Raw genomic sequence first — 144,179 nt, forward strand, 5'->3', positions numbered from 1 at the left:
TCCACAGACTTCAGGTGGAAGGGGTTTTCAATCACAATTTTTCCCCACCATAACCTATTTGGATTTATATATACACACACACAACCCTCCCTCCCCCAATATCTGCATATTCTGTTCATAGCTGCAAACAATTCATTAGAATTGTGATATTTAAAAAGAGAAATTATGTAATTAAATGTATACAACAAACTTTGCTCACATTAAAGTTAAAAATAAATATAAAAATATTTGGTACTGATACACTAGTGAAGTGAAGGAGGATAAATCGATTGTGCAGAAACTTACCTTAACAAAAATCTTAACGGGAAGAGGAATACCTTCTTTAATGTCTTTTGTCTTCTCATTGAACTCCTTGCAAAACTGCCCGATTGGGATACCTCGCTAAAGTGAAGAAGAAAGAAAACAAAACCACAGACTAGTATTTTTTTTTTTTTAAAAAGGTTTATTAAAATTGAAAGATATGCACCAAAACCTCTATTACCCATATGAGAAGGATTAAAGGAACAAAAAAGGAAAAAAATAAAAATCACTATATATACACATTCAATAAACATACACTTGCATTTAATTACTAATTTTTTCTCTAGGTGTATACCTAAAAACAGCTTTCAATAGCTTCATACCTGCTGTGGTGGTTATGGTTCTAGGAGCTAGCTCGCACTGTTTCACAGTCAAACCATTTTCCAATTGTTTGATAGTCACCTGAATTCTCCAAGCACCTCCACAACAGCTTCCTTTTCTGATATTGCTAATGTGGATGTTCCCACTTTAAAACTAGCAACCTGTCTTTATTACGACAGGACTCATTAGATTAAACTATCCACTGAATCTCTCAAAACAATGAATGTTATGTTTTGTTTAAATAGAAATATAAATTGTGTCCTATTGCAGAAACAGAACTTCCACATTATAATTCTTTTTTTTTTTTTTTTTAAAGAGGGCCGCACAAGGTGTACCCACAGAACCTAGGTTAGTGTCAAGCGACTATTTAGCATGGGATGGTGCCAGTGGATACCGAACAACGTATCAGACTGACCCTCTAAGTATTAAAGAGTTCTGCCAAAAAGCTTGTTATCCAGTGAAGCACCTTGTACATTAACCCCTTAACGCCGTTACGGCGTGCTATGCCGTCACGGGTTAAGTGGGCTTTAAAGTCGTTATGACGGCATAGCACGCCGTAACGGCTTGCAGCCCCAGGAGGTAAGTTATACTTACCTCCGCCGCGATCCGCTTCGGGAGGACTGCCTCACAGCCCAGGCAGCCCTCCCACGGCAAATGAGGCCCCCGGGGGCCATGTGATCGCTCTCAAAGAGCGATCACATGGCCCCCTATAGCTGGCTGTGGATCTGCCAGCAGGGGGACTGTTTGAAATATCAGACAGTCCCCCTGCTGGTGGGAAGTATAAAAAATAAATAAAAGACAAGTGTAAAAATAAATTAAATATATATATATATATATATATATATATATATATATATATATATATATATATATATATATATATATAATATGTATATATATTATATATAAAATATATATATGTAACGTCATACAAAGTGTATTTTAATATTAATATAAGTATATATATTAATATTAAAATACACTTAGAATGACGTTACATATATATAATATGTATATATATATAATAGATGTACATATATATATATTATATATAAATACGTATAATTAAAATAATAAATAAATTAAATTAAATAAATAAATAAAATATTGAAACAAAATTTAATAAAAATTATATATGCATATGTAATTTCATTCTAACTGTATTTTGTTATTAATATATATATATATATCGGTAACAAAATACACTTAGAATGACATTCTATATATATCTATATAAAATACAAATAACCGCAAATATATATATATATAGATAAATACATATAATTACATAAAAGATTACATCAGTATACACGTAGAATTTAAATACCTATAAATGCATATATATTAAAATTCTACATGTATATTTAAATAATCTTTTAACGTAATTATGTGATTTGATTAATTAAAATTTGATTGACATGCATGACAACACAGGGAGAAAGTGCAGAGAATTTAATTCGCAAGCACTATATTTGACCCTGTAACTCTCCAAGACACCATAAAACCTGTACATAGGGGGTACTGTTTTACTCGGGAGACTTCGCTGAACTCAAATATTCGTGTTTCAAACTGGTAAATTGTATTACAACGATGATATTTTAAGTAAAAGTGACGTTTTTTGCAAGCGAACTGCACTTTTATGGTCTATATTATTGTTGTAATATGTTTTACTGTTTTAAAACACTAATATTTGTGTTTAGTGAAGTCTCCCGAGAATAACAGTACCCCCCATGTACAGGTTTTATGGTGTTTTGGAACGTTAGAGAGTCACATATAAGGCTTGCATTTCATTTTTTTCACATTGAAATTTGCCAGATTGGTTATGTTGCCTTTGAGAGCGTATGGTAGCCCAGGAATGAGAATTACCCCCATGATGGCATACCATTTGCAAAAGTAGACAACCCGAGGTATTGCAAGTGGGGTATGTCCAGTCTTTCTTAGTAGCCACTTAGTCACAAACACTGGCCAAATATTCGTTTTTTGCTTTTTTCACACAAAAACAAATATGAACGCTAACTTTGGCCAGTGTTTGTGACTAAGTGGCTACTAAAAAAGACTGAACATACCCCACTTTCAATACCTTGGCTTGTCTACTTTTTCAAATGGTATGCCATTATGGGGGTAATTCTCATTCCTGGGCTACCACACCGTCTCAAAGGTAACATTACCAATCTGGCAAATTTCAATTTGAAAATGTAATGTTCTATATTTGACCCTGTAACTTTCCAAAACAACATAAAACCTGTTAATGGGGGGTACTGTTGTACTCGTGAGACATCGCTGATTACAAATATGTGCATTTTTTTTGCAGTAAAACCTAACAGTATTATGACATTCACAGTTAAAATGTCAGACGGAAATGCAAATTTAAAAAAAAAAATCTTATTTTCTCAATTTTTTTTTACTTTTATTCATAATAAATGATGTTCCATATATGAATAGTTAATGATAGATTAAAGCCCTGTTTCTCCTGAACAAAATGATATATAATAAGTGTGGGTGCATATAATTTGAAAGAGGGGAACTACGGGTGAACAGACACATAGCGCAAATTCCAGTTTTTGTTTACGTTTTGTTTTGATCAGAACGTGCACTATTGACTCCGTCCTGAAGGGGTTAACAATCTTGTTAAAAAGTTAAGAAGGGCCCCCACACGCATCTTCACCGGTGTGCCGCTTAGCCCCTCCCTTTTAAATTTCTTAACCCCTTTTAGGTCTCTTGCTTCCCCCATGTGTGTATTTAACTCCTTCAGTCCCTTTGTGATTTTTTTCTCCTTCTCCAGGCCCTGTGCATATTTTTCTCACCTTCCCCTAACTCCTCTGCGTTTCTCTACCCTCCCAACATATTGTCACTCCCTTCCCCAGCACTTTGTCTCCCTTCGAGGGCACCACTTAATCAAAAGTCTAATAACTTCTATGCCTAACATAAACCTATTGCCCACCCGCTGTTAGGTTGAGTTAATAAACAGCTGTAATAAGATGAGAAGTTCTAATAAGTTTAGTCTGAGGGTAACGTGGATTCTGTGCACCCTACCAAGGTCTGATTACTATTGAGGTATATTTCACAAACCCTTTAAGAGAAACAGACTTTGGTAGAGTGCACAGAATCCATGTTATCCTCAGTCTACACTTATTACAACTGTTTATTAACTCAACCTAACAGCGGGTGGGCAAAAGGTTTATCTTATGCATAGAAGTAATTGATTAAGGGGTGCCCTCGAAGGCACAGAATAGGGACTAGCAATATGTGTGTTTATGTCATGTCCCTGAGCAGGTCAGATAGGAGACGATTGCCAGGGTTGTTAGTTGAAACTTTCTTGGTGCTTTTAGACATAGTATATAACCTGAGAGAAAACAGAATTAAGGCAATATGCCACAAAACAGGATATTTGTAAGTTAAATAAATAAAGTCTTTGATATCCAGGTAGGGTTGAAGTAATTCAAGTAGATACCGTATATACTCGAGTATAAGTCGAGTTTTTCGGCACATTTTATACGCGAGACTTACACTGGGAGCTGACCGGACCGGCGCGGAGGAGAAGGGAGCTGACAGGAGCTGCAGGAAAGTTAAGTAAACGCTCTCTGCCAGCCACCTCCTACACAGTACACACCACTGGACCACCAGGGAATGAGAGCCCCCCTCACTGGCCAGCTAACAAGCAGTTAAACAATTAAATAATAAAAAAAAATATTAATAATATTTAAAAATAATAATAATAAAAAAAAAAATTATAAAAATGCCCACCCCCCACCAAGGCTCTGCATCACATACACAAACATACACACACACACACACTCTGCATTCATATACACACACACACACACTGCACTCATACCTGCTGCATTTTCCACCCTAGTCTTATACTCGAGTCAATAAGTTTTCCCAGTTTTTTGGGGTAAAATTAGGGGTCTCGACTTATATTCGAGTCGACTTATACTCGAGTATATACGGTAAGTACCTTGTGGTATGCTACAATGCAGGCAAGTACAGGATGTTGCAAGTTGAAGTAGTTAAGGCAGGTAAGTACCTTTCGGTATGATGCAATTCAGGTAAGTACACAAACTCTATCAGAAGTGCTAGAAAGTGAAGGGTTAACACTAGATTTCACTCTTCCAACGATCCTAGTTGCTACTCTATATTTAAACAACTGTAGTAGTTGACTTTATTATGGTGAAGGTATTGATATATATCAAAGCGAAAATTTTAATTATAAACCATTATTAAACCAAGGTTACGTTTTAAAATCCTAATTTTTCTTTTTCTGATTCCAATAATAATTTTTCAAAACTGGGTAAATTTTGCATTTACTCTATAGCTTATACTCCTGTTCTCTCTCGTATATAAAATTTAGCTCCCCTAAAAGGAAGATTATAGACCTCTATGGAAGGCAGCTGTCCAGTGCCCAAACTAAAGCTTCATTGGAGGGAAAATGGATTGTCCCCATCTTCATCTGTAGTGGTCTATCTAGCCAAAAGATCCCCAATTTTAATGTTCTTGTAGCTGCTGCACTTCACAGTCAAGCAGCAACAGCAGATAAATATGAATCTGCCAAACAAGGAAAAGGCACAATAAGGAGCCTTTCATTCTGCTCTATGAGATCTGATCTTATAATTGGAACTACTGTACTATAGGGGTTTATTATTCCATGCAATCATTGGTACAAAACGACAGTGTTGCATATGATGATCAGTATACTTTTAAATGATACTCTACACATTTTGCTAAACTAATATTGTTTTTTGTACGAATTAAAAGACATGGTGCAAATAGGTGTGTAATAATGATTTAAAAGGCAATTTTTTTTTTCTACCTGCCCCAAAGTGGGTCCAAGTGGTGGTCCTGGAGCTGCTTGCCCAGCTCTCACAAAAGCTCGTATCACACCGGCTGTAGTAGCTTTCTTCACGGTTTTGACGGCACGAGAAGCTTTAGACATGGCTAGAAAAAAATAAATAAAAATTAAAAATAGATGATAATATGACTGCATGACCTGCATCAGATTAATCCAAACACTTTTATCATCAATGTCATCGATCACAAATACTACCACTATATGGTCATGTAAGAATGGTTAGCCAGGCAATCTCATTTCTAAGGCGATTAGCAAGCTATTGCTAAAGATGCTTGAAAAAGGCACATCCATCCATACAACCATGTAAAGCATAGCTTACCATTTGTGAGTAAATTTAATCAATAAGAGCAAGTGCATTTGTCTTTTTAGAGTATTTCTCTTATAGATAATCTAACACCAGGTTATTCTCCTTTACAAAACTAATAATACAACTTTTTTGTTGGCTCAAAAAAAAAAAAAAAAAACTCACTGAAATGTTCTCTAGAGACCCATGAAACTACATGATGGGGAGAGAATCATGGACTTACAATTTTCAACATTTTGAGTATGCTGACCCTCTTTAAACTCATTGCTTTCTGATGACACCGTATACAATGTTCGTCCCATGGTCCATTACCTTCCACCTGGTCTGTACCAAAAGTCTTTTATCAAATATCCAGATATTTTATCTTTATTCTCCATCAATGCAAAGCGCTCTTCCTGTCTCATTTGCAGAATCTTTTCCACTGCTTTTCTCACCATTCTGCCACACAACTTGCTCAACATTTCCATTGTTTCTCCCATCTCTACATAGTATTAATATACTAAAATAACTTGCTGACAGCCCCATTAATATTTCATATTGTGAGTACGAGAAATAATATATATTTTTTTAGGGATCGACCGATATAACATTTTAAGGGACGATATTGAATATCGTGGTGGGGCAGCCGGGCTAATAGATAGAGATAGAATATATATATATATATATATATATAAATAATATATTTATTTAATAAATAATTTTTATTGCCTCCTCCCTGCCTTTTACCTGTGGCCAGCAGGGAGGGGGACATTATAATCCCTTGTGGTCCAGTGGCTTTGTGCAAGCTGCCAGGGGTTTCACATTGTAGATGGGACGGCCTGGACCCAGCACATGCTATCTTCTGTTTCAGGCAGGTCCTCTCTCTCCAACAAATCGAGAGCCTGGTATGCCACTAGAAGCCTTACTGTGGTAATCGGCAGCAATGCTTTAATGGCCGGGGGCTCATGAGAGTTGGAGAGAGGAGCTGAAGATAGCTTGCCTCCGCTCACATTTTCAGCAATATCAGTATCATAGGCAGACATTAATATCTGCCATAATGCTGAATATCGGCAAGACCGATAATCGGTTGATTCCACAGACTGACACTTATTCAAGTTAGTGTTGCTCAGACACTCTGGCACCATGGGTGGGTGCAATTTAATTAAATATGTTATTGGTCGCTATCCCAAGTCCTGTTATGGTTATTAGGTTTTGTCATCCCCTCGTGTGTTCCTATATAAACAGATGTGCACTTCAATAAAATATGCATTCCTTCAACCAAATATTATCTCGTGTTTAGGGAGAGATACCAAAGAACTATTCAACAATCTCTTAAGTGACTGGATGAGTGTTGTTGAAGAAAGGAGCAAGCAAAAGGACCCCTGGACATTGCTTCACAGAGTCTTGCAGACAGATTAAAGGAACAAATGCAGATGCAGGTTCAGCTTTGGTCCTCAAGCCTGAGACCAGTCCCCCTGTTCTTGTTACAAATATCAATCATACCAGTGAAACCCTAACACAAACTACCACACAAAATGCCAGAAAAATGAACAGGGGCATGTCACTAAAAATCATAAGGGACCAATTAAACTACCAGGTGCCAGTCACTGCAATTGGCAAGAGAATACAAATTAAACTACCAGGGGAATGTCATAAAGACAGGTCCAAGTCAATTAAACTACCAGTGGACTGTAACTGTTAGCCAGGAAATGTAAATAAAAGAGTCCATGTATACATGAAAAACGCTGTGCTTTAAGGTGACTGGGAAACTCTGCGCCAGATCGGGGGCTAGCCGTGTCCCGCTGAACTTTGGACTTCCATCTAATTTGGGCTAGCTATATCTGATCGGGGCGCTTTTTGGACACAATGGATGGCCCAGAGAGACCTTTCCTGGGATGTATGACAAGTGGGGGTGCTTCATTATATTATTTGTGCTTTTTCTTTTTTAATATAATCAGCTTTCTGTTTCTGGGAGATAAGTCATTTAACAGACATCTGACTTTATTATCTCCAAGACTCAGAGGTGCCTGGACGGGCTTGTGTTACATTAAATGGAGACCGCATGCTTGGGGTCTGTGTATAAATTTGTGTCCTTTGACCCAATAAATCAGTTCTTCTTCACCCTTCACTAAGTCTCGACAAGTGTTTTGGTGAGACCGTGGTACTTTGCGCAGGAGGGTATAATCATTCTGGAGTTACAAACACTGGGAAGGGACAACCTAGGCAGTAGTAACCCATCTTCTTGAGGGTATACCATCAATATGCCAATTAAACTACCATGGGACTGTCACTAATAGTCACGGGGTTGTCACTGTTAGGTGTTAAATGCATGCCTATTTGAGTACCAGGGAGCTTTCACTGTTAGGTGCATGCCTACTGAACTACCAGGGGGCTGTCCCTGTTAGATGCATGCCTATTGAACTACCAATGGGCTGTCACTGTTAGGTGCATGCCTATTGAACTACCAAAGGGCTGTCACTGTTAGATCCATGCCTATTGAGCTACCAAGGGGCTGTCACTATGAGATCCATGACTATTGAACTACCAGGGTGCTGTCACTGTGAGATCCATGCCTATAAAACTACCAGGGGGCTGTCACTGTTAGATCCATGCCTATTGAACTACCAGGGGACTGTCACTGTTAGATCCATGCCTATTGAACTACCAGGGGTCTGTCACTGTTAGATCCATGCCTATTGAACTACCAGGGGGCTGTCACTGTGAGATCCATGCCTATTGAACTACCAGGGGTCTGTCACTGTGAGATCCATGCCTATTGAACTACCAGGGGGCTGTCACTATTAGGTGTATGCCTATTGAACTACCAGGGGGCTGTCACTGTGAGATCCATGTGCTGAAGTGTGGCTCAGAGGCAAGACAGCAGGATTAGGACACAGAAGGACCACAGTTCAAATCCCCTTAGATATTCCCTTCCTGGCAGGTATTGTCCCCTATTCCTATGCAACTCTGTTCATAATGATTGCTACTGCCTTTGCAAAATCACTTTTATCAGCAGTGGCCAAGGCCAGTAGGGTATTGTCATGCATGAAAAAGGGCATTCGTTCTCGGGACGAGAATATCATTTTGCCTCTTTATAAATCACTGGTAAGACCACACATTGAATATGCTGTGCAATTTTGGGCACCTGTTCTAAAGAAGGATATTATGGCACTAGAAAAAGTGCAGAGGCGGGCTACAAAATTAATAAAAGGAATGGAACATATCAGCTATGAGGAAAGGTTAACAAATTTAAACCTACCGGTATTTAGTTTAGAAAAACGTCGCCTGAGAGGGGATATGATAACATTATACAAATATATTCGGGGCCAATACAAACCATTGTGTGGAATTCTATTCACAAACCGAACTTTACATACGACATGAGGTCATGTGTTTAGACTAGAAGAAAGAAGATTTCGTCTAAGGCAAAGGAAAGTTTTTTTTACTGTAAGAACAATCAGGATGTGGAATTCTCTGCCTGAAGAAGTGGTTTTATCAGAGTCCATACAGATGTTCAAACAGCTACTAGATGCATACTTGCAAAAACAGAATATAATTTTTCAATGTAGGGTAATAACGGCTTGATCCAAGGATAAATCTGACTGCCATTCTGAGGTCAAGAAGGATTTTTTTTCCTAGCTTGTTGCAAAATTGGAAGTGCTTCAAACTGTTTTTTTTGGCCTTCTTTTGGATCAACAGCAAAAAACATATGTGAGGAAGGCTGAACTTGATGGACTTAAGTCTCTTTTCAGCTACGTAACTATATGTAACCAGGGGGCTGTCACTATTAGGTGCATGCCTATTGAACTACCAGGGGGCTGTCACTATTAGGTGCATGCCTATTGAACTACCAGGGGGCTGTCACTATTAGGTGCATGCCTATTGAACTACCAGGGGGCTGTCACTATTAGGTGCATGCCTATTGAACTACCAGGGGGCTGTCACTATTAGGTGCATGCCTATTGAACTGCCAGGGGGCTGTCACTATTAGGTGCATGCCTATTGAACTGCCAGAGGGCTGTCACTGTTAGATCCATGCCTATTGAACTACCAAGGGGCTGTCACTGTTAGGTGCATGCCTACTGAACTACCAGGGGGCTGTCACTGGGAGATCCATGCCTATTGAACTACCAAGGGGCTGTCACTGTTAGATCCATGCCTATTGAACTACCAGGGGGCTGTCACTGTTAGATCCATGCCTATTGAACTACCAAGGGGCTGTCACTGTTAGATCCATGCCTATTGAACTACCAGGGGGCTGTCACTGTTAGATCCATGCCTATTGAACTACCAGGGGGCTGTCACTGTTAGATCCATGCCTATTGAACTACCAAGGGGCTGTCACTGTTAGATCCATGCCTATTGAACTACCAAGGGGCTGTCACTGTTAGATCCATGCCTATTGAACTACCAGGGGGCTGTCACTGTTAGATTCATGCCTACTGAACTACCAGGGGGCTGTCACTGTTAGATCCATGCCTATTGAACTACCAAGGGGCTGTCACTGTTAGATCCATGCCTATTGAACTACCAGGGGGCTGTCACTGTTAGATTCATGCCTACTGAACTACCAGGGGGCTGTCACTGTTAGATCCATGCCTATTGAACTACCAGGGGTCTGTCACTCAAATTGTCAGGAGAATGTTAAGTAAATTACCAGCGGCTGCCACAGTTATCCGGGTACATGCAGATATAATTACCCGGGTCCTGTCATTCACAGTCAGTATTATGCCTCCAGAACTACAAGGGGCCTGCTTGCCTGGTGTGCCCACTGCTCTGGTCAGCTGTCTCCCTCTTTGTTTCATCATATCATGTTCTCTGTAAATAACCCTAAACGGCTAAGGCCTACCTCACAGCAGGAGTCCTCGGAATAAAGTAGAACTCACGGCCGCCTCTCTCTACCAAGCGACCTTCACAGAAAGCATGTGAATACCTAGGCCGAACCCATTGGTTCATTCTGCCATCCCATTGGTTGATTCTGTGTGAAGCAGTTTTTTCTGCTGGCTGTTCGACCAATCATCGTCATTTACTCGATTCTATGAATTATTGGGCGTTCCATGTATACTGAGCGCTGATTGGTCGACCTTTCCAGCCTCTCTGAACAGAGGAAGCATGTCGGGTACTAGGCATAGACAGAGAATATTCTATGTCTATGGTACTAGGTATCCATATCTGATGAATGGAGCACAAGGCCTATCACTCTGAGCCGACCAAAATCTGTGATTTTTGCATAACTGGGCAACTGCAATTGTCCGGGGGACCGGCAGGTTCGCTATCAGGAATAGCATGAGTTCTGGACTGTAGTGTTGATAGGGGGTGGGGGGGGTTATATTGCCTTGAAACAGAAAAATAGCAGAAATCCATAGAAAACGGGCCATTAGGTTTAGTGACTGTATGCCAACTGTTTGAAATTTAACAGTGAATTAATTACTAATTAAAGGCAGAAAGGGGTAAAGCTCTATTGGGAACATTTTCCCACCTGAACACTGAAATTTGATTTTGACATCAAACAGATAAAATTGGGGGTTTTAAATAGCCAAGCTATTGCTAAAATCAGCTAATGTTTTGCACATTTACAACATGTTTTGTTTTTCTTCAATAAAAACAGGTTACATATAGTTACATAGTTATATAGCTGAAAAGAGACTTGCGTCCATCAAGTTCAGCCTTCCTCACATGTTTTTGCTGTTGATCCAAAAGAAGGCAAAAAAACCTAGTCTGAAGCGCTTCCAATTTTGCAGGTCAGTCTTAAGTAAAAAGAAAACTACTTTGAATTCTAGAAAATTCTCAATTAAGTAAGTAGCCCTGAGCTAACATGGAGGACTTTTCCAATTTTGCCTTCTAAAATTTAAAAATGTGGAATTCGCAACAGTCACACTTTAAATTGAAAGTCAGTTCTTTTGAATTTACACCATTGATCGAAACATTGAAAGTCACCTTATAACTTGCATTAAGGGACCAATGGAATATTTTGTGGACCCAGGACAGAAAACGAGAAATCTCAATGTATCTTTCCTGGTGAAATATTTTATAAATAAAATAAAATAATAAATTACTCCAACCCGCACTATAGTAATTAAGATGATAGGAGTAACCTTGCGCTGTTCCCAGTAATTGGGCAAACTGTTTTACAACTATTTGCTCTCGTATCTAGTCCTGTGCCAGGTCTCCTCTGTAGGCAGATTTACAACACCTTGCTTCTGAATAGCTGGATGTGAAACCTGCCTTGTATTTATTGGCTGAGATTATGAGATGACTACTCTCAGCCAATGAATGACTGTGTATGCATCGAAATTTGTATAGAACTTACTTAAAGGTCCACTATAATGCCAGGAAAACAAACTCGTTTTCCTGGCACTATAGTGCCCTTAGGGTGCCCCCACCCTCCCGGTCCCACTCCCGTGGCGCTGAAGGGGGAGGAAGGGGTTAACCCTTACCTTTTCTCCAGCACGGGCTCCCTCGGCGCTGGGACTCTCCTCCCACTTCTGACGTCACCGGCTGAAAGCGCATGCGCAAGAAGAGCCGCGCGCATTCAGTCAGTCTAATAGGAAAGCATTCTCAATGAGTCAGCCACTAGAGGCTGGATTAACCCATAGGTAAACATAGCAGTTTCTCTGAAACTGCTATGTTTACAGCAAAAAGGGTTAATCCTAGAGGGACCTGGCACCCAGACCTCTTCATTAAGCTGAAGTGGTCTGGGTGCCTATAGTGGTCCTTTAAGCCAGCCCGGAGGTCTTGGTCATTGCTGGCTGACAGCGGCCAATGGCGCTGCCAGAGTTGGAGCATGGTTATACCTCCTGCAGCAAAGCAACTCAGTATATGAAGCATTTTACAGAGAAACCCTGAACATACAGATTCCAGGCACCATGATCATTTTTAAATCACTGAAGTGAACACAGTGCTTGGAGAAATACTTGAACCTTTTTTTTTTTATTCTAGCTTTTATTAAGATGATATAATACAAACCGCAAAATAGTACCAGCATGTAATTTCAACAGAGTTAGAATCATACAAAGTGAAAGTTGTGAGCAATCCTGGTATCTATAGTGACATCTCATTTTATGTATTAAACAAATCAACAATAGCATGGGTTTGTTGGAAACATTTATACTTAAAGGTACATCCCAGGCCCCCAGACCACTTCTGCCCATTGGAGTGGTCTGGGTGCCAACTCCCACTACCCTTAACCCTGCAACTGTAATTATTGCAGTTTTCATGAACTGCAATAATTACCTTTCAGGGTTAACTCCTCCTCCTCTACTAGACAGCCACTAAAGGGCACTTCCTGCTTCATAGCACAGGTTTTTTTTTTTCCAACTCGTGTGAGGACCTCCAGCGTCGCTCAATTCCCCATAGGAAAGCATTGAAAAGCATTTTCAATGCTTTCCTATGGAGAGCTCTAATGCGCATGTGGTCTCCTCAGCCGGCGGGCGGGATCAGTCTCCCCCGCCGGCTGACGTGATGAAGGGGAGGAGCGGCGGCGACCCGAAACCACCGCCGAGGGGCTCTCAGGTAAGAGCAACCAGGGATGGGTGGTGGGAGGGAGGGGGGACCTGCAGTGCCAGGAAAACGGATTGTTTTCCTGGCACTGGAGAGTCCCTTTAAGTTTGATTAATTAACAGCTCAGCTTAAAATAACCAAAACATTCACTGGGCTATACACTTTGCTGTTAGGTTGAATTCAATTTGCTAATAGCCACCTGGAAACAGTCAGTATTTACTAGGCATACAATTCATGTATGATATAAAGATTAGTTGAGAGTGCGATTTGGTGCTAAAAACTAAAGAAAAAACAGAAGAGCACCATATAACATGAGAAGCAAAATACTGTCTCTGCCCATGCTAACCAAGCGATAATCTCTGATGAGGTGAATTATGAGTCCCGTAGTCCCCAAAAGGTCACCACACCTGCCCCAGACTCTATAAGAATCCAGAACACTATTCTCACAGTTTAAGCCGTGTCCAGCGACCAGAGTCAGATCTCAAGATCTGCCCCCAAAGTGCAGCCAACTGTACAGATTGAGGTCTTCCTGAGGATGTGAGCTCTGCAGAGGGAACAACCCTGTTCTATCGTGGCCTAGGTGGGTGGCAGTGAAGCTTGGAACTGGCCCCCGGGTATCAAAACGCCTGCCACTGTCTTTTCTTCTGCTTCTGCCCTGGCGATGTTGTGTTAGGGTCACTCAGAGCAGGCTGTTTATTGCAGCGTTGTTGAAAAGGTTAAAGGGTCACTATAATCACTGGCTTAATGTAGTTCTGGCGAGTATAGTCAATACCTGCAGGCATATTCATGTAAACGCTATTTTTAGAGAAAAGGCAGTGTTTACATTGCAGCCCAAGGACACCTCAAGTGGCAGTCACTTAAATGGCCACTTGAGGTGCTTCCTAAGGCAGTGCTGCACAATATACAGTATTGGCGTTCAGTGTCTTCACACACTGCATGGAGACGCTGAACTTTTCCCATAGAGATGCATTGATTCAATGTATCTCTAAGAGGAGAAGCTGAATGTCTAGGGCAGTGTTTGGCTCCGCCCCATTCTGCCTACTTTTCTGAGATTATGTCAGCCAATCCACTGCTTTGGGCAGACCTGCGCGGCTCTGGGAAAAGGTACCTTATTAAGGTGGGGGTGGTATGGGGCTAACAGGGTTATTAACACTATAGGGTCAAGAATGCACGTTTGTGTTCCTTACCCTATAGTGTTCATTTAAGGCTGGGTCAGTGTAGACACCTTTACTTGCTGGCTTAGTGTGTCCCAAATTGCAACCACAGTCTTGTCCCAAATTGAAACCACAGGGCCTGTGTGAGCCGCTCCTCATGGGAGATCAGTGACATGGGGTCATATAGAGATGGGTACCAGGATGTCCCCCACCGGTCCAGAGATGGGTACAGGGTCCAGAGATGGGCCGGAACAACTCAGGGCAGAGGATAAGCTGCTTCCCAAACCCTGAGTGCGTACACAAGACGCATCAACCCTGGCAGCGTTTAGCGTGGCTACCAAAGCTCATCAGACTTCAGGCTTGTTATTCCCTGATATGCAAAGCAGTCTCAAATGTCAGTTTCAAATGTTTAAGTACAAGTTTTCATGAGGAGCAGCAGCTACATACACCAGCCTTGGTGTCAGGTCTCACAACCCCTTAACATTTTTTAATGAAATGCTCTGTTTTCTTTTAAATTTATGTTAAAGGAACACTATGGGGTCAGGAACACAAACACGTTTTCCTGACCCTATAGTGTTAAAACAACCATCTGGCTCCACTCCCTAAATATAGAAAAATCTTACTTGTATTCAAGTCTGTAGCTGCTGGCTCTGCCTCTAAACTGCATCTGGCCTTTCACAGAACCAGCACAAGTCAAACACAGCCCTGGCCAATCAACATCTCCTCATAGAGATGGATTGAATCAATGCATCTCTATGAGGAATGTTCTCTGTCTGCATGCAGAGTTGGGAGACACTGCATGGTGTGATGCATACTAGGCAGGACTGCCCAAGGAAGCACCTCTAGCAGCCATCTGATGAGTGGCCAGTGGAGTCATAACTAGGCTGTAATGTAAACACTGCATTTTCTTTGAAAATACAGTGTTTACTGCAAAAAGCCTGCAGGGAATGATTATACTCACATGAACAAATGCAATAAGCTGTAGTTGTTCTGGTGACTATAGTGTCCCTTTAAGGATTTAGCAAATTACATCATCATCCGGTTCAGACAAGGCAATGTCTGGGCAAACATTGCTAGTGAAGAGGAGAAAGAGAAACCGTGTTTCATTTTTCTTCCTGAGTGTATGCCATGGCAGTGCTTATATGATTGATAGGGAGATAAGATGAAGGCGCCCAGTCGCAGAATAGCATACCTCCCAACATTTCAAACGTACAAAGAGAGGTGTGTGAGTGATGGTGTGGGCAGGGACTGTTCTTAGACATTTTTGGTAACATCATAGGCGTGTGCCGGGTGTGCCTGGGCACACCCTAATCCCCGCTCCACGCCTATGGATTGACACCGGCAGGGGAGATCTCAGGATATCCCGTCGGCTCATGCAGAGCCGGCGCTATCCGAATGCCGGCTCTGCTCTAAGCCTCCATGGACCGGCCCACAGCAGCATGGAGGGAGGCAGGAGAGGACCCGGGGAGCTCTAGCCAGCAGCTCCGCCGGGTTCCTCTTGCAAGATCTGAGCATTGCCGGTGGGAGTTATGGGAAACTGGGGAATTTACTGTTCAAAATATGCCTTTTAAAATATCCTGGGATGTCTTCTTTAAGAAATGGTATGCTTTATGGGATAGTTGGTATATATAGCCTGCTAAAATACTCCAAAATGGGACCTGGACACAGCGTAAAAATTCAATGTTTGAAAAAAACTGGAATGGCAGTGTCTCAAATGTGCCCCTTCAATATCCACATATACCTGGCAAAGGTACATATGGGGGTATTGCTGTACTCAGACGACATAGCTGAGCAACAAATTAAGTATTATTCTGTTGTAGCAAACATGAGGTTTGCAAAATATACTGTGCAAACTCACTTTGTGTGACAAAAATGCAGAAAAAATGCTTATTACCACTGTGGTGGAATCTCGGTAAAAATAAATTTAGTAGGCCGAGATTACCACGTGGCATGTGTACGTGCATATGCTGACGTATCGATCAGTTGGTTGCACGAGGCAAGATACGATCAGTAGTGTACGGAGCATGTGCAAGAATACAGGATATAGTATTCCCCTTCCTCCATTGTGCTGGACAAGCCATGCGGTCAAACAGGAAGTTAATTCTTATTTGTGTTGATTGGTCAAGAGAATGTGCGGGTGGAGCTTAATATGGGAGGAGTTATATGCCTATATAAGGAGCCTGCACTATTGTCCGGGGCTCAGAACTTGCTGTATTTTGGTGACACTAGTCCCTCTGAGTCCCGATCGGTGATCCAATAAAGAATCTCTTCCTTCCTGAAGAAACCTGTGTCCATCTCTCTGTGCTTGGCTTCCGTCAGTTTCTCCGGTATCATTTGGTGCATTGGCCGGGAAGCTCATCGTTCAACGGTAGCTGAGAGGCAGAGGCGTGAGACGGTCTATCTTTGCCCACGTTCTCTACGGCTGCACCCCTGAACTTCTGCGTGGACCTCCCTTCGTCTCGGCGCCACTGGTCTGTTGTCCAGGAGATCATCGGCCTCTACGTGAGAAGTGCTGGGGTGTCCCCGTCGATGAGTGTGAACTCAGGTTCAGGAACGAGGAGGTAAGACAACTGCTGTTTTAGACGGCAGGACCCACTAGGGGTATAACGATTGTGCGGTAGGCCCAAAGGGGTTTTGAATCTGTGTATCTGCCCCCTCTGTCGGAGGGAAGGAGCGAAGGCGCACCGCTCGATCGAACGCTCTTTAGTCAGACCGTTTGATTCTGTTAGTCAGGCGGGGCTCTGGTGTAAATAGCCCTAGCCGGACACCGGTGTCTTGTCTAGACTAGCGTTCTAGGGTGTACATTTTGTTCGCTAGGTCGGAGGGACCGGGAGACTAAGCGGCGTCTGTGTAAATTCGGTTCGCTAGTTCTCATCCTATCTGGGCTAAGTGGGAAGGCGTGTAAATTTGGAACCCACTAGACTTTTGATAGTGCGACTAAGAGGCGTCTGTGTAAATTCGGTCCTCTAGCTCGCTATATATGTGGTGATTGGGCAGTGTGGCTAACCAAAACGTATGTAGATTGTTTTTAGGTAGTCCATTCAAGGTACTGGCCAAATAGTTTAGTTGGGAATTGTAAATGTGTTAAAGATTGTTAGTAAAGTGTATATCTTGTTAGATAGCGCGAGCTCAGCCGTCTAGCGAGAGTGTTAATAGTGTGTTGCTGTATTATAGTGCACGGTACCATAACCCTGTATATTTACTGACACTGTATATAAGTACTAATCATTGTCGTCAATTGCATGTTTTAACACCATAACCACTAATAATTGTATTGTGACCTTAACTTGTGCTTTGACCTATGCTAACCGTACTGTAACCGCTATTTGTAAAAGACGATGTTACTGGGGTGTGTTATAGACGGGTAATTCGTATATAGAGAATTATAGCGTGGGTGACTGTATAGTTACGCCAAAGGGCATAATATTGATTATATAGTGACTGGTGTAACAGCTGTGTATGTACGGGAATTCCCTGAGTGTTTATTGTTATTGTGTACGTTTCACTTGGTAACCGTACCACGTGGTGATGTTGCCAGAGGAAACGGGTGTGACTGTTGAATAGTACGGGTGTATAGTATTCGTTGTCGACGACGTTCCATTGTTAAGTATGGGTGCGTCGCAGTCAACGATCCCGGATCCCTTAGGTTGTATGGTGAAGAATTTTAAAAAGGGATTCAAAACTTGTGATTTGGGGGTTAAGATGTCTCCTGTACGTTTGGTTACTTTGTGCACTAGGGAGTGGCCTACTTTGGCATGGCCGCCACGTGGCAGTTTGGATCCAACTCTGGTACAGCGCTTACACGTGGCTGTATCAGGTAGGCCTGAACTTTACGGCCAGTTTCCTTATGTTGACTGTTGGAGACAGGCCGTAAATGACTCGCCAAAATGGCTCCGGACATGCCACGAGGAGCAATGTCGCCTCATGGTAGCTAGGACTTGTTCGTCCACTAGGACTGGTGTTAGGCCTATTTTGGACACGCCCCCTGAGTCCGAGATCCCTTTGCCGCCCCCTTACTTTCCGTTAAGAAGAAGTGACGCAAACGCAGGAAGTCCTGCAGCCCTCCCCTCATTACCCCCATCCACTTCCGCTTCCTCCTCCAGTACAGGATCCACCCCCCCTCGTACTAAATCTCCCCTTCCGGAACCAGAACCCAGCCCCATTAGAAACGAATATCCTGATTTGGCGCCACTTCAGACTTCCGGTCAAGCTTCATCTAGCTCGACTCGAAGTGTTTTATTTACAACCTTTTCCCAAAACCAACTTCCCACATCCCCATACCCTATCTCTCCCCGACCGGAACCCATGACTGACGCCTCTCTACGTAGCCCCATCCAAACCCGACAGTTGACTGGTGCCCAACAATTAAAGCACTATCAGATGCCTCTTCGCCTAAATCCCGGGTCAGCTTATATCGATGCCGCAGGTCAAATGGCACACGCTGACCCAGTCTTTGTATATGTCCCATTCACGACAACCGATCTTTTAAACTGGAAGACCCACAATTCCTCGTACACCGAGAAACCACAAGCTATGACTGATCTGTTCACCTCAATAGTACAGACGCATAATCCGACATGGGCTGATTGCCAGCAGTTACTAATGACTTTATTTAACAATGAGGAAAGGACAAGAATAAATCAAGCAGCCATTAAAGCATTAGAAGATAGAGCCCGTGCTTTGAACCAAGCAAATCCAGCAGCATGGGCCGCAACACACTATCCCAATACCGATCCCGATTGGAACGTAAATGGTGCTGATATGGTTCAACTCAGAGCCTATAGAGACGCTATAATTGCTGGCATGAAAGCAGGAGGAAAGAAAGCCATTAACATGTCGAAGACAGTTGAGGTGATTCAGAAAAGCGATGAAGCGCCCAGTGTCTTTTATGACCGATTATTGGAGGCATACCGCTTGTATACCCCCTTTAATCCGGAAGACGCAGACAATTCCCGAATGGTTAACTCCGCCTTTGTCAGCCAAGCTTACGGAGATATTAAGCGCAAGCTACAAAAGTTAGAAGGGTTTGCAGGTATGTCCATCACCCAACTAATGGAGGTAGCAAATAAGGTTTATATGAACAGGGATACAGAAAGTAAGAAAGAGGAAGAGCGCAAGATGCGTAAAAAGGCTGATATGCTAGCGGTAGCGATCGCAGGCATAGATAGACGGGGCCCGGATAGAGGCGATAGTAAGTGGAATGAGGAACCTCTAAGTAGAAATCAGTGCGCTTACTGTAGGGAAGAAGGGCATTGGAGAAATGAGTGTCCGCGAAGAGAACAGTCTGAGAGAGACAGACCTAGGTCAGGTTACGGAAACTTTAGAGGCAGAGCGAGAGGTAGAGGAGGCCCCGGAGGGAGTAATGGTTATAGAGGGAGTAATGGGAACAGAGGAAGTGTTAGGGAAGACAGGTATATTCCAGCAGCGCAAAGGTCCCGCGATAGAGAAGGTAGGGACTTCGTAGGATTGGCTGACACGGTCATGGAGGACTATTGATACCGACCGGGCTCCATCCCCCTTGGTCGAGCGGAGCCTATGGTCGATGTATCAATAGGGGGAAAAAGGAGTGCGTTCATGATCGACACTGGTGCCGAACATTCAGTGGTGACTAATCTAGTTGCTCCTCCATCTGGAAGGACTATTACTGTGATAGGAGCAACTGGAAGAAGTGCTGAAAGACCGGTTCTTAAAAGTCGACTCTGTACATTGGGAGGCCACGTAATAAAACATCAATTCCTTTATATGCCTGAATGTCCAGTCCAATTGCTAGGACGTGATATGCTGTCAAAATTACAAGCGCAGATTACGTTCCTACCAAATGGAACAACATCTTTAAAGTTTAATGGACCTTCAGGTATTATGACTTTATCCGTACCAAAGGAAGAAGAGTGGCGACTTTATACAGCGTTGACTAGCCAAAACCCTAGGAGTGATGAGACATTGTTTAACATACCAGGAGTTTGGGCAGAGAACAACCCACCAGGACTGGCCCGCAATATTCCACCTATAAAAATTGAACTGAAACTTGGGGTTTATCCAGTAAGCCTAAGACAATACCACATCCCACAGAAGGCTAAGAAGAATATCCAATCCTATCTGGATAAGTTCATACGGTATGGTATCCTAAAATTCTGTACTTCCCCCTGGAACACCCCATTGCTGCCTGTTCAAAAGCCCGGTACAGATGAGTATCGACCTGTGCAGGACTTGAGAGCAGTCAATGATGCGGTTGTTAGTATACATCCAGTTGTACCCAATCCATATAACCTGCTCGCTTTAATTCCGGGCGGGGCTACTTACTTCACAGTCTTAGATCTCAAAGATGCCTTCTTTTGCCTCCGAATTGCCGCAGAAAGTCAATGTATTTTCGCTTTCCAATGGGAGAACGCTGTAACGGGCTCAAAACGCCAAATGACTTGGACAAGACTACCCCAAGGGTTTAAAAATTCACCTACCCTATTTGGTTCAGCCCTAAGTCAAGATCTACTGGATTTCGAGTCCATCCCAGGAGAGTGTGTCTTGTTACAATATGTAGATGACTTGTTGATAGCAGCAGTTACAAAAGAAATCTGTCAGCAAGCAACGCACGATCTACTACACATTCTCTGGAAGGCAGGATACAAGGTGTCTAGAAAGAAGGCTCAGTTGTGTTTGCCAACTGTCAAGTATCTGGGATTCCATATCTCTGAAGGTCAAAGAATTATGGGGCCAGAGAGAAAAGAAGCTGTCTGCCAAATACCAATACCCAAGAATAGAAGACAAGTGCGAGAATTCTTGGGGGCAGCAGGCTTCTGTAGGATATGGATTCCCAGCTATGCGATACTGGCAAAACCTCTGTACGCAGCTATCAAAGGTACAGAGCACGACCCCTTCTTATGGACTCAAGAACAGCAAACGGCATTTGAAGATGTGAAGAAGGCTTTGATGAGTGCCCCAGCATTAGGTCTACCTGATCACACACGACCATTCTACTTATATGTACACGAGCAAAGAAGAATGGCTGTGGGAGTATTGACACAGTACTTGGGATCATGGCAAAGACCTGTTGCCTACATGTCTAAGCAATTGGATGCAGTGGCCAGCGGACTTCCACCTTGTCTAAGAGCAGTAGCTGCAGCCGCCCTGCTAGTAGCTGAAGCCGATAAACTCACTCTGGGTCAAGAACTTTATGTACGAGTCCCACATGCAGTACAGACGTTGTTGGATTACAAAGGAAATCATTGGTTTAGTAACAGCCGTATGACCAAGTATCAAGCAATGTTGTGTGAAAACCCAAGAGTGCATTTAGAGACTGTAAACACCTTAAATCCAGCTACCCTTTTGCCACAACCTACTGAAAGTCAACATGATTGTTTGGAAGTAATGGATGAAGTATTTTCAAGTAGACCAGATCTTCGTGATTTTCCCATCCAGAACCCCGATGTTCAATATTACACCGACGGCAGTAGTTATGTGAAAGAAGGGATCCGCTATGCAGGATATGCAGTAACAACAATAGACAAGGTGATAGAAGCTCGGCCACTGGCGAAAGGAACATCAGCACAAAAGGCAGAATTAATAGCACTAACACGAGCGTTACAATTGGCTGAAGGTTTAAGAGTGAATATCTATACGGACTCTAAGTATGCGTTTTTAACCACTCATGCCCACGGAGCTTTGTATAAAGAAAGAGGACTACTGAATTCAGAAGGCAAAGAAATCAAGTACGCAGCTGAAATCCTACAACTATTGGAAGCAGTGTGGGAGCCGAAAGAAGTCGGTATCATACATTGTCGAGCGCATCTGAGAGGAGATGGTGATGTAACCAAGGGAAATCGGATGGCAGATAGTGCAGCTAAGCGTGCTGCTGAATCAGGAAGACAGGAGTATGTGGGGCATATAGCTGCTCTAATACCAACCCCACTGTCTCAATGGACTCCAGTTTATTCAACTCAAGAAGAGGAGTGGTTAAAGACTGAACCGGGAAAGTATTTGGAGAACAAGTGGTATCAGCTAGAAGATGGAAGAATAGTTATACCAGCATCACTAGCAGTAGAAATTGTCCAGAACTATCATAACGGGACACATTCTGGGAGAGACAGTACAGAAGAATCTCTCAGGAAACATTTCTACATACCAAGATTATCCAACTTGACTCAGGCCATTGTACGTAGATGTGTAACGTGTGCTAAAAATAATGCAAGACAAGGACCAGTAAAGCCACCAGGAGTCCAGTTTATGGGGGGACTCCCCATGTCCGATCTACAAATAGACTTCACAGTGATGCCTAAATCGGGTGGACATCGTTACCTGCTGGTAATTGTGTGCACCTATTCAGGCTGGGTAGAAGCATGTCCTACTCGTACAGAAAAAGCAGGAGAAGTTGTGAGATTCCTGCTACGAGAAATAATACCCCGATATGGACTACCCTGTTCTATAGGATCGGACAATGGTCCAGCTTTTGTTCACCAGTGCCTACAACAACTGACTCATATGCTTGGTATAAAGTGGAGGCTTCATACCGCATATAGACCCCAGAGTTCTGGTAAGATAGAGAGAATGAATAGAACTATTAAGAACCAGTTGGCTAAAATGTGTCAGGAAACCCAACTTAAGTGGAACGTTCTCTTACCCATAGCTCTATTGCGAATCCGCAGTACCCCTACCAGAAGGATGGGCCTTTCTCCTTTTGAAATTATGTATGGGCGACCACCTCCCGTACTTGGTAACTTAAGGGGGGATTTGAGTCAGTTGGGAGAAGGAATTACCCGGCAGCAGGTTGTAGAGTTGGGTAAGACTATGGAGGAGGTACAGAAATGGGTACAAGATAGATTACCTGTGAATATTTATCCCCCTGTTCATAGTTATCATCCAGGAGATCAAGTGTGGATTAAAGAGTGGAATAATGTACCGTTAGGGCCCAAGTGGAGAGGTCCTTATGTTGTTCTTTTGTCTACCCCTACAGCGATTAAAGTGGCCGAAGTGACTCCGTGGATACATAACTCCAGGGTTAAGCCAGCAGCAGTTGATTCTTGGCAAGTTACAGCAGATCCAGAGAATCCCTGCAAGATCCGGTTAAAACGCACTACTCAGTCGGAGTAACGAGGAATCGTGTGGATTACAAATTTTATTGTTACAGGTGTGAGTGAGAAGGCCATAATAAAGCCTGTCCTCTTACCAACACATAGTGTATAAGCCAGGAAAGTCTCGAAGGGACACCTGTGAAGACGAGCAGAACTCCATTCCCTGCAGCCCTCACATCCTGGAAGCTGAGGCTCCATCGCACGGACGAAGACTGAGGATGACGGCGAAAGATGTGCTTTTTATAGTGTTTATTTATATGTGTTTTTATATTCAGGAAGGTAGAGGTACCGACACTCCTAGCTGTGAGGTATGCATTAAGACTACGAGAACAGGTAACCATATTTCCCAAACCCTAATTTGGCATTCACAATACGAGTGTAAAGGAGATGTATCGAGATGTAGATACTTAAATATAGACTATAGTGTGTGCCATTTAGGAGTAGGAGAACCTAAGTGCTTCAGTCCAGAGTATCAACCTCGTACAATTTGGTTGACTCTCAGGAATGGAGATCCTCAGGGGACCCTAATTAATAAGACGGTGTTAGAATCCGTATATTCTTCGGGTGTTCTGCTATTTGATGCATGTAAGGCGATATCAAGTGGTAGAAAGCCGTGGAATGTATGTGGGGATCTTAGATGGGAGAGGACGTATGGATCTAACGATAAATATATTTGTCCCAGTAGTAAAAATAAATATGTGAGTCCTAGATGCCCAAATAAAGACTATAACTTTTGCCCATATTGGTCTTGTGTGGGGTGGGCGACTTGGGGACAGACAGTAGATAAAGACATGATAGTGACTAAGTTGCCGACTAGCCCATATTGTAAGTCTATGGAATGCAACCCAGTCCATATACTTATTAATAACCCCGACAAATTCTTAGATAAGTATGGAAATTTATTTGGGTTTCAGATATACGGGACGGGTTTAGATCCTGGGACATTATTGTTTATAGGAATAGAGACTGATACGGTATCCTCCCAGACTCATCAAGTATACCATTCCTTTTATGAAGAGATGAGTATAGATAATAAGATCCCCTCATAGATTTAGCCGAGAGTATTGCCGGTAGTCTTAATGTTACCAACTGCTATGTGTGTGGAGGTACTAACATGGGAGACCAATGGCCTTGGGAAGCAAAGGAGGTAATGTCCGGTTCTGAGGCAGTTGACCAACTAATATCTACACAAGCCGATTATCATTTGAGTGTTAGAGGTAAATCTGAGTGGAGATTAAAGACCTCCATCATAGGTTATGTTTGCATAGCAAGGAAAGGAATAATGTATAATACTTCTGTAGGAGAATTAACTTGTCTAGGGCAAAAAGCTTATGATGATGATACTAAAAATACAACTTGGTGGTCGGCTTCAAATGTCTCAGAACCATCTAACCCGTTTGCTAGATACGCCAATTTAAAGGATGTGTGGTTTGATTTATCCATCACATCTACCTGGAGAGCCCCAGCAAATTTGTACTGGATCTGTGGTAAGAAGGCCTATTCGGAGCTGCCACAGGACTGGGAAGGGGCATGTGTGTTGGGTATGCTCAAACCATCCTTCTTCTTGTTACCTATTGAAACAGGTGAGACTTTAGGTGTTAAAGTGTATGATGTGAATCATAGGAAGAAAAGGGGACCCATAGAGATAGGCACCTGGGAAGATAATGAATGGCCTCCCCAGCGTATTATAGATTATTATGGGCCAGCCACGTGGGCTGAGGATGGTACCTTTGGTTACAGAACCCCTATTTATATGCTCAACCGTATTATAAGATTACAGGCGGTGGTTGAGATTATCACTAATGAGACATCACAAGCGCTCAATCTTCTAGCGAAGCATAACACCAGGATGAGGACAGCAGTCTACCAAAATAGATTAGCCTTGGATTACCTTTTGGCAGTAGAGGGAGGTGTATGTGGGAAGTTTAACCTGAGCAATTGCTGTCTTCAAATAGATGACGAAGGGCAAGCAATAGCTGAGCTTACTAGCCATATGGTTAAACTAGCGCATGTGCCTACTCAGGTATGGAAAGGGTATAATCCAAGTAGTTGGTTTGGTAGCTGGTATGAGTGGTTTGGAGGGCTTAAGGCAGTGGTAGGTGGAGTCCTACTAATTTTAATGTTGTGTCTACTCCTGCCGTGTCTTATACCCCTAGTAGTTAGGTCTGTGCAAAGCCTGATAGGAAGTATAGCAGAGAGGAAGGCTGCTGCACAGATAATGGCGATTTATAAGTATAAGGCTTTAGATCAGGGAGAACCAATGCAGGAAGATGAGTGTTAAAAGATTCACATCATAAGATAAGTCTGGTCTGGTTCAAGGTAACTTGCGGTGTAAGCAAAACTAAGGTTATGTGATGCCTCAAGTAATTGTAAAATATCAAGAGGCATCAAAGGGGGGAATGTGGTGGAATCTCGGTAAAAATAAATTTAGTAGGCCGAGATTACCACGTGGCATGTGTACGTGCATATGCTGACGTATCGATCAGTTGGTTGCACGAGGCAAGATACGATCAGTAGTGTACGGAGCATGTGCAAGAATACAGGATATAGTATTCCCCTTCCTCCATTGTGCTGGACAAGCCATGCGGTCAAACAGGAAGTTAATTCTTATTTGTGTTGATTGGTCAAGAGAATGTGCGGGTGGAGCTTAATATGGGAGGAGTTATATGCCTATATAAGGAGCCTGCACTATTGTCCGGGGCTCAGAACTTGCTGTATTTTGGTGACTGTAACAGATCCCTACCAACCTCTGGTGGATGTGAAACAAACAAGGGAATTACAACTTACACATCCATTCGTTCCATTCCTCTGTTCGTCTGGTTCCGTGCGAATTTCACGTGTAATACAGAGGTGGCCGCCATTTCGGGACTTTGCACGTGTTCGCGGCCATCTTGTGTGCGAACAGCGGTGTTTGCCTGTAACCGCATGGAACTGAAAACGGATACGCAAACAGGCGAACACCGCTGAATCCTCCAGACCTCCATAAGTTCGTACGGAAACTACCGAACGTCCCCTCGTTCGGTAGTTATATGCAATCATCTATGGGGATTCCAGCGAACCCCGCGATTCGCATGGATGACAAGAGTATCATACCTTTTTACCGTGCGAACGGAGACCGACCGCAAGGCCAAAACTCATGGAACTAATTTCGGCTAGTTGGTCTGTGCGGTCGGTCAAAACTTTGGAACGTTGTATCTCCCGAACTGTACATCCGAATGGGGTGATTTTTGGATATATTGTCCCCCTGAAGGAGAGCTATCCAGCGCTACCGGATTTAAAGCTGTACCCCCTGTTTTTGGGGTACATCCAGAACTGGTGGAAAAATGTGGACATTTTAATTGGGTTATGTAGTTATCTGAGGGGAGGAGACGTGGGGGTGTTACCATCTGTATTATTGGTTGTTTTCATCCTCCCCCTGGGAGTGTTCTGTGTGTATCTATTTCTAATGAAAAGCAGGCTGGGTGTTCCAGTCCTCAGTTCATCTTGACCCTTCAAAACGTAGCCTCGTCTCGTTCTTGGAAGGGGATTATTTAGGAATATTATTCTGCTCCTGTTTACAGCTGAACCTGCCTCTCACTCTGGATATCGTGGATGGGATTACATCAGCCTACTTCTCCACAGCAGCTTGCAGGGAAAAAGGACGTCCTCAACGGCAGAAACCCTCTCTCTATCTGGGTAGCCGTTACATTGGTGGCAGCGGTGGGATGGTTCTTTTACCCAAGGAGCAAGTGCTGAATGGAGTCTCAGTATGCCAAGCTGAAAAGACCCACACTGAAAGATCTATTGGAGAATCGTGGTAGGAGTGCCAGTAACAGACCAAGGAGAGAGCTGATAGCTGACCTACTGGAGCTGGACGAAATGGATAGATCCATGGAGGTAACTGAACCTATTGCACCGGTCAGCGAGAACGATGTACTCACTGCTATTGTACAGCGAAGATTAGCATTATATCCAGAAAAGACCACGGAGCTAATAGACAGACTGTTCAAGAACGCAAAAGAGGAGATCGAGACTAAGAGGAGGCAAGACACGGAACATGTATTGGCTCAACAAGCTAGTACACATATAGTTCCTACTCCTCCTCCCGTTGCTGCAGGGAGGAAAATACCATTTACTGCATTTAAAGCGTTTGCAGAAAATGAGGAAGAAATTGATGGATATTTGGCAGATTTTGAGCGGCAGTGCTCACTGCACCAGATACCCCCAGACCAATGGGTTACTATTCTGGCTGGAAAACTTTCAGGAAAAGCAAATGAGGCTTTTCGGGCACTCACGGCCGAGGATATCACACAATATCAGCGGGTGAAAGCCGCACTACTCACCCGATACGCAGTCACCCCAGAGGCGTATCGCTGTCGCTTCCGGGAGTCCAAAAAGAAGGCAGCGGACTCCCACATGGAATGGGCAAACAAGCTACAAAGGGTGGCATCACATTGGATGCAAGGGTGCAATGCTAACACCGGAGAAGAAGTGCTACAGTTGTTCTTGATGGAACATTTCTTCCAAGATTTGGCGGCGGATACACAGGATTGGGTGAGAGATCGCCGCCCAGCCAACTTAAATGAGGCAGCACGACTAGCGGACGAATATGTGGAAACGAGAAAAGTGAGCCAAGGTACTACACGACCAGCACCTAGAACAGAGGCCCGCACCCCAACCTACGCTGCACGCACAGAATTCCGGGCCCCAGTACCCCCAGGACCTCCACGTCCTCAGGGGTCTAACAACCAGCCCCGGGAATCCTACAAAGTGACGTGTCATCGCTGCGGCAACCTGGGACATATTGCCCGTGTTTGCCCGTTGGGATCAGCCAATAATAACTGGAGGCGCACATCTAACACCGAAAGCCCGTCTTCACGCCCCGCTGCTGCTCACTGCCTGGAAATTGAAGGGAGCCCTGAGGAATGCCTGGGAATATTATATGAGGCCAACCCCATACAAGCGGCTTCCCCAGATAATCGCCAGCACCACCGTCAGGAGGTGCGTGTAAATGGACAGATAGCACAAGGCCTAAGGGACACTGGCGCTACCATCACTTTAATACAAAAGCATCTGGTGAAACCAGAACTGGTATCTAATCGTACTGTTGCTGTTCGGGTCGCAGGGGGGGCTGTCTTTCGCTTACCCACCGCCCGGGTACACTTGGATTGGGGAGTCGGGTCAGGAAAGACCACGGTGGGCATTATGGACAACCTACCTGCTGAGGTCGTGTTGGGCAATGATATTGGTCCTCTAGCCTCAGCCTTTTTACCCACTACTGCTGCGGCTTGCCCCGTGACCACCCGCTCACAGACCCGTATCGAGGACGATCTGCCAACAGGTCGGGAGACCCAGGTAAGCCACCGACAGACACCTAGTAATAACCCTACAGAGAGACCGCTAGCTTGGGACACCCCAGAGGAGTTTGGGAGGGAAACTAGACAGGACCCCACCCTCCGAAAGTACCGAGAACTAGCTGACAATAGAGGGGATGAGCGGGAACGTTTTATGTGGGAGGGGGACCGATTATACAGATTAACCGAAGGCAGGAAGAGAGGCTGTGCTCCTTCGCAGAAGCGCCAATTAGTGGTACCCAGAAAGTACCGATTGGAGCTTCTCCGAATTGGCCACGACATTCCGTTAGCAGGACATCTAGGGGGTAACCGCACAACCTACAGAATCACTCAGACCTTCTTTTGGCCAGGAATCTCGAAGGACGTGCGCCGTTACTGTAGCACTTGTGATGTATGCCAGAGGGTGGGGAAGAGAGGGGATCATCCGAAAGCTCGACTGTCCCCTATGCCGGTGATCGAGGAACCATTTAGCAGGGTGGCAGTCGATCTAGTAGGACCCCTACCTAACCCCAGTCCCTCTGGTAAGAAATACATTCTTACCGTGGTGGACTATGCCACTCGCTACCCAGAAGCCGTCGCTCTGACGAATATCCAGGCTGACACTGTCGCCAGTGCTCTAGTCGGGATATTCACCAGAGTAGGATTTCCCCAGGAAATCTTGTCGGACAGAGGGACCCAGTTTACCGCAGACTTAACCCAGCAGTTGTGGAAGGTCTGTGGTATTAAGCCCCTGCTTAGTTCACCGTACCACCCCCAGACTAACGGTCTCTGTGAACGCTTTAATGGTACCCTAAAGCAATTGCTACGGACCTTTACGGCGGAATACAGAGACTGGGAGCGATTTTTGCCACACCTCCTGTTTGCTTACCGGGAGGTACCGCAGGAGTCCACCGGGTTCTCTCCCTTTGAACTGCTCTATGGACGGAGGGTGCGAGGCCCCCTCGACCTCATCCGAGAGCACTGGGAGGGAGAGACGGAACACGAAGGTGTCCCCATCGTACCATATGTGCTAGAAATGCGGGACCGTATGGAACAGTTAGCCCGGATGGCCCGGGATCATCTCCATGCGGCCCAGGGTCGGCAGAAACATTGGTACGATCGGAACGCTAGGCTGAGAACATTCCAGGTAGGACAGAAAGTTCTAGTACTTAAACCCGTTCGAGGAAATAAATTGCAGACCTCCTGGCAAGGCCCCTACAAAGTAGTAGCACAGGTCTGTGACACCACCTATATCATTGCCAGTAGCAAGGACGAAAAGATACAGAAGTCCTTTCATATAAACCTATTAAAGGAATACCAAGAACGGCCCGAAGACATAGCCGCCATATGCATCCCCGCCACTGAGGACCCTGACAGTCTCCCCATCCCTGATCTGTTAACCAACCCCGAGCCCAAAACTTTGCTTAATACAGTACAGCTAGGGGAGCGATTAACTCCCACAGAACGAGAACAACTCCAGCAACTACTAGTTGAAAAGAGATTAACCTTTTCCCAGGAGCCAGGTTACACACCTGTAGCGACCCATTACGTAGAAACCCCAGGACAAGCCCCGCTACGACAAACTCCCTATAGAATTCCCGAGGCTGTAAAAGAAGAGATGAGGAAGGAGATTCAGGAGATGTTAAAACTAGGGGTTATAGAGCCATCCGACAGTCCCTGGGCATCTCCCGTCGTCCTAGTCCCCAAAAAGGACGGGACGACCCGGTTCTGTGTCGATTACCGACGCCTCAACGACCGAACTGTGACAGACGCATACCCCATGCCCCGAGTAGACGAGCTATTGGATCGCATTGCCAGGGGACGCTATCTGACCACCATTGACTTGTGCAAGGGGTACTGGCAGATTCCCCTGGCCAAGGACGCTATCCCTAAGTCGGCGTTTGTCACCCCGTTTGGCCTGTACCAGTTTAAGGTCATGCCTTTCGGGATGAAAAACGCCCCAGCTACTTTTCAGCGCTTAGTGGACCGCCTCCTTGATGGCTTCCAGGACTTCGCTTGCGCATACCTGGATGACATTGCGATCTATAGCGAGACTTGGGGGGAACACCTACAACACATAGAGACTGTGTTGGATCAGATTAGGGCCGCCGGCCTAACTCTGAAGCCGGAGAAGTGTAACTTTGGCATGGCTGAAGTCCAGTATTTGGGACACAGGGTGGGGTGTGGGAAACAACGACCAGAACCCGCTAAAGTAGAGGCCGTAGCCAATTGGCCCACACCCCACACTAAGACACAAGTGTTAGCATTTTTAGGGACAGCAGGGTACTACAGGAGATTTGTCCCTGACTACAGCGCCATCGCCAAACCCTTGACAGATTTAACAAAGAAGAATTTACCTAGAGTAGTCCTGTGGTCTCCCGCCTGTGAAACAGCATTCCAAACCTTGAAACAAGCCTTGATCAATGCACCTGTTTTGTCTGCCCCCGTCCCTAACAAAAGATTTGTCGTCCACACAGATGCGTCCATGTACGGACTGGGGGCAGTGCTAAGCCAGGTCGGCGAAGACGGGGGCGAACACCCTGTCGCGTATCTCAGCAGAAAACTGTTACCTAGAGAAGTGAGTTACGCGGCAGTGGAAAAAGAGTGCTTAGCCCTGGTCTGGGCCCTAAAGAAATTAACCCCATATCTGTATGGTCAAGAATTCACCTTAATCACTGATCATAACCCCCTTGTATGGCTGAACAGAGTAGCTGGAGATAATGGACGCTTACTGAGATGGAGTCTCGCACTACAGCCATACAATTTCTCCATCCAATACCGCCCTGGCAAGTTTAATGGGAACGCGGACGGTCTGTCCAGACAAACAGAACTATTGCCCTAACAAAGGACCGGACAGCCCCAAGTTGACCCGAAAAGGATCAATCCGGGTCTGCCGGAGTGTTCCACAAAAGGGGAGCAGTGTAACAGATCCCTACCAACCTCTGGTGGATGTGAAACAAACAAGGGAATTACAACTTACACATCCATTCGTTCCATTCCTCTGTTCGTCTGGTTCCGTGCGAATTTCACGTGTAATACAGAGGTGGCCGCCATTTCGGGACTTTGCACGTGTTCGCGGCCATCTTGTGTGCGAACAGCGGTGTTTGCCTGTAACCGCATGGAACTGAAAACGGATACGCAAACAGGCGAACACCGCTGAATCCTCCAGACCTCCATAAGTTCGTACGGAAACTACCGAACGTCCCCTCGTTCGGTAGTTATATGCAATCATCTATGGGGATTCCAGCGAACCCCGCGATTCGCATGGATGACAAGAGTATCATACCTTTTTACCGTGCGAACGGAGACCGACCGCAAGGCCAAAACTCATGGAACTAATTTCGGCTAGTTGGTCTGTGCGGTCGGTCAAAACTTTGGAACGTTGTATCTCCCGAACTGTACATCCGAATGGGGTGATTTTTGGATATATTGTCCCCCTGAAGGAGAGCTATCCAGCGCTACCGGATTTAAAGCTGTACCCCCTGTTTTTGGGGTACATCCAGAACTGGTGGAAAAATGTGGACATTTTAATTGGGTTATGTAGTTATCTGAGGGGAGGAGACGTGGGGGTGTTACCATCTGTATTATTGGTTGTTTTCATCCTCCCCCTGGGAGTGTTCTGTGTGTATCTATTTCTAATAAAAAGCAGGCTGGGTGTTCCAGTCCTCAGTTCATCTTGACCCTTCAAAACGTAGCCTCGTCTCGTTCTTGGAAGGGGATTATTTAGGAATATTATTCTGCTCCTGTTTACAGCTGAACCTGCCTCTCACTCTGGATATCGTGGATGGGATTACATCAGCCTACTTCTCCACAGCAGCTTGCAGGGAAAAAGGACGTCCTCAACGGCAGAAACCCTCTCTCTATCTGGGTAGCCGTTACAGTGACACTAGTCCCTCTGAGTCCCGATCGGTGATCCAATAAAGAATCTCTTCCTTCCTGAAGAAACCTGTGTCCATCTCTCTGTGCTTGGCTTCCGTCAGTTTCTCCGGTATCACCACTACACTTGGTACAAGCTAGTGGAAAAATGATCCCACACTTATGGAATAAAACAAATGTGGATTTCTATATTAATTTTATGTTTCACACACTACAAATACATATTGTTAAATGCCTGGATAAGTAAACATAAATATAAAAAATCCTGAGAAGTGACAGTTCCCCTTTAATAAATACCTTGTGTGAAATGCTCTTTCTGCTTAGCATATACATTTACTGGATGCAGCAGTTTTTCTGCATAATCTTCATATACTGGGGAGTTTGAACATTAGTTTCTTTGTGGCTTTTGTGTTTAGGACTCTGTTTAGAGGTCATGGTCAAGATCACATTAAAAAAAACAAAGTTAGGACTGGTACTTGTGAAAGGACAGTATGCTAGGCAGTCTAAACGCTTAACCATGGACTGATTTTTATTTAACCCCTTAAGGACCAAACTTCTGGAATAAAAGGGAATAATGACATGTCACACATGTCATGTGTCCTTAAGGGGTTAAGTGCAATAAGGCTGCCAAATGGATTAACCCTCTCAGTGCTGAATGGGGTTAAAATAAACTCACAATCTTTGCATTATTAGGAATTAACTCCCAACTCCTACTTGGTAAATTTCCAACAATTATTATTCATACAGTGCCAACATATTTTGCAGTATTCTACAATTATAGGGTAGATATATAACTGCAAATAGATAACACATACAATAGGTATGCTTAACCAAGTTTACAATTTAGGAATGGTGTGGATTTTTTAAATAAATCTACTTGTCAGAGGGATTACAGAAGTAACTCAGTCTGCTTGTGTCTCATGACAATCTACTTGTCCTGATACACTGACAGGGGCGTACCAAGGGGTTGGCGAAACCAGCGCCCGCCATGGGGGCAGGCCGAGGGGGGATGCAAAAATCAAGGGTCAGTGTGACAGGTGATTTTTGCGCCCCCTGCTCGGCCTGCGCCCCCGGCACCCCAGGGAAGCGTGCGGCTCCATAAGGGATCTGAACACACAGTACTCAAACACACTAGGAGGAGGAGCTCCTCCCCCTCCTTCCGTTCTGCGTAGGAGCGTCGAGTTTCAAATTATTCTGTGTATAGGAATTAATTCAGTAAGGAAACCTTAAGTCCAGACCCTGATGGATGAGGATTGTGAGAGTAGGTCTATCCTCTGTGTCATGACAGCCGGTGAGGACGGCGTGCATGTCACAGCACGTTCCACCTCAGACCTCACATCGAGGGGTATACACTGGATATTTTGCTATACTCTGATTTTTCTCATCATTTTTATACTTGGAATATTTATTTATTTTTTAAATCTTTATTTTTGTTGTGCAGGTAAAAAAAAAATTACAAACTGGCTCCAGGTACCCCAACGGCAGTCCTTGAGCTGCTTGGCTTGTATAACAAATAGGGTAGTTGCTAGGCATTGCACATTTTTTGGTAAATTAGGTGCAAGATAAGGTTACATGCAGGCAGTATATTTAGTTTAGCTAGGTACATGCTTAGATATGAGAGATATAGCATCACCCCTTAGACCCCTATAGCTACATATGAATGCAGTTAGTAAGGCTAGAACAGTAAGACAGGTAATATTTCGACATTGCCATAGTTATACTGGGGCAGGTAAAGACTAGTTAGGTCATATTTAGAAAGTCCCCTTGTGACTGGTTAATTCATGCCCTCTGTGGATTCAGCTTGTTCGCGCTGTTGTCCGGTGGTCTGTCTGTGTTGCGGCTGCTGCGGGGCTGGTTGACAGGTGCTGCACAGAGTGATGTGCGGCATCCGGCTCGCTGGGTGGCGTGGTGCGGAGTGGGGGCTGATGTTCCCTGCTGTTCAGGCAAGTGCTGGCTTGGCGTGCTGTGCCCCTTTTCCCGCCGCTAGTTGCTGTTCCATCCCCTTACCGGAGCCGGGAACTTGAAGAGAGTCACCCGAGGTAGGTGTCCCATTAGGGTGCCAGGATACGTGCGTGCGTGCGGCTGGATTTTGTGGGTGTCTGATCCTTTGGTGCTGCTGAACCACGTTGGTTGCGGTGTTTGTGGGGTGGGCATCTTTCATTCAGATCTTGGGGTTAGGCGCGCGGTCTCCGCCATCTTAGAGTCTGCATCTGGTAGTGTTGCTAGGCCTTAGTCTCAGTCGTAGTGGTCGGGGCTTCAGGGTGAGGACCGGGTTCACCCCCGACGGTCCAGAGGGGGGAGGAACGGAGCCGGTTCCTCGAGGGTGTAAGCCCCACGTTGGACACTGTTCGGCAGGATAGCGGGGCGGCGGCCGTCCGCTCCACTCACCGCCGGTGTAGGCCTCAACTTCAGCATTGAAGATTTCTCCCCCAGGGGACTAATACTTGTCGAGCAAGCCTCACCCTGGGTTCAGTGCACTCTGCCCGTCGAGGGCTGCTGTTGCTGGCCGGTATTTTTGATAAAAGTCGTAGTTTTGTGGCTGAATGGTTTAGTTTTTGCTGGAGCTGGTCTGTCTTGCGACCGTCCAGCTCGGTGGTCCGGCCCCGCCCCCTACTTGGAATATTTTCTATAAATGTATTTGCTTTATTCACATTTCCAGTTACTTTTTAACACTTGTGACACTGCTGCACTTTAATATAGAGCAATCAGTTCCTCATACTGATATGCTTTGCTACCAATTATAATTATCTTTTATATATATATATAAAAGTACCTTATCTGACATCAGTACCATCAGCCCTGTGTTGTTTTCGCAAGCAGGGTTAGGGTAACTTATGCTATAGATATTCCATCAAGGACTTTTATATTATTCTGGACTAATATTATTCTGGACTTTTCAAGTGATAAATGTATTATCTGTATTTTATTTTATTTATTTCCATATTTGTGTTAGCTCCTGAAACAACTACATGTTTGTTCGTCCACCCACTGTAAAGTGCTGCTGAATTTATTGGCGCTATATAAATAATAATATAATAACATAGCTGAGCAGTAGTGAATGGAAAGAAAACGTTAAATATTTCATGGAAGGAGGAGGTATATGGTATCTCGGAAGATGGTATTATAGGTAAGAGGGGAATAGTAAGATAGAAGAAGGGTAGAGAGCTGTATATATATGTTGCAGTTCACATTGCAGACGCACCATACTGTTGCTAGTATCGTTATGAGGGCTATTGTTTTATATCTTCATAAGAATATGGCCTGTAAATTCCAAGTTATGTCCATGCAATATAATTCTCTTAATTTTGGAGCCTGCATGTTATATTGCTTATTTTGTTTAGTCTTTATATTTTTGTACACACAATAAACAAATATTTACGAGAAAAATTGTAATACCACTTGCCTGACATTACCATTGAATGTGACATTAATTTTGTATATTGAGGACAGACATTTAGATAATTCGTGGCTTCTTGGTAGAACCTACAGGACTGTTCACTAAGGGGCATTCAAAGTGGACTTCAATTCCAAGGCCATAGCAGCCAAACTAAAAGCTTAGTTGACTTGGAAATTTTTCCTTCTTTTTTTCCCTTTTCCCTACAGTTTAGCCTCCCTGACCCTAAACGGGAACCTCAAACACAGCGGTTCATTGAGCAGGATAAACAACACTAGGTAACATGTATAAAATTGCAATATTTAGAGTGGACACGCAGGTCTGAACAGGGAAAATAATACGGTCATAGTATACAAAACAATCAACTGTACAAGTTTCCATAATGCAGAGGAAATGTTAGCTGTATATACATTGTAGGGAGATGTTAGTAAAAAGTTATCTTTTCCACCCCTTTATAAAAATGTATTATACGCTCCTGTATGTTTTCTGACATGTTTTAGTTATTTGTATTTTATTAAAATTTGTTATTTGTATTTTATTAAAATGGGCTAGTCCCGAGTAAAAATAAAGTGGTGTATGTTAGTTCCTTTTGAAACGGTGTGTCCTGTGTCTACTTTATTCAGGTATCCTGGTAAACGAGTCTTTGGACCCGTTGCATGGGACCAAGTCAAAAGAGCTACCGGTAGGCCTAAGAGCCACAAGTGTTTTATAAAGGCACAAGCTAATAATTTTACAGGCAGAGGTGGGGAGGCTGCTCTATTGTGGGTGGCGAGGGAGTCTGTTCTTGCAGCTACCCACTCCTCCCTTGCGCGCCTCCTGTGATGCCAGGAGCCAGAATATGATGTCATTCCGGCCCCTGCATACTAAACAGTGCGCTGGAGGAGTGAGGAGCTGCCCCACACTGGACCCCAGGGAGGCTGGATGTCTGTGTCTGTCTGTCAGTGAGTGTTTGAATGTCAGTGAGTGTCTGCCTGTGTGTGTTTGTCAGTTAGTGAGTGTATGTATGTCAGTGGGTCTGGGTGCCTACAGTGTCCCTTTAAGAAAAAATGGATGGTAGGGCAAATCAGAGCTGTGTCCATTAAATAGTAAAGCATCTTTGAAAGTAACATCTGGACAAATTAAGTTATCAATCATAAAACGTCACCAGTTTTGTTTCGGAATCAAACTTAAGACTTGTTTGTCCCATAAACTACCTTATTATACACCTGTTCTAACGTCTGAGGCTTAGTCTAGAGGTCTAAACATTCCTTTACGAAAAGTCTGCATAACTATAAATCCTAATAGACGAATGCTATCTATCATAACCCTGCAGCTAAAGCTAGGGAAGAAAGATCTTGCCCCGCTTTCTTCTGGTTATTTGGAATTCTGTATGGATTCCCTTGATTTTCCCTTTAGCAATTTGGTGTTTGATAAATAAAAGTCCTCATGCTTACAGCATTCAGAGCTTTTGTGGCTGTTTATTAAACAGCAATTTGCCCTAGACTTTCCCAAAACACGAGTCATCTATGGCTGTGGTGGGTTGACCAGATTCAAGTAGATAGGACCTTTATCAAGCGCAATTAAAAGAAACCTACAAATACAAAAAGAAGCTCCAAAATCAGTTGGCGCTGCTGCAAAACCCATGATATTTCTACAGATATGGTTTCACAGCTAGGGCAGGGTTTTGGGTGCCATTATGTTTGTCAAGCCACTCATAAAATATAATAAAACCAACAAACAGGTAAACTGCACCAAAAGCCTCCTTTCTTAGGTGGGGTATATGGCACGTGCTTCCATTGAAACCAAAATGTGGTTCAGGGCTGGCTGACAAATCTCAGCTGCTTCCTGGTTCCCTCAGAAGTAGACCTAATACCAAAAAAGGGACATTTTATATTGTAAACCAATGTTTCTATCATAAACCAAGCAAGGAGCTTTAATTCATACTGACTAATATCCACGACTGCTTGGGATTTTGGCTTACTAGTTGGGGGTCAGTGGTAGAATTATCTCGTTCAAATAGAGAATTCTAACAATTAATTAATCAGTGCTGTATTTAAAATAACACACTGTAACATTCAGCAAGAGATTACTATACCACATTGATACCATGCAGCACTGACAATGAAAGGGAGGGGGATGAGGGGTTTCTTATAAGGGCAGGCGTCTGTCAATCACACGTATACTTACACCGGATTGGACAGCCGTGTTCAATTCTGTCGACTTTTGAGAGCCCGCCCTTTCTCTCCTTCATTGAGTACAGCTGTCTTCTATCAAGCATCCGATTGGCTGAATAGACTTCACTAGTTTGTGGGCGCGGTTTGAGGATACGTGGTGGGTGGAGCGTTACCCGGAAGTGAGTTTATTTCATTCTCGGAGCCAGCAGGAGCAGGTGAGCGGGGCTGGGGAAGTGTTAAAGAGTTCTATTGTGTCTGTAGAGAACGTTGCAGTAATGATTGTATAAACTCAGACTAGGCTGTGAGTAACTATCACAATACTCCCATATCCTCATCCTTCTCATTTCTCCCTGTGAAGAATGGGTTCCCACATGCAGCCATCCATCTGCCACTGGACAGCGGTCTTTAATGTTCAGTTATTTGAGTTGTAGTCTGGTCTGAGGTGGAGAACCATGGAAGGATTGATTGTGCACAGTGAGGTGGTTTAACTGACTACTCTCTAAAGTGTGACTTGTTGAGAATTCAAATTAAATTCAAAATAAAGTTAATATTTTAGGTCAAAACTGTCGTCCCACAGTTATACCTACAAAACAGCCAAACGAAAAATATATTTGCCGTGGATAATTTGGATAATTTTTCCAATGTGTCCTAAAATTGAAAAGGGTTATGGCAAGCACTATGACCACTTCAGTGATTAAGTAGTCGTGGTAGGAGTCTGCATGTGGAGGGTTTACCCTAGATGGACCCGGCACCCAGACCATTTCATTGAGCTGAAGTAGTCTGGGTGCCTATAGTGGTCCTTTTAAGTGATTTGAAGTAGTTGTGGTGGTAGGAGTCTGCATGTGCAGGGTTTCTGCTTGAAACACTGATCGGATGGGGAAATTTGCACTTGTGTGTTAGAGGCTAGTTACACCCCTGGCACATGTGACTATGGCAGTCCGGAACTTCCTTCTTCCAAATCTCAATTCTGTGCATAAAATATGTCCTTCATACGCAAGCATAGAACATTGGCAACCAATGTATAGGGCTTCTCTCTTGCAGACAGAGCCTGAAAGGGAAAACATGGTTGTACCCATAAGAGTGCACAATCAAATTTGACGACCCTCCCACCTCCCTATCCTTTTTAATTTTCTTTTTGTAATAAAATTTTTTACCCTTCATCCCAAACTCCCTCTCCACATCCCCTCGCCGGCACAGATTGTGCGAGTGCACTCTGACCCGGTGAAACAGTTCATTCACAGACTTCGTCCAACGTTGGATTCCACGGAAGTAAAAATCGAGCATTGTACTTAGAAATAACACCATCCTCTTCAAAAATTGTTGGAATAACTCTTTAATATTTGTAAATTCTTGACAAAATGCACTTTAGTGAATATTGAGTCCTGTTAGTCTGACCACGGATGCATTGACTACACAAGTATCTTGATTGTGCACCCTTATAAAGTGTGTTCAGATCTGCAAACAAATGCAGTGGAAAAGTGTTAAAATGAAGAGTTGTACAACAGCTGGAATGCACGTTTATATAAAATGTGTGATAAATATTGTATTTCTTGCCTTTACTAGCTTATGGGGCTTTATATCTGAAAATAGATTTACATAATAAAAAAAAGAGAGGAATTAAACCATTTTAATTGCATTATCATATGTCACTGTACCAATACAGGTTGAGAAAACCAAAACCAGTGCTATAAATATATGTACTATATTTGTATATACTGTAAAAAAAGACAAGTATAAGCCCATTTTATTAGTGCATTTTTAAATTTTCTATAAAAAGTAAGCATTTATTTATTTTTATTCATATGAGATACAATCATTTTAGTAAATTTTCCAGACCTTTCATTTTTTTTTAATTCTCAGAAAAGTTTACAGATACTATATGCAAATGCAAAAAAATGTGATATCCAGATGTCTATAAAGACGCAGTCGGTTTTTATCTCTTTATCGTTAAACTCCCAGTAAACAATATCACATTGATGCATACATGCAGATAGGGGCTTGAATGACGGTTGGGAGGCCATACCTGCCCTGTATACTTGGGCACACCCTTTGTATATGCTTATAATAATCCTAATTTTGCACTCTGTAATTAAGAGTTGCTTGTTTTCGACCTAAATTTAATTACACAATACAATCCACCTTGTTATGTATCCTATTAGGAAACTTTTTTTTCCCCATAAGGCATTGATCACTGAGAACACAATTGTGCAATTTGCTAGATTGAATATTTACTAATTGAAAAGTGCAAAGTCGATTTAATCTGATTACTCGCTTTCTTCAAAATAGTCCTTTATGTTTAAGGGTTAATTCAAGCACCATGACTACTCTAGTGATTTGAAGTGGTCATGGTGTCTAAAGTCTTCATGTGTAACTTTTCAGTATGAGTTTAACCCCATGTACAGCTGGAGGTGTAACTCCACCTCCGGCAACGTCATTGGTGTGTAATTAGCCGTCTTGGAACAGAATTTGGTGTGGATCGAAGTGAGTTAGTATAGTTTAACATATTATTAAGGGATGCAGACATATGATGTTTTCTGTAGGCAAAGAAAATAGGCTCTATCACTGGAAATGTGAAAGGCACCAGAAATATAAAAAATGTTTTTTGTATTTCCCATGTTTCTTAAAGGGTTACTGCAACAGTTTTTTTCACAGTTCTGCTTTTTAAAGAATAATCCCTTATTGGGCATTATTCTTTAGGTCCTCCTATATAAACATTAAAATAATGTTTAAAGCAAAGCTATATCTCACTTGAAATCCAACGCCAGGCAATGCTTTGGCTTTTTCACTTCCAGTGAAGATGCTGAGAGGTCCAGTCAAAGTCTCCTAATAGAGAAGCCTTTGTTTGGACCTTTTAATTGGTTCAGAACACATGCACACGCTCTTAGCTGGCAAATGGAGGGAGCTTTAAAAAAACCAAAAAAAAAACCTGAAGGTAATGGGGAGAAAGGGAGGGTAGACAAATGGTTCTACTTTAAGGCTCTGCCTGCAAGGTTGAAGCTAATAACATCTATTGCCAGCATGTTGTATTTGCTGAGAGTTGACAGTTGGTAGTCTGGACCAGGGCACAGCACATGCAAATATCTTAGGATGTGCAGCATTTCAAGCAGAAACGCTGTACATACAGACTCCTACCACCATGGCCACTTCTCAAAACAGAAGTATGGTGGGTGGACTAATCCTCTAAACATTAAAACTAGGGATCGACCGATATTGATTTTTTAGAGCCGATACCGATACCGATATTCTGTGAACTTTCAGGCCGATAGCCGATATAATTTGCCGATATTCTGTACATTTACCATTTTGGAAAATTAAAAACTATTTCTAAAGGTAAATGCACAAAATATACATGCCACGTGTAGTGGATGCAGTGTGTTTAGACAGGGGAGCTGTGTATGTGTGTGTAGTGGATGCAGTGTGTGTGTAGTGGATGCAGTGTGTGTGTAGTGGATGCAGTGTGTGTATAGTGGATGCAGTGTGTGTGTAGCGGATGCAGTGTGTGTGTAGCGGATGCAGTGTGTGTTGGTGTAGTGTGAGTGGTGTGGATGCAGTGTGTGTTTGTGTAGTGGATGCAGTGTGTATTTGTCTAGTGTGTATATAATGAAAGCAGCGTGTCTGTGTAGTGTGTGGGTAGTGTGCGTAAAGTGAATGCAGTGTGTGTAAAGTGAATGCTGTATATACTAAATGCAAAGTGTGTGTGTTTGTGTAGTGTGTGCATATATGGAATGCAGAGTGTGTGTATTTGTGTTGTGTGTATAGTGAATGTAGTGTGTTTATATAATGCAGAGTGTGTGTGTTTGTATAGTGTGTGTATATAATGCAGAGTGTGTGTGTAGTGTGCATTATATAAACACACTGCATTATATAAACACACTACACAAACACACTGCATTATATAAATACACTACACAAACACACTGTGTATATAATGCAGTGTGTTTGTGTAATGTTTATATAATGCAGTGTGTTTGTGTAGTGTTTATATAGTGTGTGTGTGTATATAATGCAGTGTGTTTGTATAGTGTGTATATAATGCTGTGTGTGTGTGTATATAATACAGTGTGTTTGTGTAGTGTGCATTATATACACACACTATACAAACACACTGCATTATATATACACACACACTATACAAACACACTGAATTATATACACAGTGTGTTTGTGTAGTGTATGTGTATAATAATAGTGTGTGTGTGAGGGGGCATTTTTTATTAAATATATATATTTAATTATTATTTATTTTTTGTTGTCCCCCCTCCCTGCTTGTTTCCTTGCCAGGGAGGGGGGATATGTTAATCCCTGGTGGTCCAGTGGCATTAGTTTAGGGAGGGGGGGTGGGGTGGGCAGCAAGCGTTTACTCACCTCCCAGCAGCTCCTCCAGCTCCCCAGTGTAAATCTCGCGAGACCCGCGGCCGTCAGAGCTGGCCGCGGGTCTCGCGAGATTTACACTGGGGACCTGGAGGAGTTGCAGGGAGGTGAGTAAATGCTTGCTGCCCGCCCCCCCAGGACCGCCGGGCTTGTAATGAGTCTGGCGGTCCTGGGAGGTATTATCGGCAATATCGGTATCCCTATTGGCCGATACCGATATTGCCGAAAATACCGAATATCGGCCGATTATATCGGTAAAACCGATAATCGGTCGATCCCTAATTAAAACATGTGACTTAAAGGACCACTATAGGCACCCAGACCACTTCAGCTTAATGACGTGGTCTGGGTGCCAGGTCCAGCTAGGGTTAACCCATTTTTTTTATAAACATTGCAGTTTCAGAGAAACTGCTATGTTTATAAATGGGTTAATCCAGCCCTCAAATCCTCTAGTGGCTGTCTCACTGACAGCCGCTAGAGGCGCTTGCGTGATTCTCACTGTGAAAATCACAGTGAGAGCACGCAAGCGTCCATAGAAAAAGAATTGATAATGCCTTCCTATGAGACCGGCTGAATGCGCGCGCAGCTCTTGCCGCGCGTGCGCATTCAGCCGCATGGGAGGAGAGGAGGAGGAGAGCTCCCCGCCCGGCGCTGGAGAAAGGCAAGATTTAACCCCTTTCCTCTCCCCAGATCCGGGCGGGAGGGGGTCCCTGAGGGTGCGGGCACCCTCAGGGCACTATAATGCCAGAAAAACGAGTATGTTTTCCTGGCACTATAGTGGTCCTTTTAAGAAAGAAAAAAAAAAAACACCATTGTCTTAATCTTCTTATCTCCCCCAATAGATTTTCTGGGAGGGAAAAGACTTTGGTTTTTAAATCGATTTACCCAAACTTTTTTTCAAAGTTAAGATGGACGGAATTTCATCAATTTGGTGTTTCAATTCAGATAATCTTTTTAAGTATAAAACGCTGAACATACTTCAATATGTTGTATTGCTGCCAGAGGCAACTCCACCTCCCGCCAGTGTAACTCCAAGTCCTCATTAGACAGCACGGAACTCTCGTTCTTTAGACAGAAGTAAATTCAGTGGTTGAGAGTGCTGTCAACCAATGAATGACCAATAGAATCAGCATCAGGCTTGCGCTGCAGAATCCAGATATGAGTCACATGGCATGACAGGAGGCATGACGCCTATTGGGACTCTGGTAAGAGGCAAAGCATTGCAAGACGGTTTGCCCCAATACTGGGGAACAGCACCAGGCTACACCTAAAAGAGAAGATCTGAGTGACTGACAAGGGCAAATAGTGATGGCTTGACAACTGGATCATAGCATCTCCAATATGGCAAGTCTTGTGGGGTGTTTCTGGTATGCAGTGGTTAGTACCTGCCAAAAGTGGTGCAAGGAAGGATGGCAAACCAGCATCAGTGTCATGGGCGCCCAAGGTTCATTGATGCATGTGGGGAGTGAAGGCTAGCCGGTCCTGTCCAATCAGTGTACTCTACTAGTTATAATACTTGAAGTATCGGTTTAAATAAAAAGTCACCGATTCTACAAAACTTTACTGTGAGTATACAAACAAATAAGTTAATAGTAACAGAAACAAAAAAAAAATGAATAGGGCTTTGCTGACAAGGGCTTAAAATCTAGAGGAAGTTGGAAAAAGGGGAGAGTAGGAAATACCTTATGGGACAGCTCACTGCCTGTAAGTCTGTTATACAGTTTATTATCAAGATGTTTAAACTGCTTAATATAAAGGAGCTCTCCGCTTAATGACATCATATTGACTACATTGGTATGTAGGGATTATGGTACCTATACTGCTCCTTTAAATGCTGCTTCTTTTTGCATAGAGACCAAATGTTACCTAATGTACACAGTAATAATATTGAGACCTTCTTGCTGTCTTATGATTTATCCTGTATAACTTGACTATCAGCTAACCCTATGGTAATTTATATGGTTGGGTAATACAAGCATATTCAGTTCTGTGATTGTACAAATCAGATTCCACAGTTTGACTGTGCTTTTGTTATCCACACACAGCGTGAATGCTAATTTTGAATGATATAAAAGAATGGGTTTGTATTGTATTATAATTGCAATTTATTTTTATTTTCCAGGAATTGCAAATTGAACAGTTGTTCCCCAAAAGGTGCAGCATTCTCTGTGCCCATTTACCAGTAAAAGGGCTGTTGGTCTCAGCAAATTCAGGGAACTGAGATGCTCCAATGGAAGATATGACTATGTGGCAATATTTTAAGTGATTCTTTAACCTATTAAGGACTAGTGATGCAACAGTGTGTCATAGCAAACCAATCTTTAAAGATTCTATATCAAAACGGGATGTACCACTCATTTACAGTGAGGGGAAAAAAGTATTTGATCCCCTGCTGATTTTGAACGTTTGCCCACTGACAAAGAAATTATCAGTCTATAATTTTAATGGTAGGTGTATTTTAACAGTGACAGACATAATAACAAAAAAAAAAAAATCCGGAAAAACGCAGGTCAATAAAGTTGTAAATTGATATCCATGTCAAAAGGTGAAATAAGTATGTGACCCCCTCAACTTAGTACTTGGTGGCAAAACCCTTGTTGGCAATCACAGAGGTCAGACGTTTCCTGTAGTTGGCCACCATGTTTGCACACATCTCAGGAGGGATTTTGTCCAACTCCTCTTTGCAGATCCTCTCCAAGTCATTAAGGTTTCGAGGCTGACGTTTGGCAACTCGAACCTTCAGCTCCCTCCACAGATTTTCTATGGGATTAATATCTGGAGACTGGCTAGGCCACTCCAGGACCTTAACATGCTTCTTCTTGAGCCACTCCTTTGTTGCCTAGGCTGTGTGTTTTGGGTAATTTTTAATGCCCTGGCTGAGGGAAGGAGTTTCTCGCCCTGTCCATCGTTCCTTTGATGTGGTGCAGTTTTCCTGTCCCCTTAGCAGAAAGAAAAAAGTAGACCAAAGCATAATGTTTCCACCTCCATGTTTGACGGTGGGGATGGTGTTCTTGGAGTCATAGGCAGCATTCCTCCTCCTCCAAAAAACGCAAGTTTTACCCAGTTCTCCTCTGAATCATTCAGATGTTCATTGGCAAACTCCAGCCTGTACATATGCTTTCTTGAGCAGGGGGATCTTGCGAGCACTGCAGGATTTCAGTCCTTCACGGCGTAGTGTATTACCAAGATCCTTCCGTGTAGTTCTGGGCTGATCCCTCACCGTTCTCATGATGATTGAAACTCCACGAGGTGAGATCTTGCATGGAGCACCAGACCGAGGGAGACTGACAGTTATTTTGTTTCTTCCATTTGCGCATAATCACACCAGCTGTTGTCACCTTTTCACCAAGCTGCTTGTCGATGGTCTTGTAGCCCATTACAGCCTTGTGTAGGTCTGCAATCTTGTCCATGACATCCTTGGACAGCTCTTTGGTCTTGGCCATGCTGGAGAGTTTGGAATTTGCTTGTGTGGACAGGTGTCTTTTATACAGGTAACGAGCTGAGATTAGGAGCACTCCCTTACCTGTATAAAAGACACCTGGGAGCTAGAAATCTTGCTGATTGATAGGGGATCAAATACTTATTTCCTCATTGAAATCAATTTATAACTTTTTTGACATGCGTTTTTCTGGATTTTTCTTGTTTTGTTATTATGTCTTTCACTGTTAAAATACACCTAACGTTAAAATTATAGGCTGATCATTTCTATGTCAGTGGACAAACGTTCAAAATCAGCAGGGGATCAAATACTTTTTTCCCTCACTGTTAGAAATGCAGGACTATATAGAACAAAAAATAATCAGGACATTCCATTCTTGCACAGGGTCTTTATAGACCAGATTGTGATCCATAAAAAGGTCCTTAAGAGGTTCGAATATCTATATTTTGCCCCATTGCTTATTGATTACTACTCACGTTGATTGATGCAATAGTGATGACAAATCAGGCTATAATCCTAATACTCTAAATGAGGCCTCTTTTCGGCGTCTCATACTAATTTTTGTAAACTGTAATATTGTACAAGTAACGTGCTGACAATAACCTAATATTTTTCAGATTTGCCACGACCCAAACCTAAAATGGCTGCACCCTCACAGTATATCCTCCCTAATGATCTACCTGTTGCACTGCTTGACTGTGAAGAAGCGTTTTCCTTGCTATCAAATGAGGAGAAGCTCTACACGCACTTCCTGTCACGAGCTTCGTTTTATGGGGGTCTGATTGTCCTGTTTCAAACATCCCCTGAGTCTCCAGGAATATATGTCTTGCTAAACCGGCTCTTCAGGGCTCAGGACCCTACTAAACTACGCGAGGTAGCCCTGAAACAGGGGCTCACAGAAGATGAGTTTCAGGTATCATTTACAATGTAAAGGGTGCCCTCTACCCTATTTTATTGTATCACATATCTTTATATAAATGTAATGTTATATATAATGTAAAAAAATATGTGAGCTGGTCAGCCCAACATGAAAAGACCCTTTATTTTTGTTGTTCCTTAAGAGCATCAATACATACTGTGACTTAAATATTAAACATTATTTTCTATGATAAAACCGTAAACCTGATTCTTCATGCCATCTCTGTTTTTATTTATTATCCAAAGTGATCCTTTAATGACATATTAAAAAGCAATACATATATAATTTATCATCGTCATGGGTGCTATTCTAGTCCTCCATACTTTGTTTCCAGCAATGTGGCCACTATCATAGCATCTGGCTTCCACCTCCCGCCCGTCTACTGCACTGTATGTCTACTTGGCAATGCTTTTGCAAGCAGGTTGTACATATCCTATGATGCAAACATGCTGACCTCATTGTTAGCTGTTTAAAAATGCAGTCAAATCTGTTCCACTAGCAAGTGCAAGATGTCCTTAGAGGCTGTGATGGGGATCAGGAGAACCACTTGTAGAAAGTAGTGTTCTTCTATCTCCTGCATTCTATTGCCTCTATAGAGGCCTATAAAGTCAGCATTGGCCTCTATGCCAACAAAGAATGGACAGGTGAGGTAGTGATTTTTATGTAGATTTCTTTAGAAATGTATAAGTTTGTTAGAAATTCTACTATTACTATGTAGAATTTTTTTAATTTTATTTATAATTTATATAAAATGTAACGTGGTGTGTACACAAAGGGTCAGACATGACAATTTGTCACTCCCTGTTAACTGTCTCCACAGTGCATGTTGTATTGACAAAGTGTCATATTCCCTCTCAATTCATAGGCTGTTTTGGTTTACACTGCTGGATTGTTTGCCAATATGGGAAACTACAAGTCATTTGGAGACACTAAGTTTGTCCCCAATATGCCCAAGGTAAGCTATTTACAGGAATGGATGATGAAGAATGCCAATGTGGGTCTAAGAGTAGATGGCTGGTAATTGTGATGTGTGTTGTTTTGTTTTATTTAACCCAGGAAAAGTTAGAAAAGTTATTGCGGTCAAGTGAAGCCTTTGAAAGAGATCGAGAGGGGGTGGAAACATTATGGAAAAGTGTCGGAGAGCGCATGTACTCACTGCAAGCAAAAGAGCGCCACCTGGGACTTGGAGACCATGTGAGTTCTAAAAATTTTAACAGTGAAAATATGATTACCTGAAAAATATACAGGTTTAAAACAAAAGTGTTTTTAGGGATATTGGATCACAATCTTTATTAAATGCAAATGTGTTTTTGTAACAGTAATAGATATGTGGGATATGCAGAGTTGCTGTAGTGCTGATACAATAGCGCTTAGTTCACTGCTAAATCTGGATCAGGGTAATTGTACACCCTCAGGATAGTGAGTATCCCGACATTTTTGCAATGATGTGAGTGTGAGTTTAATGATTGGCTGCAGCTGGTGTAAAGACAAAGATTTGTTGGAAATGCAGGAATTTCAAGTGGCTAATATCTTTTTAAAGGAACACTCCAAGCATCATAACCACTACAGCCCTTTGTAAGTAGTCAAACCCTTTTAGAACATTTTGACTTCTTATTTGGGACCTCCGGTACCATGGCTAGTCTCCACTACAGCCTTCAGAAGTACTCTGTCTGAACTAAGCCTGGCAGTGGAGTACTTGGCTTTTTGATGCTGAAGTGTTCTTTTAGTTCAGTACATTTTTATTAATTTATTTGTATTTTTTTTTGTTTGTTTGTTTTTTACAATAATCATCTGTACTGGAATTTTTTTTAAATGTTTTGATATAAATAACATGCATTAACACACATTACTCAACACTTAATCCAGACTAACATAGACATTTAAAACATTCTTTGTGTTCGCCTAGAGAGAAAAATAGACACTATGTGAATCACACTTATTGCCCGACAAACTGTAACACCAGTGAGGAACATACTACAAGAGGGATTTGAAAATAACAATTACCCCTTTGCTCTTTGCTGTGTAGATATATCAGTGACACCTCTTAGTCTTCATAAAACATAGAACACACTTCAATATCTACAATAAAAAAACACTAAAATAGTGTAATACAGTAAGGTGTCAACTTCAGGATAAAATTATATATTGCACTCACAAACGCTCATTGATAGTAGGCCTTTAAAACTCAAATACAGGACTCTTCTCTCTTCTTTGTTCTCACATCCAAAACATACACATGGGGAGAGAGAGAAGTGGACACACAGAGTAGATCTTCACTGGTTATAAAAGAGAGACTACATTTATTGGTCACACTTACAAGATATAAAAACAGAATAGGCATATCATATACTCCCCTGTCAGTACCATCGTTCTTTTCGGGTCCGGGACCCCTGTTATTCTACTTAGTAAATTAGTTTTAGGTTATTGTTATTTTTGATGAGCAACAATAAATAGCTGTAATCAGCCCTGGGATTCTCTCCTATAGTGTTTGTTTTACCAATCTTTCATCACCCAATATTCTGTCTATTCTGGAAAATTATTTATAAACATTTGATAAATGTATGCAGTCTCTCTTTCTGAGATATGATATACGCGCCATAAATCTACGAGATTGTTTCTTTTCATTAGATTGCATAACCTTATAGACAGGTTTTTAATTTGTTTGTTAACTTTTTGATTACGGTAGTTTAAAACTTTTTATCTAAATCAAGGTCGGCTGTTACAATTCAGATCCCCTGCTATAATCATGGTGACAGTTTTTATATAGTCTAATTCCCCTAAATCGCCACCCCTCTTTTCTTTTTATGGAGTAAAAAGGCATGTCTTATATACTTTGTAGCCCAATTTTTCTTTTTTTATTGTTTCTTTTCCAATGTGTCTCTTAGACAAAGGTTACATCGATGTTTCTCTCTTTTAAGCAGACTATGGAGTGAATTTCTTTTAAATGGGGTATTAAGACCCTTACGTTCATTGAAATAAACTTTAACATCATCTTTTTGTGGTGGAATCTCGGTAAAAATAAATTTAGTAGGCCGAGATTACCACGTGGCATGTGTACGTGCATATGCTGACGTATCGATCAGTTGGTTGCACGAGGCAAGATACGATCAGTAGTGTACGGAGCATGTGCAAGAATACAGGATATAGTATTCCCCTCCTCCATTGTGCTGGACAGGCCATGCGGTCAAACAGGAAGTTAATTCTTATTTGTGTTGATTGGTTAAGAGAATGTGCGGGTGGAGCTTAATATGGGAGGAGTTATGTGCCTATATAAGGAGCCTGCACTATTGTCCGGGGCTCAGAACTTGCTGTATTTTGGTGACGTTAGTCCCTCTGAGTCCCGATCGGTGATCCAATAAAGAATCTCTTCCTTCCTGAAGAAACCTGTGTCCATCTCTCTGTGCTTCGCTTCCGTCAGTTTCTCCTGTATCATTTTCTCTTTAGATTTATTTTTAAAACTCTCAAGGCTAACCACATACTGACACAGAAACTTATGAAATACCAAACATATAAATTCCCTCATAACATATGTGATCCTTCTACCATACATTCTTAAAACACAGGACCTGGAATGAATCCTGATCAAAATTACCATGGTACTAATTAGTAGAGGAAGAGAGCGGAGAAAGAAAAGAAAAAAGTGAAAACCTCTTTAGGCAATTGAATATACGTGGATGTGTGTATATATATATATATATATATATATATATATATATATATATATATATATATATATATATATATATATATATATATATATATATATATATATATATATATATATATATATATATATATATATAATTACTTTACCAAAACTTCAACTCTATTCATCTGCAAAATTGTGCTACATAAAATTATCTACAGTGTATCAAGAGAGCAATTCTAATCATCAAACAATTTGAATATTGAACCACACTCCTTCTTGATCCCTTAAGTCTCCGTTCCCCTTTCATTTTACCATTGTCTTACCCTTTCCCCTTTCTTTCTTTCTTTCCTTTCTCTTTTCTTTTTTTAACAAATGTAGGTGTGTTCCTTGTAATAATTCTCAAGTTTTATTATCAATATAACAAACTGATATCTCTATTAAGCTCTTAACATTTTATTTATATTACCCTTTTAGTGAAAAAGTATTTTTCTTTCTCCTCCCCCCCCAACCTATTCCTTTCTACGGGTTTTGTTGCTCAGCGCAAAACCTCTTGTAGAAATTGTTTCAATTTGTCATATGTGACATTTTCTGGTACATTTTTGTGGCGGATGTTCTTCGTTCTTGATCTGTTTTCCAAATCTTTCATTTTCCATTTTATTTTAGATATCTGTTGTTGTTTTATATTGAAATTCAAGCTCATAGCTCTCCTCAAACGTTTCCATCTTTAGACACAGATCTTCTATTTGTTTTTTGTTTTTTTCAGGAGAGTTGAACTACTTTGAATCTCATTCTTGAAAACTTCAGTTTGTTTTTCTAGACTTGTTTTAATAAATTCTTGTAAATTGCTCAATGAGCTCCTTCTTTTACCTGATATTGACTCCTCCAAGTTTCTATTGAGCATTTGTTCTGTATCTCTTTGCTTGGTTTGGGAGAAAAAAAAGGAGGACACTCCCCTGTCCTGTTTGGGATCTCTTTTCTCTCTCTCTTTTTTTAGATTTTTCACTGCAGCTATGTTGGTACTGTTCACTGAAACACTTGTCATGTTATATTTTTCCATTGTAGAGAGTACGTAGTTTAGTTAATTTGTCTTTATTCCCATTTCTTTCCCCTCTTCCTTTATCATTCCCTTCCTTGCACTCATGAAACCCAAATGAGTGAAGAACAGATATGGCAAAGAATAAAAATGAAAGTAAAAGAAAACAGTCACATTGGAGGCTTTTAACACTTTAGCTTCTTCCACCTGCTCTGCCGACTAAACACCTCCTATAGGATTTGGCACCTTTAGCAATTTTGACTGCTTTGCTAGTTATTTCATGCTTGGAAAGGGGGTACGAGGAATGGTATATTTGCCTTTTAATTTTTCCTTTTTTTCCCGGCTATTAATCTGCTCCCAGAACGCTTACCCTTGTCCTAGTTTCCATTGGCGCTGCTCTGCACTTTTTGTTAAGGGTTACTGCTGCTTTGCTTGCGGCTGGGCTTGTTCCCGGTGAGTATCCTCGAGGACTTTCTTATACACCGCAAACACGTGGCTAAACTCCGCCTGCTACAGAGCGCTTGCCTTCCAGACCCCGCCTCCCGATACGCAAGGACGTCATCACGCTTGTGTGGTTTTATTTGTGTGTTTTCTTTTTTTTTTACATGATCTGTATAGTGTAATAAATAAATCAGTCATGTCCATCCTGGATTTTATTTTTCTTCATCAAAGAAAAAAAGGAAACGGTTATATTTTGTTCCATATTTAATGCATTCCACCTGTAAGCTTACTATATAATTGCAAATAAATAAACAAGTTTCCTGAGCATGTTTTGATCTGTTTCAGAGAATAGGGAATCTAAAATAGGTTCCACACCCTTCTAGCACAAAGTAATTTATCTTGTGCAATCCAAACACCAAGGCATGAAAACATTTACATATTCTGAGGGCAGGACTTGACAAACAAGGAAATCTAGCAACAAAAAATATATTTTTTTTCTTGTCATGTACATTACCGTGTATGATTAGTAACTTTCCACTTCTGGCTAGTCCGTTTTTATTATGACTGGCAAATTTGTTTATTTAGTGCAGTGCTCAAAGTTTCAGGCCCCGAGTCACCTAACCAGGCATAATATGTACTAGCTACCTCAAAACGTATTCATATTCACGGCATGGCGTAACTGTGTTTGTGAATGCAGCGATATACTTGTGGATATATATGTGGAGTGTAAGTATGTTTATTAAATCACTGGTGTATCTAATATATAGTATAGAGTGGGCATAGCACACATTGAACTATGGATGTAGTTGGACATAGTTCAATATGTGCGATCCCCTCTGTGTATTAGATACACCGAGTATTTCATGGCACACTACTCAAAATAGGCAAGTCTGAGGATAGTTTGGGCACACAAGAACAATAGTTTTAAGCTGTCTTTAATAGGGTCTAAATTACAACATTTCAACCCCACTATGGAGTCTTTGTCAATTCAACTTCACGAACTCTCCTTGGAATTGCTTAGAGGTGTATCTAATATCATATGTAGATAATAAAAAGTTATTTTTTTTTCTTTAATTCTTTATTTTGCATTTAATGAAAATGATAACGGTTTTACAGAAGAAGAAAAGAAGGGTTAGTGCAGGGTATTAACCACAGTCGTACGTTTGCTTGTACAATATAGATGTTTCAGGTGACAGACATGCACATTTGTAAGGTTGACATGAGGGCGGTGAGTCCTCTTATAGGGCAGTGGTTTTGGACAAGTGCCGGTTGTGGATACCTGTGCCCTTGAGTCGGGGGCCGTCTCTAGTTCATTGTGGTGTTGTTCTTATGGGTTCATCCGGAGCGTGTGTGGCGCGGATGGGTTTAGAGTCAGTGCGGGAGTGGACCCTGAGTAGTGGGCATGGTATTGTCTCGTGGTCTTCAAGTGGTCGGTTCCCTTTCTCACCTAAGTGTCTCAGTCCCTCCTATGTGGTGTGCTATGCCCGTTGTCCTGGTTTGTGGTCTAGAGTGTTTAAGCGATGGGTAGTCAGTTTAGGTGTATGGTGGTGTGGTCGTGAAGGGGGGAGGGTAGGGGTGGGTCGAATCTTTGAGATTGCCGTCGCACGAGACCCCAGCCATGAGGAGGGAGGGGAGGGGGATTTGCAGTGCGCGGGGGTGGGATTGGGTGCTTTAGTTCTGGCGCCTGTACGTCCATAATTTTTTTGGGGGGTCTGGGTCCTTCGTGTTTTGCTTGAGTGGCGTTAAATCTGTTTGAGGGTTTGTAATTCTCTACGAGGGTAGGGATGTGTCTCCGTCTAGCCAGGGGTCCCAGATTGTATTAAATTGTTTGAGTGTGTCGTGGAGTAGTGAGGTGAGTCTGTCCATGTGTAGGCTATCCTGTATTTTTGTAGCAATAGTTGTTTGTGTGGGGATGTGGATCGTGGACCAGGTTTCTGTGATCGCCCTGAGCGTTGCCAAGGCTATTCGAGCGCCTAGTTTGTTCTCTGCTCTAGTGAGGGTCTCTACGGGTTTAGAGAGTAGGAGGGCCCAGGGGTTCATGGGGAAGGTTTATTCATGGTGATGGTGCGCCATAGAGGCTGAAGTTTGGGGCAGGTCCACCAGCAGTGAAGAAACGTTCCTGTCTTCCCACACAGCTTCCAGCATAGGTTTGAGGGAGATTTGTGTATTATAGCCCGGTGGTGGGGGTGTGAGGTACCAGCGGAACAGCATCTTGTATGCTTGTTCCGTGTGAGTTACGCATATTGAGATAGATGCTGAGGCCTCCCAAATATCTGCCCAGTCGGACGTGTCGTCCGGGGTTCATAGGTCCTTTTCCCAAGCTGCAATATATGGTAGTGTCATCTGGTTGGGGTGGGTTGCTAGGGTCATGTAGAGGTACGAAATTTGTCCCTGTCTAGATGGGTGAGCCACGCAGTCCCGTTCAAATCGGGTGACTGGCGCCGTGCCGGCTTGTTGTATCATTGGGGTTGTTGCGAAGCTGCGAATTTGAATGTATCTAAAGTGGTCGAAGGTTGTCAGGGTGCTAGAGTCGGGGATTTCGGTGTATTTGATCATCGTATTGTTAAGATATAGGTGGCCTTGTCTCGATATGTCTCTTTGTTCAAAGTGGGCGAAATGTGCAGGTGTTGGGGCCGGTGGGAATAGTTTGTTCCGCCATATTGGGAACATGGGGGTCACGAGAGTTCAAATTTGTCCCGCAGTTTGTCCCACAGTCTATGGAGTGCTTTACCGCGTAGGCTGTTGGGACCGGTGTGGTTTGGGTACCCAGATATACCCAAATATTATGTGTTCAAGGTCGACCCATCATTTGGTTTGTGGTGGGGAGTGCCATTGTTGGATTTGGGCTAGTTGTGCTGCTGAATGGTAGTGAGAGAAATTTGGTAGGCCTAGAATTTTTTGGGGACGTAGAGGGTGGTTCTGCGTATGCGAGGCTTTCGGCTGTTCCATATGAAGGTGTCTACGGCTGATTGTAGTGCTTTTAGGTCCGTGCTGTGGAACGGGATAGGGAGGATTTGGAAGAGGTAGAGGAGTCTAGAGAGGAGGCTCATTTTAACTGAGGTTATGTGGCCTAGCCTTGAGATTCCTAGTGTTGCCGATTGGTGTAGGTCATTGTGCGCCTTGTGGAGGAGCGGGGTATAGTTTGTTCTGTAGAGTGTGGTGAGGTCTGCTGGCAATTGGATTCCTAGGTATGTGATGGCCGTAGGGCATATGCGGAATGGGTATTTATGTTTCAGTTGGCCTAGGCTGGAATCGCTTAATTGTATTGGTAGGATTTCCGACTTGGTTAGATTCAGTTTGTAGCCTGCTGCTGTGGCGTATTCCTCAATTAGGGAGAGTAGGGCATCGAATGAGTGATCTGGATTTAAAAAAAAAAAAGGTTTTTAAAGACCGCACTAACCGTATAATAACATTTTAAAACTAAAGCTGGCTGTATTCTATGTATTCAAACTTATTTTTTTCTGTAATTTAAACAGAGAACATGTACACAATATAAAACTTATAAAAACTAGAAAAATAACTCCTAGTTAACATATATAAATTAATGAAACCAAGGATGGCTAGGGCTGCACTCAGGCTGCCTGAACATGCATACATTATAGGGTGCTGCTGGGGTCAATTTATACAACATGCAAAATACACAATCCAGCGCACTCTCTCATCGATTTCAATTCTCACAGAATGTAATCGTTTTATTTAAAAAAAAAAACTCACCTAGGCAAAAAATAATGGGGTTTTAGTTGCAGTATATGATCATACATTGCATAAGCCTACCACAATGTCAATGTATCCCATTCTTGGCAGGTCCTACTTTAGCAGCACAATGCCTGCTCTTAACCCCTTAAGGACACATGACATGTGTGACATGTCATGATTCCCTTTTATTCCAGAAGTTTGGTCCTTAAGGGGTTAAAGAACACTGGGGGGGAGAACAGGGCGGAGGGGGGGAAAGAACACTATGGGACAGGGTAGAGGGAAAGAACACTATGGGACAGTGGGGGGGAGAACAATATGGGACAGGGGAGGGGGGGAGAACAATATGGGACAGGGGAGGGGGGAAAGAACACTATGAGACAGGGGAGGGGGGAAAGAACACTATGGGATAGGGGAGGGGGAAAGAACATTATGGGACAGGGGAGGGGGGAAAGAACACTATGGGACAGGGGAGTGGGGGAGAAGAACAATATGGGACAGGGGAGGGGGGGGAAAGAACACTATGGGACAGGGGAGGGGGGGGAAGAACACTATGGGACAGGGGAGGGGGGGAAGAACACTATGGGACAGGGGAGGGGGGAAGAACACTATGGGACGGGGGGGGGGGGGGAAAGAACACTATGGGACAGGGGAGAGAAGGGAATAACACTATGGGACAGGGGAGGGGAGGAAAGAGCACTATGGGACAGGGGAGGGGAGGAAAGAACACTATGGGACAGGGGAGGGGAGGAAAGAACACTATGGGACAGGGGAGGGGAGGAAAGAACACTATGGGACAGGGGAGGGGAGGAAAGAACACTATGGGACAGGGGAGGGGAGGAAAGAACACTATGGGACAGGGGAGGGAAGGAAAGAACACTATGGGACAGGGGAGGGAAGGAAAGAACACTATGGGACAGGGGAGGGAAGGAAAGAACACTATGGGACAGGGGAGGGAAGGAAAGAACACTATGGGACAGGGGAGGGAAGGAAAGAACACTATGGGACAGGGGAGGGAAGGAAAGAACACTATGGGACAGGGGAGGGAAGGAAAGAACACTATGGGACAGGGGAGGGAAGGAAAGAACACTATGGGACAGGGGAGGGAAGGAAAGAACACTATGGGACAGGGGAGGGAAGGAAAGAACACTATGGGACAGGGGAGGGAAGGAAAGAACACTATGGGACAGGGGAGGGAAGGAAAGAACACTATGGGACAGGGGAGGGAAGGAAAGAACACTATGGGACAGGGGAGGGAAGGAAAGAACACTATGGGACAGGGGAGGGAAGGAAAGAACACTATGGGACAGGGGAGGGAAGGAAAGAACACTATGGGACAGGGGAGGGAAGGAAAGAACACTATGGGACAGGGGAGGGAAGGAAAGAACACTATGGGACAGGGGAGGAAAGAACACTATGGGACAGGGGAGGGAAGGAAAGAACACTACGGGGGAGGGGAGGAAAGAACACTATGGGGGAGGGGAGGGGAGGAAAGAACACTATGGGGGAGGGGAGGGGAGGAAAGAACACTATGGGGGAGGGGAGGGGAGGAAAGAACACTATGGGGGAGGGGAGGGAAGGAAAGAACACTATGGGACAGGGGAGGGAAGGAAAGAACACTATGGGACAGGGGAGGGAAGGAAAGAACACTATGGGACAGGGGAGGGAAGGAAAGAACACTATGGGACAGGGGAGGGAAGGAAAGAACACTATGGGACAGGGGAGGGAAGGAAAGAACACTATGGGACAGGGGAGGGAAGGAAAGAACACTATGGGACAGGGGAGGGAAGGAAAGAACACTATGGGACAGGGGAGGGAAGGAAAGAACACTATGGGACAGGGGAGGGAAGGAAAGAACACTATGGGACAGGGGAGGGAAGGAAAGAACACTATGGGACAGGGGAGGAAAGAACACTATGGGACAGGGGAGGAAAGAACACTATGGGACAGGGGAGGGAAGGAAAGAACACTACGGGGGAGGGGAGGAAAGAACACTATGGGGGAGGGGAGGGGAGGAAAGAACACTATGGGGGAGGGGAGGGGAGGAAAGAACACTATGGGGGAGGGGAGGGGAGGAAAGAACACTATGGGGGAGGGGAGGGGAGGAAAGAACACTATGGGGGAGGGGAGGGGAGGAAAGAACACTATGGGGGAGGGGAGGGGAGGGAAGAACAATATGGGACAGGGGAGGGGAGGGGAGGGAAGAACAATATGGGACGGGGAGGGGGGAAGAACAATATGGGACAGAGGAGGGGGGGGGTGGAAGAACACTATGGGACAGGGGAGGGGGGAAGAACACTATGGGACAAAATGGTATTGATCCTGAAGAAAGTCCTTTAGATGGGACTGAAACGTTGATTGTGTTTTTAAAGATAACTAAATAAAGATTGGACTTTTTAACCCCATGAGTGCTGCTACCTTTTTGGACATTTGGTCTGGTTTACTAGCACCCGGCAAACAAGGGACATTTAAGCGTGAGTGCAAGAGAATTTTTTTCTATATATATATCTATATATAGATATATATAGATATATAGATATAGATAGACTGGAGAGTGTGGGGTGAACAATTCACCCAGACTTACAAGTTCAAATGCAATTCAATGATGCCCGATAGTTTCTTCGGCTGTATGGTACGTCCTTATGGGTAAAGGTGCAAATATAATTGTAAATAAATCCTGTGTCTGTGAATGTAGGGTATCCTTCCAATTCAAGACAGCAGAGCACTGGATATGGTGTTAAATCCGTGCTGGGTATACCCAGTTTTCCTCCTTTGGCGTCTCGCTGGTTTCTCTGTGATACCGAAAGACTGCAGTACGGGTGCTCGTTGATCCAATGTTACACTGGGGGAGGGAGGGGGCGTTTGATCGCTCCTACACGTTTCATGAGCGTGTAGATGTATAGAATATCATGATTGTATTTGTATGGAGTGTCTGTCTGTGAATCCAGGGATATAATCTGTGTGAAGCGTCTGTGAGTGAAGGGGTGTATTTGTGTGGAGGGTGTGAATTGGTATATTTCACCAAGTATCAGTGTTTGTATGTAGGAGTGTATTTGTATAGAGTGGTTGTGTGAATGCAGGATTGTATTTGAGTGGTATATGTGAATGAACACATATATAACAGTCTGCAAAAGCACACAAACACACCAGTCCAAGCAAAAAGAAGCCATGAACAGCAATAATTATCCACAAGACCTGTAAAGAATTTACAGTGGACTACATAATTAGACACATTTTCCATAAACCACTCATACTACCTTACCCAGATGGTGTGCAATGCGACTTTCTTCTCTGTTATGAAATGGAAAGGGATATTATCGGCTCCACAATATAGTTGTGCGTATAGACTCCTCTGGAAGTGGCAGAGGTGTGTGGACAGGAAGTGACATAACACCCCACTGCCCTGACCTGTTTTGTCTGCTAGAGACTTTCTCAAAAAGTGGGTGTAATGGATGTAATAAAGAGGTGAGGGTGGCTGTGTCCTATTTAAAATGCATAAGAAACACCTCAATGTGAAAGGCAATGACAAGGCACAGTAGTTTAATATGTGTAATATATATACTTAACATTCCATTTTCTCTAAGGGGATCACAACTTACTTCTCCTCAAACTGCACTTTGGAAGATGCTGAAATGGCGCAAAGATTTCTGGATTCTAAGGTACCAAAAAATACATTGATCCTTCAACTTCTTTCATATGAATTTATGTCATCAAAACTCTCTGTTATCAGATGGCTGAAGAGCTGTAAAATAATATTTTGCCAAATATAGATAGCAAATTACTTTGGTAACACCTTTATTTTTTTTTCTCCATAGAATATAAGTGCTTACAACACTCGACTATTTAAGACTCAGGATGAAGGAAGCAGGAGTAAATATGAGGTTCGATTGGCTTCTGTCAACAAAGAGGGTAGGAACATAATGAATGATTTTTATGTGAATTATTCTTTCTCACTATATGTTAGCGCGGCTTATACCTCATTAATCAATCATTTATAAACATAAAATAAAAGAACATGTTCAAATATCAAGAAAGGGCACACTCCATTTGTACTTAACTGTTTCTCCTTTGTGTATCCTGTTACTTGTTTACTCCAACCCAGTCTTTTATTTCACTTTACCTTCCTTTGTTTGCCACACTTAGACAAAGCCACAGAATCATCTGATCTTCTTCAGTCTCTGGGACTCTTTGAGTTTGAGGGACATGAGATCCGTGTGACTCGAGGAGATTACTCCCCCTTGCTGCTTAAAGTGCGTGAAAACTTGGAAAAGGCCAAGGTGAGACTCAGACCAACACAGTTCAGTCAAAGATGTTTAGTAATCGGTAGGAAAAAAATATCTGTATTCCACTTCTAAAAGCCCACCAAAGCTGTCCAGCAGGACTTAGAATATTTAGCAGTCCTGTGGTGCTGCACATTGACCATGAAATGCTCACTACCTAGACTGACCTTAGACCATCAGGCATCCTTTGTCAGTATGAGTGTTGATTTATTCAAAGGATTTTTAAATAAAAAACTTTTAAAAACAAACAAACAAACAGAAACCCTGAATTAATAAAGAAAATCAATAGTGAGAACATGCACAAGGACACCTTCAAGCACTATTGCTTCAGATGCTGTTGCAAGCACACTGACATACTCAGACAGATACACTCTTAGAAGAGAATCTGGACAGTGGCAGGGAACATTCCATGTTGATTTTGATGAATTGTGGTTTCCATTATATCCCAGCAGTTCTGAGCTTCAGAGAACCGTCAGGAAGTAGCTTTTAGGGCGGTCTTTGGAAAGGGGGCAGAGTGCCATTAGTGGTAGTCAGTCTGTGACAACAGCTCCTCCTGCAACTCATTCTTCTTTCCATGCAACCTGGCATGGCAGTGTAGCCTCACACTCAGTGATTACTTGCACAGATCACTAAATTCTAAGGCCTCTGCCCACTGCTATGGAAGGATTTTAAAAGACTAGTACTAAATTTACTAGCTCACAAGCCTTGCTGTTTAAATAAGGAGGAATTAAATTTGAAGACCTCTAACAGTGTTGGACTGTTGGGTCAGGTCATGTTTTTGCTTTTATCTTCTGTTATATTTAGAATATTCCCATTTATGTTAAATCATCATGCTCCTTACAATTTTTAGGGGTATATTCTTTAATACTCAACCTAAATCTTATACTTTTACCCGTGAAAATTACCATTGTGCGGTGCATAATGCATTATGTTCCACAACTCACAGGCCTTTGCAGCAAATGATAACCAGCGGAAAATGCTTGAAGAATATGGACGGAGTTTCCAGGAAGGGTCCATCCAAGCTCATAAGGAGGGATCTAAATATTGGGTGCAGGACAAGGGACCAATAGTGGAGAGGTCAGTATGACACAGAAGAAAGCCACAGCAGATAGTTGAATGCATAGCAGAAGGAGTGCAAATGTATACTAAAAAAAAAAAAGTGTTCAGAAATGATCCATCCATGCTCATAAAGAGGGCTTTGTATTGGATGAAAACGTCCAGTAGTGGAGAGGACAGTATGACACTTGCTAATGGAGTCCATAGAAAGTATAGTCTGTTTGTGCATTTTATGTATGTCAAGAAGTATACCTGCTAGTGAATCTTAAACGCAAAATAGGAGGAAGAGTAAGTTCAGCGGGATGCTGAGAAAGACAACAGGAGATAAACTGAGAATGGAGCAATAATATTACATTCTGGAACATATTTTTATAAGTGAATTTCATTTGCAGTTACATTGGATTCATCGAGAGCTACAGAGACCCATTTGGATCCCGTGGAGAATTTGAGGGTGAGAGATACAGATTGGTAGATAATGACTTTTTGGGTCTGAGAGCGATAGATATTGGGAAGGCTGAGAGACAAAAATGTTGGGAGATTTAGGAACAGACTCCAGGTGAGAAATGTAGACTGAGAAGCAAGGAGAGCAAAAGCAGGCTTAGTACCTTGGGAGATGAGAGTCACACATCAAGAAATTATTCAATAAACACCGGATTTTGTGCGAATGGGCAATTCCAACGGGAATGGCATTTCTCATATTTAAAGCTTATTGTGGTTAGAATTCTGCCAACATGACTGAATCTGACTGCACCAATCGGCCAGATGCATTTTTTGTCTGGATTAAATTTAGTGCTTTGCACATCTGCATCTGGGCAAATAGTTAGAATTTTTAAAATGTAGGTGTGGATTTGAAGCATTTTGGCCTAGATTTTAACAATCCTGGTCCAGATTTCAGCCATCCGCAGCATTGTCTAGCTAAAATCTGGGCTATTTTCAGGCTCATTTGGAGCCTTCTCCGCAAAATCCATACATTGTTAAATAGTGTGAACAATATCTATACTATGCATTCCGAATGGACCTCTACAGCATCAGATGATTTTACCCCATTCGATACGGGGCCATTCAGAGTTTAGTGAATTACGCTGTGAGTAAATCAGAAGGTCATGCTGATTAATATATTTAGAGGGTGAGAGACACCAATTAAGTGCTTAGTGAAAGAAAGGCGTACTGAGGAGCTCAGAGGTTGAGAAACACGGACTGAGAGGCTTGGAAGTTGAGACACACAGATGAAGGGTAAGAGACTCAGACAGAGCAGTTTGGAATTTGATAGACACAGAGACTGAGCATCTTGGAGAGTGAGAGTGAGAGACACAGACTAAGCAATATGAATTGTGAAAGACATGTACTGAACTACAGGTAGGGTGAATGATACTGACTGAACAACTAGTAAGTGGCTGGTTGATTAACGCAAGATGAGAAATGCAGTCTGTGTAACATGGGGCTCGGGAGTGAGAGATGCAAACTGAATAACTGAGAGATGCAGTCTAAGAGTACAAAAAATGTAAAGGTGCCACCTGACGCTAGGTGAGTGGCTACAATTAATTCTGAGGATTGGGGATATCTGGAGATATCTGATGTTTAGCGTGTGAAGGGTGAGTGGACCTAGATGGTGTTTTGCATCTTCAGGAAAAGAGTTGTAGATTGGCAGATTCTGAGTTTGATAGACAAAAACCAGGGTAAAATGCTTTTCAGAAGTTAAGAAAATAAACTGAATGCAGTTACTGAGATTTGAAAATTATATCCCCTAATCATTCTTATCTTGAAATTTCTCTATCCCTTCACCAGGTTTTGTAGCTGTAGTTAACAAATCCGTGAGCGCTCGATTTGCTATGCTGGTCTCTATGGCTGAAAGTCTTGTGGCCTCACTCCCGTGGCCACCTGCATTTGAAAAGGATACCTTCCTCCGGCCAGACTTCACCTCTCTCGATGTTGTAACTTTTAGTGGTAGCGGTATTCCTGCTGGCATCAACATACCAAACTGTAAGACTCCAACATAAAGAAATCATGTCTTTGTACGTAGCAGTATCGAAACTACATATATATATATATATATATATATATATATATCTCTATCTGTTAGATTTCCCAATGCACATTCTACGTATGTTTGTCAAAGATAATTGATCTCTAACATATTTGGTTGAGATGAATGTCGCAGTGCATAAAAGATTTGCTATGCATCAGTCTTATGCAGTGATTCTTAACCTTTCTGTTGTGACCAAAAGTTGGATATTCTACTGTGCTCTCACTGGTTAGAACAGTACATACTGTAAATCGTAAACTGTTTTACCTACCCAGTGCAATGTAGACTTTTTAAATGTCTGCTTTACAGAATTTATTTTAGTAGTGTTGGCAGTTTTCTTTCTCTTACACACAGTCAAGGGAAAACACAGGGGTCCATAATACACTGAACAAAATATATATTTGCCCCAATTTTTCTATGTACACAAAAGGTCTATTTCTCTCAAATATTGTTCACAAATCTGTCTAAAGCTGTGTTAGTGAGCACTTCTTCTTTGCCGAGATAATCCATCCACCTCACAGGTGTGGCATATCAAGATGATGATTAGACTGCATGATTATTGCACAGGTGTGCCTTAGACTGGTCACAATAAAAGGCCACTTGTGAACAATACTTGAGAGAAATAGGCCTTTTGTGTACATAGAAAGATTCTCAGATCTTTGAGTTCAGCTCATGAAACATGGGGGCAAAAACAAAAGTGTTGCGTTTATAATTTTGTTCAGTGTAGTTAGTAAAGAAAACCAACTTGCAAGCCAACGCCACAAATTTGCTTTGTATCCTTTTCACCTCTGGCGCCAACCCAAAGTAAGTGGTCAAACCATTTTAGTATGATTCGACAACTTACCTGGGTCCCCCGGGCATCCACTGGTTGACTCTTTATAATATAGCATGGCCTCTGTCGAGGTAACAATATTCTCCTTCAGGAGAAGACTGGACACAAGATGTGGCCGCAAGCACCTAAATGACCCAGGTAAGTTTTACTTACTGTGGGATGGCACCAGGACACTTCTGGTGCTGTAACCAGTACAAATGGTTTAGAGTCTATTTTTAGGAACAATTGGTGTAGAGCCGAATTGGTTATATGATAGAGCTCTATATTTTGTTAAACTACAACTTCCATGATGCTTTGCCAGCCTTTAGAATGACAAAGCTTCATGGAAGTTGCAGTTTTACAACATCTGGGAATCTGCCACTTGCTCACACCTGGTTATAGAGTCCTCTGAAAGGATATGTAGTTGAGTACATATCTAAAACTACCATACAGCATTCTAAAAATACTATCCAGTAGAACAAAACCCAGTGATGTCCAGGTATCATTTAAAATATAGCCATTAAATACGATGAATCTGTAATGATGTTTGCATTAGACACTCAATGTTTTATAACTATCAGTGCTTTTCTTTTTTAGAGAAAACACCATTCTGATAACTTCTGTTTCTAGCACAAAACTGTTCTCATATCCCTGTGAAAGAGTGATGTCTAAAGAACTGCTGACTTCATATGCTTTCATTGTAGAAATAACTACAGTTAACTATTTTCGCTCCACTCGAATGCTTGTCTTTCATAAAAAATGTCCATTTAGATGTGTTGTGTGACAAAACAAAAATGAATGTTTTTATATCATTGATTATGACTTGTAAATTTGTATTACTCCTGTTGTTGCTGCACCTCAAACTTGAGCTGCTCTTGAACTTAACCCTTGCACTGCCTCTTTCTGTCTCCAGATGATGACATCAGACAGACGGTTGGCTTTAAGAATGTCTCATTGGGGAATGTTCTATCGGTTGGAACAGCGACAGAGCGTAGCAAGTTGACATTCCTATGTGAAAATGATAAGGTGCAAAATTTAGCAATATGGTCTTATTCACTATATAGTTGATTGATGTGAAATGGATGCCAGATCTCAAAATTCAGGGTACTGTAGCCAAGCAATGACTATACCTGAATGGGAGCATTTTCCAATTTCGCGCTATTTATGCCTGGATTTTGCAGTGATTTTCCATTCACCACAATTCACCATTTAGTGAATAAATACATGTGTTTGATAGATATGGTGATGTATGATCTGAGTAAATGCACTAGATCAGGGGTTCCCAACCCAGTCCTCAAGTACCACCTACTAGTCCATGATTTAGGGATTATCCTGTTGTGTCTCAAGTGTCTTTTGTTTTGTTTCTAAAAACACGTTAAACACAACTGGGTAATTCCTAAATCCTGGACTATTAGCGGGTACTTGAGGGACCGGGTTGGGAACCGCTGCCCTAGATTAAAAACAAATACAGTAAATGTTTTTACAAAGGTGCCATTACGTGGGTAAACTAGCAACGCCAGAGCGACGTAGACAGATCTATTGCTTCAGATTTTTGGTGTGCTTGTTTTGGCATTCTCAAACTTTTGATATGTAAGGAGCCACAGCCAAAGTAAAGATATTTAGAAGCGGGCAATGGATTCATATATGAAGGAAGTAACTCGACGTTTTTTTTATAATTCTTTATTTTTGCGTGCATGTGAGTTACAGTCGTTTTGTCAATGCCCCAACAGTAGTGACAAACATACGATTATACAAAGCGTAACATTTAGAGGCATTTGATTATATAACACATTTTTAAGTATGATGCAAGTAATTGTCGAGGTTATATTTAGGTTATTCTGGTGACAATACATGTAGTGTAGGCATAGTATACTTGTCAATTGAACAGGCTAGTGTGGTTTGGCTAAGTAGCTATAGTTTCAATAAGGTACACATTCATCTATCTAATACATCCTATACTCTTGTGACTCTAAGTGATTAATTAGACTTTTATGACTTTTTTGTTAGACTATTCAAACAAGTGACAGACAAGTGACATCAGACTACAATTTGCTAAGCAGGTGTGTCTATGAATAAACTTTAGTCTTCTGAGGGGGGTCCGTCTGGACACCGTCGGGCAGGATAGTGGGGCACATCCGTTGGGGATGACGGTTGTCTCTCCGAGGGACTAAAACGAACATGGTCGCAAGCCTCACCTCGGTTCTGGTGCTTCCTCTTGGGTTGGTGCCCGCTTTTGGTCCTCTGGCTGGGCCAAGAGTCCCGTTTTTGAGCGAAATAGTTAAAATATTTCTGGAGCTGTTGTTGCTCGCGACCTGCCAGCATGGCGGTCAGGCCCCGCCCCCCAACTCGACGTTTTTAACAAAGCTTAAAAAAAAAAAAAACCAATCACTATGGAAACTTTTTTTTCCCTTCAGATTAGAGGCAGTGCTTATACCACAGGGATATCCAATCTGGAGGGAAAAAACAGGCAGGCAAATCTCCAAACATTTAAACCCTCCCCTAATTACCTCCTTTCCCATAAGTAGCAGCTCCTCCTGATCATACCCAGTTCTTTGCCTGCCTCCGGCAGGGGAGGTTAGACAGGAGGTTCTCCAGGAAACAGGTGAGAAGGGCTGAGGCTCTGGGGGCACTGCTTCCTTCATGTCCGGGTAAGTAGCCTTTAACACGCCGGACGGCGTGGTCCCTCAAGTTTTATGTTGCCGTCTAATGCCGTGCCAGGTGCCGGTCTGACGAAGGACGCAGGCGTGCGTCGGCTGGGAAGTCCTGCGGTGGAACGCACACACAGGTTGCGTTGCGTTCCACTAGGGAGTCGCGGAGCGCTATGCGCATGCGCAATGCGAACCTTGATTCAGGCGCCAAATTTGAACTGGGCGTTCTCTTTGGTTTCAGGACTTATATGAGCATTTACCAGCAGCAACCTCTGTTTGCCAGGAGCTCTCAGATCGGTTGTAAAGAGTGTTATCTCACCTGCCCTCCAACACACTCTCAGGCCATTTAAGGTAAGACTGATTAAGTTTTTAATTAAATGGGTCCTAGCCTGAATCGATAAGGAGAAAAATTTGATTGTTTTCCCTTTTTTGTTTTCTCTTTTCAGTATGTCTAATCCGGAAAATTTGGATAAAGTTGCTGAAAAGGGGAAATGTTCATCTAAAGCCAAGCATTTAATCTGCTCTGTGTGTAGCCAACCTATGCCAGATGGTTATAAAAAGAAACTTTGCTCAGTGTGTTCTAAAGAAGCTTCAGAGGAAGCAAAAAGAACAGAAATGTCTACTTTCCTCAGCTGGTTGCAACATAGTATGCAGCAAACATTTGTGGATATGCAGTCGGCTGCATTACAGTCAGTCCAGGCCTCGGTTGCCCAAGATTCGCAAGTTGTAAAACATGCTAAGAAAAGACTGAGATCTTGGGAAGCTTCTGATACTAGTTCAGTAACTAGTGGTTCTGAGTATGAGGAAATTTCAGGTGGTGATTCTTCAGATGAGGAGTTTGCCTTCCCAGATGAAGCAATTGGGAAATTGATTAAAGAAGTGCAGTGCATTTTTGGAATTGAGGAAACAGGGAAAAAGTCCAAAGTGTTTCCTTTTCTCCCACAGATTAAGGAATTGATTTTAAAAGAGTGGAAATTCCCTAGTCACAAGCCGTTTCTGTCTAGACATTTTAAAACTCTTTTTTCCTTAGCATCGGAACAAGACTGTAAGCTGGATACGGTCCCTGTAGTGGACGTTCCTATTGCTCAAATCTCTAAGAAAACTACTTTACCGATTGGAGACACAAGCGGGCTCAAGGATGTCATGGACAAACGCATTGACTCCTCCTTAAAAAAGTTGTTCATATCTTCTGCAGCCCAAGCTAAAGCTTTGATTACGGGGTCATCTGTTGCCAAGGCCCAAAGACTTTGGTTGGAAGAACTAGAAAAAGTTTATACGGGAGAAACTAAGGAAGACCCGGTAAAGCTATTAAAGAATATCAGGATGGCATCTGATTTTTTGGTAGATGCGTCTGCAGAAAGCCTAAAAATTTCGGCCAAGAGTATAGGTACTTCAACAGTCGCCAGAAGAGCGCTTTGGCTCAAAAATTGGTCAGCAGATACAGCATCTAAGAATTCACTGTGTGACCTATCCTTTGAACCAGGAAGACTTTTTGGTTCAAAACTGGATGAATTGTTAAAACAGATGAAGGAAGGAAGGAAAGCTTTACCAGAATCATTTAAGAAGCAGTTTAGAAGACGTAAAGCGGAGTCGCTTCCCTCATTTAGAAGTTCCTTTCGTAGAAACTATTTCAGGGGTCAGCATAAAAAAGCCTTTGATTATAGGAAGAAGGAAAGATTTTCTGACAGAAGAAATAAAAAGTTATGACGCCAGGCCTGTGGGTGGAAGGCTGAGTCACTTCCTAGAGCACTGGAAAGGAACAACATCAGATCGCTGGGTTCTCACAGTGATAAAACACGGATACGCTCTAGAATTATCACAAGCCCCAATGGAAATGTTTCTATGTTCCGAGGTTCATTCTCTAGAGATGGAGCTCTCTCTGATGCGAGAAGTATCGACTCTATTACTGAAAAGAGTGGTGGAAGAAGTTCCTCTCAAGGAAAGTTTTCGGGGCACCTATTCAAGACTTTTCTTGGTTCCAAAGCCAGATGGTTCGTTCAGACCCATTTTAGATCTAAAAGCCGTAAACAGGTGGATTATCAAAAAGAAGTTCCTCATGGAAACAATAAAGTCCGCTACTCTGCTTATTCATCCAAAAAGTTGGTTTGCGTCCCTGGATTTAAAAGATGCCTATCTTCATGTGCCCATAGCAGAATCCAGCAAAAGTCTTCTAAGGTTCGCTGTGTGCTGCCGATCAGTAATCAAACATTACCAGTTCAGAGCATTACCTTTCGGCCTGTCATCAGCACCCAGGGTATTCACAAAGCTGCTAGTAGTCGTTTCAGCTTTTCTAAGAGGTATGGGCATCTGTCATTCCGTATTTGGACGACTGGCTGTTGATTGCAGAGTCCCAAGGTCAACTACAGCTAGACCTGGGGACAGCGATAGAATCGCTAGAAAAGCATGGCTGGCTAATAAATTTCAACAAATCGGAACTAGTGCCAGTTCAAAGGATCCAGTTCCTGGGTCTGATTTTGGATTCTATCGCAATGAAGATATTCCTGCCAGAAGAGAAGAAACTAAAAATCAAGCGATTAATTCGGAATCTCAGAAGAAAAATTGTGTTTTCAATCAGAGAAGCCATGGGCTTACTGGGTCTGTTTACAGCCTCAATCCCGGCAGTCGGTTGGGCAAAATCCAGAATGAGACCTCTACAAAGAAACATTCTGCAAGTCTGGAATCGACAGGAACTCGGCCTGGATGGGCTTATGAGGTTCAACAAGCTAACTTTGAGAAGTCTGCAGTGGTGGACATCTTCTCGATTCCTGCACGAGGGTCTGTCATTCCGGATGAAGTCCTTCACTATAATTACGACAGACGCCTCTGCCCTGGGCTGGGGGGCCCATCTGGGAGACATCAAGAAGCAGGGGTCCTGGCAAGAGAAGGATATGAAAAATTCCTCGAACTTCAGGGAATTAAAGGCCGTGTGGATGGCACTCTTGGCATTTCAGATGCTTATCAAAGATCGACATATTCAAATCCGCTCAGACAATCGAACGACAGTGGCATATTTGAACAGACAGGGAGGTACGAGATCAACAAAGTTAGAAAGCCTTTGTTCAATGATCATGCTGTGGTCAGAAGTGCACCTGATGTCAATTTCAGCAGTTCACATTTCAGGGAAATTCAATGTGGTGGCAGATGCCCTGAGCAGGCATCATTTGAAACAAGCAGATTGGTCCCTGTCATGCAGAACTTTCAAGTTCATCACAGACCGCTTCGGTGTTCCGGAGATAGATCTGATGGCTTCCAGAATGAACAGGAAGACAGGACGTTTTGCATCCCTAAATCCAACAGACAGGCCGGATATCATAGATGCCCTGTCAGTTCCATGGAAGTTCAACCTGGCTTATGCCTTTCCGCCAGTAGTGCTTATTCCCAGAATACTTCAAAAAGTAAGACTGGAAAGTGTACGTATTATCCTTATCCTTCCATGGTGGCCAAGAAGAAGTTGGTTCTCGGTTCTCCTGAATTTTCCAGGGGCCACATTTTGGAAGCTCCCACTTTCAAGAGAAATACTAGAGGACGCCATGGTGCCTCTGCCGACCCTTCGAAGATTCCATTTGACGGCCTGGTTTCTGATGCCAGATTCTAGAGAGCAACGGTCTGGATACTGAAGTGATAAAGATCCTGTTGGCAACTAACAAGGAATCTACTTCAAAGATCTACGCTAGAATTTGGAAGATATTCTGTCAGTGGTGTTGTAGATTTAAAGTCAACCCTGTTTCCGCATCCATCCAGAAGATTCTAAGTTTCCTTCAGATGGGATTTGCTAAAGGTCTTAAACCTGCTTCATTGAAATTGCAGGTTTCTGCCATCAGTTTCTTCTCCCTCAGATGCTTGGCCTCTAATATTCTGATTTCGAGGTTCTTCAGAGCTCTAACTCGTTTGGTGCCCTATGTTAGGGAAACCTATCCTCCCTGGGATCTTAACTTGGTTCTTTCAGCGCTTTGTGAGCCGCCCTTTGAACCATTGGAGGAAGCTTCCCTGAAGATTATTTCGTTAAAAACTGTCTTTTTGGTGGCTATTACATCAGCTAAAAGAATTTGTGAGATTCAAGCTCTTCGGGCGAATTTTCCTTTTTTAGTTTTCCATCAGGACAAGGTGGTTCTAAAGCTCGATCCTTCTTTTATACCTAAAGTTTTTTCGGTTTCGAACGTCAACCAGGAAGTGGTCTTACCGACTTTTTGTCAGAATCCATCTAATGCCTTGGAAAGCAAATTTCACTGCCTAGACGTAAAGAGATGTCTTTTACAATACCTAAAATCTACGGAATCCTTCAGGAAGGATAATAGTCTTTTTGTCCTATTCAGAGGCACTAGGAAAGGCATGAAGGTTTCGAAGAGTTCTCTGGCTAGATGGCTGAAGGATTGTATTCTGTTGGCTTATTCCAAGAATGGCATGGAACATCCAGGCCCTATAAAGGCCCACTCTACTAGAGCGGTTTCGACGTCTTGGGCTCTCCGAGCAGCTGCATCTCCCTCTCAGATTTGTTCGGCTGCTACTTGGTCCTCTCTCCATACTTTCTCAAGACACTACAAGTTGGACATACTGGCCTCGGAGGATGCTGCTTTTGGGCGCAAGGTGCTTCAAGCTGTAGTGAAATGAACCCGCCCTCAGGATCTGCTTTATTATATCCCTGTGGTATAAGCACTGCCTCTAATCTGAAGGGAAAAACATAAATTTTACTTACCGTAAATTTCTTTTTCCTGAAGATTAGAGGCAGTGCTACATTCCCGCCCCTTTTTTCTAATAAACTCAGTAATTTTGCAGCTATTTGGCTTATGTATTTTCTGGGTATGATCAGGAGGAGCTGCTACTTATGGGAAAGGAGGTAATTAGGGGAGGGTTTAAATGTTTGGAGATTTGCCTGCCTGTTTTTTCCCTCCAGATTGGATATCCCTGTGGTATAAGCACTGCCTCTAATCTTCAGGAAAAAGAAATTTACGGTAAGTAAAATTTATGTTTGTTTTTTTTTTACATTTGCCCTAGAATTGCTCTTTTATTTTGCTTAATGTCTGGTGATTGTATTATACACTGTAACATCTTGTGTTTACTACTGAACTGACAATTCCCAGAATGTATTTATTATATATTATGTATTTTGATTAGTTGAGACTATTTGAATAATGTGTCCTTAGTGTTAATCAATTCTATTTTAAAAAAGAAAATCCAGCGCACTCCCTTGTCCACGAAACAGCAACTTCGGTGCTGACAGATTTTGTTAGTTTTTTTAAAAACACCTAATCTAGGCAAAAAATTATGGGGGTTTAGTTACATTATATGATCATACATTGCAAAAGCCTGCCACAGCGTCAATGTACCCCATCTTTGGCAGGTCCTACTCTAACAACCTAATGTCTGCTTCATGAGCTACTTACTTGGGGGAAAATTCCATCTGGAGTTCTCTAAAGTACAAATGCAAATGCATGTTCAGGTGAATGCAGCCAGCTCCCTGGTTTCTCAAATCAATTACATTTTGAAATTTAACAAGACCAATTTAAAATGGAAATTGAGTAGAGTGTTAGCGTAATCCTTTTTTGTAACATGCAAAAAAATGCATTTGCTCCAGACTAGTTTTAATGAAAATGGGCACATAGTTGTTGTATTCACTCGGACATTGGTTTTGCGAGTTAGGAGGCAAGGAAATAAAAACACTGTAAATTCAAGTTGTACATATATTTACTTTACATTCGTGTGTGGTAGAAATAGGGACTCTATAGGCATCAAATAAACGTTAGCTTTAGGAAACAATTGGGGTGTATAGATCATGAACATGCAGTCTCAAATACATGTTGCTCAAATCTCTGTCATGTAGGCGTTAAATCACTTTTGTTTCTGTTTATGTAGCCCTAGCCACACCTCCCCTGGCTGTGACTCACACAGCTTGAATGAAAAAAAAAAAGTGCTTTCATTTTCAATCAGATGTCCACTTGCTCTAAAAGTTTTTATCTCCTGCTCTGTAAATCGAACTTTGATCACACAAAGGAGGCTCTTGTAGCCAGTAGCAGGTTATTAATAAAGCAGGAGATATGACATTCTAAATTTCAAACAGAAAGTGCAGTAAATAATGTTTAAACATTAGATGTCTCTTTACAGGAATTCTAGTGAATTGAAAGTCAAATTTAGGTAAAACATGCTGAACTGGAAAAATAGTCACAACCTGACCACTTTAGCTTACATTTTGCAATTCAGTTTTGAATTGCTGTCAACTATCTCATCTCCATCCAATTTACTGCTTGCTCACCTAATCATTCTTGATTGACCTTTTTGCTCTTAGTTGACATATTTCTACCTAGCTCTTGCCAGCCACCATATAACAGTATCCTGTTTCTCCATCTCATCCCTTTTTAAGCAATAACCTTTACTCACATTTCCACTCTCTCAGACAGAGATTTTGTGATTTCCTAGAGCAGGCATAGGCAACCTTCGGCACTGCAGATGTTTTGGACTACACCTCCCATGATTCTTTGCCAGCATTATTGGGGATGTAGTCCACAACATCTGGAGTGCCGAAGGTTGCTTATTCCTGTCCTAGAGCAATGAGTGGTTGTTAGTGGCATGACCTCATGGCAAAACAAGGCTCTTATGTTGACTGGCTATAGAACTCAAAGGAAGAGAAGGACAATAGTAGTTGAGTGGTGTTCATTGTGAAGCTTTGCTCTGATAGTGGATAGGACAATAGGAGCAGTAATGATTGTTTTTTGTAAGGGGAATTGTTCTTTCGCATAGTAAGTGTTACCAATTATAGAATAAGAATGCATTTGAACTGCTATATGCTATATAATAATGGCTATGCTATATAAATGATTTGCTCTTTTCTGCAGGATGTGTTTCTAAAGTATCGTGGTCCCTCTTTTGAAGTTCAAGTTGGTCTTCATGAGCTACTTGGTCATGGAAGCGGAAAGCTTTTTGTACAGGTCTGTAGTTCAGTTTTCTCTCAATAGAAATCATCATATTGTCTTTTTTCCAGCATTGTAAAACTGCTATTCCGTGAGGGCGCAATCGCATTTACAGTGGCTTATCACAACTCAGTATGTATACTTTCACTTTCATAATACCATTGGCAACCAGTCATAGATACAAGCGCGTTACTGTGATACAGAGTTATCGCATTGTACCATGATATCAAAAAATTCACCCACTGTATCACTGTCTGCCTCTGTACCGTACAAATAAATATTTGTATGATTTATTATGGCCAACAGAGCTACCACTCTCATAGCTCATAACTATACACAGCACACTGTGTATGGCAACACCCCACTGTCTGTATCAGCTGTCGGTTTTACAGAGACAATGACATCACACATCAGTATCTGATACTGTGGAATATTATTAAATGTATGATGATGCACACTACTGTCCATCACGGAGACCCATACAACTAATGACATCGCACACCACTCTCTTGAGTTAGCTTTATTACCAGGCCAGTGGTGTGTGTGTTGCCATTGTGTTAGCTTCATGTTTTACATAGTTAGACAGGGGTGTGTGATATTATTGAGTTACTTGTATTACGTTGGTAATGACATTACACTCCACCTCAGAAAAGTGTAATTGCTATTATAACATCTGCTCTTTGGCATGCTAAAACATACAGATAACACTGTTAAGATCTAAACCAGTTACTTAATCCATTAATCTTAAACCGTAACGTGTGTGTGTGTGTGTGTGTGTGTGTGTGTGTGTGTGTATATATATATATATATATATATATATATATATATATACATACACACTTGCACTGTCATATAAAATTGCTACAGCATCATGTATTGATTATTGACAAAGTGATGTATAATTGCTAGTGTTTCCTTAAAGGAACACTCTAGACCCCTAAAGTGCTTCAGCTTGCTGAAGTGCATTGTGTGTGAAAAGTGTGTACTTTTTCTTTTGAAGGGACACTCTAGTCACCAGATCAACGATAGCTTAATGTAGTTGTTCTGATGAGCATAATCATTGCTTACAGGCATTTTCATGCAAACACTGCCTTTTCAGAGAAAAGGCAGTGTGTTTACATTGCCCCTAGGGACACCTCCAAGTGGCCACTTCTTAGATGGCCGATGGAAGTTCTTCCTGGTTTAACCCCTTAAGGACACATGACATGTGTGACATGTCATGCTTCCCTTTTATTCCAGAAGTTTGGTCCTTAAGGGGTTAATGCTGCACAGTATTCAGCACTGCCGTTCAGCGTCTCCACGCTCTGCATGGGGACGCTGAATTTTCCTCATAGAGATTATTATTATTATTATTATTATTATTATAGCCATTTATATAGCGCCAACAGATTCCATAGCGCTTTACAATATTTTGATAGGGGGATGTAACAATAAATAGGACAAGTACAAAAAAACTTACAGGAACAATAGGTTGAAGAGGACCCTGCTCAAACGAGTTTACAGACTATAGGAGGTGGGGTATTAGAAACATTAGGACAGGAAATATCAAGTAGGAGTTAAGCAGAGCTGGAAGAGAGAGCAAAGCACTGTCCCATAGGAGAGAGCAAGAGACAGGTATGTAAGGTAGAGATTACTCTGGGAGGCCATAAGCTTTCCTGAAGAGATGGGTTTTAAGGCCCTTCTTAAATGATTGAAGACTAGGGGAGAGTCTGATGGCAGTAGGCAAGCTATTCCATAGGAGAGGAGCCGCCCGCGAGAGGTCCTGCAAGCGCGAGTTGAGCAGCGGTCAGGAGGTGGTCACAGACAGAGCGGAGGGTACGAGGAGGGGCATACCTATGGATCAGTGAAGAGATATAAGAGGGGCACTCAAAGAGCACTTTGAATTGACTCCTATAGGATACAGGGAGCCAATGTAAGGACTGGCAGAGGTGTGAGAGGACCGACTAGAGAGGTAAATCAGTCTAGCTGCAGCATTCATTACAGACTGTAGCGGGGCAATACAGCTTTTGGGGAGACCAATCAGGAGAGGGTTACAGTAATCCATGCGGGAAATTACTAGAGCATGGACAAGCTCCTTGGTAGCATCTTGCGTAAGAAAGGGGCGGATGCGGGCTATGTTTTTGAGTTGGAGCCTACAGGACTTGGCAACAAACTGGATGTGAGACTCAAAGGTGAGACCAGAGTCAAGTATGACGCCAAGACAGGGGATAGACTTATGTGGATATCACTGACTTGAAGGGAGAGCGAGAGAGGAGGATCAGTATTAGGAGGAGGAAAGACAAGGTATAAGTCGACCCGAATATAAGTCGAGACCCCTAATTTTACCCAAAAAAACTGGGAAAACGTATTGACTCGAGTATAAGACTAGGGTGGGAAATGCAGCAGCTACTGGTAAATTTCTAAATAAAATTAGATCCCCAAAAAATTATATTAATTGAATATTTATTTACAGTGTGTGTATATAATGAATGCAGTGTGTGTGTGTATATAATGCAGTGTGTCTGTATGAATGCAGTGTGTGTGTGTGTGTGTGTGTGTACGAATACAGTGTGTGTGAATGAATGCGGTGTGTGCGTGTGTGTGTGTGTATGAATGCAGTGTGTGTATGTGATGCAGAGCCTTGGTGGGGGGTGGGCATTTTTATTATTATTTTTTCATTGTTATTTTAGTTATTTTTTTAAATATTCTTAATTTTTTTATTTTATTTTAATATTATTTAAATTTGTATTTATTTATTTTCGTCCCCCCTCCATGCTTTTTAGCTGGCCAGGGAGGGGGGCTCTCATTCCCTGGTGGTCCAGTGGTGTGTACTGTGTAGGAGGGGGGCTGGCAGCGAGCTGTTACTTACCTTTCCTGCAGCTTCTGTCAGCTCCCTTCACCTCCGTTCCGGTAAGCTCAATTCTCCTCCACTGTAAGTCTCGCGGTCTGACTGGCGAGCGGAGCTCTGACCCCGTGCCTCTCGCGAGACTTACAGTGGAGGAGAAGGGAGCTGACCGGAACGGAGGAGAAGGGAGCTGCAGGAAAGGTAAGTTACAGCTCGCTGCCAGCCCCCAACAGGACTGCCGGGCTTGTAATGAGTCCGGCGGTCCTGGTCTGTATTATAGCAATGTAAGTTGCCATAATACAGACATTGACTCGAGTATAAGTCGAGTGGGGGGTTTTCAGCACAAAAAATGTGCTGAAAAACTCGACTTATACTCGAGTATATAAGGTAAGTGAAAATGAAACCATTTTTTTCATGCAGACTGTGTGAGTCAGGGCCAGGGTAGGTGTGACTAGGGAAACATAGAAGCATAGAATGTGACGGCAAATAAGAACCATTCGGCCCTTCTAGTCTGCCCAATTTTCTAAATACTTTCATTAGTCCCTGGCCTTATCTTATAGTACATGGACAGGAACAACAGGTGGTGGACAGGTTCTACTTTCATTGTCCAGTGAACCACTTATCAGTTATTTGTTTTTCAGGAATGCATTCATGGTAAAGTTTGCATTTATCTGTGTTTTGTTTTGCAGGATGACAAAGGGGCATTTAACTTTGATAAAGAGCATGTTATTAACCCAGAGACTGGGGAAACGGTGAGTGATTTGTGGCTCTGTGTTCTTTCTACTTCCTGTTATTTTTCCACTTTCATGTATCTCATGCTCTTTCCACCACATTTTCTCATTCATTCAGTTTGATCTTTTGCTTAATTATTTCTCTCATATTATTTCTCCCCTTTTCTCCATTTTTAAACTCCTCTTTATTATCCTTGTCCTATTTTAGGTAAAAAGTTGGTACAAGGCAGGTGAAACATGGGACAGTAAATTCTCCACAATTGCCTCAACATATGAAGAGTGCAGAGCTGAGTGTGTTGGGCTGTATCTTTGTGTTAATGAAGAAGTACTACGGTATGATATATGCAAACCTGGGGAAATATACTACTGAAATAAACCATACTTTTCTAAATGTCTCTACACTCTGGTTTATGCCTGATTGCAGCACCAGGTTTCTTGGTCCCAATAATGGACTAGTAGCTGTCAAACCTCTTTTGTTCATTATAAAGAATTTATTTTATAACCCCAGCATGTGCTCCATTTTTTTTCTCCCCAAAAATATATACATACACAGAGTACTTTATAAAATTACTAGCCTTCCCTCCCTTCATTCCCCTACATCCCATTTTCCTATTCTTCCGCTCCCATGTTTCTCTCTTCCCTCAGCTATTTAATCCATACTTCCCTCATCCCATATTCCACATCATTTTTTTTTCTACTAGAACATATATCTTCTATTTATCAATGCTCTTGATCTTCTTTCATTATTAGCATCCTGTATTTTGACCACTTTCCACTTCACCCCTTTCTTCACTCACGTTTTTCCTCCCTTTACCGTTTCCTGTTACTCCACTATACATATTTAGCCTCTATGTTTACAACATATCCCAACTCCCAAACTTAGAAAGTGTGGTTGCTGTTTCCCCATCTCAGCTGTTAATACCATTCCTGGTGTTTGGTCCTGAAGACCTGTTAAACACCATGTGCAATGTAGTTATGGGTTGAACTGAATATGAAAAAGGCTTAGAGACCAACTTTTTTTTTTTTTGCCCTCTTAATCATATATTGGTGTCAAATTTTGCTATATTATTAAAGTACATAATACTTGCCGGAGGGATCCAGTTGCTTGTCGCATACACCGTAGTTTTGTTTTGTCCATCCCCTATAATTGCTTTCTCTTAGATCATCTTCTCTGTACATCTGTCTACAGGATATTTGGACACGAAGGTCAAGAAGCACAGGATGTGTTGTATGTGAACTGGCTGAATATGGTCAGAGCAGGACTTCTTGGACTTGAGTTTTATACACCAGAGACAAAAAAATGGAGACAGGTATCTATATGTGTTTATATGTGTGTGTAGTTTTTAGGGGTGACTATGGAGAAATTAGAAAACATTAGCTCAGTGGGCTAATTAATAGAATCTGTTCAACCCTTGGGAGTCGCAGGTTTAAATCTCGGCACGGTTGACTCAGCCCTTCTTCCTTCCGAGGTACATAAAATGAGTACCATTACATTGGCTAACAGAGTATGTGAAGTTGCTACTTTTAAAGGAGCAAAAGTTGGGAATAAATTAAAGCAATGAAAAACGCAGTTCTGCCAGTTCGGAGAAAAACATTATATGAAAAAATATTAAGTAGTAAATCTGAGACTAAAAAAATACCATATCTTTTTGGCAGTTTTTATATAATTTATAAAAGCATATCATGTGTAGTGGAAGTACAGTCTACTTTTATACATCATTTACTATTTCTTAGAATAGTGCGTACAACCATGGCCCTCTGGTTTGATGCCTAGCAGAGACATTTCTGCTAGGCAGCAATTGACAGAGGATTATGGGAATTTCCAAACAGCAGCCTAGAGCTAAAGACTTAGAGAGGCTATTAGTGATCCCAAAGTCACCTCTCCAAGGTTTAACCCCTTAACCCCTTAAGGACCAAACATCTGGAATAAAAGGGAATCATGACATGTCACACATGTCATGTGTCCTTAAGGGGTTAAGGACACATGACATGTGTGACATGTCATGATTCCCTTTTATTCCAGAAGTTTGGTCCTTAAGGGGTTAAGGAGGTAGTTGGAATGTTACACATTTCTAATACCGTATGTAATTAAACTTTGCACTCACTTAAACAAATGTCTCTCTCCCAGGCTCACATGCAAGCTCGTTTTGTTATTCTTCGGGTTCTTCTGGAAGCTGGACAAGACTTTGTCACGGTCTCTGAGAAAGTTGGGGCTGATGGACGCCCTGATGCACAGGTGACTTTAGACAGAAAGAAGATTCTAAGCGTTGGCTTGCCAGCTATCCAGTCATTTCTGCGGAAGCTACAGGTAATTCTAGAATTAGACTTTTGAAACTATGCTATTCTAGCATTGGCGTGATCAGCGTTAACATTAGAGCAATCATCTGGTATTTGGTAAATGCCATTATGGTACCTTATCTTGATTGTGTGAACTCATTAGCACTGTTTGGAATGTGAAATATACCTCCCCCTACCCCCAAAAAAACCTCTTTCCCTCTATAATCTTACTTCACACCTTCTCTTCCATTCTCATCTTCAACTGTTTTCTTCTATCTATCTCTCATTTTCTGTTTTACCTTTTTCTATTTAGGTGTATAAGGCCACAGCAGATGTAGACCGTGCCCGGGAAATGTATGATGGATACTCTGCAGTAACAGACTCTGATCCATACCGGTTCCTCACTCTACGTGACATTGTTATCTTAAGAAAAGAGGAACGTAAATCGTTTGTGCAGATAAATACCCGGCTCACAGGTTAGCTATACATTTGCATGAGACAGAAAGATAACATGTCATTAGCAGAATAATATTGATGTGTGTGCACCTTTGCTATAGACTTCGGGTACAACACATTCATATTCTACCATAGAGAAAATTTAGCAACTACAGAGTGCCAGAGCCAAGAAATTTTAGATGGCATCAATGCACTCACTCTTGCATGATAACTGATTCTGCATAACCATGTGTGACGGAGCTCCTACACTCCAACTGAGTACATCCGCCAAGTCGGCTTCTTCGCTGCCACAGGGGACTTTGTAGTACTTTAGACCCCGTCTCCGAAGCTTGACTGGAGTCTCTCAGATGAGATAAAAAACACCATATGAAAAAAACATTACGTAGTGAATCTGAAATTAAAATCTGAGATTATAAAAATGCCTTTCACCGTACCAGGCTGTAGCTCTCCTCTTCTAGGCAGTAATTGTCCCCTCTGCCTTTCACTCTTCAGCTCCTTACCCAGGCAGGTATCCAAACCTATGCCTGTAATGGGACCAGCTATTGCCTTTACAACTTGTGCCTCTAAGGCCTAGCACGTTTTGAATTTTCCCAGGATCCAAGGACCAAGCAGCCAGCTAACAGTTGCGACAACTCTGTTACTGGGATTCCTGAATAAATCAACCAGAACACATAGTTTAAAAAAGAACCAGCACTTAGCTTTATTTTAACTCCGGACTAGCCCATAAGCGCATAACATTAAAGGAACACTTTAGGGTCAAGAACACAAACATGACCATATAATGTTAAAACCACCATGTAGCCCCCCCGGCCTCACCTGGAACCCCTAAATATAGCAAAATCTTACTTTATTAATTATGCTCCCAGTGATGGTGACTACCGTCACACCATGTATCATGACACTCCTGACAAGTCATGTGCCCGATTGTAAGAAAAACAACAAACTGCACTGTATTGTGACAAAATATATAGTAACTACATAGTAGTTAAGGTTAAAAGAAAGACTCAAGTCTATCAAGTTAAACCTTTAAACACATCTTTTTACGCTATATAAATATATATATCTCCATATTAAATCAATATTTATATAAATAATGTGCTCTGGTATTTCTGTGTTCATTATCCCATATCTTATACCTTGTGAAAAGGCAAAATGTAATCCCAGGTAACAGTGCAGTATAAGACATACAGAACCGTATGCTCTATTATAACTGCATGGAGCTGGAAGACTGATATAAAGATAGTTTTGGTGCACAAATGCTGCCTCTCTTCTCTGTGAAATGTTAACATTATAGATTCTGAGACACTAGAGGCACTTCATCAGACTTTTCAAAAATGAAGGTCTTTATGGTCTTCGTCTTCATGCCTAGGAGGATGACATGTAACAACGTTAATGGTTTTCATAGAGAAGCATTAGATTCAGTCTTTATCTATGAGAAGCATCTGATTGGCATAGTGCATGATTCCATGCATGGACCATTGGTCTCCAGTAGGCAGAGCAGCTGCAGGGGAGATCCTGTTCTGGCATTGTAATAAAGGTAAGATACTACAAATAAAAATAAATATATATATTTATATAAATATACAGGGGGTTTTGTGTTTTCTTTTACAAAATAATTTTTTTTTTGCTTGTTCTAGAGACAATCTCGGACATGTCTGTGCATATATGTTGTTTATTGGCTTGTATTTAGTACTGTATTTGTTAGCATTATTTGTTTTTATATTTTCAGGTGACACCGTGGATGTTCTGCAGTATGAAAGCAGCCCCACAGGTCTGATCCTGTCAGTTGTGCAGAGATTTCCTGATGATGAGGATGAATTGGAAAGAGAAATATTGGAACTGAGCTTTGCTGATGCCCACTTCTGGGAGAATCAAGGAAGCCGATAATTAGGCAATATAAAGCAATATGTGGTGTCCTGCAGCCGTTTGATAAAATGGATATAAGATTCAGTACTCTGCAGGGCCTAAAGATATATGTGTCTTATTATGGTTATGGTGTGCAGATATCTGGTATGGGAAGTATTGGTGATGCTTTGCGAGCCTATGAGACAAATGTTAAGAAAGTAGTATAGCTTATATGACATGTAGGCTGTGAATGTGTTATAATAACCCTACTATGGATCTGTGAGCACAAGGATGAATTGAATTATTTACAAAATTTGTGGGTTACAGAACAGTGTTCTGCTGGTCGCCTTAGCAATGGTCAGATAAACTGGATTAATTCTAAATAAAATGACATTACCAAATCTATTTTTCAAAAAGTGTATATTTTCTTTTTTAATTTTTTATGTGAAGTCAAAACCAAGACAAATCTATCGGTTTAAAGAGTTTGTGTAAGGGTTATGAATGCATGTGATTTATACTGGCACCTCTCCAAAACAAACTATTGCCATAACCACTGTTCCGTCCATACTGCCTTTGGAAAACACATCTTTCACGTCACGTGATAATATGCAAACAGGGATAATCACTAAAGTGAGAATTGTTGTGAATTCTTTCATTTGTAATTTACTTTGAATTCCCAACAGTTTTCACTTGATAAATCTGATAAAAGGTCAATATATATATAAATATGCTTCTATCTATTCTTGAATTTAGTTTGCACAGTGGGAAGTTTAATGGTGAGCAAAAAAACAAATTAAAACTATATTTAGGGGACTCTAGTTAGCGAAAGGAACAACTGTTTTGTTAATACACCTTGTATTGTACACTATAAGGAACCAACACACATGATTTTTTTTAAAATAAATATGTAGAAATAAAAAATGTTAAATCACCCAATGGTGATACTAAATACAGAACCCAAAAAAGTTGTATTTATTCTTTTGATCACAGAATATTCTCATTAAGTTTAACAAAGTTAAACTTAATGACCCCTTCCAACCTCTGCCTATGGCAACTCCCAACACCCATCCCTGACCACTCCAAACTCCACTTTAGTCACTCCCAGGCCCCTTAATCTATTCAAACTGCATATTTTTACCTTCCCACATGCTCCTTCAAATCCCCCATAGCAAAACATTGATTAAACGCTTTCCTATAGTGAAGGTCTAATATGCGCGCAGTGCTTGGCTTACATGCATTAGGTTCCTCCCATCACCGATATCAGAAGAAGCGGAGCCTGCACCAAGGGACCTCTGCCCTGACAAAAAGTGCTAAAAGTTTTTTTTTTTTTTTTTAACCCATTCAACGATTTCGGCCATGGGCAGAGGAACACTATAACCTTAGGAATACAGTTTTTGTATCCTTAAAAGGACACTATAGTCACTAGAACAACTACAGCTTAATGTAGTTGTTCTGGTGTGTATAATATGTCCCTGCAGGCATTTTTATGTAAACACTGCCTTTTCAGGAAAAAGGCAGTGGTTACATTGCTGCCTAGTTAGATCTATAGTGGCAGTCACTCAGATGGCCACTAGAGTTGCTTCCTGGGCCACTGTTGCAAATGTGCAGCACCTATGTTCAGCATCTCCATGCTCTGCATGAAGAAACTAATCGTTCCTCATAGAGATGCATTGATTTGATGCATCTCTATGAGGAAATGCTGATTGGCACAGTGTGCCGGTTTGCTGCGTGTGCGCATTCGACTCCCAATGCTTTGGACGATGTGTGGGGCTTGCCACACGACCCACATGGCACTGGAAAAAGGTAAAAAGGGCTGTGGACCTAAAAGCCGTTTCACACCTATAACGTAAGGAATACACGTTTTCTGACACTAGAGTGTTTCTTTAAATCTAAAGTGTTCCATTAATTTCAGGGTCTTGACAGGAACTGTTCTTTTCTGAGGAATGTATTAATAACAATTTGTATAACTAAAATATGATTTTGGAAAAGAACAAAGTATTTTATGTACACAGACTGATTTCTAAACACATTTATCATAGTTTAAAGACATTACCGGGAGTTCCGTTTCTATGTAGCTATGTAGCACACTCAGAAACACCAACAATATGAAGTTTGTAGAAAAGCGGGATTTGGACCCAAAATAGGGACTGTCCCTCCTAAACAGGGCTTCTTGTGAAGATGTGATTTAAGGCATTTCCGGTATATTATCAAAACACAAATATATATAGTATGAAAATTTAGTGTGGTTCTTTTATGATACAATTATCATATAGGGAAGAATAACTGCCACATTCCAACAATAATTAAAATACAGGTATTGGCCACTTTGTTCATGCCTGCATTAGTGTTTTCAATAAAGCTTAAGGGGAAAAAAAAACAAAAAAACAGCAGCCTTGTCCATGTCACTGTCTAGCCCTCGCCTGTCCAATCCGAGCTCTGGATGACGGCTTGGTTGGAACGTAAAGGTTGCCTGGGTAACCAAAGCGGCCTAAGGAGAGAACGCGGCCATAGAATCCTGGAATAGAAGATTAAGGGGAGACAGGAGAGCCATAGTACAATGCATCGTGTCAAAATGAAATCGGAATAAGAAGGATGCCGTCTAACCGCTGTTACTGATATAGTGTGACTGTGATCTCTCTATAAGGAGCTCTCACCATGGCATCGCCATCTGACAGCAGCCGTGAGGGGTGAGATACTGTCTGCTCGGTAACTGGGCGAGTGTGTGTGATAATAATGAGAGCTTCCTGCATGCTGTGCTTTTACAACTTGTGATAACGTTGCGATCAGTAGCTTATATGAGGCATTGCCCTGCGCGGCATCATGGGAAATGTAGTGCTTGACGGCTGGTATGCATTGCAGCTGCTTGCCCGAGGCATATGATGTGGATCTGCAAGTCCCATGATGCTCTTGGTGCATTTAAGTGTTATACATATTGTAATAAAAGTGGACAAAAAAAAATACTCTCAACTATTAGCTGAATATAAAAAGAATGGGAGTTGCAGTCCACAACAGCTGAGTTGCAATAGGTTTGCTTATCTTGTCTACATGAAGCTGCACAGCTCAGATAAGCAGTGTGTGTGACAGTATTTACTGTGTATGTAAACATGCATGTTAGTGTGTATTCTTGTCTTGGTGAGGAGGAACTGTATGCACTCAGGGTGGGGGTGAGTCTCAGCCACATTAACTCTGTAGGTTTCAAGATAACAACCTGTGGTTGGATGGTAATGTGGCACTGATTGCTTCTATCACTGGCTTTTAATTAATAACAGTCCGACAGTAGGTAGCAAATACAATACCTGTAATACAGAAATAAAATTATTTTTACTGGAGCAATTTGGTGTACTCAAGCTCTATTATGGGTGAAGATTTAGAGCTATTTAGGCATATATTTATGTACAATTTCAATAAAGCAGCTTCCACACTTCTACAGGTGTTCCCTTCACCAGATATAAAGTATTGTAGTAAGATGTATAAGAAGTGGAGCGATATGAAGTGAATAAGCCCCTATCACCAAACAAAGATAAATTTATACTTAGACTTTGCTGGATAGGATTCAAATTTCAAATGCAACATGCAAAAAAAAGATCAACAAGAGATCATAGTACAGATCTGTATGGACTGATATAAATTCATATACGTATGTATAATATAAAAATTAACAATTTATTGTATACAATTCGTAAAAACAGCTAGAATATAGCTAAATAGCAGTAAAAACAAATTCCTGCTTACTGGAAATGGTGGTGAGCATAACGGTATATGTTCCCGTTTGCTCACAGCAAGACTGTCCCACACTGGGTGATGTCTCCTGAATCACACGAGTTGAATGGAGCTCCTGTTGTTGAAGTCGGGTCGGCAGGTGAGTGTAAGCTCGTTCTCTACTTCCGTGTTCCCGGCTCGTATTTTGGCTCCGCCTCCTCTTTTGCGTGATTACGTGTCTGTCACGTGTCTGTCTACGCGTTTCGCCGTTCTCGGACGGCTTCGTCAGGACGTGATGCGCTGGAGTCGGTCTTCACTAATGTGCGTTTTTATACGAGTGATCCAATGCCTAATTGGCTTAATTTCTTTCCAGTCCGCATTTGCATATGTATGGTGTCCCAAATAGATCAATTGGATTAGCAAGCACATCCTATTGTGAACGGAAGGCTGCTTTTTCCTCATCTATTGTGGGGTCTTCATTTCTTATGTACTGCACATATACATTACATGTTTAAAATAAAATAAAATAAAATATTTATACACAATCAAAAAATTAAATTAAGTATTTATACATAATCATAAAAAATATAATTGTATTTACAAATTTACACACTTTATATGAATTTCTTTTTTACTGTAACGTGTTTTTCCTTTTGTTACATATCTTATAGAGAGAAAAAAAAAACAGAAATGTACATGTTAATGCAATTGAATTTGTCATATATTTTGACAAATATTTTTCTTTCTTATTCTTATATAATTTCCTATGTGGAAAAAGGGGGGGAAGCAGAAAATTATAATGCTGCGCTTCCAACACTGACATTTCACCATTGTGTTTTCTTTTACCATATCGTGATCTAGTTAATATATCGTGATTTAACTCCATTTACATACATACATTTTCAAAGTAATATAGTAAAGTCCTATCAATGTACATGTAGATAGCTACTCCCTATATTGCATATGAAGGTTAGGTATACGTCAATCTACAGTTCTCAGGAGTCTAGAAAGTGGCAAATCTCAAAGTCATTGTTTAGTCCGTTGGGGATGAGGGTGTTGAGTTCAAATATCCACCGCATCTCCATTCGGCCCAAATTTTGAATAGGATTGCCTCCTCTCCAGTTTTTCTTTATCTGTTGGATTCCCATAAATTCCAAAAGGGAAGGGTCAGAATTGTGGAACTCTTCAAAATGTAGAGAAACTTGATGTTGTGGAAATTTTCTCCTGATGTTATATGCATGTTCACAGATTCTAGTTTTCAATTGCCTAGTGGTTCTGCCTATATATCTTAGGCCACAGGGACATTTTAACATGTATATTACATTTTGGGTTTGGCAGGTAATGAGTTCTCTTATCTTATGTGTCTTACTGTTTACTGTAAATTCCTTAATGCCCTGTTTGTCACTTTTTGTGTTACGGCAGGCATTACAGTTACCACATCTAAAGAAACCTTTTAATTGGTTCAAAAAATTGGGTTTAACTGTGTTTCTATCTTGGATGTTATCTGTCAAGATTCTTTTCATGTTCTTGACACCTCTATGGACAATTCTAGGAAAAATAATTTCTGAACATTGGCACTGGTTACTTAAAGACCCAACTCTAGCAAAATTCTTACCCCCCACTCCTAGAATTGTCCATAGAGGTGTCAAGAACATGAAAAGAATCTTGACAGATAACATCCAAGATAGAAACACAGTTAAACCCAATTTTTTGAACCAATTAAAAGGTTTCTTTAGATGTGGTAACTGTAATGCCTGCCGTAACACAAAAAGTGACAAACAGGGCATTAAGGAATTTACAGTAAACAGTAAGACACATAAGATAAGAGAACTCATTACCTGCCAAACCCAAAATGTAATATACATGTTAAAATGTCCCTGTGGCCTAAGATATATAGGCAGAACCACTAGGCAATTGAAAACTAGAATCTGTGAACATGCATATAACATCAGGAGAAAATTTCCACAACATCAAGTTTCTCTACATTTTGAAGAGTTCCACAATTCTGACCCTTCCCTTTTGGAATTTATGGGAATCCAACAGATAAAGAAAAACTGGAGAGGAGGCAATCCTATTCAAAATTTGGGCCGAATGGAGATGCGGTGGATATTTGAACTCAACACCCTCATCCCCAACGGACTAAACAATGACTTTGAGATTTGCCACTTTCTAGACTCCTGAGAACTGTAGATTGACGTATACCTAACCTTCATATGCAATATAGGGAGTAGCTATCTACATGTACATTGATAGGACTTTACTATATTACTTTGAAAATGTATGTATGTAAATGGAGTTAAATCACGATATATTAACTAGATCACGATATGGTAAAAGAAAACACAATGGTGAAATGTCAGTGTTGGAAGCGCAGCATTATAATTTTCTGCTTCCCCCCCTTTTTCCACATAGGAAATTATATAAGAATAAGAAAGAAAAATATTTGTCAAAATATATGACAAATTCAATTGCATTAACATGTACATTTCTGTTTTTTTTTTCTCTCTATAAGATATGTAACAAAAGGAAAAACACGTTACAGTAAAAAAGAAATTCATATAAAGTGTGTAAATTTGTAAATACAATTATATTTTTTATGATTATGTATAAATACTTAATTTAATTTTTTGATTGTGTATAAATATTTTATTTTATTTTATTTTAAACATGTAATGTATATGTGCAGTACATAAGAAATGAAGACCCCACAATAGATGAGGAAAAAGCAGCCTTCCGTTCACAATAGGATGTGCTTGCTAATCCAATTGATCTATTTGGGACACCATACATATGCAAATGCGGACTGGAAAGAAATTAAGCCAATTAGGCATTGGATCACTCGTATAAAAACGCACATTAGTGAAGACCGACTCCAGCGCATCACGTCCTGACGAAGCCGTCCGAGAACGGCGAAACGCGTAGACAGACACGTGACAGACACGTAATCACGCAAAAGAGGAGGCGGAGCCAAAATACGAGCCGGGAACACGGAAGTAGAGAACGAGCTTACACTCACCTGCCGACCCGACTTCAACAACAGGAGCTCCATTCAACTCGTGTGATTCAGGAGACATCACCCAGTGTGGGACAGTCTTGCTGTGAGCAAACGGGAACATATACCGTTATGCTCACCACCATTTCCAGTAAGCAGGAATTTGTTTTTACTGCTATTTAGCTATATTCTAGCTGTTTTTACGAATTGTATACAATAAATTGTTAATTTTTATATTATACATACGTATATGAATTTATATCAGTCCATACAGATCTGTACTATGATCTCTTGTTGATCTTTTTTTTGCATGTTGCATTTGAAATTTGAATCCTATCCAGCAAAGTCTAAGTATAAATTTATCTTTGTTTGGTGATAGGGGCTTATTCACTTCATATCGCTCCACTTCTTATACATCTTACTACAATACCTGTAATAATTGCAAAGACCGGTAATATCCAGTCTAGTCCAAGATCACGGAATATATGCAAATGTCAGAGTCTAGAAATGTTATAATTTAGCTTCTTTTTTTTTTCCTTAGGAAAATGCAACTAATAAACTGAAAATCAAATATACATTTAAAAATCAAACTATTTTAATGTATTATCCGTTTTATAACTGAACATGCTTGTTTTCACGGTGTGAATTTATAACTTTCTTTACAATAACGTTTAGATCTGTTTGGTATAAGATACTTGCCCACACTTGTGTAAAATAAAAATATAATATGTAATACTAGGTTCTCTTAAAAAATCTTCAAGGTCATTAGTGTTCTTTGTCCTTAGTATTTTTCCCTCTCTTGAGATCTGTAGTAGTATCCAATTTATATCTAATGTTCTTTTAAACAATCACTGTTTTTATGTAATTGATGATAATATTACCACTCTGTTACAGTGAATCAAAGAGCACTGTACTTTCTTAAATCACTTTTTCCCCAACTTTAGTGAATCTCATTCAAAGTGGCTGGATGCTCATTATGATCCTGTTGCAGGCCTCAATACATTATCTTCTTGTATTGGTAAGTGCATTATGTGCAGTGCTTCAGTATGTACTAAGCATATTTATATAGGGCAGTAACATAATACAAGGAGATATAGGGACATTGTTCCGGTCTAAACTGTGCATTGGAGTGAAAGATCACCATTTGAATTAATCTTTTTTCCTAGAAAGTGGAGGATATAAAACTAACATTTACGTAGGTATTTTTCAGAGAATAATTTGACTTAGGGTGGTAGGTAGAAATAATGTATGTGATTGCTGCAAGATGAGTAAAGGAAGGTAACACAAAGTTTATTGTAATCGCAGTATTAGGGTTTGTATTCTTACTCATACATCAGGTGTTGAGCTGGCATTACTTTACACGAGCCATACCCGCTTTGAGGTTAGAACAACCGAAATACTAATTTATAGCCACTTACTTTGTGTACCACTTGCATCCTTTTAGACACTGTTGACACATTTTCAACGCTAATCCATTTTTGTTCTAATTTTCTGTACTCAAGACTTGTCTGAATCCCTCTGGATAATTCATTGTGTCATGTTCGCAATTATATAAAACATGTCACTTTCATTCACTTCAAATACTTTTACTGTTTTGGTAACTTAGTCATTTTGCAAACTCAAAATAAAGAGTTTCTAAAACTCAGGGTTTGTGTTATAACTTTATCTTAACCACCATGCGTTCACTTTTTTGCTCCGAGTGCCCTAAGCCGATTCATGGAGATTAATGGGAAGGATTATATCTGCTACTTATCAGGGAATGGGGGGCATCCACAGACAGTGGACAGTAGCCTCTTAAAGTCAGTTTGCATTGAAGGGAATCTTAAAGCACCAAAACTATTTTAGCTTAATTAAGTGTTTTTAATGCATATATCATACCCATGCAGTTTCACTTCTCCATTCTCTGCTGCTTAGGCTTTAAAACTACTTTATTCCTGCAGCTTTTGTCACATGTCCCCTGGCTGTGACTCACACTTCCTGAAGAAAGGATTCACTTTCAAACCTATTTTAGGAGAGTTTGTTTATTTTAGAAGTTCACCTGCTCTGTTAATTGACTGCTAATGTAATGCAGCCTCCTGTGTGAGATCAGACAGATATATAGAAAAAGGAAACTAAAACTTCAGAGGGACAAACAATAAATCTTTGAAAATTGCAAATCAGTCACATTTTGGATCTGTTCCGTCACAAGTTGAGTATTTTGTTTTATTCTTCTAATTTGCAAAATGTTTAAAGGAACACTATTGTCACCTAAATTACTTTAGCTAAATAAAGCAGTTTTAGTGTATAGATCATTCCCCTGCAATTTCACTGCTCAATTCATTGTCATTTAGGAGTTAAATCACTGTTTATGCAGCCCTAGCCACACCTCCCCTGGCTAAGATTGACAGAGCCTGCATGAAAAAACTAAACTGGTTTCACTTTCAAACAGATGTAATTTACCTTAAACAATTGTATCTCTTTCTCTGTAAATTGAACTTTAATCACATACAGGAGGCTCTTGCAGGGTGTAGCAAGCTATTAACATAGCATGGGATAAGAAAATCTTAATTAAACAGAACTTGCAATAAAGAAAACCTAAATAGGGCTCTCTTTACAGGAAGTGTTTATGGAAGGCTGTGCAAGTCACATGCAGGGAGGTGTGACTAGGGTTCATAAACAAAGGGATTTAACTCCTAAATGGCAGAGGATTGAGCAGTGAGGCTGCATGGAGCATGTTCTATACACCAAAACTGCTTCATTAAGCTAAAGTTGTTCAGGTGACTATAGTGTCCCTTTAATTATATAATAAGGCCCGTAGGAGACCAGAGTGTTGCCGCCAAAGACTCCCTTTCCACTGATATGATCTCTGGGCTATAATTAGATCAGTGGATTATAGCTGTTAAGAAAATTCACCCCAAGCACTAGCCGTGACTTAGTGTGGTGTGAAGTAGAACTGGTTTTGTTGAGAAAACGAAATACTTTTATACCTGGGTCCTCAATAGGAAGTCCCCAGGAGAACAATAGGGATTGCAGCATATCTGGTACCTGAGCAGGTAATTTAATTAGCAGCCAGACACTTCAGTGCTCATTAAGAATTTTACATTAAACATGGAGTGCCCATGCCCACATTCCCAAACAAATGGTGTCCCTGGAAAGCTCTCTTCTGAGCGCCCAGTCTGTCCAAAAAGCGCTCGGATGAGTGATGGGTGTCACGAGTTAGCTGGAAGTAAAGTTTTGACTGGACAGTGTCCGACCTTCACTTCCCAAAGCGCTGGGTGGAAAACCCTGGTCATCTAAAACGACGGTGCTTTCGGCAGGTACATGGAGCTCTCCTGGGTACCTTTTTAGATGCCTCACGACCTCCTTTATTTCCCCTCCAAATAGCGCACTGCTAGGTGACTCTGGGACAGCGAGCGCGCATGACAAAGTCCGCGATCCGATCAGGAATTCCAGAGTGATTGGTGGCTGCTCTCGGTCAGGTGCGCTGTGTCTCTGGGGCCTTCCTGCAGGTCTACAATGCTTCTGAGACCACTGGGAAGGGCGCTAGACTGGGAGTCACGATCTGGAGGGGTAAATAAGGTGAAAATAGCTCTTTTAGAAGGAGTGGTGGTTGGGAGACATGTACCATTCCTGGGAGACCGAGTGGTCTGTCACACTTATTAACATGTATTTAAATGTATGTTTTATAACAAAAGTGCTTACTATGCCCACAATGCTTCTCTAAAGGAAATATTTGATTAGACAGTGCCCAACATGAGCAAAGAGGGTAGTGCGCAGCAAAGCCCCAGTGTATGCATGTTTAGTTATTTATTGAAGGATTTGTATTAAAAAAATCATATTTTTTTTAGGGTTGTACCAGATAAACGTTTTAACCTAGTTTTCAACCAAAACAGCCATTAAAGGGACTTTGTACACACAACTTTAGCTTAATGTAGTTTTGTAGCCAAGATCATGCTTCCTGCAGTTTCACTGCTAAACACGCCATTTAGGAGTTATATCACTTTGTTTATGTAGCCTTAGAATACCTCCCCTGCATGTGACTTACAGTTTCCCTAAACACTTCCTGTATAGAGAGATCTAATTTTTAAATAACTTTTATTGCACAGTGTGTTTAGTTTCCTATCTCTTGCTTTTTTAATAGCTTGCTACAGTCTGCAGTGGTCTCCTGTGTCTAATTAAAGTTCTATTAAAGGACCACTATAGTGCCAGGAAAACATACTCGTTTTCCTGGCACTATAGTGCCCTGAGGGTGCCCCCTCCCTCATGGCCCCCCTCCCGCCTCGGGCTCTGGGGGGAGGAAGGGGTTAAACTTACCTCTTTCTCCAGCGCCGGGCGGGAAACTCTCCTCCTCTCCTCCTCCAAAGCAACGTCACCGGCTGAATGCGCATGCGCAGCAGGAGCCGCGCACGCATTCAGCCAGTCCATAGGAAAGCATCTTCTCACTGTGGTGTTTAGAATATTAATATAAGTATGTATTTCAGGGACTCCCCTCATTAACAAAAAATAATCCTAAATATTCATACAGCAACACTTTGTTTTGGTGGAGATATCGTGAGGTTTTTATTCCTCCTCTTTTAAAGGCAACCACTGTTATTTCTACCTGTTTAAGTATCATTGATTTCTTTAATATAATTAAAGAAATTACAACATTGCATTTTTTTTCTTGCAGCTCTTGCCGATTTACATGGTGATGGGGAATATAAGGTAAAAAAATATAAAGAAATAACATATTTATTTTTATTTCAGTTGTAAAATACTTATGTAGTAGATGTCTTGTTGTCATAGTCACTGATATTCTCATTTTCCATGACAGATGGTGGCTGCGGATCTGGGCAGTGGACCATATAACATGAAACTTAAAGTGTATAAAGGAACAAGCATGATGTCTGAGAATTCCCTGCTTGACTTGCCCACTGGTATAGCTACTTTCTTGATGGACCAGAATGAGCCACGTACACCAGCTGTTGCCGTGGCCTCTGGGCCTTTTATATATGTATACAAGAACCTGAGGCCATACTTCAAATTCACTTTACCAGCAATGGAAGTCAATCCTCTAGAAAAGGAAGTGTGGGACCAAGCCAAAGAGGTAAGAGACTTTATAAAGAAATTAGGTTTATTCAGTACACATGAGACCTAAAAGAGAACTTTATTTTCTAGGATTTTAAAGGAACACTATAGCATTAGGAATACACATATGCTTTCCTAATACTCTTATGTTAGCTAGTTTAAAAAAAAAAAAAAAGTTTTACTTACCTTATTCTCCCCTGCATGCCAGTCTCACATGGGCCTCCACTCCTTTCCCGGGCTGAAGTAATCAATATGGAAGATCTCATAGGGAAGCATTGGGGACTAGTGCGCATGCACAATGTAGCGGACCACCGGTAACCCTACTGGTTACCTCCGCTAAACTCTCCTCTCAGCCAGAACTGGAACCGTTAGTGAATATAGCTCTGTTCCCACAGTAATCAGACGAGACATAGTTCTGGGAGTAATCTGTTTTTATTGCTCAGAATGCAGCCTTTTATGCCAAGATCCCCAGCTTGGGGTCTCCATTCTTTACACATAGACCTCGCCCAGGCGTCTCTGTAATAATTGAGTCAAAGCTCGGTAAGTTAATTATGTCCCGGATACAGAGAGCCGAATACATAAAAACCCTGAAAACATATTGAAAACGGTTATGACACCCAAAAGTCTTATATCCTCGGATAGCATTCGGTGGAGCACCCAAACCACTCCGAATAGCACTATGATCCGTGGATTTAGACCGACCGCTAGCGTGGTCTAATGCCAAAAATAGTTAAAGGCAATTAAAGGTATTTGCCGGTGCTTTAACTGGGTCTCTGGATGGTTGTAAAAGGGGGGTCCCCCTGGCTTGTAGGTAGCGATTGTTCCTTCCAAAGTATTGTAACTCCCCTCCAAAGAGAATTCTCCTGTGGTATTGGGAAAGGAGTGAAAACCAGGAGACAAGTTAGCTGGGACAAGGTGGTACATGTGGCCGAACCAGAGTTCCAGGGCGAACACAGATAAGTCCCGCTGATACGTTTGGTATGCTCCGGCTCGGGGAATAAGTTGCGAACAGCAAGGTATAGGTGCCTGCTGGGCTCCTATGGATGGGAGGAGCAACATAGGGCCAGGGGAGTGATTTAGTCTTTCGAGTGATTTTACCACTGCCACACAGCTCCCCCAAACCATTAGCCGGCATGCACAGTTTGATCCCCCACAGATCGGCTTGGTGATGTCCAAGGGGCTCACAGATCACCTTTCAAGTTCAGTTTGGCATGACAACCCGTCAGCGTTTCCATTCCATTTACCGGGTGATAATGGATGGTGAAATCATAGGGCTAGAGTGCCAGGCTCCAATGTAACAACCTGACGTTGTCCGCAGCCAACCGGTTTAGCCACACTAACAGGTTGTGATCCGTGAGCAGGGTAAATTGTTGTCTATAGATGTAGGGCCCACACCACCGCAAGGCATTCTTTTTCGATGGCAGCGTAGCTCACCTCCTGGGGTAGTAACTTTCGCCTAGAGGTTAGCTATCGGATGTTTTCCGCCATCGTCCTGAAACCTGGCTTAGCACTGCTCCCAATCCAAACATAGAACGTCTGTGTGAATAAGAAAGCGTTTAGTTGGATTAGGAGCTGCCAGGATGGTGCGTTTCCTAAAGATCTCTTAAGTTGCTGGAATGCTTGCTCACACTCCGGGGTCCAGACCATTTGGCGGGGCAGGTTTTTACGGTTTAAGTCTGTGAGGGGCTTTGCTAGGGCACTATAGTTCGGGACAAACTTCCGACAGTATCCGGACGCTCCTAGAAAAGCCATCACCTGGGTCTCAGTATAGGGAGTGGGCTAGTTGGCTACAGCTTCAATCTTTGCAGGGACGGGTTTCTGTTTCCCTAATCCACCTGGTGTCCTAGGTATTGGACTTCTGCCATTCCTATATGGCACTTGTTGTTGAGTTTTAGGGTCAATCCTGCCTCTCGAATCCTATTTAATACAGCCCCCGCATGAACCAAATGGTCTTCCCAGGTGTTAATAAACACTGCAAGAAACTGGCCATTCAGTAATGTTGAATCTATCCTGGCAAAGTCTTGACCTGCACCAAATAGAGAAGCATTCCAGTGTATCCACCCTGCCCTGGCATTATTTCTGTCTTAATAGTTTTTCCAAAACAAATGAAGTAATGCCAAAATCCGACAGAGAGTAGCAGATTGGTTAGAACTATTAAAAAAAAGGGGGGGGGGGGGCGGGGAGGAGAGAGGTTGGATGTGAAAGAAAACAAACCAGGTTTAAGTATATTTTATATATATAAAAAATAAAATAAAAAAAAAGAAAGATGAAAATATGTAACTAAACCACTTAACATACTTGTACTTACTCTCACATAGGACAAGATTGACCCCATGACTTTGAAAGAGATGCTGGAAGGAATTAGGTATGGGAAAAAAGAACCACTTTTCTCTGTCTGCGCCATAAAAACTGTCACCCAGTGGCCCAGCTGGTTAATAGCTCCATTTGAAAATAAAAATATCTTTCTTTTGTTCTGATAGATGGAGAACACAGTACAGAAATATACTAGTAATGAGATCTGGTTGTTCATCTTTTTTAATTTTTTTATTTCAGCATGCTTTTATAACTATTATTGCTTTCCAGGATGAATGTAGGTCTCTGAGATGAACATATACTGTAAATAGGGTGGGACTGTTTTTAAATGGACTTCCAAAAAGTATGCTTGATTATAGCTGTGGATTTCTAGATTATCTTTAGTGATGAGAACTGGTATGCTCACATGTAAGATGCTATTCTACTTTAGCCAGAAAAGGTATCAGTGATTAATGTTCTCATATCATATGTGTCTTGAAAATAGAAAAGGTGTGCTATTCTACTTACCAAAAGAATAATTAATTATAATTTTTTTGTGGGTGAGCTTGTTATCCATTATTATTTCCTGACATATATATACTAAATATTTAAAATTAGTGACTTGGCAACCACTGCGGAGTCGCTAGAAAGGCCCGATCATGAGCAGGTGGGGACTATTATAATATACGAGGAGGAACCTACTGTCCCCATCACCACACTTCACCCATTGACGGTGAGAGGTGGCCCCTATTTTATTATTAAATGGGGGAGGACCTAGTGGCCTCGAGCCCCGTGGGTGGTGGGTGGGAGCTCTAAATAATCAAACAACTGGGTATATATGGCATTGTCCACCCCTCAAATAGATGCATATCTCCCAACGGGTGAATAAGGGTCTCCAATCCCCTAGCCACTCCCATTAAAAATAAATAACCCTATCTACCTCTCCTCGTCCTAATAATAGTATGGGGTGGAGGGGAAATAAAACTAATACCTCTTAAAAATATATATATAATATAAAATATATACTTGCCATTAAAGTTTGAGGATAGATAGTCTTCATGAACCAATAGGCTTTTATATAATGTTGATATCTGTCTATTTTTTTTAGATTGGCATAGAGCGTGTCAAACAGTACAGCTTGCTATGTTCAGTCCCCACCTTAGATATTCTGTGTAAAATAATATATTTTTTTTATTTTCACAGGGATAAAGCAGAGGTTCCGCTCTCAGTGAGGTCACTGCGGTACGTTGACTGCATACTTCTCCATGATGTGATTTGCCATACTGGTTATGATTCATCTTTGGATTAACACTCTTTTGATGAGCTCACATGACACAGCATGATCTTTATCACGTTTACGACAAAGTGTACCATTACTCTGTTACAGATTCTTGATGTTGGAAGCACAAGAGATGGAAGCTTTCGTGAACACTTATAAACAGCAGCCCCTGAAGCGACAGGTACACTTTTGAGTGAGAAGAGTGATGGAGATGATTTTTGACAAAAATATGTCTGCACAGAGAGAGGAAATACATTGAATCAATTAAGTTCTGTGTCTCCATGCAGTAGGTGGAGACACTGAATGGCAGTTCTTCACACTGTGCAGCACTGCCCTAAAAGGCACCTCTAGTAGCTAGTGAAGGTATCCCTAGGCTGTAATGTAAACACTGCATTTTCTCTGAAAAGACAGTGTTTACTGCAAAAAGCCTGAAGGCAATGATTTTACTCACCAGAACAAATATAATAAGCTGTAGTTGTTCTGGTGACTGTAGTGTCTTTTTAACCGGTCACTAGAGACTCTTCCTGGTGCAGTCCTGCAGTCTTTGCAGGACCAACATTCAGCATCTTGAAGCTCTGCATGAAGTCACTGAATGCTCTCCATGCATTGAGCCAATTCATCTATGTGAAGAGATGCTGATTGGTGCAGCATGACAATTGCAATACATGCACACAAACCCCCAATGCTTTTCTATGGGGAAGCATTGTATTGGTTTAGGTCATCATGAAGTCTATTCCCACAATCCTATTTCTTTCTACTTTATTTGTTACTTGCTATTCATTCGGTTTTTAGTCTTTTCTACCATTACAGAAAGAGCATATTATACCAGAAAAATAAGAACTGGTTGACTGAGCCTCTCACAGCACTTTTTTTAGACCTTGTGAGAGGGAACTACAAGACAAACTAAGTATTTGTTAGTTTCTGATATATATTTTCTACACCTTTTTGGCTGATTCATCATCAATTTTTTTTTAGAAACAAATTTGTTTAGGTTGAATATATTTGTGAATTCTAGTTCACCCTTAATGTATGTATTGCAGACTGTAATTACATGTATGGGTACTCTGAAGAAAAATATGGCAGATGAGGATGCTGTTTGTTGCCTCGTAATCGGAACCGAGAGTGGAGAGATATTTATTCTGGATCCAGAAGCATTTACCATATTAACACGGGTGAGATCTAATATCAGTGAATACAAATCGGCCTGTCAATACTGTAGTTCTCAACTTACATGGATGCAAGGAAAGACTTTGCGTAGATAGGTTTAAAGTAGAGTACAGTAGTTTAGAATAGATTAGAGTGCATCGTGTCCTGGAACATTCAAGGTAATTCGATTTATTAACAATAAAAGAAATGGATCCATGTTTTGTCAGTGAGGAGGTGATCTTTACAGAACCTTTTTCCACAGGTCAGTCTTCCCAGTGTGCCGACCCTACTGGATATTACAGGACAATATGACATAGAATATCGTATAACAGTGGCTTGTCGCAATGGAAATGTGTATATTCTCCGAAGGTATAAATGTTCCTATGTAATATATAACTGTGCATAGAGTAGTTTTGTGTCTTTTCTCACTTCAGTTTTTGTATGTTAACCCTTACTGCATGTAAAGTGTGTATGCCATACTCTGAATGATAATAATAATAATAATATTTTAATGTATTCCCTATGGAATGACCATATGTTGAATACATAAAGAACACTGAACATATAAATGTATTTATTTTTTTACTGTGACAAAGCGCAAAATGTACATTGTGCTATTGGTTTCCCAGACAAATGGAATACAAGATACAAATGGAATTGTCCAAAAGTGACAGTAGATCTGGTTCCTTTATTGGGCTGGAAAGTTGTTGCAATAAAAATAAAGGGTCACAAATAGCTGTAAGACCAAATCGCTTTTCCCAAAGACTTGTTTTAAAGGTTTGATGCCAAGTATCACTTATACTTAAAGTCCTTGGGGCAGTATGAGTGATCTCCAGTATGCAGGGAGAGTTGTAGCACAATAAATATTTAATATTTAATTATTTCAATTTAAGTAATTGAATCTTCCCATGGATGTGACATGTATTATTTATATTTACCATTATAACTAAGATGTGCTGTTTGATTGGAATACAAATTTGCCTCCTCTTTTCCTATAGGGATTCCAAGCGACCTAAGTATTGCATTGAACTAGGTGCCCAGGTGGTGGGGCTTGTTCGTGTGCAGAAGAATATAATGATTGGCACCTCCCAGGAGATGCTGCATGGATACTCACAGAAGGTAAATACATACAGTTGTACTCAAAAGTTTGCATACCCTAGCTGAAATTGTGACATTTTGGCATTGATTTTGAAAATATGACTGATCATACAAAATAAACTATTTTATTGAAGGATAGTGATCATATGAAGCCATTTATTATCACATAGTTGTTTGCCTTCTTTTTAAATCATAATGATAACAGAAATCATCCAAATGGCCCTGATCAAAAGTTTACATACCCTTGAATGTTTGGACTTCTTACAGACACACAAGGTAACACACACAGGTTAAAATGGCAATTAAAGGTTAATTTCCCTTACCTATGCCTTTTTAAATTGCAATTAGTGTCTGTGTATAAATAGCCAATGAGTGTGTTAGCTCTCATGTGGATGCACTGAGCAGGCTAGATACTGAGCCATGGAGAGCAGAAAAGAACTTTTAAAAGACATGCGTGACAAGGTAATAAAACTAAAAAAGGAAAAGGATATAAAAATATATCCAAAGCCTTGAAAATGCCAGTTAGTGCTGTTCAATCACTTATTAAGAAGTTGAAAATTCAGGATCTCCTGATACCAAGTCAAGGTTAGGTAGACCAAGAATGATTTCGGCCAAAACTGCCAGAAGAATTGCTTGGGATACAAAGAAAAAACCACAGGTAACCTCAGGAGAAATACAGGCTGCTCTGGAAAAAGATGGTGTGGTTGTTTCAAGGAGCACAATAAGACGATACTTAAACAAAAATGAGCTGCACTGTCAAGTTGCCAGAAAAAAACCTTTACTGCCACATTGTTACAAAAAAGTCTGGTTACAATATGCCTGACAACACTTTGACATGCTTCACAGCTTCTTGCACATTATAATTCGGAGTGATAAGACCAAAATAGAGCTTTATGGTCACAACCATAAGCGCTATGTTTGGAGAGCGGTCAACAAGGCCTTTAGTGAAAAGAATACCATCCCCACTGTAAAGCATAGTGGTGGTTCACTGATGTTTTGGGGGTGGAGGAGGGGGTGAGCTATAAAGGCACGGGAATATTGTAAAAAAATGATGGCAAGATAATTGCCTTAAAATTATTGAGCCACACTGGGGAGATCTCAAACGTGCGGTTCATGCAAGACGACCAAAGACTTTGCATCACCTGGAGGCATTTTGCCAAGATGAATGGGCAGCTATGCCACCTGCAAGAATTACGGGCCTCATAGGCAACTATTACAAAAGACTGCACACTGTCATTGATGCTAAAGGGGGTAATACACAGTATTAAGAACTAATGATATGAGGACTTTTGAACAGGGGTTATATAGTTTTTGTTTTTTTTTCTTGTTGTCTTGTTTTGTTTTTGTGCCATTCTGTTATAACCTATCGTTGAATATAAATCCCATAAGAAATAAAAGAGATGTGTTTTGCCTGCTCACTCATGTTTTAAAAATGGTACATATATTACCAATTCTCCAATTCTCCAAACTTTCTAGCACAACTGTAATATACTTATGTCGATTTACTTTTTGCTCCTTCCTTGGATTCACCAATTGGCCTACTATATAGTTTACGGTAATAGTGGCACTTTTACATCAAATAACTGCTATTAAATGCTAAAATGGTTTTCTGTTTTCAATAAATGTATTTTAAAGTCTAATTTGAAAATATACCAATTTTATCACTTTTTAGTTTTGATAATGATTATTTCCTTTCAATGATGGGTACCCTTATTGTCTCTCTTAGGGAGAGGTATTTAATTACATGCTCCTTCTGTTATTTGAAGATCATGAAGTAGATTGTGAATTCAAACCTCTTAATTTACAGGGCTTACCATCTCAAAATGATTTACTGTAATTTACAGAGATGGTGTTATCTTGTGAATTATGGAATTTTTAATCCATTTAGCAAGTTCCCCGGAGAAGGGGATGTTATCTGATCATAACCCTTAATTTCCTTCTCTACAATTCTACACCAACCTCATCATGATTTTGGCTTTTTTTTTTTTTTTTTAAGCAATTTGGAACCTGGTGGTGGGGGCATATATCATAATCTAGGAGTTATGGAGATGTTATAAACCAAAAGTCTGAAGCTCTCTAGAATATATTTAGAGGGTGTAGAGTGTATTCTTATACACATTCATGCACTGTATTAATCATTGATTCTTTCATGTTTAATAGGGAAAAAGGTTGTGGACGGTTAAACTCTCTGCATCTGTCATGACTATGTCTTTGCTGGAACAGAAATCACGTAGTATCCAGGCTGTACTGGTGGGGCTGAAAAATCTAGAGGTTCACCTCTACAGGGACAAAAACCTACTCAGTGTAATATCTACCCCGGTAGGTTTATGTGTCTTCCTTAAAATCTATTTCTGGATCTGATCTAATCTGTTCCTCTGTCTCTCCACTTCATTTTCTATATCTTTGCCCACCATTTTCCCTTTACTTCTATCCATTCTCGACATACTTCCTTTTTAGCCAGTTGTCATCACCTACATACATTTATCGATAACATTCAATTTTTTTATCCATCTGAGATTCTCTCCATATTTTCCCTTCCATCCATTTTCTCCCTCTGTCTTCTTCTTCTTTCATCTAGTATCTTAACACACATCATCTTTGTTGACTTTCATACCTTTTTACCAGCTACATTGCTTCAGTCTTTCTTTTAATTTCTTGTTGTCTTTTTCACCTTAAACTCTTGAGCTTGTTGTCTATGTAACTATGTAAAAGCTCTGTGGTTTTTTTTTTTTTTTTGTCAGGACATTGTAACTGGTCTTTGCTTTGGACGGTATGGGAGAGAAGATGACACTCTAATCATGACCACTAAAGGTAGAAACTATTTGTAGAAAGACTATCTAGTGAGCAAAAGATCTAAAAAATTTGTGTTTTTGTTTACTATCTTCTCTGTATTATTTCTCAATTTTTCAACTAGGAGGTGGCCTTATTATTAAGATCTTGAAGAGGACTGCTCAGTTTGAAGATAAGGATACAGCCCCAGGTCCCCCTACTGGCCAGAGTGTCAAGCTCAATGTCCCAAAGAAGACCAAACTTTACGTGGACCAAACACTCAGAGAGAGAGAGAATGCAGTGGGTAGGAAGTTCCTGACACAACCCTAGAGCATGATATGAAGCTGTCATTGCTGTGATTATCCCCTTCAAAGACACATAATGGACATTTTCATTCATGATTCCCTTTTATTTTCAAGGGGTTAATGACACTGTGCCAGATTCTATCTTAATTGTTTTTTTTCTCTTGAATCAGGATAATCACCCTGGACCAGGTCTAGATGTTTTGTCTTTTTGCAATCTATAGTTACATGATTGTGAGTTGGATTTTAGTTTTGTCCCTACAAGGACAATGACAACATTGTAAGCGAGATCTGTGATTGTGCCTTCACTTTGAAGGTGACATACTACTAAGAGATGTGCCTACCTTAGCAAAACTGACCATGTGAAGGATATTATTTCTCAGTTTCTGATTACTTCTTCCACAGCAATGCATCGCGTATTTCAAATGGATCTTTACCGCCTCCGTCTCACTGCAGCCCGAGCTTACGTCAAAGCATTGGATGCGAGCCTTGCTCCTGTATCTGCCTCAATGCAAGAACAAATCACGCTGAATGCAGCAGTGAGTACAAAGCAGCAACTTAATGCATAGACCTCCCCTGCACATGGTTGCTTTAGATAGTGAATAATTTAATAAGCATTAGCGGTTGTTCTACGTAAAATAAAGTTAAGAAAGACTGTTTCTCATCTATGATGCAATTCATCACTCCATATATTTTCTTTCGTTCTCTTCTTCCTTTGTAATTTTCTTTCAAATTGTGACTTGTAATTTCTCATAGTGAAATATGCCAACGCAGCAATAGCTAATCTTGGCCCTGCAGAACTGTGTGTAAGGAATATTTAATTTAGGTAATTTGCAGGCTCTTTGAGCTCTGGCAGTGACACTCTGTAACCACGATTTTCAACATTATAGATGATATATAGATTATTGATTATAAGCATGTTTTGGCAAGGCCCTCTTCACCTAGACAGTTCCTTTATTTCATACGTGTTTGTTAGAATTAAAAGGTTGTCTTGTTTATCTATTGTACAGCGCTGCAGAATATGTTGGCACTATATATAAATAACTGCGATTGTCACTCGTGGTTTTCAATACTTCTCCTGATGAGAGTTTGCCAATTGCCTGGCCTCTTCATAAGTCCTGAAATATCTGATTATAACGGGTGTGTCACTTTTGGTCTTGAAAGTCGTCTATTGAAAGTTGTTACAGCCCTTAGAAAAGATTATTCAGTATTATAAATTACATGAGGCGATAATCCCAAAGCTGATAGTTCCGTTTTTATTTTCTTTCATATTTTGCATTATTGGATTCCTTCCGTATTGCTTATATATTGCCACGGTAAACTGCCAATTAATGATCGGAAACTAACATTATACTAGGAGCTGATATTTTTATATTTTACTTTGTCATAAATATTATATATATGAAATGAGTCAAAGCAAGCATTTACATATAACAATAAACTCCTAAATAAGCAGGCATGTATGAAATGTAATTTTTTTCTTTATCAACAGTAAAATAGATGCACTGACAAGATGCGCTGAGAAAGGTCTTGTTGTCCGAAACGTTTGCTAAATATCTTTATTCTTCAATAAATGTGATAGCACCTGTTGCACAGCATACTGGAGCGATTTTTTATTTTTATTTTTTTTGTACCCACTAATGGAGCCACAGTGTTGGAGAAAGCAGCACCTCAGAGAGTCTTTTGATGATTGCATTGTTTAAAATGTTTGTTGACACCTAGGTAGCCTCAGCCTCATGTCTAGTATATATAAAATAATTCCTTAAATGAAGTATAAAGAATGGGTTAATTTTGGCATTAATAATGCCTGCAACTGTGAGTTTTTAACAAGTTCTGTAAAATTAGTGCATTTATTCAATCTCACTTCATGTCATTTTGGAAAATAGTGTGTGCGTGTGTTTTGTTTTATTTAGGTGCAAGGTATTGGTCCACGATTCAAGTTGATCTTAAATTTACAAAACACCTCAGTGAATCGACCTTCTATGCAGCTGTTAATCAGTTTCCTGTATGATGAAAGGCTTTACCAGATCAAGCCAGCGTTTTTCAAGGTATTTTTTTTTTTTTTTTGCTTTCACGTTTATATTGGCCTGCCGAACATGTAAAATTGCTACTCACTATGAAACATTTTGAATGTAAATTTATAATATTCACAAAGTAATAATCTCATATTAATATATTAGATTTATCTCCAACTCAGCCTAGTATAGCCCTTATTCTTTAGCCAGGATTGGGAGAAGTTGTTGGGTAAAGTATAGACTTGCCTTTTTTTTGGCCCCTGTCTCCTTGAAGATGGAAGAGCAGGGCCTATACTTACATTGTTTTTGCAAATGTAAATAACCCTTAACTCTTCCCTCTCTCCATTCTCAGACAGTCCTGCAATAAATCATTCTGCTTCTCTTGACATTTTCCTGCTCTCACACAGAGCCTGCCCCTCCTCCCCACTTCCCCTTGCATGTATTGCTTTCCCTTAATAATAGTAAAAAATATATACAAAATGTCTAAAATTGCTAAATAATACATTCAAATATTAAAAAACTAAAAACAGCTGCTGCTAATAAAAACAGGAATTTTTCCTTCGATCCTGTAGAGGCTTGCAGAGGACATCAATTTAGAAAATATCAAATGGTTGAAGTCTGATTTGAACCCTAGATATCATTCCTACTCTTAGTCTAATGCTATCCCTAAAAATGCTCTGAGAACCAATCCCAGTGATCACATAGCCTTAGCTGTTAAGATATTTAGGTCACTGTTATTGGTTCTCACAGCAATCACAGTGTATGAGTTGATGGTTATTACTGGGCTGCCTTACTTTGAGGCTTCAGCAGTAGCATGTCCTGTATTTATGTAATTATAGAAAATCAAATTGCAAGCAAATGTAAGAGATAAGAAGTCTGTGCTCCGCATGTCGGTTATATCAGGGGAACCCTCTCCTGTGGGATAAATAAATATCAAAAGTGAAATGTGGAGAGCTACAAAATGTATATAATTCTTAACTCTATATTCATAGGGAATACTACTCTAATATGGTACATAAAAAAAAAACAATAGTATGATACTATATATATACCCACAATCTATGTGACAACAAGAGTAAACAAACTCATGTGTGTCAGAGCCTTACTGAGACAGCTCTAATGTTTAAGGCTTCTTTGGCATTGAGGCTTCAAATCACAAAGAAAAAAATATGAACAAAAACCAGAATAGTGTAGTATCCTCCAGTTATAGGAAGAGCATACTACCCTATTCCACATTTTTGTTGCAGCTGCTGTTGATTGTACACATGCACACTGAAGAGCACTTCACTCACATTCACTTTTTGCTTTTTTGTATAGCAAGACAGAATGATTTATTGCATGTGCTTTGGACAGGCAATCTGAGAATGGAAAGAGAGAGGGAGACAACAGATATGTTTTATTTACGTACCATATATCCAACATGAAGTGCCGGGGACTTTCAACCAGTTATAGATAGCAAGCCGGTGCTTCTCAAGCAAGGGTATGCAGGAGAAGTGTGTCTTACTATAAGTGTAACATCACTTGCTTTAAACAATATATCATAGATTATCAGTTGTTGTGCATATGGTGCTATCAGGCTTGTGGCCCCCCTATTGGTTTTGACATTAACCAAGGGTTCCCCGGGTGGGCACATACCACCAGCCCCTTTTGCTGGCATTTTCCAAACCTTTTTTCTGTTTAATCTGCCTTTTTGCCTGTATGCTTACCTGCATTTTTCTTCTTTAGGTCCCTCTTTTGGTGCCTGGCTTAAACTATCCAATTGAGACATTTGTTGACTGCTGTAACGACAAAGGGATTTCTGATATTGTCAAGGTGAGACACCAAAAAAATATAAATCTTCCATACCGGTTTAGTAACCGGCATGGACTAAATGTCTGATATACTAATATGATGTTTTATTTACAGAGTAAAGATACTGCATTAGAATTCAGCAACCATTCAACCTATCATGTATTCCCTGTTCCCACTCTTTGTAATTAATTGGACCTGTTTTTTTTTTTTTCTCCCAAGGTTTTTGTATTGAAGGAAGGAAAGAGCACCCCGCTGCTAACTGCTCACATCAATATGCCTGTCAGTGAAGGTCTAGTTGCTGCCTAAGAAAGATATATGGATGGACAATCTAGTAATATTTTGTTCAAGCTTCAAAAGAGGACTTTAGCAACTAAATAGTAGCCTAGAACTTGATAGAGGCTCCACTATTCATATAATAGAAAGTGAAAACAAAATGCCCTGTGATGTATAATGTACATGTTCATATGCTTTCAGCAGGATCAGAGAAAGACAATTCTATAAACATTACAGGGCCACAGTATCACAGATTCTTCATCTTATCCAAGGATTTACGGAACTTCTACTTTGATGGTAAATACAAGTTAATTTCCCTATTTAGTCTACTCAAATTATTTTATTGAGGCTGGCTCTATAATAGAGCATAGGCTAGGTTGCCGGATCTCTATAAATATAAATGATTTTATATTGTTATAAAATGGTTACAAATACATTGTACAGTAGAACAAACGTAGTTTGGTGATTGTAGACATGAGAGGATTCTGAGCATAACCCTAGAAGGGACACTGCCAAATTTGCAATGGATAGAGAAAATATGCTTTACATTAAGCTCATACACAGTAAAGTGTAATTACCAATAAAACACAATGTGCGGTGTGTATGAATATATCACAGAGATCCACATTAAAAACTTCACAGTAACCTGTGATGAGAATGAATATCATTTTTACATTTATGTTCAGGAGCTCTGCACCCCTATACACTACACATTAGTTTTACTGGTCTGGAGCTCTTTTGTGATACACCTATGAACGGCACACCTTACTCATTATCCGTCCACCTCACTTACTTTCTGTCATTTCCCATGATTGCAATCTGTCCAATTTTCATATCTCCTACTCATTCCATGTCCCATAATGAATAATCCATCGTCCCCCCGTTTTCATGTTAGAATTCCTTTCACCTCCCCTTTCCATGTTGCTATGGTCTCATCCCATTACCCTTGATTACATCTTCCCCTCCCTATGTCCACTTTGTACTAACTTTAGACTCCGCAGTCTGTCCTTTTATTCTTTCTGTAAACTCCTTCACGACTTATATACCTCCCAGCCCCAATACATGTCCACCTCAATTTTATCACACCCCACTTCATTGTATTTCTCATTTGCATTTTTTATGCTTTAGATATAAAAGAAGAATCTTACTTAAATAATATAAAGTGTGGGGGGATGGGAATAGGTTTAAGGATACATTTGAGGCCGCAGCTCCTCACAGTGGTGCTCACTCCATATCACCCATGGGTCCGTACCATTGAGTTTATAGATACAAAAAACATGGCAGGCAGTGTGTATCGCTGTTACTTGTTAATGTTTCCTCTGTTCAGTATTCCCTTAGTGAGCAAGATCTTTTCCAGAAGTGAGTGGAAGGTGATGCTTCATCCCCATAACCCTCTACATGCTTCACTTACTCGCACAGAAAACAGTGACGGGCTGCCATGATACACTCCACTTGTCACTATTATTACATCTTTATCACAAACTGCAGGCGGTAATGTATTGTTGATGGTCATCTGACTTGTGGTTGCGCCACACCTATAAGCATTACACATGGCGGTACAGATAAAGAGTGGATATCCTAAAAACAAAGGGTAAAAAAACCTGGCATCTTCTAGGTTGAAAGATAATAAAACCCATTGTGATTACACTGGTGTCTCCTTCCAGTGTTCCATAAATAAATGCTCATGTAATTATGACTGCTTTATTTCAGCAACTATGTTTACTATTCATTTTGTATTGTATATAGTGTATTTAATAGAAGGTAGTGTTCAATAAATGTAGAATTCATGGCATTTTATTTGTCCAAGTTGTTATTACCACCAAAAGAATAATGACGATGTCAATAGACAATTACATAAATATTGGGCATTTACTCCTTATTAATTTTAATTACATAGAAGTTGCCAAGTGAGGCATAGACCGGTGTAAAAATGCTTTGCATTACACACCAAAGGTAGACAGTCAGGGTCAGACTCCAACATCTCCCAAATATTAGAAATGTCTATGGACAATTATTTGCATTTTAAACTAGAAGCCATTTTAAAGAAGAATTATAAAATTAGATGTACAATTGTGTATTTCTAGCGTAATTGTGTTCTACATATTTAGATTTAAATGTAAGCAAAGCATGCAAAGGCTGCAGCCTGTGCATATATAATCAAATTACTTTGATAACTAAATTTAGACACTGGATATTTCTGTAGTAACACATATGATGTATCTGTTGGTACAACTGCCTTCACCCTCAGTTTATTTCTGCTTCCATGCTAGCCCTCAGAGAGAGAAAGAGGAGAAGTTGTTCTTACCTGAACCTTTGTCTCTGCACCGCCACCATGTTCCTTTTCAGGTCCAAAAGTCCACATCACCGGTGTACTCTCTATGGGAAAGACGGCAGGATCCTTCACAAAAGATATTGTGCATTTTCAATGTGATGCTATAGGCATTTATTGCACAGGAAGATACTTGTGCCTAGTAAATGTGGCTGTGGTGGAGCTCCTGTACTCCGACCGAGTACCTCCGCCCAGTCTGCTTCCTACACGCTTGCGACCCTAGAACGCTTCATCCCCAGTCGCTGAAGCTTGACTCGGGTCTCTCTGGAGATCTTTCTTTCCAGGCAGGTATCGTCCCCTCTGGCTATTCCTCTGCAGCTTTCTTTCCAGGCAGGTATTGTGCCCTCTGCCATTTTCCTCTGCAGCTCTGCTTATAGTGATTTCTCCTGTCTTTACAAAGAATCTTACTTTTGATTTGCCCCTGGATTAGGGTGATCGTGCAGCCAGCCAACATGTCTGAAGTCTCTGTCACTGGGATGCCTAAAAATCCACACAGACACTGTTCAAAAGGAACTAACATGCAAAGCTTTATTTTTACTTGTGACTAGCCCATATGATCATTACATAAATCTTACTGTGACAGACTCAAATAAATACATTAAACCAAATTATATGGAAAAATATACAGGAACTCATAATAACACATAAACATTAATAAAGCGGCGGGGAAGACAATAATTAAAGGGACACTATAGTCACCCAGACCACTTCAGCTCAAATTAACAAGCCTTTCTACTCTAAGTAGTGAATATAGCTGTTGCCACCAACAGATGGTGCTATACAGGCTCCATATCCAAACCCACCTAGTTGGTAGCAAGCATCAGGACAGGAGAGCACACAAAACATTTAACCCCAAACAACCACATTATACACATCATGCACCCACAATGGGCACAGGGTGACTTAAACATAAGAGCCATCCAGAGACCTAACTGAATCGTCCATCTTAAGCTTCTGGTGACTGTAACTAATGTCACAGTGCATATATGATCTTGAGAACTGTATGATAACAATATATCAACATATTACTACTTTTAAAAAATCATAATATTTACTTTTTTTTAAAGTGGATCCAAAATATTAAATCATTTGGAAGACTTAAAACATACAATATTACATCTTATGTTTTCTAATTTCATTGAAATTCCAACACAGTCTACGTAAGTTTTTCAAAAAGATCCAATTGTTTTGAAAAACTAAAAAGTGGCAAAAGACACTTCATGGCAAGTTGCATTAAAAAAATGTTGTTTCTAACACACAAGCAAACCATTAGAAATAAACGAAATCTACATGCGTTCAATATTTCAACTGCACATATGCGCTACAAGCAATTTCAATCTGTGTTTCCCTGTAGGTTTTACTGAAGGGCCCTCATCTTGTGCAAAGAAAAATCGCAATACAATTACAAACATTGTTGAATAGTTTTCTGTGGTTTCCATAATCAAATAATAATTACAAAAAAGTCTTATGACCCCACATCCAGGTTAAGTGTGATTAGGAAACAACAGTACAAGCAGGCAATGCGAAATATACCAGAGAAACCCTGTGTGAAGTCATTCAATAAACACACAAACTCAAGTGAACAAGCTAATAAAATATGGCTGAGAGCACACGTAAAATGGTATTATCTCTGGCTCCAACCTTGTGTTGTGCACAAAGTTCCCTTTAAAAACTCATTAACCCCTTAAGGACACATGACGTGTGTGACACGTCATGATTCCATTTTATTCCAGAAGTTTGGTCCTTAAGGGGTTAAATAAGCAAATAAAGGGAAAGACTTAAACACTATTTATTTTCTCAAGAAGTAAATAAGATTCAGTAGGTAAAAAGTAATAAAAATAATACATTAAACACTAACACATTTCAACTAAAGTGTCTTTATGAAAGTACATAGTTTACCTCTATAAATTGTCCCTTTATTCTTTTGCAAAGTCCAGCATTCAAGACGCCAATATTTGTGCGTTTTTTTGGGGGGGCGCCTTTTTTTTGAGGTATAGGACTATTTATTTCTTGGGGCTGATTTTCACATAGCAGATTCAACCGCAAAAGTTCTTAAGTCCACATTTAAAATTGTAATTCTTGATTGAAAAATCCAAACTTGAACTGTAAAAAATATGGGTTTGAAATATGACTTTCTGTCACGATTTTGGGGCAACTTTGTTTTCCTTAAACTATAGAATCCCTTAATTAATTAATTAATTTAAATAATTAAATACTGGATCTTTTCAAATTACATGAAAAATAAACAATTATGTTTACCTTTAAAGGTCTTCAAGTCTGCAGGCTTTTCTACAGTTTTCCAGTATAATATTAATCTCATGTACCAGGCTGCTGGAAGGAGGCAATGCCAGTATTAGCCTTTTTTTTTTTTTTTTTACAGTTCTGAGCAGGTGAGCCCATCACTAGCCTTGTTTATTTGGTTGTAAACAAATTACCAATTGCAATTCCACATCTTTATTATTCTTACTGTATATAACACTTTCCTATGTCCTAAGTTAAATCTCTTGACCTTTGTATAGTCCTATTAATGAACAGATTAATGGAGAGCAGTTTTTACTGGACCAGTTATTGCATCCAATATTGCTTTATAACTCAATCTTCCATTCCCCCAATTAACTTTGCAGCTAGTCATTGCACTTCTAGTTCCATAGCAATTTTGGTTTAAACAGGCATCCAAAATTGCACTGCATATTCCTAGAGTTGTATTCCCATTATTATATAAGGAGACAAGATTTTATGTTTGCTTTGTGAATTGACACTCCATTTTTTTTTCATGACTACATAGGTAGGCCAAGTAGTATGAACACACAGCATCAGTGTGTTTTTTTTTTTTTTTTCCAGTGGTTTTTGATTCACTTCTAAAGGTAAAGGTATCCAAATCCTGTTCCAATGGTGATACTGACTAAACCGGTACCATTTGTGAACTTTGCGCCCTGGACTGTCTTTAATTGATGCCTTTCTCAGGAAATGTCACACTTATTCTTACCCCAACCTGCCATATTACTTTTACCCTCAGCTTCCTCGCCTAAAAAAAAAAAACCTCAAGGTTAACCAAAAAATTCCAGGTCACAGCAAAAATGTTCAAATATCTACAAATTAAATACATGGATCAAATAAATAGCGTATATTTATAGGTATGACCAGTAGGTGGCAGTGCAGGATTTGAGATTCAAATAGTAAAGAGAAATTTGCATTTTATTATCTTAAATTGTTCTTATAACCGTTCTAGGTCTGGCTAGGTCCGTCCAAAAATTACTATATATACTCCATAGCTGTCTGCAAAGTTTGGTAAGCGATTACTAAATACATTATAATCCATGCTAACAGTAACTAATGAAGCACAATATGTCATTATATTCAGTGAATCAAAATCGGTATATTCTATATAATCTTGTACATTTGTTTATGTTTATTTCATAGATACATTTCTTTTTGGAACATTATTAAATGTCACAAAAATAATTCAGCACAAAATATATGCCTCCCCGTCGGGGAATCGAACCCCGGTCTCCCGCGTGACAGGCGGGGATACTTACCACTATACTAACGAGGACTAGCTATTGTCACATTGTAAATGTTCTCTCTATAAGTGTCTTTGACATGAGTTGACATGAGTTCCATGCATTCATAATTGATTTTTTTTTTCTCTTGGATTTCATAATTAATGTTAATGAGTACACCTTCCTTCAGAATGAAATCATTAACATAATACACCATTCACAATGACAGACTACACATGTTCTTAATTGAATACTACTATCCATCAATAATACATACAACCTCTGATATTAGAAGTGTTTCCTGTGTCAGAGTAATGAGAACAGGAAATATTAGGAAATGTGCAGACAAGGGGCAGGCTCGTGCAGTAATATTTTGCACCAACAAAATATTGCTGTATGAGCCTGCCCCTTGTCTGCACATTTTCAGGCTTATTTTCTTTATGGATTTTTAAATCACTGCACAGCTATTTTTTTGTTTTGCACTTATATTATGGTGGGAGGATTGTTTTGGGTATTCTAGGAGGGGAAACCCTCTAGCAATTGATCTATTTGGGAGCTGGTCCACAGATAGAGGAGGGGTGCTATAGCCTAATGTAGCTTTGGATTATACTGAGTCAATAGCATCAGGCAGCTATTGTAACATGGTTGCAATACATCTACTTAGTTTGCTTTTGAGCATTTGGCAATTATTTGTAACAGCTACATAGGCTAGGTAGCCTCTGTTTGATTTGTCACACTATGATATTTTTTGTTTCAAGCCATTACAGTTTTCTAAAGGATCTAGACCAAGGGTCCTCAAACTGTGGCCCTCCAGATGTTGCTGAACTACAACTCCCATGATTCTTTGAATTACATAGATAGCCAGAGAATCATGGGAGTTGTAGTTCAGCAACATCTGGGGCCCGGAGTATGAGGACCCCTGATCTAGACAGTTCAAGCCGTCCACACAAGTATAGGGAGTACCGGCTACGTAACTATAGTCTCCACCCTTGTTTTTCTTATGGCGAGAACTTTGATCTAACATTTGGATTTTTATCTAGAGCGAGATTTTATAGAAGTTCTAGACAGTTAGAGTCAGACTATTCCTCCCATATATGCTCCATACAAGTCGATACGTGCTTTCAGGTAAACAATTATAGTTACTAATTCTAGCGGGCTTACAAATAAGACTGGGTGCTAGATCTCACAACGACTTACTGCGCTCCATTTATATCTAACGGGCTGGACCAGTGGATGCAATTTTTAAGGCTACACAATATATTTGAATATTTAACTATAGCAGCCTGCTTGCATCTGTTACACCCATTCAAGTTCATATGATTCATTTTTCATTTTTTTCCCTCTCTTTTATGAGATTATATGAGGTATCATTTTGTAAATATGTTAAATTTATGTTCACTACTATTATTACTATCCTTTATTTTTTTAAGATACTTGAATAAATTGTGAATTTTAAACCATACAGACCTATAGGGACTTCCTCGTGTGTGTCCTCGGGTTTCGGCCCATAGGCTACTTCTTTCTACAAGTCTACAATTTGAGGGTTACCCCTTTTTCTGTCCCTGATAGCACACTATAGATCCCATTCTTGGGAACTAGCTCTCTTCTTTTAATGGTTTGCACCAAACCTGTATTTCACCTATGGCCCCTCTATCGCTTAGATCAAGCATGCCAAACTCAAGGTCTAGCACGGGCCAAAAAAACAAGGTTTAAGTTTATGTGAGCCGCAAAAAAACCCAACAACTTACATTTTCATAACAACGTAGTTTTATTTTGAAAAGTACAGTACAAAAAAAAAAAAAAACAGCATCCCACTCTACTAAACGACAGCACCCCCTGTACTAAATCACAGTTCCCCCATATACTAAATCCCAGTCCCCCCTTTACTAAATCCCAGTCCCCCCCTCTACTAAATCCTAACACCCCCCTCTATCCAACAAGCAGACTCCACTCACATTGCCGCTGCCAGTATGCGACTCCAGAGTCCGGCCTTTGGTATACCCCAAATGGTACCCTGTGCCAAAGCGGATCCTCACGCTACTTCTTAAAACCCTGTGAAGGTGCAAAGTAGCGTTGCGTGCCTCCGTGCACCTTTAGGTACTCCACTGTCCAGTTGCGGCCATCAAAACACAGTCCGACACATACACTCACAGACACACTTACTGACAGACACACACACTGAAATCCACAGACACAGACAGACACACACACAGTGATAGACACACACAGTGACAGACATACATACTGACAGACACACACACAGACGCATTCACTGACACACCCTCAGACACTTACTGACAGACACACACACAGACTCACTGACAGACACACACACACTCTCTGACAGACAGACACACACTCACTGACAGAGACACTCACTCACTGACAGACACACACAGACATACACATTTTTGAACACACTCACATCATTACCTGTTTATCTGTCAGAATGCTAAGTTTAAGTTTGTCTGTCAGAATGCTAACCGGTTGCCCATGCTGTGTAAGTTTGATAATAGAGGTCTGCCCTGAGCCAGCCAAGAGTAAAGTCACACAGTGAGTTGTGTGACAAGGGCTTAACCACAGAAAGCTATTCAACATTTTGAATTTGCCTTAGTGAGCCTGTAGAAAGAAGAGCCATGCAAAAAAAGAAAGAGGTTCCAACTCTCGCTTAGCGGTAACTTTGAAACGATGCACATTTAAAAAAACAGCGCCTAGAGAGATTTTGAGAAAGAACGGAAGCTGCCTTTTGGCTATATTTCTATCTCGACTCAGTTTAATAGTTGGATTCCTTCTGTCTTTAGTTATCTATTTTTTCCTAAACATTGACACGTTATTGATTTCAAATAGGCCAGAAAAGAAGTTTTCAAAGTAATGCACTTTTTTTTTCTCTTCTGGACTCTACTCTAGAAGGCTTCGCCCAGCCTTTACTTTCTTTCCTCTTCCAGGAATCGTCTCTGCTACAGTTCTGTAGTAAATCCATCTGGCAGCATGCACGGGATTTAGTATGAATAAGTTACCTTTGAGTGAATGCAGGGATTATTGGTATCTGGTCTGGATTGTGCTAGTAGCATATGAATTTGCTGCAGTGTCTGTATAAGCTGATTAATAGATGAGATCTGGCAGTAGTCAGCCAATGTCAAAGAATACATAGTGAGGTGTGAGTAAAAAGGAGGAAGCTGGTCAACATTCTGAGTAGGCTGTAGAGAGTCTTCCAAAAGAAGGCCCATGAGATAAAGTGCTGTTTATTTTAGTTAGCAAAAGTAGGCAAACGTAGGCACATTGGAGAGGAAGAAAAGAAACTCCAAAATATACAAACAGGATGAGAAGATCTGCGAGCACAGAAAAAGAGGGACAAAAACGCTGTGTAGTCGTGGCCGAGTGGTTAAGGCGATGGACTAGAAATCCATTGGGGTCTCCCCGCGCAGGTTTGAATCCTGCTGACTACGGAGGTATGATTTCCGTCATCCTTGAATATTCTTTAAAACCCAATGAAATGCAAAGTCTACATGTATTAAAGTGTGTTTTGCCAGCCATTCTTTTTCTCTCGCTAAAGAATGTTTCATGCCGTCCTAAGCACTAACGCAAACTAAAGAGATGGAATCAGAAGGGCCTCAAACCCTACTGTTCTTCGAACGGTTTCCCTCAAAGCATTCCTGTGTAGTTGTGGCCGAGTGGTTAAGGCGATAGACTTGAAATCCATTGGGGTTTCCCCGCTCAGGTTCAAATCCTGCCAACTACGTTTGGCTTGTTCCCGTGGGTGTTAGTCTGTTGATCAGTTTGCTTTTCCACACCCCACTGTCAAAACGATATGCTTGCTTATGTCTCAGTCGTGCTCCATGTTTGTTCACAACAATTACTTTATTCTGAGGTTTAAATGACTGTTTGCCACAACTTTTATTTTCACCAACAGAAAAGAGAGCCCAAGCAGCATTTACAATGCTAAAACCTACTTGTCTCTCCTGGCGCCAGCTTTCCCTTTGTCTGCCTCCAGAGAGATTTCCTAATGCCATTAGCAACTTGGAGGACTCCAAAGAGTTGGAAAAGCACGACTATCACTTGTTTGCCATTGGACTTCTTCCAACCGTCTAAGCACTTTTAGCATGATCTGATCAAATCGATTTAAAAACCACACGACTATCAGCAACTATCAAGACTCAACTGCAGCACTCAAGGGGCTGCTCAGCCATGTAAAGCTATTTAGGAATTTCCTAGCAACATAAAAAAGGTAACAAGGCATAGTGCAACCTTCTCGATACGAAAGATCAGAAATCTCAGTTGGATCGACGGAGCAGACCTTTGGAGCAGAAAGCCTGATGGGAAAAAGAAAAAGAAAACAAAGTACACATAACTTTTTTTATCATTTCAGGAAAGTGGCTAGGGTCATGGTTTAAGCACAAGAAAAACCTTTATGAAAAAACTGACTATATGCTTGGTTTGCTTTCGGTCACAATGTGTCTGGTTTTGATGGCATTCCTGTGGGGAATGAAGGCTCTACATTAAGTTTGCCTGTCAGAATGCTAACCGGTTGCCCATGCTGTGTAAGTTGTTTGATAATAGAGGTCTGCCCTGAGCCAGCCAAGAGTAAAGTCACACACAGTGATTTGTGTGACCAGGGCTTAACCACAGAAAGCTATTTAACATTTTGAATTTGCCTTAGTGAGCCTGTAGAAAGAAGAGCCATGCAAAAAAAGAAAGAGGTTCCAACTCTCCCTTAGCGGTAACTTTGAAACGATGCACATTTAAAAAAAACAGCGCCTAGAGAGATTTTGAGAGAGAACGGAAGCTGCATTTTGTCTATATTTCTATCTCGACTCAGTTTAATAGTGTAACGAGTATATACCCCTACACGCAGGATCCAGCCAAACAGAAGACAGCACAGAGGAGAGATACGTCTACCGGACCTTAGAGTGGCCGTACTCGTCGTAATAGGAGTGTCAGGGTACCTGTGGTCTCTACCTCCGAAAGAGGTAGAGACTTAGCCGTTCCTCCATCCAGACGGTCTGATGGCTTCCTTCCTCGCGGTCTATCCGGTCATGTTAAGCCGGCCGCGAGGGAGTGACTGCCTTTTACAGCATCACGACCGGAAGTCGACGGCAGGACACTACCCGGAACGACCTGTCAGTCAATTGCTGCAGGACCAATCAGGACGCCTCGGAGGCGTGGTTACTTTCCTGAACAGGGTATTTAACGGAGCTTCTTTCTTTAGCTCATTGCCCTGTCGTGGTTCTAGCTTGTTCTAGTCACTAAGTGCTTGTATTCTGCTTATGCCTTTTGGTTTTGACCCGGCTCGTTTATCCTACTCTGCTTACCTCTGTACCCTTGATTCGGCTTGTCTCTCGCTTACCTGTCTTCTGTTACCCTCGACCTCGGCTTGTCTTTGACTATTCTCTACAGTACTACTTACGTTAGTCCGGCCATTCTAAGGTCCGGTATACGTATCTGGCTACTGTTTGTACGCTGCGTGTTGGATCCCTGTCCCGATCCTGACATTACGACAGGGCCAATGGATCCTGCAAGTACAAACAGTCAGCTTGCTTCTCCTGATCCTAGGTTTGAAGCCATGGATCACAGAATGGATCAGATGGCGCTTGCGCTACAGGCACTTTTATCTCGTGCCAATAACCCACCAGAGGAGATACATAATACCCCTATTTCTCCTGTCAGTTCAGGTCTAGAGGTAGCCACAGTGGGTGCTTCTTCTCGCATTACCCCCCAGTACGCTATGGTGGGGCTCCTGAGAAGTGTCGTGGTTTTTTAAATCAAATTAGTATCCACTTTGAATTGCAACCTCGCTCCTATCCTACAGATAGGGCAAAGGTAGGATTTATTATCACCCTACTTATTGAGAAGGCTCTGAGATGGGCCAACCCATTATGGGAAAACGATAACCCATTAGTGTATAACTATAATGCATTTGTAGCTGCTTTTAGAAGAACATTTGACCCTCCAGGTAGAAAGGTGAATGCAGCCAGATTACTGTTGCGCCTGAGACAGGAGAACCGAACACTTGTGGATTATGCACTAGAGTTCAGGTCTCTGGCGTCAGAAGTCAAGTGGAATGAGCAGGCGTATATGGATGTATTTTTGAATGGCCTATCTGATGTAATCCTTGATGAGGTTGCTACTAGAGAACTCCCTGAGAATTTAGAAGACTTAATTTCATTCATCTCTCGTATAGATGAACGTTTAAGAGAGAGACAGAACACGCGAGAGAGGAATCGGAGACCTTCTTTTAGGTTAGCCCCCGCTTTTCCAAGTCCTGACTCCACAGTATCTTTGCTTCCTGAACCTATGCAGATAGGGTATACCCGCCTCTCTGAGGAGGAAAGACAGTACAGGAGAAGAGAGGGTTTGTGTATGTATTGTGGAGCCAAAGGTCATTTACTCTCGAACTGTTCTAACCGTCCGGGAAACGCTCGCACCTAAGTCTCTCTAGAGGACAGGCCTTGGGTGTTTCTATTTTGTCCTCTACTCCTAATTATAAAGATCACAGGCTTCTGCTACCAGTTTCCGTAACTTGGGAGAAGGAAATAGTCAGGGCTATGGCTTTGATAGATTCCGGCGCTGCTGAGAATTTTATAGACCAAGCCTTTGCTATTAAAAACAATTTCCCATCCCAGCTAAGGGAGACACCCTTGGCCGTTGAGGCCATAGATGGTAGACCACTACTAGATCCTGTTATCTTTCGTGAAACCGTGCCCATTAAGTTAAATGTTGGTATCCTACACGTGGAGAATTTATCTCTTTTGCTCATTTCATCCCCTTCCGTTCCCATAGTTCTGGGGTACCCATGGTTGAAGAAACATAACCCTATTATCGATTGAGAGTTCGGGGAAATACTCTCGTGGGGCCAGGGCTGCCAGGAAAGGTGTTTAGGCAAGGTTTCTCCATTAGCTAACATTAACATACCGGAGAATCCTACTCAGTCCACAGAAGGACAGATACCAGACCTTTACCTAGACTTAAAGGCAGTATTTGACAAGAAGAATGCCGATTCTTTACCGCCCCACAGGTCATTTGATTGTAAAATTAAGCTTCTACCCGGGACTATGCCTCCGAGGGGCCATGTATATCCTTTGTCTGTTCAGGAAAACTCGGTTCTAGAGGAGTATATTCGGGAGAATTTAGAAAAGGGATTCATTAGGAGGTCTTCTTCTCCGGCCAGGGCTGGGTTCTTTTTCATTAAGAAAAAGGATGGCACGCTGAGACCTTGTATCGATTACCGAGGCTTGAATAAAATAACTGTCAGAAATGCCTATCCTATCCCACTGATTACCGAGTTATTTGATCGTCTTAAGGGCTCCAAAATCTTCACTAAGTTAGATCTCAGAGGGGCATACAATTTGGTGAGAATCCAGCATGGTCATGAGTGGATGACGGCATTCAATACCCGGTATGGTCACTACGAATACACGGTTATGCCATTTGGACTTTGCAATGCTCCTGCTGTATTTCAAGATTTGATTAATGAGGTACTTAGGGAGTTTCAACATGATTGTGTTATTGTTTACCTGGACGACATACTAATACACTCTAAGGAGATTGAGACTCACCATAGACAGGTCAGAAAGGTATTACACAAACTTCTGCAACATGGTCTATACTGCAAATTGGAGAAGTGCAGTTTTGATCAGTCTCAGACAGACTTTCTTGGGTATGTGATTTCTGGGGAAGGTTTTAAAATGGATCCTGAAAAGCTCCAATCCATTTTAGACTGGCCTTTGCCCAAAGGACTCAAGGCTATCCAAAGGTTTATTGGTTTTTCCAACTACTATAGGCGCTTCATTAAGGGATACTCCTCTATCATTGCGCCTATTACCAATATGACCAAACAAGGGGCTGTTACTAAGATCTGGTCTAAGGAAGCTCTCGTTGCTTTCAAGACCCCCCACGAACTTTTTGCCTCGGCTCCCATTCTAGTCCATCCTGATACGACTCTGCCTTTCTTGCTCGAGGTCGATGCCTCTGAGACAGGAGTTGGGGCTGTTCTGTCTCAAAGGTTAGGGGTGGATAAACCGTTACACCCTTGTGGTTTCTTCTCTAAGAAATTATCTGGGCCTGAGAGCAGATATGACATCGGGGAGAGGGAACTCTTAGCGGTCATTAAGGCTTTAAAGGAGTGGAGACATTTACTGGAAGGGACATTACACCCTGTTACTATTTTAACGGATCATAAGAACTTGTCTTATATTGAGGAGGCTAAGCGCTTATCCGCCAGACAGGCTCGCTGGTCATTGTTTCTCACTCACTTTAATTATGTACTCACTTATAGACCTGGTTCTAAGAACTCCAAAGCTGATGCTCTGTCCCGTCAATATGAACCATCCACTATAACTGAACCAGTCCTGTCCTCCATAGTTCCTAAGGGGAATATCATCGCAAACACGAATCTCAGGATTCACTCTCCATTGCTTTCCGAGATCATGAAGTTTCAGCATTTGGCACCTAAACAGACTCCTGGGGATCGACACTTCGTTCCTGCCGCTCTCCAACTGGAGGTGCTACGCTGTCTCCATAACAGCAAAGTGGCTGGGCATCCTGGCATCCGCAAAACATATGCTCTGGTCTCTAAAGATTTTTGGTGGCCTGACTTACGTAAAGATATTAAAGAATTCATCGGGGCATGTGAGGTTTGTACCAAGACCAAGCTACCTCATTCGCTTCCATGCGGATTTCTGCACCCTTTAGAAGTTCCTGAGAAGCCTTGGTCCTGCCTGGCTATGGACTTCATTGTTGATTTGCCTATCTCTAAAAAGCAGACTGTCATCCTCACTGTGGTGGACAGATTTACTAAAATGGCTCACTTCATTCCCTTACCTAAACTACCATCTTCGCCCGAATTAGCGGAGATATTCGCTAGGGAGATTTTCCGTGTTATTGGGATACCTTCCCAAATTGTCTCTGACAGAGGCTCCCAATTTGTTTCCCGCTTTTGGAAATCTTTCTGCTCCCAACTAGGCATCAAATTGAATTTCTCCTCTGCTTATCATCCTCAGTCCAATGGAGCTGCTGAACGCACTAACCAAAAAGTTGAACAATATTTACGTTGTTTCGTTTCGGAACACCAGGACGATTGGGTCGGTTTGATTCCTTGGGCGGAGTTTGCACATAACAATCTCATTTGTGATTCTACGCATTCTAGCCCTTTTTTTCTTGAATTATGGCTTTCATCCCTCCATCCTTCCTTCGGAGTCTTCTTCTCAAGGGGTACCGTCGGTGGATGTTCATGTGGCCAATTTAAGGAAGTTGTGGGATCAAACTCGACAAATCCTGCTGCACAATTCTATGCTGGTTAAAAAACATGCTGACAAACGTAGAAGGGCAGCACCGGTGTTTGTTCCAGGCGATAGAGTATGGTTAAGTACCAGAAACATTCGGTTAAAAGTGCCGTCCATGAAGTTTGCTCCTCGATATATTGGACCTTACAGGGTTCTGTCTCAAATTAACCCAGTTGCGTATCGTTTAGCGTTGCCTAATGCCTTACGCATCCCTAATTCATTTCATGTTTCTTTGCTAAAACCTCTAATATGTAACAGGTTCTCCTCCGCGATCGCCCCTCCTCGCTCGGTTCAGGTGGAGTGGCAGGAGGAATATGAGGTCAATTCCATCGTTGATTCTCGAATCTCCCGGGGGAAATTGCAATATCTGGTCGATTGGAAAGGTTATGGTCCTGAGGAGAGAAGTTGGGTACCTCAGGAGGAGGTGCATGCTCCCCGTCTCCGCAGGGCGTTTCACTCTCGCTTCTCTTCTCGCCCTGGTGCCTTCCGCCCGGTGGGCGTATCTGAGAGGGGGGGTACTGTCAGGGTACCTGTGGTCTCTACCTCCGAAAGAGGTAGAGACTTAGCCGTTCCTCCATCCAGACGGTCTGATGGCTTCCTTCCTCGCGGTCTATCCGGTCATGTGAAGCCGGCCGCGAGGGAGTGACTGCCTTTTACAGCATCACGACCGGAAGTCGACGGCAGGACACTACCCGGAACGACCTGTCAGTCAATTGCTGCAGGACCAATCAGGACGCCTCGGAGGCGTGGTTACTTTCCTGAACAGGGTATTGTAGCGGTACTTACCTTATCCGGGGGCCGGACGCGGTCCTCTCTTCAAGCCGTGCGCGGTCCTGCGGCTGCACGAGCCGCGCGCGGCTCGTCCGACTGTTCAGACAGGAAGGCGGGCAGTGACCGCGGGAAGCGGTCACGTGTCCCGCCTGCAGCTAAGAGCGCGCCGCGAATCTCGGGCGCGCTCTTAAAGAGACAGTGGGAGCCTAAATTGCAAAAAGGCTCCCATTGGCTCCTGTCATGCCAATCACCCCATACACTTACCTGTTGGGGGAGTGGAAGTGACAGGAGCCAATCACATTAGTTTGAAGGCTACTTATACTTACCCTTTTCCCTTAGTTCCTTGCCCTATCGTGGTTTCTGCTACAGTTCCCTTTAGTGCTTGTTGTGTTCAGTTGTGTTTCTCCGTATTTGACCTTGGCTTTGTATTCTGACTTCGTTTTTCGCTTTATCCTATTCTGTACTGTTTGCCGGCTTGCGGATTCCTGTGTACCAGTCCCCGGCTAGTTTTCGTTTACGCTGTCTCTTTGTGCCCTTGACCTCGGATCGTTCCTGACTCTGTCTTATCCTATTACGTCGAGTCCGGCCACTCTAAGGTCCGGTAGACGTATCTCTCCTCTGTACTGTCTTCTGTTAGGCTGGATCCTGCGTGTAGGGGTATATACTCGTTACATTACGATAGGGCCATGGACCCCGCAGATTTAGCTCAACAGATGGCGACCCATGAGGCTAGATTTGTAGAGCAGGATCACCGTATGGATCAAATAGCTCAGGCTCTCCAGACGCTCTTAGCTAGAACCATTCCAGCAACCGCACCTAACCCTCCTGCACCCCTGCTTCCTGAAGTATCGACTATGCCTAACGCTACAGCACATTTAACGCCTCCTCCTAGGTATGGAGGGGATTCTAAGACATGCAGAGGGTTCATTAACCAAATAGAGTTTCATTTTGAAATGTATCCACGTTCATTTCCCACAGAGAGGTCTAAAGTTGGGTTCTTTATGCACCAACTTACCGACAAAGCACTTGAATGGGCAAACCCTATTTGGGAGGCTAATGGACCTATGGTGCATAACTTTCACAGTTTCCTAACAGCTTTTCGCAGAACTTTTGATACTATGAAAAGGTCTAAGAATGCCGCTAGAGCATTAATGAGGGTTAAACAGAGTTCTAGGTCTGTGGCTGATTACGCTATACAGTTTCGTACCCTTGCCTCACAGGTCGATTGGACCAATAATGGGTTAACTACGGCCTTCATGGAAGGTTTATCAGACTCTATATTGGATGAGGTAGCAGCTAAGGAGCTTCCTATTGCCTTAGAGGACCTTATTGACTACCTCATCGATATAGATAATAGGATTCGTGACAGGCTCTATACTAAGAACAGGAATAGACGTTTTGTTACACCTATTCAACCCAGAGTTAATATACCGGAGAGTGTTAAAGTATCTGAAGAGGAACCTATGCAATTAGGGGTTGCCAAACTCTCAGATACTGAGAAATTACATAGGAGAAGGGAGGGACTCTGCCTATATTGTGGTAAGAGAGACCATATGGTAAAGGAGTGTCCTCTGCTCCCGGAAAACTCTCGCACCTAAGACCTTATAGGGGACTGGCCTTGGGTGTGATTTCTAAGTCTCCTACATTGCCTCCTAACCGACTGCTTCTCCCTGTTTCTTTACATATGGGAGAGAGTTGTATAGTTGAAAACATAGACGCCCTGGTTGATTCTGGGGCAGCCGAGAACTTTATAGACTCTGGTTTTGTAAAGAGAAACAATATTCCCATCAGAGAGAAGGAGATACCCTTGGCCGTTGAGGCCATAGATGGTAGACCATTGATATCTCCTGTTGTTACTCACGAGACTGCACCGCTACACATGTACACAGGGGTTCTACACTATGAAACCATTCGGTTCCAGGTCATCACCTCTCCCTCTTCACAGTTGGTGTTAGGGTATTTGATTTCCGCCGAGGGTTTTCGGATGGATCCCCAGAAGCTCGCTGCAGTCATAGAATGGCCTCTGCCGCAAGGTCTGAAAGCCATCCAGCGTTTTCTGGGTTTCTCTAATTATTATAGACGTTTTATCAAAGGTTTTTCGTCTATAGTAGCGCCTATTACTCGTATGACTAAAAAGGATGGCAATACACGTGTCTGGTCTACTGAGGCACTTCAGGCTTTTGACTTTCTTAAAACTACGTTCGCCTCTGCCCCTATTTTACAGCATCCTGTCCCCTCATTGCCATATATACTTGAGGTTGATGCTTCCGATATAGGGGTAGGTGCTGTCTTATCCCAAAGAGAGTCTCCTGACAAGCCATTGCATCCTTGTGGCTTCTTTTCTAAACAAATGTCCAAGGCAGAGAGGAATTATGATGTGGGTAATCGCGAACTCCTTGCTATCATTTTAGCACTCAAAGAATGGAGACATTTGCTAGAAGGAACTAAGGATCCTATTCTCATATTTACAGATCACAAGAACCTATCCTACCTTAGCGAAGCTAAAAGATTGTCTTCAAGGCAGGCTAGGTGGTCACTGTTCTTGTCTCATTTTAATTATATAATCACCTATAGGCCAGGTGACCGGAACACCAAAGCGGACGCTCTGTCCAGACAATTCGAGACTATTGACAAACAGGAGATTGATGTCACTCCTGTCATTCCCCCAGACAGGATAATAGCAACTACTATATTGTCTATTTCCTCGTCCCTCTTGCAGGCCATACAAGCGAAACAAGGCATGGCACCCAGCGAGAGGCCTAATGATAAATTGTTCGTTGACATTCCCGAGAGACGGGATATTCTGTCACTTTATCACGATACTAAGACTGCTGGACATCCTGGTATTTCCAAAACAGTGTCAGCCGTTTCTCGGTATTTCTGGTGGGATACCTTACGTAAGGATGTTACTGACTATATAAGTGCTTGTACTACTTGTGCATGTATTTCACACCTCTTTGTTGAAGCCTTACGTACGCAACCGCTATACCCGGCATACTCCCCCTCCCCCTCCTGTCTCTGTGGAGGGTCATGAGGAGTTCGAAGTATCTGCTGTTATTGACTCTCGTTTTCTTAGGGGTCGGCTTCAGTACTTGGTACATTGGAAGGGTTATGGGCCTGAGGAGCGCAGTTGGATTTCTGCGGATGCTGTTCATGCTCCCCGCCTTGTACGTTCTTTCCATTCGCGTTTTCCTGCCAGGCCTGGTCCTGCCCGCCCGAAGGGCGTGTCCTCAGGGGGGGTACTGTAGCGGTACTTACCTGATCCGGGGGCCGGACGCGGTCCTCTCTTCAAGCCGCGCGCGGTCCTGCGGCTGCACGAGCCGCGCGGCTCGTCCGACTGTTCAGACAGGAAGGCGGGCAGTGACCGCGGGAAGCGGTCACGTGTCCCGCCTGCAGCTAAGAGCGCGCCGCGAATCTCGGGCGCGCTCTTAAAGAGACAGTGGGAGCCTAAATTGCAAAAAGGCTCCCATTGGCTCCTGTCATGCCAATCACCCCATACACTTACCTGTTGGGGGTGTGGAAGTGACAGGAGCCAATCACATTAGTTTGAAGGCTACTTATACTTACCCTTTTCCCTTAGTTCCTTGCCCTATCGTGGTTTCTGCTACAGTTCCCTTTAGTGCTTGTTGTGTTCAGTTGTGTTTCTCCGTATTTGACCTTGGCTTTGTATTCTGACTTCGTTTTCGCTTTATCCTATTCTGTACTGTTTGCCGGCTTGCTGATTCCTGTGTACCAGTCCCCGGCTAGTTTTCGTTTACGCTGTCTCTTTGTGCCCTTGACCTCGGATCGTTCCTGACTCTGTCTTATCCTATTACGTCGAGTCCGGCCACTCTAAGGTCCGGTAGACGTATCTCTCCTCTGTACTGTCTTCTGTTAGGCTGGATCCTGCGTGTAGAGGTATATACTCGTTACAGGTATTTAACGGAGCTTCTTTCTTTAGCTCATTGCCCTGTCGTGGTTCTAGCTTGTTCTAGTCACTAAGTGCTTGTATTCTGCTTATGCCTTTTGGTTTTGACCCGGCTCGTTTATCCTACTCTGCTTACCTCTGTACCCTTGATTCGGCTTGTCTCTCGCTTACCTGTCTTCTGTTACCCTCGACCTCGGCTTGTCTTTGACTATTCTCTACAGTACTACTTACGTTAGTCCGGCCATTCTAAGGTCCGGTATACGTATCTGGCTACTGTTTGTACGCTGCGTGTTGGATCCCTGTCCCGATCCTGACAAGGAGAAGACAGAGTCAGGAACGATCCGAGGTCAAGGGCACAAAGAGACAGCGTAAACGAAAACTAGCCGGGGTCTGGTACACAGGAATCAGCAAGCCGGCAAACAGTACAGACAAGGATAAAGCGAAAACGAAGTCAGAATACAAAGCCAAGGTCAAATACGGAGAAACACAACTGAACACAACAAGCACTAAAGGGAACTGTAGCAGAAACCACGATAGGGCAAGGAACTAAGGGAAAAGGGTGAGTATAAGTAGCCTTCAAACTAATGTGATTGGCTCCTGTCACTTCCACACCCCCAACAGGTAAGTGTATGGGGTGATTGGCATGACAGGAGCCAATGGGAGCCTTTTTGCAATTTAGGCTCCCACTGTCTCTTTAAGGGCGCGCCCGAGACTCGCAGCGCGCTCTTAGCTGCAGGCGGGACACGTGACCGCATCTCGCGGTCACTGCCCGTCTTCCTGTTAGGAGAGTCGGATGAGCCGCGCGCGGCTCGTGCAGCCGCAGGACCGCGCGCGGCTTGAAGAGAGGACCGCGGCCGGCCCCCGGATAAGGTAAGTACCGCTACAAATAGTTGGATTCCTTCTGTCTTTAGTTATCTATTTTTTCCTAAACATTGACACGTTATTGATTTCAAATAGGCCAGAAAAGAAGTTTTCAAAGTAATGCACTTTTTTTTTTCTCTTCTGGACTCTACTCTAGAAGGCTTCGCCCAGCCTTTACTTTCTTTCCTCTTCCAGGAATCGTCTCTGCTACAGTTCTGTAGTAAATCCATCTGGCAGCATGCACGGGATTTAGTATGAATAAGTTACCTTTGAGTGAATGCAGGGATTATTGGTATCTGGTCTGGATTGTGCTAGTAGCATATGAATTTGCTGCAGTGTCTGTATAAGCTGATTAATAGATGAGATCTGGCAGTAGTCAGCCAATGTCAAAGAATACATAGTGAGGTGTGAGTAAAGAGGAGGAAGCTGGTCAACATTCTGAGTAGGCTGTAGAGAGTCTTCCAAAAGAAGGCCCATGAGATAAAGTGCTGTTTATTTTAGTTAGCAAAAGTAGGCAAACGTAGGCACATTGGAGAGGAAGAAAAGAAACTCCAAAATATACAAACAGGATGAGAAGATCTGCGAGCACAGAAAAAGAGGAACAAAAACGCTGTGTAGTCGTGGCCGAGTGGTTAAGGCGATGGACTAGAAATCCATTGGGGTCTCCCCGCGCAGGTTTGAATCCTGCTGACTACGGAGGTATGATTTCCGTCATCCTTGAATATTCTTTAAAACCCAATGAAATGCAAAGTCTACATGTATTAATGTGTGTTTTGCCAGCCATTCTTTTTCTCTCGCTAAAGAATGTTTCATGCCGTCCTAAGCACTAACGCAAACTAAAGAGATGGAATCAGAAGGGCCTCAAACCCTACTGTTCTTCGAACGGTTTCCCTCAAAGCATTCCTGTGTAGTTGTGGCCGAGTGGTTAAGGCGATGGACTTGAAATCCATTGGGGTTTCCCCGCTCAGGTTCAAATCCTGCCAACTACGTTTGGCTTGTTCCCGTGGGTGTTAGTCTGTTGATCAGTTTGCTTTTCCACACCCCACTGTCAAAACGATATGCTTGCTTATGTCTCAGTCGTGCTCCATGTTTGTTCACAGCAATTACTTTATTCTGAGGTTTAAATGACTGTTTGCCACAACTTTTATTTTCACCAACAGAAAAGAGAGCCCAAGCAGCATTTACAATGCTAAAACCTACTTGTCTCTCCTGGCGCCAGCTTTCCCTTTGTCTGCCTCCAGAGAGATTTCCTAATGCCATTAGCAACTTGGAGGACTCCAAAGAGTTGGAAAAGCACGACTATCACTTGTTTGCCATTGGACTTCTTCCAACCGCCTAAGCACTTTTAGCATGATGTGATCAAATAGATTTAAAAACCACACGACTATCAGCAACTATCAAGACTCAACTGCAGCACTCAAGGGGCTGCTCAGCCATGTAAAGCTATTTAGGAATTTCCTAGCAACATAAAAAACGTAACAAGGCATAGTGCAACCTTCTCGATACGAAAGATCAGAAATCTCAGTTGGATCGACGGAGCAGACCTTTGGAGCAGAAAGCCTGATGGGAAAAAGAAAAAGAAAACAAAGTACACATAACTTTTTTTATCATTTCAGGAAAGTGGCTAGGGTCATGGTTTAAGCACAAGAAAAACCTTTATGAAAAAACTGACTATATGCTTGGTTTGCTTTCGGTCACAATGTGTCTGGTTTCGATGGCATTCCTGTGGGGAATGAAGGCTCTACATTAAGTTTGTCTGTCAGAATGCTAACCGGTTGCCCATGCTGTGTAAGTTGTTTGATAATAGAGGTCTGCTCTGAGCCAGCCAAGATTAAAGTCACACACAGTGATTTGTGTGACCAGGGCTTAACCACAGAAAGCTATTTAACATTTTGAATTTGCCTTAGTGAGCCTGTAGAAAGAAGAGCCATGCAAAAAAAGAAAGAGGTTCCAACTCTCCCTTAGCGGTAACTTTGAAACGATGCACATTTAAAAAAACAGCGCCTAGAGAGATTTTGAGAGAGAACGGAAGCTGCCTTTTGGCTATATTTCTATCTCGACTCAGTTTAATAGTGTAACGAGTATATACCCCTACACGCAGGATCCAGCCAAACAGAAGACAGCACAGAGGAGAGATACGTCTACCGGACCTTAGAGTGGCCGGACTCGACGTAATAGGAGAAGACAGAGTCAGGAACGATCCGAGGTCAAGGGCACAAAGAGACAGCGTAAACGAAAACTAGCCGGGGTCTGGTACACAGGAATCAGCAAGCCGGCAAACAGTACAGACAAGGATAAAGCGAAAACGAAGTCAGAATACAAAGCCAAAGTCAAATACGGAGAAACACAACTGAACACAACAAGCACTAAAGGGAACTGTAGCAGAAACCACGATAGGGCAAGGAACTAAGGGAAAAGGGTGAGTATAAGTAGCCTTCAAACTAATGTGATTGGCTCCTGTCACTTCCACACCCCCAACAGGTAAGTGTATGGGGTGATTGGCATGACAGGAGCCAATGGGAGCCTTTTTGCAATTTAGGCTCCCACTGTCTCTTTAAGGGCGGGCCCGAGACTCGCGGCGCGCTCTTAGCTGCAGGCGGGACACGTGACCGCATCTCGCGGTCACTGCCCGTCTTCCTGTTAGGAGAGTCGGATGAGCCGCGCACGGCTCGTGCAGCCGCAGGACCGCGTTCGGCTTGAAGAGAGGACCGCGGCCGGCCCCCGGATAAGGTAAGTACCGCTACAAATAGTTGGATTCCTTCTGTCTTTAGTTATCTATTTTTTTCCTAAACATTGGCACGTTATTGATTTCAAATAGCCCAGAAAACAAGTTTTCAAAGTAATGCACTTTTTTTTTTCTCTTCTGGACTCTACTCTAGAAGGCTTCGCCCAGCCTTTACTTTCTTTCCTCTTCCAGGAATCGTCTCTGCTACAGTTCTGTAGTAAATCCATCTGGCAGCATGCACGGGATTTAGTATGAATAAGTTACCTTTGAGTGAATGCAGGGATTATTTGTATCTGGTCTGGATTGTGCTGGTAGCATATGAATTTGCTGCAGTGTCTGTATAAGCTGATTAATAGATGAGATCTGGCAGTAGTCAGCCAATGTCCAAGAATACATAGTGAGGTGTGAGTAAAAAGGAGGAAGCTGGTCAACATTCTGAGTAGGCTGTAGAGAGTCTTCCAAAAGAAGGCCCATGAGATAAAGTGCTGTTTATTTTAGTTAGCAAAAGTAGGCAAACGTAGGCACATTGGAGAGGAAGAAAAGAAACTCCAAAATATACAAACAGGATGAGAAGATCTGCGAGCACAGAAAAAGAGGGACACAAACACCGTGTAGTCGTGGCCGAGTGGTTAAGGCGATGGACTCGAAATCCATTGGGGTCTCCCCGCGCAGGTTCGAATCCTGCCGACTACGGAGGTTTGTTTTCCGTCATCCTTGAATATTCTTTAAAACTCAATGAAATGCAAAGTCTGCATGTATTAAAGTGCGTTTGAGTACTTATCCCTCGCTGTATTGCCAGCCATTCTTTTTCTCTCGCTGAAGAATGTTTCATGCCGTCCTAAGCACTAACGCAAACTAAAGAGATGGAATCAGAAGGGCCTCAAACCCTACCGTTCTTCGAATGGTTTCCCTCAAAGCATTCTTGTGTAGTTGTGGCCGAGTGGTTAAGGCGATGGACTTGAAATCCATTGGGGTTTCCCTGCGCAGGTTTGAATCCTGCCAACTATGTTTGGCTTGTTCCTGTGGGTGCTAGTCTGTTGATCAGTTTGCTTTTCCACACCCCACTGTCAAAACAGTTTTAACCAATACATGATGAAAAGCAATCGATATGCTTGCTATGTCTCAGTCGTGCTCCATGTTTGTTCACAGCAATTACTTTATTCTGAGGCTTAAATGACTGTTTGCCACAACTTTTATTTTCACCAACAGAAAAGAGAGCCCAAGCAGCATTTACAATGCTAAAACCTACTTGTATCTCCTGGCGCCAGCTTTCCCTTTGTCTGCCTCCAGAGAGATTTCCTAATGCCATTAGCAACTTGGAGGACTCCAAAGAGTTGGAAAAGCACGACTATCACTTGTTTGCCATTGGACTTCTTCCAACCGCCTAAGCACTTTTAGCATGATGTGATCAAATAGATTTAAAAACCACACGACTATCAGCAACTATCAAGACTCAACTGCAGCACTCAAGGGGCTGCTCAGCCATGTAAAGCTATTTAGGAATTTCCTAGCAACATAAAAAAGGTAACAAGGCATAGTGCAACCTTCTCGATACGAAAGATCAGAAATCTCAGTTGGATCGACGGAGCAGACCTTTGGAGCAGAAAGCCTGATGGGAAAAAGAAAACAAAGTACACATAACTTTTTTATCATTTCAGGAAAGTGGCTAGGGTCATGGTTTAAGCACAAGAAAAACCTTTATGAAAAAACTGACTATATGCTTGGTTTGCTTTCGGTCACAATGTGTCTGGTTTCGATGGCATTCCTGTGGGGAATGAAGGCTCTACATTAAGTTTGTCTGTCAGAATGCTAACCGGTTGCCCATGCTGTGTAAGTTGTTTGATAATAGAGGTCTGCCCTGAGCCAGCCAAGAGTAAAGTCACACGCAGTGAGTTGTGTGACCAGGGCTTAACCACAGAAAGCTATTTAACATTTTGAATTTGCCTTAGTGAGCCTGTAGATAGAAAGAAGAGCCATGCAAAAAAAGAAAGAGGTTCCAACTCTCGCTTAGCGGTAACTTTGAAACGATGCACATTTAAAAAAACAGCGCCTAGAGAGATTTTGGGAAAGAACGGAAGCTGCCTTTTGGCTATATTTCTATCTCGACTCAGTTTAATAGTTGGATTACTTCTGTCTTTAGTTATCTATTTTTTTCCTAAACATTGACACGTTATTGATTTCAAATAGCCCAGAAAACAAGTTTTCAAAGTAATGCACTTTTTTTTTTCTCTTCTGGACTCTACTCTAGAAGGCTTCGCCTTCTTGAAACGATGCACATTTAAAAAAACAGCGCCTAGAGAGATTTTGGGAAAGAACAGAAGCTGCCTTTTGGCTATATTTCTATCTCGACTCAGTTTAATAGTTGGATTCCTTCTGTCTTTAGTTATCTATTTTTTCCTAAACATTGACACGTTATTGATTTCAAATAGCCCAGAAAACAAGTTTTCAAAGTAATGCACTTTTTTTTTTCTCTTCTGGACTCTACTCTAGAAGGCTTCGCCCAGCCTTTACTTTCTTTCCTCTTCCAGGAATCGTCTCTGCTACAGTTCTGTAGTAAATCCATCTGGCAGCATGCACGGGATTTAGTATGAATAAGTTACCTTTGAGTGAATGCAGGGATTATTTGTATCTGGTCTGGATTGTGCTGGTAGCATATGAATTTGCTGCAGTGTCTGTATAAGCTGATTAATAGATGAGATCTGGCAGTAGTCAGCCAATGTCCAAGAATACATAGTGAGGTGTGAGTAAAAAGGAGGAAGCTGGTCAACATTCTGAGTAGGCTGTAGAGAGTCTTCCAAAAGAAGGCCCATGAGATGAAGTGCTGTTTATTTTAGTTAGCAAAAGTAGGCAAACGTAGGCACATTGGAGAGGAAGAAAAGAAACTCCAAAATATACAAACAGGATGAGAAGATCTGTGAGCACTGAAAAAGAGCGACACAAATGCCGTGTAGTCGTGGCCGAGTGGTTAAGGCGATGGACTAGAAATCCATTGGGGTCTCCCCGCGCAGGTTTGAATCCTGCCGACTACGGAGGTTTGTTTTCCGTCATCCTTGAATATTCTTTAAAACTCAATGAAATGCAAAGTCTGCATGTATTAAAGTGCGTTTGAGTACTTATCCGTCGCTGTATTGCCAGCCATTCTTTTTCTCTCGCTGAAGAATGTTTCATGCCGTCCTAAGCACTAACGCAAACTAAAGAGATGGAATCAGAAGGGCCTCAAACCCTACCGTTCTTCGAATGGTTTCCCTCAAAGCATTCCTGTGTAGTTGTGGCCGAGTGGTTAAGGCGATGGACTTGAAATCCATTGGGGTTTCCCTGCGCAGGTTCGAATCCTGCCAACTACGTTTGGCTTGTTCCCGTGGGTGCTAGTCTGTTGATCAGTTTGCTTTTCCACACCCCACTGTCAAAACTGTTTTAACCAATACATGATGAAAAGCGATCGATATGCTTGCTATGTCTCAGTCGTGCTCCATGTTTGTTCACAGCAATTACTTTATTCTGAGGCTTAAATGACTGTTTGACGCAACTTTTATTTTCACCAATAGAAAAGAGAGCCCAAGCAGCATTTACAATGCTAAAACCTACTTGTCTCTCCTGGCGCCAGCTTTCCCTTTGTCTGCCTCCAGAGAGATTTCCTAATGCCATTAGCAACTTGGAGGACTCCAAAGAGTTGGAAAAGCACGACTATCACTTGTTTGCCATTGGACTTCTTCCAACCGTCTAAGCACTTTTAGTATGATGTGATCAAATAGATTTAAAAACCACACGACTATCAGGAACTATCAAGACTTAACTGCAGCACTCAAGGGGCTGCTCAGCCATGTAAAGCTATTTAGGAATTTCCTAGCAACATAAAAAAGGTAACAAGGCATAGTGCAACCTTCTCGATACGAAAGATTAGAAATCTCAGTTGGATCGACAGAGCAGCAATTTGGAGCAGAAAACCTGATGGGAAAAAGAAAAAGAAAACAACGTACACATAACTTTTTTATCATTTCAGGAAAGTGGCTAGGGTCATGGTTTAAGCACAATAAAAACCTTTATGAAAAAACTGACTATATGCTTGGTTTGCTTTCGGTCACAATGTGTCTGGTTTCGATGGCATTCCTGTGGGGAATGAAGGCTCTACATTAAGTTTGCCTGTCAGAATGCTAACCGGTTGCCCATGCTGTGTAAGTTGTTTGATAATAGAGGTCTGCCCTGAGCCAGCCAAGAGTAAAGTCACACACAGTGATTTGTGTGACCAGGGCTTAACCACAGAAAGCTATTTAACATTTTGAATTTGCCTTAGTGAGCCTGTAGAAAGAAGAGCCATGCAAAAAAAGAAAGAGGTTCCAACTCTCCCTTAGCGGTAACTTTGAAACGATGCACATTTAAAAAAACAGCGCCTAGAGAGATTTTGAGAGAGAACGGAAGCTGCATTTTGTCTATATTTCTATCTCGACTCAGTTTAATAGTGTAACGAGTATATACCCCTACACGCAGGATCCAGCCAAACAGAAGACAGCACAGAGGAGAGATACGTCTACCGGAACTTAGAGTGGCCGTACTCGTCGTAATAGGAGTGTCAGGGTACCTGTGGTCTCTACCTCCGAAAGAGGTAGAGACTTAGCCGTTCCTCCATCCAGACGGTCTGATGGCTTCCTTCCTCGCGGTCTATCCGGTCATGTTAAGCCGGCCGCGAGGGAGTGACTGCCTTTTACAGCATCACGACCGGAAGTCGACGGCAGGACAATACCCGGAACGACCTGTCAGTCAATTGCTGCAGGACCAATCAGGACTCCTCGGAGGCGTGGTTACTTTCCTGAACAGGGTATTTAACGGAGCTTCTTTCTTTAGCTCATTGCCCTGTCGTGGTTCTAGCTTGTTCTAGTCACTAAGTGCTTGTATTCTGCTTATGCCTTTTGGTTTTGACCCGGCTCGTTTATCCTACTCTGCTTACCTCTGTACCCTTGATTCGGCTTGTCTCTCGCTTACCTGTCTTCTGTTACCCTCGACCTCGGCTTGTCTTTGACTATTCTCTACAGTACTACTTACGTTAGTCCGGCCATTCTAAGGTCCGGTATACGTATCTGGCTACTGTTTGTACGCTGCGTGTTGGATCCCTGTCCCGATCCTGACATTACGACAGGGCCAATGGATCCTGCAAGTACAAACAGTCAGCTTGCTTGCACTTTTAGCATGATGTGATCAAATAGATTTAAAAACCACACGACTATCAGCAACTATCAAGACTCAACTGCAGCACTCAAGGGGCTGCTCAGCCATGTAAAGCTATTTAGGAATTTCCTAGCAACATAAAAAAGGTAACAAGGCATAGTGCAACCTTCTCGATACGAAAGATCAGAAATCTCAGTTGGATCGACGGAGCAGACCTTTGGAGCAGAAAGCCTGATGGGAAAAAGAAAAAGAAATCAAAGTACACATAACTTTTTTTATAATTTCAGGAAAGTGGCTAGGGTCATGGTTTAAGCACAAGAAAAACCTTTATGAAAAAACTGACTATATGCTTGGTTTGCTTTCGGTCACAATGTGTCTGGTTTCGATGGCATTCCTGTGGGGAATGAAGGCTCTACATTAAGTTTGTCTGTCAGAATGCTAACCGGTTGCCCATGCTGTGTAAGTTGTTTGATAATAGAGGTCTGCCCTGAGCCAGCCAAGAGTAAAGTCACACACAGTGAGTTGTGTGACCAGGGCTTAACCACAGAAAGCTATTTAACATTTTGAATTTGCCTTAGTGAGCCTGTAGATAGAAAGAAGAGCCATGCAAAAAAAGAAAGAGGTTCCAACTCTCGCTTAGCGGTAACTTTGAAACGATGCACATTTAAAAAACAGCGCCTAGAGAGATTTTGGGAAAGAACAGAAGCTGCCTTTTGGCTATATTTCTATCTCGACTCAGTTTAATAGTTGGATTCCTTCTGTCTTTAGTTATCTATTTTTTTCCTAAACATTGACACGTTATTGATTTCAAATAGCCCAGAAAACAAGTTTTCAAAGTAATGCACTTTTTTTTTTCTCTTCTGGACTCTACTCTAGAAGGCTTCGCCCAGCCTTTACTTTCTTTCCTCTTCCAGGAATCGTCTCTGCTACAGTTCTGTAGTAAATCCATCTGGCAGCATGCACGGGATTTAGTATGAATAAGTTACCTTTGAGTGAATGCAGGGATTATTTGTATCTGGTCTGGATTGTGCTGGTAGCATATGAATTTGCTGCAGTGTCTGTATAAGCTGATTAATAGATGAGATCTGGCAGTAGTCAGCCAATGTCCAAGAATACATAGTGAGGTGTGAGTAAAAAGGAGGAAGCTGGTCAACATTCTGAGTAGGCTGTAGAGAGTCTTCCAAAAGAAGGCCCATGAGATAAAGTGCTGTTTATTTTAGTTAGCAATAGTAGGCAAACGTAGGCACATTGGAGAGGAAGAAAAGAAACTCCAAAATATACAAACAGGATGAGAAGATCTGCGAGCACAGAAAAAGAGGGACACAAACGCCGTGTAGTCGTGGCCGAGTGGTTAAGGCGATGGACTAGAAATCCATTGGGGTTCGAATCCTGCTGACTACGGAGGTTTTTTTTCCGTCATCCTTGAATATTCTTTAAAACTCAATGAAATGCAAAGTCTGCATGTATTAAAGTGCGTTTGAGTCCTTATCCCTCGCTGTATTGCCAGCCATTCTTTTTCTCTCGCTGAAGAATGTTTCATGCCGTCCTAAGCACTAACGCAAACTAAAGAGATGGAATCAGAAGGGCCTCAAACCCTACCGTTCTTCGAATGGTTTCCCTCAAAGCATTCCTGTGTAGTTGTGGCCGAGTGGTTAAGGCGATGGACTTGAAATCCATTGAGGTTTCCCCACGCAGGTTCGAATCCTGCCAACTACGTTTGGCTTGTTCCCGTGGGTGCTAGTCTGTTGATCAGTTTGCTTTTCCACACCCCACTGTCAAAACTGTTTTAACCAATACATGATGAAAAGCGATCGATATGTCTCAGTCGTGCTCCATGTTTGTTCACAGCAATTACTTTATTCTGAGGCTTAAATGACTGTTTGACGCAACTTTTATTTTCACCAATAGAAAAGAGAGCCCAAGCAGTATTTACAATGCTAAAACCTACTTGTCTCTCCTGGCGCCAGCTTTCCCTTTGTCTGCCTCCAGAGAGATTTCCTAATGCCATTAGAAACTTGGAGGACTCCAAAGAGTTGGAAAAGCACAACTATCACTTGTTTGCCATTGGAATTCTTCCAACCGTCTAAGCACTTTTAGCATGATGTGATCAAATAGATTTAAAAACCACACGACTATCAGGAACTATCAAGACTTAACTGCAGCACTCAAGGGGCTGCTCAGCCATGTAAAGCTATTTAGGAATTTCCTAGCAACATAAAAAAGGTAACAAGGCATAGTGCAACCTTCTCGATACGAAAGATCAGAAATCTCAGTTGGATCGATGGAGCAGACCTTTGGAGCAGAAAGCCTGATGGGAAAAAGAAAAAGAAAACAAAGTACACATAACTTTTTTATCATTTCAGGAAAGTGGCTAGGGTCATGGTTTAAGCACAAGAAAAACCTTTATGAAAAAACTGACTATATGCTTGGTTTGCTTTCGGTCACAATGTGTCTGGTTTCGATGGCATTCCTGTGGGGAATGAAGGCTCTACATTAAGTTTGTCTGTCAGAATGCTAACCGGTTGCCCATGCTGTGTAAGTTGTTTGATAATAGAGGTCTGCCCTGAGCCAGCCAAGAGTAAAGTCACACACAGTGAGTTGTGTGACCAGGGCTTAACCACAGAAAGCTATTTAACATTTTGAATTTGCCTTAGTGAGCCTGTAGATAGAAAGAAGAGCCATGCAAAAAAAGAAAGAGGTTCCAACTCTCCCTTAGCGGTAACTTTGAAACAATGCACATTTAAAAAAAACAGCGCCTAGAGAGATTTTGGGAAAGAACAGAAGCTGCCTTTTGGCTATGCACTTTTAGCATGATGTGATCAAATAGATTTAAAAACCACACGACTATCAGGAACTATCAAGACTTAACTGCAGCACTCAAGGGGCTGCTCAGCCATGTAAAGCTATTTAGGAATTTCCTAGCAACATGAAAAAGGTAACAAGGCATAGTGCAACCTTCTCGATACGAAAGATCAGAAATCTCAGTTGGATCGACGGAGCAGACCTTTGGAGCAGAAAGCCTGATGGGAAAAAGAAAAAGAAAACAAAGTACACATAACTTTTTTATCATTTCAGGAAAGTGGCTAGGGTCATGGTTTAAGCACAAGAAAAACCTTTATGAAAAAACTGACTATATGCTTGGTTTGCTTTCGGTCACAATGTGTCTGGTTTCGATGGCATTCCTGTGGGGAATGAAGGCTCTACATTAAGTTTGTCTGTCAGAATGCTAACCGGTTGCCCATGCTGTGTAAGTTGTTTGATAATAGAGGTCTGCCCTGAGCCAGCCAAGAGTAAAGTCACACACAGTGAGTTGTGTGACCAGGGCTTAACCACAGAAAGCTATTTAACATTTTGAATTTGCCTTAGTGAGCCTGTAGATAGAAAGAAGAGCCATGCAAAAAAAGAAAGAGGTTCCAACTCTCCCTTAGCGGTAACTTTGAAACGATGCACATTTAAAAAAACAGCGCCTAGAGAGATTTTGGGAAAGAACAGAAGCTGCCTTTTGGCTATATTTCTATCTCGACTCAGTTTATTAGTTGGATTCCTTCTGTCTTTAGTTATCTATTTTTTCCTAAACATTGACACGTTATAGATTTAAAATAGCCCAGAAAACAAGTTTTCAAAGTAATGCACTTTTTTTTTCTCTTCTGGACTCTACTCTAGAAGGCTTCGCCCAGCCTTTACTTTCTTTCCTCTTCCAGGAATCGTCTCTGCTACAGTTCTGTAGTAAATCCATCTGGCAGCATGCACGGGATTTAGTATGAATAAGTTACCTTTGAGTGAATGCAGGGATTATTTGTATCTGGTCTGGATTGTGCTGGTAGCATATGAATTTGCTGCAGTGTCTGTATAAGCTGATTAATAGATGAGATCTGGCAGTAGTCAGCCAATGTCCAAGAATACATAGTGAGGTGTGAGTAAAAAGGAGGAAGCTGGTCAACATTCTGAGTAGGCTGTAGAGAGTCTTCCAAAAGAAGGCCCATGAGATAAAGTGCTGTTTATTTTAGTTAGCAAAAGTAGGCAAACGCAGGCACATTGGAGAGGAAGAAAAGAAACTCCAAAATATACAAACAGGATGAGAAGATCTGCAAGCACAGAAAAAGAGGGAAACAAACGCCGTGTAGTCGTGGCCGAGTGGTTAAGGCGATGGACTAGAAATCCATTGGGGTTTCCCTGCGCAGGTTCGAATCCTTTGTTTTCCGTCATCCTCGAATATTCTTTAAAACTTAATGAAATGCAAAGTCTGCATGTATTAAAGTGCGTTTGAGTACTTATCCGTCGCTGTATTGCCAGCCATTCTTTTTCTCTCGCTGAAGAATGTTTCATGCCGTCCTAAGCACTAACACAAACTAAAGAGATGGAATCAGAAGGGCCTCAAACGCTACCGTTCTTCAAATGGTTTCCCTCAAAGCATTCCTGTGTAGTTGTGGCCGAGTGGTTAAGGCGATGGACTTGAAATCCATTGGGGTTTCCCCGCGCAGGTTCGAAGCCTGCCAACTACGTTTGGCTTGTTCCCGTGGGTGCTAGTCTGTTGATCAGTTTGCTTTTCCACACCCCACTGTCAAAACTGTTTTAACCAATACATGATGAAAAGCGATCGATATGCTTGCTATGTCTCAGTCGTGCTCCATGTTTGTTCACAGCAATTACTTTATTCTGAGGCTTAAATGACTGTTTGACGCAACTTTTATTTTCACCAATAGAAAAGAGAGCCCAAGCAGCATTTACAATGCTAAAACCTAGTTGTGGCCGAGTGGTTAAGGCGATGGACTTGAAATCCATTGGGGTTTCCCCGCGCAGGTTCGAAGCCTGCCAACTACGTTTGGCTTGTTCCTGTGGGTGCTAGTCTGTTCATCAGTTTGCTTTTCCACACCCCACTGTCAAAACTGTTTTAACCAATACATGATGAAAAGCGATCGATATGCTTGCTATGTCTCAGTCGTGCTCCATGTTTGTTCACAGCAATTACCTTATTCTGAGGCTTAAATGACTGTTTGACACAACTTTTATTTTCACCAATAGAAAAGAGAGCCCAAGCAGCATTTACAATGCTAAAACCTACTTGTCTCTCCTGGCGCCAGCTTTTCCTTTGTCTGCCTCCAGAGAGATTTCCTAATGCAATTAGCAACTTGGAGGACTCCAAAGAGTTGGAAAAGCACAACTATCACTTGTTTGCCATTAGACTTCTTCCAACCGTCTAAGCACTTTTAGCATGATGTGATCAAATAGATTTAAAAACCACACGACTATCAGGAACTATCAAGACTTAACTGCAGCACTCAAGGGGCTGCTCAGCCATGTTAAGCTATTTAGGAATTTCCTAGCAACATAAAAAAGGTAACAAGGCACAGTGCAACCTTCTCGATACGAAAGATCAGAAATCTCAGTTGGATCGATGGAGCAGACCTTTGGAGCAGAAAGCCTGATGGGAAAAAGAAAAAGAAAACAAAGTACACATAACTTTTTTATCATTTCAGGAAAGTGGCTAGGGTCATGGTTTAAGCACAAGAAAAACCTTTATAAAAAAACTGACTATATGCTTGGTTTGCTTTCGGTCACAATGTGTCTGGTTTCGATGGCATTCCTGTGGGGAATGAAGGCTCTACATTAAGTTTGTCTGTCAGAATGCTAACCGGTTGCCCATGCTGTGTAAGTTGTTTGATAATAGAGGTCTGCCCTGAGCCAGCCAAGAGTAAAGTCACACACAGTGAGTTGTGTGACCAGGGCTTAACCACAGAAAGCTATTTAACATTTTGAATTTGCCTTAGTGAGCCTGTAGATAGAAAGAAGAGCCATGCAAAAAAAGAAAGAGGTTCCAACTCTCCCTTAGCGGTAACTTTGAAACGATGCACATTTAAAAAAACAGCGCCTAGAGAGATTTTGGGAAAGAACAGAAGCTGCCTTTTGGCTATATTTCTATCTCGACTCAGTTTAATAGTTGGATTCCTTCTGTCTTTAGTTATCTATTTTTTCCTAAACATTGACACGTTATTGATTTCAAATAGCCCAGAAAACAAGTTTTCAAAGTAATGCACTTTTTTTTTTCTCTTCTGGACTCTACTCTAGAAGGCTTCGCCCAGCCTTTACTTTCTTTCCTCTTCCAGGAATCGTCTCTGCTACAGTTCTGTAGTAAATCCATCTGGCAGCATGCACAGGATTTAGTATGAATAAGTTACCTTTGAGTGAATGCAGGGATTATTTGTATCTGGTCTGGATTGTGCTGGTAGCATATGAATTTGCTGCAGTGTCTGTATAAGCTGATTAATAGATGAGATCTGGCAGTAGTCAGCCAATGTCCAAGAATACATAGTGAGGTGTGAGTAAAAAGGAGGAAGCTGGTCAACATTCTGAGTAGGCTGTAGAGAGTCTTCCAAAAGAAGGCCCATGAGATAAAGTGCTGTTTATTTTAGTTAGCAAAAGTAGGCAAACGTAGGCACATTGGAGAGGAAGAAAAGAAACTCCAAAATATACAAACAGGATGAGAAGATCTGCGAGCACAGAAAAAGAGAGACACAAACGCCGTGTCGTCGTGGCCGAGTGGTTAAGGCGATGGACTAGAAATCCATTGGGGTCTCCCCCTGCCGACTACGGAGGTTTGTTTTCCGTCATCCTTGAATATTCTTTAAAACTTAATGAAATGCAAAGTCTGCATGTATTAAAGTGCGTTTGAGTACTTATCCGTCGCTGTATTGCCAGCTATTCCTTTTCTCTCGCTGAAGAATGTTTCATGCCGCAAACTAAAGAGTTGGAATCAGAAGGGCCTCAAACCCTACCGTTCTTCGAATGGTTTCCCTCAAAGCATTCCTGTGTAGTTGTGGCCGAGTGGTTAAGGTGATGGACTTGAAATCCTTTGGGGTTTCCCCGCGCAGGTTCGATTCCTGCCAACTACGTTTGGCTTGTTCCCGTGGGTGCTAGTCTGTTGATCAGTTTGCTTTTCCACACCCCACTGTCAAAACTGTTTTAACCAATACATGATGAAAAGCGATCGATATGCTTGCTATGTCTCAGTCGTGCTCCATGTTTGTTCACAGCAATTACTTTATTCTGAGGCTTAAATGACTGTTTGACGCAACTTTTATTTTCACCAATAGAAAAGAGAGCCCAAGCAGCATTTACAATGCTAAAACCTACTTGTCTCTCCTGGCGCCAGCTTTCCCTTTGTCTGCCTCCAGAGAGATTTCCTAATGCCATTAGCAACTTGGAGGACTCCAAAGAGTTGGAAAAGCACAATTTTATAACATGACAGGAGGCTTCATATTTGCGTAAGTCTCTCTTTACTAGAACTCCACAGCAGTAAAAAACACAGAGAGTTAAACAACCAATCAGAAAATAGTAAGGAGACCATATAACTCCCTTCCCAGCATTCCATTTCCTCTTTCTTTACTGCTCCGCATCAGTAACAGGTCAGAGTACCACTGCCTCCTGCTTTTTAGTTGGTGGCTTTGGGTTTATTATTGGATATTATACTTACTTCATGTACTTTTATTGTGGGTTTATGTACTTGATGTGGTTTATGTATTTTATGTATTTTACTGTTCTGTCCATTTAAGATCTGGGGACTCCCTTTCATTCTGGTGTTATATCCCTCTGGGGATCTCTATCCCCGTTTCTCTCACTGTCCCCTTTCTTCCTCCCTTTGGTGTCACACTTTTTTCCCTGCTCGGGGGTTTCTGGAGGCTGGCCCGTTCTGCCTCCTCCGATCCCCCCGAGCACCGGGACCGCGGAGTACGTCTCCAGCGGTCCGTGAGGTTTTTTCCCCTCAGCTCCGGTCGCGGGGCGCTCGTTTCTGAGCGCTCTCCCGCCGACCGGAACTTTCACCACGTGGCCGCACCTCGCGCCCGCCCCGATCCGCGGACCGCGTGTGTCCGCTGGGTGGAGAAGGGAGCTCTTGCTCTCGCCCCCTCCCCCGCCCGTTTGATTCTTGGCGCCAGGCTCCCTGCTTCTCTGCCGGCGCGGGGGGCTCCCACTCACACAGACCGCGGCTGCAGGCCTGTGTGGGGTCTGGGAACCCCCTCTCCTCCCCCGTGTAGTACAATATGGACAGTCCCAGGACTAAGTACTATTTTTAGTCTGAGGACAAAGCTCACTGATCTAATCCACCTACCTAAACAGTTATTTTGGTGTTTTTGTATACATTGGTCAGCTTTACCCCATATGTGTATGCAGGGACCCTTTCTTTGGCCCTGCTCAGGTAGCTTTTATTTTTGGTGTACTGTTAACACCTCAAGGTAAAGGGCGTTCAGTGTCCCTTAAAGGTGTATGCCCCATTTTATTTACATGGTATATTTCATCCTACACTACTATTTGAGAGCACGTACCCAGTTGCTTCTAGTGCACATGTGACTGTACATACAATATTGGCCTGCTGACACCGTGCATATTCTGGCCTGCTGTGTCTGTGCCCATTATACTGGCCTGCTGTGTCTGTGCCCATTATACTGGCCTGCTGAGTCTGTGCCCATAAGATTGGCCTGCTTTGTCTGTGCCCATAAGATTGGCCTGCTTTGTCTGTGCCCATAAGATTGGCCTGCTTTGTCTGTGCCCATAAGATTGGCCTGCGTTGTCGGTCCCCATAAGATTGGCCTGTTTTTTATCTGTGCCCACAAGATTGGCCTGCCTTGTCTGTGCCATAAGACTGCCTGCTGGGCCTGCGCCTTTGCCGGCCAGCCCTGACTATATTTACGCTCGGACCCCCTGCCTGTGCCCTATTACGAAGCCGGCTCTGACCGTGCTCAACCCCCATCGGCTGCTGGCCTATATTATTCAGTGGGGAGTTTATGCGGGGGTCCTCTGGGGCCATACTGTTGTCACTCATACATTGCTCTCATATTAACCGGGTCTCACCTGTCATTTTTACTCCAGGCTCACGCTGCTGCCCTGAAATGGACGCTTCGACCCAAGAGAACTTGCAGGCTATGATCAATGCGGCCGTCGCCGCGTCAGTGGAAAAAGCGCTCTTGCGCGCTATGCCCCAGCCACCCCAAGAGAGGGAGGCACCGGAGGCCCAGCGCATGCTGGTCGAGTCCGAGCCCGACTCTCCAGACAGGAGCCAAGCACGCGCACCTAAGCGCTACTGGAAGGGTGCAGGCCCTGAGCATACTGCCCGGAAGGGCAAGGCTCCTGCTAAGCGACCTAAGCGGGCGTCCGCTTCCTCTCCAGCACGCCCGAGATACTTCCCCGAAGAGGAGGAAGATTTCACCCTTCCCGCGCCTCTGTCTGTCCTGGATGAATGGCGGGCGGACCAGTCCCCCTCGGAGGACGAGGGCGGGTGGGGTGGGGAAGATTCGGAGGAGGAGGCATACCATCAGGATGCCGACGAGACCACCTCGGAGAACCTACGCGCC

At 41.9% G+C, this 144,179-nt stretch overlaps 3 protein-coding genes and 5 non-coding genes across 9 annotated transcripts in view; 6 read left to right on the top strand and 2 right to left on the bottom strand.

The window, feature by feature from the left end:
• Nucleotides 1–10,734, bottom strand: part of MRPL11 (mitochondrial ribosomal protein L11) — a 23,710-nt gene extending 12,976 nt beyond the window's left edge. Inside the window, exons 1-3 of the mRNA XM_063437247.1 lie at nucleotides 10,603–10,734; nucleotides 5,432–5,556; nucleotides 286–381 (exon numbers count right to left, since the gene is read on the bottom strand). Coding sequence (XP_063293317.1) covers nucleotides 286–381; nucleotides 5,432–5,554 — 219 coding nt within the window. The 5' untranslated portion in view covers nucleotides 5,555–5,556; nucleotides 10,603–10,734. The remainder of the gene's footprint in view (nucleotides 1–285; nucleotides 382–5,431; nucleotides 5,557–10,602) is intronic.
• Nucleotides 10,735–38,371: 27,637 nt separating this feature from the next.
• DPP3 (dipeptidyl peptidase 3) lies at nucleotides 38,372–82,007 on the top strand. Of its 2 annotated transcripts, none has more exons than XM_063437551.1 (18): nucleotides 38,372–38,419; nucleotides 46,632–46,927; nucleotides 47,799–47,888; nucleotides 47,990–48,127; nucleotides 59,334–59,408; nucleotides 59,565–59,658; nucleotides 59,893–60,026; nucleotides 60,976–61,106; nucleotides 61,478–61,536; nucleotides 62,871–63,065; nucleotides 64,833–64,945; nucleotides 73,395–73,487; nucleotides 76,983–77,045; nucleotides 77,233–77,357; nucleotides 78,214–78,334; nucleotides 79,153–79,332; nucleotides 79,615–79,777; nucleotides 81,487–82,007. In XM_063437551.1, the coding sequence occupies exons 2-18, from the start codon at nucleotides 46,655–46,657 to the stop codon at nucleotides 81,642–81,644; spliced, it is 2,205 nt and encodes a 734-aa protein (XP_063293621.1). In that variant the 5' UTR covers nucleotides 38,372–38,419; nucleotides 46,632–46,654; the 3' UTR covers nucleotides 81,645–82,007. The 2 variants fall into 2 exon arrangements, with proteins under 2 accessions (XP_063293621.1, XP_063293622.1); XM_063437552.1 differs by lacking the exon at nucleotides 38,372–38,419 and adding an exon at nucleotides 44,686–44,729.
• Nucleotides 82,008–84,056: 2,049 nt separating this feature from the next.
• Nucleotides 84,057–108,096, top strand: BBS1 (Bardet-Biedl syndrome 1). The gene is made up of 17 exons (XM_063437267.1): nucleotides 84,057–84,289; nucleotides 89,238–89,311; nucleotides 92,942–92,976; nucleotides 93,086–93,358; nucleotides 95,658–95,704; nucleotides 96,835–96,873; nucleotides 97,019–97,091; nucleotides 97,951–98,082; nucleotides 98,319–98,425; nucleotides 99,055–99,175; nucleotides 101,315–101,473; nucleotides 101,896–101,965; nucleotides 102,069–102,227; nucleotides 102,631–102,764; nucleotides 104,139–104,273; nucleotides 105,966–106,052; nucleotides 106,251–108,096. The coding sequence occupies exons 1-17, from the start codon at nucleotides 84,258–84,260 to the stop codon at nucleotides 106,335–106,337; spliced, it is 1,764 nt and encodes a 587-aa protein (XP_063293337.1). The 5' UTR covers nucleotides 84,057–84,257; the 3' UTR covers nucleotides 106,338–108,096.
• Nucleotides 108,097–112,114: 4,018 nt separating this feature from the next.
• On the bottom strand, nucleotides 112,115–112,186 carry TRNAD-GUC (transfer RNA aspartic acid (anticodon GUC)). The gene has a single exon. It is a non-coding gene; the product is annotated as a tRNA-Asp (tRNA).
• An 18,100-nt stretch (nucleotides 112,187–130,286) lies between these two features.
• Nucleotides 130,287–130,368, top strand: TRNAS-CGA (transfer RNA serine (anticodon CGA)). Its single transcript has one exon. It is a non-coding gene; the product is annotated as a tRNA-Ser (tRNA).
• A 2,254-nt stretch (nucleotides 130,369–132,622) lies between these two features.
• TRNAS-AGA (transfer RNA serine (anticodon AGA)) lies at nucleotides 132,623–132,704 on the top strand. Its single transcript has one exon. It is a non-coding gene; the product is annotated as a tRNA-Ser (tRNA).
• A 233-nt stretch (nucleotides 132,705–132,937) lies between these two features.
• Nucleotides 132,938–133,019, top strand: TRNAS-UGA (transfer RNA serine (anticodon UGA)). Its single transcript has one exon. It is a non-coding gene; the product is annotated as a tRNA-Ser (tRNA).
• A 6,236-nt stretch (nucleotides 133,020–139,255) lies between these two features.
• On the top strand, nucleotides 139,256–139,337 carry TRNAS-UGA (transfer RNA serine (anticodon UGA)). Its single transcript has one exon. It is a non-coding gene; the product is annotated as a tRNA-Ser (tRNA).
• Nucleotides 139,338–144,179: the final 4,842 nt, after the last annotated feature.

This window comes from Pelobates fuscus, chromosome 12, assembly GCF_036172605.1.
Source record: "Pelobates fuscus isolate aPelFus1 chromosome 12, aPelFus1.pri, whole genome shotgun sequence".
NCBI classification, from domain to species: domain Eukaryota; kingdom Metazoa; phylum Chordata; class Amphibia; order Anura; family Pelobatidae; genus Pelobates; species Pelobates fuscus.

Bases quoted from the DNA above. Each gene is read 5' to 3' on its own strand.
- DPP3 (XM_063437551.1), top strand. From the start codon at position 46,655: ATGGCTGCACCCTCACAGTATATCCTCCCTAATGATCTACCTGTTGCA. The intron at 63,066-64,832 runs GTAAGACTCCAA...TTCTGTCTCCAG, and splicing joins TGGCATCAACATACCAAACT to ATGATGACATCAGACAGACG. The intron at 78,335-79,152 runs GTATCTATATGT...TCTCTCTCCCAG, and splicing joins AGACAAAAAAATGGAGACAG to GCTCACATGCAAGCTCGTTT.
- BBS1 (XM_063437267.1), top strand. From the start codon at position 84,258: ATGGCATCGCCATCTGACAGCAGCCGTGAGGG. The intron at 96,874-97,018 runs GTACGTTGACTG...ACTCTGTTACAG, and splicing joins CTCTCAGTGAGGTCACTGCG to ATTCTTGATGTTGGAAGCAC. The intron at 98,083-98,318 runs GTGAGATCTAAT...CTTTTTCCACAG, and splicing joins CATTTACCATATTAACACGG to GTCAGTCTTCCCAGTGTGCC.